The sequence below is a fragment of the Meriones unguiculatus genome, chromosome 14 (genome assembly GCF_030254825.1).
Source record: "Meriones unguiculatus strain TT.TT164.6M chromosome 14, Bangor_MerUng_6.1, whole genome shotgun sequence".
Lineage (NCBI taxonomy): Eukaryota > Metazoa > Chordata > Mammalia > Rodentia > Muridae > Meriones > Meriones unguiculatus.
The window spans coordinates 83478622-83617138 of record NC_083361.1 but is presented as its reverse complement, the minus strand read 5'-3'; the positions used below and the strand labels follow the sequence as shown (position 1 = coordinate 83617138).

The 138517-nt window shown below is 54.4% G+C and overlaps 4 protein-coding genes and 1 long non-coding RNA gene across 11 annotated transcripts in view; 4 read left to right on the top strand and 1 right to left on the bottom strand.

The window, feature by feature from the left end:
* The window catches only part of B3gnt6 (UDP-GlcNAc:betaGal beta-1,3-N-acetylglucosaminyltransferase 6), a 9776-nt gene extending 5141 nt beyond the window's left edge, over positions 1-4635 (top strand). The window contains exon 2 of the mRNA XM_060367611.1: positions 1930-4635. Within this exon, the coding sequence (XP_060223594.1) occupies positions 2146-3321 (1176 nt within the window). The 5' untranslated portion in view covers positions 1930-2145 and the 3' untranslated portion in view covers positions 3322-4635. The remainder of the gene's footprint in view (positions 1-1929) is intronic.
* A 12613-nt stretch (positions 4636-17248) lies between these two features.
* On the top strand, positions 17249-68925 carry Capn5 (calpain 5). 2 transcript variants are annotated; one of them, XM_021634783.2, is made up of 13 exons: positions 17249-17442; positions 31278-31472; positions 40565-40696; positions 55105-55313; positions 58137-58329; positions 58967-59160; positions 59635-59712; positions 61223-61418; positions 62100-62222; positions 63996-64192; positions 64836-64951; positions 65341-65477; positions 66427-68925. In XM_021634783.2, exons 2-13 carry the CDS (start codon positions 31308-31310, stop codon positions 66607-66609), a joined length of 1923 nt encoding a protein of 640 aa, XP_021490458.1. In that variant the 5' UTR covers positions 17249-17442; positions 31278-31307; the 3' UTR covers positions 66610-68925. The 2 variants fall into 2 exon arrangements, with proteins under 2 accessions (XP_021490458.1, XP_060223593.1); XM_060367610.1 differs by lacking the exon at positions 17249-17442 and adding an exon at positions 29739-29757.
* On the bottom strand, positions 32653-38600 carry LOC132647264 (uncharacterized). Its single transcript, XR_009585631.1, has 4 exons — positions 38473-38600; positions 37454-37625; positions 35739-37231; positions 32653-35230 (listed from the first exon to the last, which is right to left on the bottom strand). It is a non-coding gene; the product is annotated as an uncharacterized LOC132647264 (long non-coding RNA).
* Positions 41399-48694, top strand: Omp (olfactory marker protein). Its single transcript, XM_021634787.2, has one exon. It carries the CDS (start codon positions 46545-46547, stop codon positions 47034-47036), a length of 492 nt encoding a protein of 163 aa, XP_021490462.1. The 5' UTR covers positions 41399-46544; the 3' UTR covers positions 47037-48694.
* A 1934-nt stretch (positions 68926-70859) lies between the features above and the next one.
* Positions 70860-137906, top strand: Myo7a (myosin VIIA). Of its 6 annotated transcripts, none has more exons than XM_021634792.2 (51): positions 70860-71088; positions 72581-72644; positions 82941-83054; positions 87216-87368; positions 90458-90475; positions 91549-91733; positions 92136-92257; positions 92341-92483; positions 92668-92781; positions 93793-93946; positions 94666-94742; positions 95000-95119; positions 95682-95824; positions 96479-96689; positions 97234-97369; positions 98945-99051; positions 104456-104593; positions 106292-106450; positions 106748-106840; positions 108629-108723; positions 109799-109883; positions 110319-110537; positions 110765-110872; positions 111684-111893; positions 112264-112467; positions 112930-113106; positions 113563-113652; positions 114546-114673; positions 116023-116149; positions 116782-116901; positions 117272-117445; positions 118199-118426; positions 119620-119790; positions 120117-120234; positions 120887-121013; positions 121610-121779; positions 122500-122690; positions 123209-123333; positions 123706-123863; positions 124730-124883; positions 129801-129956; positions 130336-130441; positions 131109-131222; positions 132142-132229; positions 132403-132509; positions 134347-134532; positions 134853-134969; positions 135726-135809; positions 136648-136767; positions 137240-137325; positions 137580-137906. In XM_021634792.2, the coding sequence occupies exons 2-51, from the start codon at positions 72627-72629 to the stop codon at positions 137602-137604; spliced, it is 6573 nt and encodes a 2190-aa protein (XP_021490467.1). In that variant the 5' UTR covers positions 70860-71088; positions 72581-72626; the 3' UTR covers positions 137605-137906. The 6 variants fall into 6 exon arrangements, with proteins under 6 accessions (XP_021490467.1, XP_060223590.1, XP_021490468.1 ...); XM_060367607.1 differs by having other exon boundaries at positions 121496-121779; XM_021634793.2 differs by lacking the exon at positions 90458-90475.
* The last annotated feature ends 611 nt before the right edge of the window (positions 137907-138517 follow it).

Sequence of the window (138517 nt, the reverse complement as noted above, 5' to 3'; positions counted from 1 at the left end):
TCTCCTTTGATCTCCCCTGAGGCTTTCTCAATGTCTTACTTCTTCAAGTGTACCACAAGATGAGCAAGGTAGGAGTGCTCAGGTTGGTAAACAGCGCAGGATAGAATTCCAGGGCGAGAAGAGATGTGACAGACAGCTAGGTGAGAGAGGATGGTGTGTATGCCCTCAGTGTTCAAAGTTTACTCCCACTGTCTTACACAAGGAGTGGCAGCTGGCCATTCCAGTAATCCTAGAACTAAAAAGTGAAGGAAAACCAGATGGTGGTGGCCCAGCACGCTGGAAGGAAGATCTTACTTGAGTTCAAGGCCAGCCTGGTCTACCGAGCAACTTCCAGGATAGCCAAGGTCACACAGAGCAACCCTGTCTTGGAAAACCAAGAGAGAAAGGGAGGAAGGAAGGGAAGAAAGAGAAAAAGATGTCTTAATGTTATTATTGCTGTGATCAAATAGCTTGGGGAAGAAAGGATTTGTTTGGCTTACTTTTCATGAATAGTCCACTGAGAGAAGCCAAGGCCGGAACTCAAAGGGCAGGAACCTGGAGGCAGTAGCTGATGCAGAGGCCATGGAGGGGTGCTGCTTACTGGCTTGCTTCCTCTGGCCTGCCCAGCCTGCTCTCTTACAGAACTCAAGACCACCAGGTCAGGGATAGGACCACCCACAATGGACTGGTCCTCCTTCATCCATCACTGATTAGGAAATGTTCTACAGGCTGCCCCACAGCCTGATCTTACGGAGACATTTTCTCAACTGAGGTCCCCTCCTTTCAGATGACTTTCGTCAGGTTGACATAAAAACCAGCCAGCACAGAAGAGAACGGGAATTTAAAGCTCATCATCCTTGACTACAGCATGGGCTTTGTATGGTCCATGTATACAAAAGAAATATACACACGAAAAGAGTGACAGTGCTGTGTGACAGTGCCGACACGCACAATTAAGTAGTGAAATTTTTCTGGCAAGGCTTGAGCAGGCTACCTGCCAGAAAGGGTCTGACCTTGACAGACCTTGACAGCTTGGAAAATAACGAATACCAACAGGTAGACACAGGAGGATGGCAAAGAGTCATAATCTGATATCATTCGGTGGCCACAGACACTCAAGTCTCACCACACTTTCTGGAGCCCAGTAATGTAATCCTTCATTAGAGGTGAAAACAGTGGGGCCAGAGGTCTGACTGGCTTCATTGCGGTGCAGTTTTAAGCAGTGACCAAGAAATGTAGGTTAGTTCATGACCTGGCCCCATGCCTCCTTAATTGATCATCTGCATAGTGTTTATTGACCAGAAGCTGAATCTAAACCCAAGCAAGCAGTATTTGCTCCACTATATTGTCCTCCCAGACAGCACTGGATCCAGCTAGACAGAGATGGAGAGGAAGGGATAAACCTGAGAGAACTGTAGAGTCAGCAGAGTGTGGAGAGATACACCCAGAAGAGGACCCGAGAGAGGCATGGGGCTTCTGGTGGAGCAAATGGGTGAACCACTGACAGAGAAAGGGCTGGATGGAAAGAAGGTGGAGACTGACTTTGAGCATGTGTCGTCATGGGTAACATCAGGAGGGCATGCATCAGCCCTGATAAACACAGCTATGAGGGCGAGAGCACTCTCAACTGTGGGACACCTAAGAGGCTCACTATCCACAGGAATTTGGGCTCCACCCCAGTCCCCTTCCTTGTTCTGTTTTGGTTCACTGATTCTCCTGCCTCCGCCTCTGTGAATGTTGGGATTACAAGTTTGAGCCACCATACCCAGGTTATGTATTGCTGGGCACCCAAACCAAGACCGCCTTCATGCTAGACAGCATTGTGACAACTGAAGCAGGCCCTTTTGTTTTGTTGGTTTTCTTGGTTGGTCATTAGGTTGTTTTGTTGTTGTTTGCTTGCTTGCTTTTGAAACAAACATGTAACCAGTTTGGTCTCGACTCATTCCGTAGTGAAGGATGAGCACAGCTCTGGATTCTCCAGCCACTTTCATCTTGTGTTCTCAAAGACTACAGGCATGCACTGCAAGTCTCGGCTTCCTGTAACCCCTTAGCAGAGTTGAGAAGAGGCCGAACTGGATTCTGGGGGAGACCTGATGAGGAGAGAGGCATTCCACTAGTATCAAAGATTCCTGGCTCATCTTTGATTTGCTTCCCCAATCCCCCCCGATGGCTTTGCCCAGCCGCAGGTCCAAGAATCCCAACACACTGGCTTTTCTTCTGGCGGGGGTGACTTTCGTGGTGCTGCACCAGTGGCTCCTTCAGCAGCCCACGCAGGAACAACCCCAGGAATCCACGGCTGCTCCCCGGTCTTCTGCTGCTGCGGTGCAGCCTTCCCCGCTCCTCCCAGTGCCGGCGTGCGTGGCCAACGCCTCCGCGAACCTCACTGAGGGCTTCCAGCTGCTGCCGGCTCGGATCCAAGACTTCCTGCGCTACCGCCACTGCCGCCGCTTCCCGCAGCTGTGGGACGCGCCCCACAAGTGCGCGGGCCCCCGCGGCGTCTTCCTGCTGCTGGCCATCAAGTCGTCGCCCGCCAACTTCGAGCGGCGGGAGCTGATCCGGCGCACGTGGGGCCAGGAGCGCAGCTACGGCGGCCGGCAGGTTCGGCGGCTCTTCCTGCTGGGGACCTCCCCCCCGGAAGAGGCGGCGCGCGAGCCCCAGCTGGCGGACCTGCTGCGCCTGGAGGCTCGCGAGAGCGGCGACGTGCTGCAGTGGGGCTTCTGGGACACGTTCCTCAACCTCACGCTCAAGCATCTGCACCTGCTCGACTGGACGGCGGCGCGCTGCCCCGGCGCCAGTTTCCTGCTCAGCTGCGACGACGACGTCTTCGTGCACACCGCCAACGTGCTGCAGTTCCTGGAGGTGCAGCCGCCGGAGCGCCACCTCTTCGTCGGGCAGCTCATGGATGGCTCCGTGCCCATCCGCCACAGCGGGAGCAAGTACTTCGTGCCCCCGCAGCTCTTCCCGGGCGAGGCCTACCCTGTGTACTGCAGCGGCGGCGGCTTCCTTCTGTCCAGCCTCACGGCCCGCCACCTGCGCAGGGCGGCGCGCCGCGTGCCGCTCTTCCCCATCGACGACGCCTACATGGGCATGTGTCTGCAGCAGGCCGGCCTGGCGCCCAGCGGCCACGAAGGCATCCGGCCCTTCGGCGTGCAGCTGCCTGGCGTGAAACGCTCGTCCTTCGACCCCTGCGTGTACCGCGAGCTGCTGCTGGTGCATCGCTTCGCGCCTTATGAGATGCTGCTCATGTGGAAGGCGCTGCACAACCCGGAGCTGCATTGTAGCCACAGACGCGATGCGGGGTCTCCCGAGGGCAGAGGGGAGCCGAACCCTGATGCACACTGATATTACCTTGAGGACGGATCTGGAAAACACTATCCTAGTGCATGTTCCTGGCCTCACCTTCAGGGGTTCTGGCCCAATTTTGGTCAGGGGTGGCTTCAGACATATCTAGGTGGTGTTTTTCTTGTTTTAAGCCAACTCCTAAGACCTCTGGGCTGGGAATATTTATCTGTTCCTCCTCACCTAGCAGCCTTCCAGCTTTCCGTTCTCCATTCATTGTGGGCAGCCAGCGAGGTATGGCGGCCAAGTTCAGTGTCACCTGTCAAGCGCAGCGCAGTTCTGAATTGCCATTTCCACCGTTTCCTCCACCAAAGAGCAGAGCGCCAAGAAGCCAGTTTACACTGGGAACTAAGGGGTGCCTTGTGAGGGCGAAGTGAAAAGTGAAGATCCTCCAGGGCAGCAGGAGGAGGCGCCCTCGCAGCCACCGTTCTGGAGCCCTGACTGTACCCAGTAGCTTCAGCCTTGCTTCCCCAAACGCTTTAGAAAGGGCATGGCTGAATGGACAGTGGCAATCTGTCCCAGTGCTGTGGATTAGATCTGTGAGAACATTGTTATTAGCCTCCTGTTGCTGCTGTAACAAATTCCCTTTCCAGCTTTCCAAGCCTGGGACAAACCCACTTATCCTGCAGTTCTCTGACAACACAGGTCTCACTAGGCTAAAGTCAGTGTGTTGGTAAGACTGTTTACCTACCTAAGTATTCTAGGGGAGAGCCTAGATGGAGAACCATAAGATAGATTCTCCTTATTCCCTACCTTCTAGAGGGAGACCTCCTTCATCTCCAAAACCAGCAATGCTACACTGCTCTACAGCCAGATATCTCCCTGACTCTTATTTCTCCACTCACTGCTCCCCTTCCCTAGAGCTAAAATTGAGTCCACTTGGGTTATCCAGGCTTAGCTTCCCATCTTGTTTGTTAAGACAAGGTCTCATGTAGCCCAAGCTGCCCTGAAGCTTGCTATGTGATCAACCATGATCTTGAACTCCAGAGCCTCCTTCTTCACTTCCCAAAGTGTGCGTTACAGGTTTGTCTCCACACCCAGCTATTATCTTCGGGCTGTAAACCCGGCTCTCTAGCAATAGCATTGTTCATATTTTCGTTCACATGTCACCTAATTTAGTCACAGGTTCCAGAGATTAGGGTGTGGACATGCTTGGCGGACCATTGGTTCCGTCTACCAGGATGCCAATATACACTGTGGAATAAAAAATAAACGAAGGAAATGAATGAGTGACAGAGGCCTTTGCCCCTCAGCAAACAGTACTGATGCCAGCCCTTATTGAGGACAAGTGAGCATCATTAAATCTGAATTCCCTGCTTTGATGCCTTGTTTTCAGCCCCCTGACAAAAAGTTGTCTTCATTTGAGGGTAAAAATATTAAGATTCTGGCATTTCATAGGTGGGAAGGCAACAGATTTGAGTGTGTCATGTGACTCTGGGACCTGGCCACTCGTCTCTGAGGCTGGATTGCTCTGGTGTCCAAGAAAAGGAAAGATCCCTGGGTCCAGGGAGCCCCAAGCATGCCCATCGCCTCCTCCTGGCCCATGCGTCGCCAGGGAACGAGCCTGCCTCACTGGCCATCTCTCCTTGGTGGTGCTAGGCTGGTCAGCTGGGCTGAGATTTCCAAGAGGCCAGTTCCAACTGGGATCCAGAAAAGCATGGAGCTCTGGGCATCGTTAGATTAGCGGGTGGGGAACTGGATCATACCTCTATACCTCGTGTCATTCGCCCTCCTTCTGCACCCAGTCACCGCAGGGGGAGGCCACCCTCTGATGCTCCCGACTCCTTTGAAAAGCTCAACATACTCTGATATCTCAGCGACCCCAGGAGTTGGGAAAGGAGAGATGTTTCTGACTCAAGACAATAGATCCAAAAATCCTACTTAAATATGATAGCGACTAGAAGGGTGTGGTGATACTTGCCAAAACCCGCAGCATTCAGGGGGCTGAGGCACACAGGGTCCTGAGTTCTGAGCCTGGGCTAAACCTCCTATAGCAAGACCTTTTCTCAAAAAGAAAGGAAAAAGAAAAACCTAGGCTTGCCTGGAACTGGAGTTGAGTTGAGGATAGCCTTGAAATACTGGTTTTTCTGCCACCATCTCCCAATTCCTGGGATTATAAAATGGCTCCACCATAGCCAGCCCCCAAAATTATTTTTAAAGGCCCAGAAGTTGGGGCTGGAACCATGGCTCTGCAGGTAAAGACACTTGCTGCTAAGCACTTGCTCACTCATCCAGACAGCATATACACAAAAAAATCAAGGTATGAGGCGGGTTTGTTTGTTTTGTTTTTGTTTTTGTCTTAGAAGGGACAGCAGTGATGACTCTGTGCTTAAGAGGTCTTACTGCTCTTGCAGAGGTCTTACTGTTCTGTTCCCAGGCCACATAGTGGCTCAAACGGTCTAGAATTCCTGTTCCTGAGATTCAGTGCCCTATTCTGGTCTTTGGATCACGAGGCATCTATGTATGTGGTGCTCATGAACTCACCCAGGTACATATACTTTTTTTTTTAAAGCCTCGGAAGTTTACAGCTAAATCAAATTAACTTTCTCTTAAAGTATCTATTTATTTACTTATTTATTTATTCATGATATTATTATTGCCCACAATTGCCTGCATAGCTGAGGATGGTCCTGAATTTTTTATCTCCTGCCCCAGATTTCCAAGTGCTGCTTTTCTAGATTCTTCTGTAAGGCTCTCAGCTCCTCCCCACATTCTGAAATAAAAATCTTACATGATGTAATCACACAATTTTTTTAAACTTCAATATTTTGCTTAATTTCATATAAAATCTAAATAAAAGAAAAATGCATTAAAGTAAGTATAGCTTGGGCATATTAAAAATCTTCTCTATTCTCAAATATTCTTCTAGAGGACAGAATGCCCTCTCAAGAATGGTTAGGCCAAATATAGAAAACCCTCACAGATAATAACTGATTTAAATTAGTAAGAAAATATGTCTTTTTGCAAATGCAGAATCAATGTAGTTCCTCTGTCAAAAAGCCAAGAAGGAGAAGCTTGCTAGTACTTTGTTGGTGTTGTTTGGGTTTGGTTTCATTTGCTTATTTTGGTGTTTTGATGCAAGGTCTTGCCCTGTTGCCCAGGCTGGTCTCAAGCAGATTGCCGGAAGATTGCCAGGAACATTGCCTGAGTTCTAGGCCAGCCTAGGTTACAGAGCAAGTCTCCAAAAACAAAACAAAACCTTGTTAAACATCCGTATAAGAGAAACCAAAGGTACTTGGGTGGGGACTGACTATGGGAAGACTTGTACAAAGACCGTACAATGTCTTAAGATCGTTTTAAATATGTAAGTTAATGTCTAGAGACGGCATGTCATCAAGTTACAGCTAAATCTGATTCACTGGTTTCTCATCACCAGAAACAGGGACTGTTAGACTGTTACGGCCTCCATTTGGCTACGGTGAGGACTGACGCCAGGTAGGGAGGAGACTTCTTCAGGATCAGAGGGTATATAGCTCTTCAGGGACTAAGTACCCCACCTCCTGGCTGCCCCTGGGCTCTGACCAGTACCCCAGGCCCAACACCTGCTGGTCTCAGTCCCTGCGATGAGAGCTGCAGATCCCAGCCTGGAGCTTCAGAGAGGAAGCAGGCAGCAATCCAGTTGTTCATTATCTTTATACCCTCCCTTTGCCCCGTAGTGCTGGGAGAATTGCCAATCCTTCTGCCTTAAATCAATATGGGAGTGAAAGGTCTTCTCCGCCCTGTGACAGTCATTTCAGACTAACCCTGGCTGGTGCAGGCTGCCTGTCCCCCACCCACTGACAACAACTCCATTATCACAGCTTCCCTCAATACAAGAGCTATCTTCCCAGATTAACCCCGCGGCTCCCAAGAACTCGGATGGCATCAGTTTTTAAAATGCCATCCTTGCTTTTTATTCTCACCCTCAACAATTTTAAGCAGAGTGAAGACTGAGTGGAGATTTGTGGCCCCTGGCTGCTGGGGCAGAAGGAAGGACGGGAGAGAGTGGGGGAATGGTGACCTGAGGGAGGAAGAAGAGGAGGCCTCTAAGGATTAGAAGGAACTTGGGGCCTTGTCGGATGGATGGGAGGAAGTATCCTTGGGCTTCAAGTAAGGTGAGGTTGATTCCTAAATGGTGGTTATGCTGGGGGTTGGGGGGAGGGAGGCATGGTGGGGAGCAGGTGCTTGACAGGCCAGGGACACAGGCTGGCTGGGTTTGGCTTTGGCATTATGACTAAAGATGTGAGATCGAGAAGGCAGGCCCTATGAGCTAGAGCTCAGAGAACATCAGGCACCTGAGCTTGAAGGGTTCTGGAGACTCTGGAAGCTCCTAAGGGACGTGGAGTTCCCTGACACCCACACTCAGAGATGAGGACAGCTGCCTGGGTGCTGAGACTCCAGTGAGCAGCCCCCTAACCCCAGCTCACTTGTGTGTCTCAGGGGCCCAGTGTTGTGAACTAGCACTTTACCCCATGCCTTTGGCATAGAAACATCTGTGGGGTTCAAAGGCTTCCTCTTCGAGTGAACCTTACTATCCCCAAGCTTCAAGGGACACCAGATCCACTCCTGCCTGACAGCCCTTAAGAACCACTTGGACCCCCTCAGCACCCCATGAAACCACCTACCTCACAGTAATGAGGCACTCACACAGAGCAGAGTCCAGGCTAGAGAGAGACTGTTCTACCTGCCAGAGACAGGGGCATGGATGGGTGTCCCCACTCCAGGATGGGCTGTCTCGGTGCTCTGAAAAGCAGTGTGGCAGCTCTTCAACAGTTAAACATTGTTGCCAGAATGTAGTGGTAGCACCTGGTTCACTCCTGCCATGCTAGCCCTTGGGAGGCTGAGGCAAGAGATGGAGTTCAAGGTCAGACAGTGCTACAGCACAGTAAGACTCTTTTTAAAAAATAACAAATAAGGGGGCTGAGATGGCTCAGCACTTAAGAGTACTGTTCTTCCAGAGATCGTGGGTTCAATTCTCAGCAACCACATGGTTATAAAGGGTTCACAGCCCTCTATAAAGGGATCTGATGCCCTCTTCTGGCTTGCAGGTGTATATGCAGACAGAGCACTCGCATTAAAATAATAGATAGATAGATAGATACATAGATACATAGATAGATATATAGATGGATACATAGATACATAGATAGATACATAGATGGATACATAGATACATAGATAGATACATAGATGGATACATAGATACATAGATACATAGATATAGATAGATAAAATCCAAGTGGGTGTGGTAATCTCAAGTGTTTCGAAGTAGAAGCGGAAGCGGAAGCATCAGGAATTGAATGCCACCCTCAACTACATGGAAACTTTAAAGGTAGGCTGGATTACATACATGAGCCCTTGAGAAAGCATGCATAGGTTCTTACTACCAAACCTGAGGATATGAACTCAGTCCCTGAGTCCCACATGGAAGAAGGAGAAAACCAACTCCTGCAAGTTGCCCTTTGACCTCCACACTTGCCCCCCCACCATAAATGATTATTTAATTATTTATTTTTAAGTTTTACATGTATGAGTGTTATATCTGCATATAAGTTTGTATACTACATTCCTAAATAATTGTTTTTAAGTTAAATGTGTTGGTGGCTGGAGAGATGGCCCAGCAGGTAAGAGCACTGTCTGCTCTTCCAGAGAGCTGGGTTCCATTCCCAGCACCAGCTCAGAACCATCTGTAACTCTAGTTCCAGGGGATCCAACACTGTCTTCTGGCCTTCAAAGACAAAAGGCATGCATGCGTGTCACAGACATACATGTGGGAAAAACACCCAGACACATTAAACAATAATAAAAACAGATAAATAATTAAAATCAAACATGAGACACTGTGGTTGCGATCCATTGTCATGAGAGAGCACGTGCTTCCATACCTGAGACCCTGAGCCCCACTTTCATCACCAGATACAAACAGAACCACGTGGAATTACCCTGGAACCACAGTTCTGCCCCTGGACACCCCTGTGAGAGTTGGAAATGTGCACCCTCCCAAAAGCTCTTCCGCGAATGTGTGTGTAACAGGACCCAGACTTAGTAGGCCCTTGGCACAACTGACTCCATGGTGGAAGTGCCATTCAGACGGTAAAGCTCAGCTTGTACTGAGCACCACCTGCCACAACTGAATTCCTCAAATCCCGTAGTTGTGGGAACGTCTCTACATGCACTAACCTTTCTTTTGGCTTCTGCAGTTCCGCTTCTGGCTAACTGTTCTTGCTAAATGAAGTCTGTCAAGCCAGGGTATGTTGGCTTAAAAACTCCCCTTGAGAAAGGCTCGGTGCTATGCCGAGGTCCCAAACAATCACTATAGTTGCTGTCTGGCTCATAAAGACTTTCTGTTGGCCTAAACCCCTGTCCAAGCAGTCTTCGCTGGTGAATACCCCACCAGAGAAGTGTACAGCATTAGTATTCACAGTAGCCAAAAAGTAGCCGCCCACCAACACATGAACCGGTAAACACAATCTGCATATTTGCACAATGGGCTATTATCCAGCCATAAACAGGAATAAAGTCCTGATTCATGCCCCAACATGACAACACTATGCTAAGGGAAAGACTGCGGAAACAAAAGGCCACATGTATGATTCCATTATGTGAAACATTCCCAAGTCCAAAGAGCCAGAGAGTGGATTAGCTGCTGCCCAGGGCAACTCAGGAAGGGATGGGGCATGACTGCAGGTGAGCACTCAGGTTCTCTTGGGGCAAAGAACACGTTCTGTAGTTTACTTGCGGCGATGGCTGTGCAGTTTGAAATATTAAACCACTGAGTTTCATACTCTCAAGAATTATCATCCCGTGTTGGGCTTCCGTAGGCTAAGCTAATGTTCTGTAAGACTGATTCACACCCTGCCCCCAGCCCCTAAAGACCGAGTTTTATGATAAGTAAATTGTATCTCAATAATAATTCTTTTAAAGTTGGAACAGTGTCCCTCCCTCCTCTTCCCTGCTCTCCCACCCCGTTCACTTCCTCCCACACCTCTGCACCTGCCTGGTTGGAAACCAAGCCGCCTTTGTTCCTCAGCTATCTGTCCCAACCTCCTCCGCACAGGCGAGCCGTGTTGCGCTGAGGCTGCTTCCTGACATGGAGGGCACTGCTTTTTATTTTTATTTATTTGGTTGTCTTGAGCCAGAGTTTCACCGTATAGCTCAAGCTGGCCTTAAAGGTGAGGTGCTTCTCCTACCTCAGCTGGGGTGACAGGGAAGGCGCTGCCATGCTGTGATCGTTTGAATGAGAACAGACCTCATGGACTCACATGTTTGAAAGACGGGAGAGGGGGGGTGTTTGTTGCAGGAGGCCTCTCACCGGAGTGAGGTTTCAGAAGTCTATACCATTCTCAGCGCTCTCTCTCTCTCTCTCTCTCTCTCTCTCTCTCTCTCTCTCTCTCTCCTTCTACTTGTGGATATGTTACTGCTGCGGTACCATGCTACCCTCTGTGACGGTCACGGACTCTGATCCTCTGGGGCTGTAAGCTGCCTTGGTCACGGTGCCTCTTCACAGCAGTAGAAAAGTAACTAAGACACCATCTCAGACTTTTTTATTCTCAGCCTTTCCTTTTTCTAGGGCTAGAAGGCAAGGTTTGCGCCACATCTCCAGCCCCAGCTGGCTTCTAATATCCAGCAACAAAGTGTGAACAGCATTTCAGAAAAGGATAGAATGAACGTCAACTCGAGGCCATTTTGTCCCCAGCACTGGCTTTGCATGGCATCTGATTCTACAAAGCACAACCTGACGTTTTATTATCTGTGCAGTGCCACTTGCAACTACTCCAAAACAGAAGCTGACTGTTTATTTTTGAGACAGAATCTCAACTGTGTAATCCAGCGTGACTGACTGTGAACTGTGAACTGTGTGTGTGTCTGTGTTGTGTGTGGAGGATAGAGGTCAAGCTTGGTATAGTCAATTGTTCTCCACGTTATCTTCTGAGACGGGGTCTCTCGCTGAACGTGGAGCTCCCCTCTTCAGCTCTGCTGGCCAACGCACTCCGGGGATTTGCTCATCTCTGCCTCCCCAGTGGTGGGACTATGATCACATGGCATCACGCATGGCTTGCTGGTTTCTTGCTGGGAATCAGAACCGAGGTTCTCATTCTTGCACGGTAAATGCCTTGCTGACAGAACAACCAGGGTTGCTCCCCAACCCCTGACTGACCTTTGATCTTCCTGCCTCAGTCTCCTGAGTGCTGAAGCCACAAATAGGCACCATCTCACCCAGCCCAACTATGAGCTCTTTGTTTCTCCCTGGACTCCTCACCTTGCATTCTTGACCCCTGTCCTGAGATGGCTGTATGGGACTGGTTAGCATGGCTGTCATAATGTCCCACCTCAAGACATCAGGCACTAAGAGCCTCTATTTTGACATTCCACATGTTGGGGGGGGGCACTCTGCAGGTTATATTTTTTATTTCAGTATATGTAAATGTATGTTGTGTGATGGGGGCTGTGAACATGCTTGGGGCATGTGTGTAAAGATCACAGTAATACCCTGGATGTCATTCCTCATCTTCCACCTTGTTTGAGATCATTGTTTGTCACTGTATACAGCAGGCTGACGGACCTGCGATCTTCTGGGAATTCTGTCTTTGTTCCCCATCTCACTGTGAGAGCACTGGGCTACAGGTGCACAGTGCTGCATCCAGCCTCACATGGGTTCTGGGGATCCAACCGGAAGTCCCCATGCTTGCCTAGCAAGGGCCTCAGCCACCGAGCCATCCCACCAGCCCTCGTCAATAATAGCGTGGCGATTTGGTTGGTGGGATTCTTCTTGCTACCAGATACCTAATAAGAAGCAACCTCGGGGAGGAGGGCTTTCTGTTGGCTTATAGGTTAAGGAGAGATACAGTCCATTGTGGATGGAAGGGAAGATGGCAGGAGCATGAGGTGGCTCGTCATACTGTGTCCACAGCCAGGAAGCAGACTGGGCAGGAGACGAGGCCAGGCTATCAAACCTCAAGCCCACCTGTTGTCTTTAACAAAACCTCAAACATTTAGTTTTACCAATGAAGACTGGAGATCCAGATGCTGGGGTGAAAGCCTGCTGGCTCGTAGAGGCAGAGAAGGCTCCCAGCTGACCTTCCTCCTCAGCCAATGTCCCAGAAGGTATGCTCCTTCCCCACGTCATCTCAAAAAACCCTCAAAACTAAATGTTCCTCTCCTTACTTCCTGTGCATCTCTCCCTCCATCTTCCTGACTTCCTCTTATGGTTGTTTTTCTTATGTTCATTCCCTGTCAACTAGTTGCTTGTTCTGCCTCGTGACCCATGGTTGATTTTATTTCATTCAAGCAGCAAGCTTTTGGATGAAAAGTGTGTTCTAGGACTGAGCCACACCACAACTAGAAACAGGGATTTCCAGTAAACAACACAATCCCGGTGTTCATATACTCTGCACCACTCACCCTCAGTAACCCACTTCCTCTAGCGAGGCCTTGCCTCCCAAAGGTCCTACAACCTTCCAAAACAATGTCGTCAGCTGAGGATCAAACACATGCACCAATGAGGGACATTTCACATTGAAGCCGCAGCACTCCACTCCTGGTCCCTCAAAGTTCATGGCCATCTCGTGGTACAATTTCAAAAGTCTCCATGTTCTTTAACAGTCCCAACGGTGTTCAAAAATCCAGGATCTCTTCTGAGGCTTGAGGTTGTCTCTTAACTGTGAGCCTCTGCAGAATAATAATGTAACAACAACAATGATACAAGTCACGTATCTCCAACATACAATATCATAAGAGTAAAATTTCTATCCGTAAAGGGAGGAATGGAGGATAGCAAAGAAAAGATCAGATCAAAGCAAAACCAAAACCCAGCAGGACAAATATCAAAGCCTGCAGTTCCCTTTCTGGTGTCTGCGGCTTGTCATGGAGTCGTCTTGGCTACAAAGAACCCGAGCAGGCTGCCCCTCCAGTCGGCTACCTGGCACACACAGCACCTCTCTCTTAGGTTGGCTTCGTTCATCTCATGCCTGCAGCTTTCCTTGTTTGCCTGTTTTTAGCAGAGAGCCCTTTATGATGGCTAATCTTCATTGTCACCCTCACACACCCAGGAGGAGGTAACATCAATTAAAGAATTAATGTCATCAGATTTGCCATGGGTATCTCTGTGGAGCACTTTTTGATTGCTACATTGGAGAGCCTACCCTGTGGGTGGTACTATGCCTGGGCAGGTGGTCCTGTGTCATACAAGAAAGTCAGCTGAGCAGAAGCAGGAAACAAGCCAGTAAGCAATAGTCATCCCTGGTCTCTGCTTCAGTTCCTGCCTCTAGGTTCCTGCACTGACTGCCCACATTGATGATTTTTAGCCTAGAAGTGTATGATGAAATAAACCCTTTTTCACTTTAGACTGCCTTTGGTTGTGGTTTTTATCAGAGCAACGAGGAAGCAAACTAAAAAACTCTTCTTTAGCATTCTGAGTACCCAGGACACAGCACTAGTTTTTTGTTGTTGTTGTTTGTTTTTGTTTTTTTCTTTAATGAGGATAATCCCTTTAACAACAACTGCTCTTGCATCTGTCTCACCTACAACTTTAAGCTCCCTCATTCCCCCACCAAACTACACATTTTCCTATCTTTCTACTCCACTGTTCTTCCTCTCTCTGTACAGCTGGATAAGAGCAATAAGCAATTGTCACTACTGTGAAGTCTTAGAAGTTCTTCTACCAAACAAATCAGCTCACTGTTTTTATTTTATCTAGTTTGGTTTCACTTGATGTCCAGAACATCAGCAGAATGTACCCAGATTCTTAACTGGAATGTGATACGAATGACTTCTAACCCAATTCCTGATAAGAGTCTTAATTCCCCTTTGAAACCTCTTGAGCTGGGCCTCCATTGTACACATCTCCCTTGGCAAACGGAGACTTCAAACTCCCATCAGAATGTCCTTTTGAGCTTCCCTTAAAACTTTCTAGAGGATTCTCTAGTCCATAACCCCAAGTTCTTCTACATTTTTCCTACAAACCAATTCCAAATGACCTAAGAATCAGCTGGTCAGATTTATTATTAAAAAAAAAAACCCACTCATGATACCAATTTTCTGTATTATCAGTTTTTATCTTTGCTATGACAAGCTGCTATTTAGAAAAAGCTTATTTTGACTTACAGTTTGATAAAGGACACAGTCCATCTTGATGGGAAGACATGATGGCAGGATCATGAGGTGGTTAGTCATACTAAGTCAACAGTTAGGAAGCACAGAATGGACAAGAGGTGGGCTGGGTTATAACATCTCAAGGCCATCTCCAAGTGACATACTTCCTCCTATGAGGCTTCACCTCCTGAAAGTTCCACAGCCTTCCAAAACAGCACCAACAGCCGGAGACCAATACATGAATCCATGCAGGGACACTTCACATTCACACAACACCTGTAGTCCCAGCACTCAGTAGGCTGAGATGGGAGAATAATTTGACCTTGGGAGTTCAAGGCCAGCCAAAATGATGAAAGAAAGAAAGAAAGAAAGAAAGAAAGAAAGAAAGAAAGAAGAAGAAGAAGAAGAAGAAAGAAAGAAAGAAAGAAAGAAAGAAAGAAAGAAAGAAAGAAAGAAAGAAAGAAAGAAGATCATTGCAAGTTTCACCTGGGAAACAGTCTAGCACTATTACACACAGGAACACTAATGACGGGCTCTTGCCTGTGCAGAGACAATTCTGTTCCCAGACATTGGTGAGGGGTGTAGGGCTCTAAGGGCTAGGTAGAATGGGTTGCCATATAAAAGATTCTGAGGAGCAGAAGGAACGAGGCTAGCCCCGGGAGAAATGAGTTCCCAGTTACAGGAAGTAGAGGGCAGACAGGGGGTCAAGGGACCCAACAAGATGGTCTCTCCCTGGAGGCCAGGAGAAAAGGAGGAGGAGGAAGAGAGACCCAACTCAAGAATGGATGGAAGCAGCATGGTTCTGTAGGTCTGGATCCCAGTTCTGCTGTTTACTAATTTTGTGACCTGGGGCATCTCCCTGAGATTCAGGTCTGTCACTGGCTAAGTGGGGCTAATGCTTGTGAGAATTTAATGGGAAAACACCTACCCGTCAGGCTTTTTAATGGCACCATTAGATGACTAAGCTTATAACAACCATCTGGCAGGGTCCTGGGGCCAACACATTGGCAGAGATGTGTCCTCCACCCCTCAGAAAGCCTTGTTAGGCAGCTTGGCTCTTCCTGGCATGTTTTGATCTTCTGCTCCCCAGAGATCAGAGCCACTGCTCCCTCCATCAGGGTGCCCTCCACAGGCCAGTGTCTTGCTGGGTTTCTTGACTCATTCCTCAGGGAGGTGGAAGCTGCCAGAGATGGGCTCTGAGACAGGCCTCCTGGTCTAAGACTCGTTCTGAAGCATCTGGGACTAATCAGCCTGTTACAGAGTGTTGTCTCTGGTGCTGGAGACATTGCATCATTACAAATGATACAGTAGCAGCCAGAGGCCACCATCAGGACTCCCCATGAGTCAAGCCCGTCAACCCCCATAACTGCGGTGTGGGCGGGGCTACGCAGGTTGGGCAGTGCAGTTGGTCTCTTGCCCAAGGTCACGCAGCTAAGGAGTCAAGGCAGAGGCCATGGCTGCAACCAGCACATGACACCCCTCCTGGCTCCATACTCTGAATTACAGAAGGGTGCCAGAACTTTCTCTGGATACCATGGTTTTGCAGGCTGAAGACACTCTTTTCCAGACATGACCCCCTGTTCCATCTCAGAAGATATGAGCGTGACCTGCCAGAGGCAACGCTGCCTACTTCCCCGACTGAGGACCTTGACTGAGCCCTTTGACTTTTCTGTCCCCAGTCACCATGTGTTTCTCCTAGAAAGCCCATTTTACAGACAAGGACGCCGAGACCAGGAAAGGATAAAGAACTTGCCTTGTAACTGAGGCCTGGATCTAGGTCTGCTTTGTTGACCAAGGGCTTCTGTGCAGAGACAGCAATGCTGAGGCTGTGTGGGCTCGACCGGAAGAGCTTTTCTGTGAGGATAGAAAGATAAGCCTGACAGGCTTTCAGTCCAGTGTCAGCCGTAGACCAGGGCTAGGGTAAGAGGGAAAGTAAAACCTAGTCCAGTCTTGGAACATTGTGCTTGGGATGGTGGTGGACAGCAACTTGAAAACTCTATCCGCTCAGTCAGATAACCAGATGGAGCCACACTTAGGCCACTGGGCGGCGACTGACAGGTTGAGGTAAACATTAACAGAAACCAGGAGACTGGAGGGATGAGCGAGCCCTAGTTTCTCCCCCACAATGTGGGCCAGCCGCATCCAGGGTGACCAGGTCAGACAAGTGTCTCTGCGGCCTTAGAGTGCCACAGGTTGCCACGCCAAGCCTGTTAACCAGCCTTGGTCACCCATCACTTCCTATGGCATTGTCCAAACAGCCTGGCATGAGTGAAGATTACAGTTCCCAGTCTATCGAGTACAAAACTGAGGCTTGATGTGCTCCTGGCCATTCTGAAGGCCAGTCAGAGAAAGCCCCAATCTAGGCCCTGCTCTCAGTCTACATGCTGTGCAGATAGATGACCAGGACAGGGTCAGCTCTCCTTCACTGACTGGGTCCTCTGGACACCTCCCAGCGCCTGCACTCATCCTCCCCAGCCAAAATCTTGGGAGTGGGTGTGAAGAAACAGGTGGAAAGGGAGGGTTTCTAGTCTCACTGGTCCTCCCATTCGCAGGGGCCCTCCCTGCTTTGGCCCTGGCTGAGTCCCTGTACTCCAAGACAGCCAACAACCTCTGCCAGCACTTGGTTGGCCATCCAGGTCTGCCAGAGCCAAGGCAGAGCTGGGCAGCCAGTGCCCGGGGATGCTCTTCACCCCGACAGTACTGAGGTGGGAAGGAGGGAGCGCTGGGGCCAGGGCCACCCTCCCACTTCCTAGTCAGCACTACTGGGCGGCCTCTGGGAGACACGGCCTCTCCAGTTCGCATGCGCACTCAGCTGCCCCCGCCCCACCCCATCGAGACCACGCCTCTAGCCTCAAATGGGAGGAGGCTGCGGGGCGGGGCGGGGCAGACCGAAGTCCCGGGGACCAAGCTCCAACCCCAGCTCGTGGGCTGCCGGGGCAGCGTCTCCCGGCAGATTCCCAGGCTGTGGAGCGCGGGTTGGTCCAGCCCTCGCCCCCGTGACCGTACTGTGCCCTGCAACCCGGGAGTCCGGCTCCTGCTGCGGCGACGCGGCAGGTAGGAGGCGCTACGCTGAGGGAGGCGTGTGCGAGCGCGCGTTAGTGTGTGTTTGGGTGTGTGTGTGTGTGCAGGTGCAGCGCGGGCCAGTGCGTGCCTTCGGAGCATAAATCCGAGCAGGGGTTACACATCGCGTGGATTCAGGGCTGGGAGTTGAGCGCTGGCCTGCAGGCCTAGGAGGCGGAGCCCCCTCCCCCCCCGCCCCCGAAGATCCTCCAGGGCCGGTGGACTCATCCCCACCTCCACCCGCGGCTCTGGCCGAGGGGCCTCCCTCGCCTCCACCTGGGTGTTCTGAAGCCGTGTTGCCAGGGCGGATGCTCCGGGGTGTGCTTATCACCGGGGCTTGACTTTCTAATCTTCCCTACAAGTCCCCTTTCCTGTCCCCACCTCTGTGCCCCTCAACCCTTCAACCTCCTAACCTCTCTTGATGCCCCCATCGCATGGCTTGGAGAAGGCGTGAGGCCAAAGATCCCAGCTGTATGATCCTGAACCCCTTCTTGGCCGTAGTACCATGGTTGAAGGGGAGGGGGGCCTCTCTCCTTGCCTGCAAGGCTGGGTATGAGGTGCTGGGAGCTGGCGGGTCTGCTTTTTTCCCACCTCCAGCCCTCGGGTTTGGGGGTATAGGAAGGTCTTCGTAGGGGGTCCTCCCGGGGTTGAGTAGGACTGAAGATCATTAACAAGTGCTAAATTTCCCCCTGGCAGCCTTTCCTGTGGTGAGTCTGCCCCCCCCCCCGACTTCACACAGATGAGCCCCAGCTGCAGAAAGGAAGCCATCCTCCCTCTTAAGGTGACCCAGCCAGAATCGGCACCCAGATCCCCAAGGCACAGGCCATGATCTCCGCTGTGCCAGAGGGCGGAGTATTCCGCCAAGGGTTCAGGGAGCCAGGAAGACTTCCTGGGTGGCTCTGCCTTGCAAGGGAGGGTGGACACCTCCCAGGGATCCTTGCTGGGCCTCGCTGCAGAGTTAGTGTTCTGGGTGGAGGTGAAGAAGACTGGAGGGCTGGGGTATGGTGAGCTCCTGCCCCTGCCCCATACCGGGTCAGAGCTGAAGGCTGGGAGGAGTCTGCCCTGAGAGGCTTCTCTTCCCACGGAGAGGCCGGTGGGCCAAGAGATGAGCCCCCCTAAGTGCTGAGAATAAGGCAGGAGTCGGGCACCTGGCAGGGACCGTCCTTGCCTGGGAGCTGATAGTTCACCCAAACGTAGACTGGGGAAAGTTCAGCAAGGTAAGGAGAGGACCTTAGAGTTCAAACCATCAAACAGTCAGGTCAGGAACGAGCATGGACAAAGCACAGAGGTGCGAAGCTGAATGGCAGGTAATCTGGAAGGTGGGTGTGTCTGACAAGCCATCTTTGGCTACCCTGGGGGAGAGGCTGCTGTTGAGGTTACAGCAGGGAGAGCCCCCCATTTCCTCTCTGTTCTCCTCAGCATCAGTCTTGGCTAGGTGTGGCAAGAGAGGAGGGGGTCTGTTGGGGCTTCCAGGACAGGACTGGGAGCTCCAGGGTAAGCTTCACAGATCCCATCACCGGGTAAGAGCAGGTGGCTGCCTCTGAGACAGGACCCGATGAGATGGGGGTTGGCCACTGGTGGCAGGAATCCTGTGGCTTTTGGTGGGACAGCTGTGGGCTTCTCAGAAGCCTGTGCTGTCTCTGTCTTATCTACCCTGCTTCTCCTGAATGCTCTTGGGATGGCTCTGAGACCTAGTCCCCACCCCATCCCCCCCAAAAGGAAGCCTTTCTTGGCCCCTCAGAGGGCACAGGGAAGGCACTCTCCACCATCCTCCTGCCTGAGGGCCTATCTTCTTTCTCCTCAACAAGACTTTCTCTTCTCTCTTCCTGCTTGCCCATGCCCTTGAAGCAGAGAGCTTTGCCTGTGGCTCAGTTTCCCCAGGTGTGAAGTGGGGCTAACTGCTGCCTTCCCACAGAGACTTAGGGATGGTGATGGTGACATTAGATCTGGTCACTCAGCACTCGACTATGAGGCGTTTGCTAGGTAGTTGATGGCCATTGTCGCTGAGTCCCTTCACTGAGTAAAGAGAGGGTCATTTTGGGGCAAGATGACTGGACACTGGTGGCGGTGGTGAGGCCCCACTGAAGTGGGAGTCCCTCCTGGCCTTGACCTGCTGATCACCGTTTGTCCCGTGCTTACTGTTCTCTGTCGGAATGGCCAAGTCCTCTAGCCACCCCAAGCCCCCATTCTACCCTGGGGAGAGCAGGGGTAGGGCAGCTTAAGGGCACCTTACTTAGGTCTTGCAAAGGGCTCATAGGTGTGATCGCTGGCTGTACCCAGTTACAGACAGCAGGTCACACCTTCCCCAAGTGGCTCTGTAGGCTGGCCAGATAAGGCAGGGCTGTCTGTAGCTGGTCTTGCTCTCTGAGCCTCTTTTTCCCTATCTCTCAGTGCCTGTGGGGCCACTCCCAACCACCCAAGTCCTCCAGACATATCTTTTGCCCTTTCAATCCTTGTTTTCCTGAGGTCCTGAGGCTTGGCCTTCAAGGCCCCACCTCAGTAGCCTCTTTTCTGGGTAGTGGTTCCTCCCTGGGATTGCCTCAGATCAGGTGGACCTACCCACTCCCTGCAGGCCTCAGGCCCCATCTTTCTTTGTTCAAAGTCGCTTGCCTTTGGGGTACCCACCTGGGCCTTGTGAAGCCCATTCCCGAGCTTGGATATAAGGCTGTAGAATGTCCTTTTGCTGCCCAGTGGGGCTGAGTTACCATGCTCTGATGTCATTATTGGGACCATTGTCCTTGGGACCCCAGGTTTCCCAGCACTGGCTGTGAGAGTAGGGTGGCCCCTGGATGTATCCTGTGATCCTATGTGTCAGTGCAGCACGTGGTCAGGCGTAGAAGGCTCCAGTGGCCAGAACAGACCAGGGCCTGTTCCTGGGCACCACACTGTCCATCACTCTGAGGTGTGCACAGGAGTGAGAGTCCGCTCATATGTCTACTCCTGCCGGCCAGTCCCTGCCCAGTACCCTCTTGCCCCCGCTGGGTGACATGGTAGGAGTCATCACTAGTAACCGTTAATGGGGACTTCCTGTTACACTGGGGCAGTCAAAGCTGTAATGTCATCCTTCTCCAAGCAGGAGGGAGCCGCCGGGCTCCATCATTCACCCTGTCCCCTGTTCAGGCATGTCTTTCCTCATCAGGACTGAACCCAAAAAGCCAGAAAGTCAGAGGCATAAAGCAACGTGGATTCATTCTCCTCTGGTCCGGGATGTCTGAGATGAGCCTTGTGGGGCTAAAATGCCGGCCAGCTCCATCTCCCCCAGCTCTCCCAGCTGCTGACATTCCTTGTGACTGAGTCACCACCGCAGTCTCCACTCCATTGTCTCGCTCCATCTTCTCCTCTGCACTCAAGCCTCTCTGCGACTCCCCATCTTTCTGGTTTTTATTTATTTTAAGTTTTACTTGTTGCTCTGCGTGCATGAGGTTTGGGTCTGACTGTGCACGTGTCGTGGCTGGTGAGTGGAGGCCAGAGGACAGTTTTCTGCCATTGTTTTACGCCTTCTACCTCTCCATGGGTGGTGGGGGTGGAACTCGCAGCCAGCGCCTTTATCCTATGAACTGCCTTGTTGGCTTCTCCCCTGCCCCTTTCCAGTCAAGGTCTTTTGTAGCTCAGGATAACCTCAGACCTTGACCTCCTCATCTTCATACCTCTGCCTCCAAAGTGTTAGGGGCACCAGCACACATGGCTTCATTCATTCACTCACTCATTCATTCATTCACTCATTCACTCATTCAGGGCAGTGGTAAGGAAAGATTCCAGACCCTTGTCCATGCTACACAGGCACTCTGCCATGGAGCCATGTGTCCAGCCCTGCTTCTCTCTTATAAGGACATTTGCAGTTACTATGAGGACCCATCCAGGATCCTCCCCCTAGCCATCTTCAAGCCTTTAGTGTATGAGGCCGACAGGGGCTAAGGATTCTGGAATGGATGTTTTGGGAAGCTATTAACAGCCCGAAGGGGGGGGGCACTGATTATAGTGTTTTTGCAGAACTCCACAGACACACACACACACACACACACACACACACACACACGCCCCTCCCTGGTGCCTACAATGGCTGGTTTCCCTAGTCAAGGTCCTGGATATCTCAGGAGGTCGGTCGCTCTCAGCAACTGAGTGTGGCCTCTACCTGCTTTGGGACAGGCCTGGGCTGCTGTGTCTCTGGCCCTGGTGCTCAGGTTAAGTCCGTGGGAGCCAGGACACGGTGATGTTAGGAGAGGGGACTGTCTCACCATGGCCCTGCAGTCACCCCAGTGACTGGATCCCATCCTGCTAGGACTGTGCTAGGGTTTCAGGGTGGAGTGTAACTCGTCCTAGATGTGTGTTCAGCAAAGCTAGCGCGTGGCTGCTTGCTGGACCCTCGCCAGCACCTCTTAAGAGGCAGGCGTGAGGGTGAAGGGGACAGGTTGAGCCTGGATTTGTAGAGGTGAACTGCTTGGCCCTTCCTGGCCTTGTCTTAGGAGTGGGGCATTTCCGGCCGGGTTTGGTACCCTGAGTTCATCTCTACCTGGGCATGGGACGGGGACACTGGCACCCGAGGTCACTATGGGCAAGAACGGCACTCAGCTCAGAGCAGTGCACAGGGCCTGGAAGTGTCTCCCACATGCCGCTCACCTTGATACCTGTTCTGTCATCCTAGGAGGCCACGAGTCTCCGAGGAAGGAGCCCGCTGACCCCAGAGCACCCTGGCCTGAAGGCCATAGCCTGCTTTATACTCCCATAGCCAACGCCATGTCAGGTCAAGGGCAAGCCAGGTTTCCTGGTCCGAGTCTTGCCTGAGGCCTGGGCCTCCTTCTCCCGTCAGCTTCCTTGTCAGTTAGCCTCTAAGCCCTGAGCCAGGCTTGCTCACTCAATCCTGCTTTTCTTCCCTTTCCCCTCACCCTGTCCCCCAGCCTGGCCTCGCTGGTTTCTTCGGCTCGGTATGCCCTTTCCCCCCTCCTGCCCTCCCGCCTTTCTGAATTCCTTGTTCACACAATGTACCCCACCGCCTCCCAGCGCAGACTCCGTGGCCCTCCTGGGGTCTCTGTCTGTCTCCACCAGCTGGCCTCTGGGGCATAGCTTTGTTTGACTCCTGCTTCTGCCTCGGCCAGGCACAGAGCAGGGGCAGGGGCAGGACCCTGGGAATGAGGTGGGGGCCAGGCAGAACTGGGCTCTGGCGTAGGACAGGCTCCTGGCTCTGCCGTGAATGTTCACTCCTCTTCCCTCTGCACAGTGGAAACAGCCCAGTCCGTTTCTAAAGCTGTACAGGAACTTGAGTTGAGAAGAGGCACCTCAGTTTCTCCATCTGAGAATTGGGTACCATTTCTCATTGGGTTTCAAACCCTCCATTTTAGAAGGAGGTGGAATTAGGGTCACAGCCTGTGCATGCAAAAGCAGGGAGTGGGGAGGGAGGGTGGCTGTCCTGCTGACAGACCTACCAGATTGGAAACCAAGTACCAAAGTGTTCTCTGCCCTATGGTCCACGGTGAGGAGAACCATCAAGTCAGAGAGAGCGGGAGCACCTGGAGTCACATGATGGATGAGATCAAGCCTCTTTTCACCAGATTGTCTGCCCTGTCGGGGGAGTGGCTCCTGTATCCTGGGCTCCGAGCACCCTGTCCCCACCCACCCTGGTAGGACGAGCTCCTTTGCTGGGAATACACAATCCATCTGCCCCGCCCATGCCCCACTCCCAATTCAATGTCTTCTCCACAGCATGTGGTGCTGGGCTGTGAGGTGTAGAAGGGTGGCCCCCTGCCCCCATCCTGTGTTGCCCGCCTAAGGGCTTTTCTGCAGAGTGAGTCTTTGAGAGCTCAAGTGGTGGCAAGTTGACGGTGAAGGCAGAGCCTGTGCAGGAAGCCAGCCTGTCCTCAGGCTTCTGGCCACATTTTCAGCTTCTTCCTGTCACTGCCCACGGGAGCCCAGGGGCTGAAGTACCCTTTCCCCCACCCCACCCCAGTATCCTTCTGCTCACAGAGGCCTCCCAGCTCTTGCCTCCTATGACACCTTCAGCAGGAGGTCCCAAATGAGGAACAGCTGTGGGGTCAGGCCTATGACTCAGGGCCACACAGGGCCAAGGAAGGACTTTTTTCTCGCTGTGTATAAGTGGAGGCATCCAAGCTTCCCGGACCTCCATCCCTTAGGGCTAGCTCAGACTTGGGGGGCGCACAGGGGCACCACCTGCCTGGTAGTGTATCAGGAGCTCCCTGTCGCTGGGTGGAGAGGGGATTGGACACGGACAGAAACGATAAGGGGAAGAGGAGGAGGACAGGATTTCCCAGTGTGGGTGCCAGCCTGCCTGGCGTTGGTTGGGTGACTCATTAGGGCCTGGCTGCCTCAGCTCTGAAACCAGAAGTCTCTCCAGCCAGGAGCCTGGAAGCCTGGATGGCCAGCTTTCCTTTCACGCCTGCTCCATCCCCCTCCATCCATTGTCCCTTCCTCAGTATAGAGAGAGCTGGAGGGCTGGGGCTTGCAGGAGGAGGCAGGCTACAGCTTTGGCAGGACAAAGAGCTAATGTACTAAGAATATAATTGAAGTGGTGCCTGCCCCACCTCTGCTCACAGTGCTAGGACTAGAACCCAGGACCCTGTCCAAGCCAGCCGCACACTCTAGCATGGAGGCATATCCCATACCCTCGAGCATCGTCTCTAAGAGTAACTAGCATTCTCTCTGCTCTGCAACCTGCCCCGCCCCTCTGGAAGCACCGACCCCAGGGCACACGTCCTCCAGCACTGATACAGGGTATCTGCTACCCCGGGCCCCCCTTTACTTGGAGTACCTTGGGGGTTAGCAGTTCTGAGTATACCTGACTGTTTCTGCTTTCTAGCAGAAACAGTGCCGCAGTTAGGATGTAGAGTGTTCTCCCAAGGCCCATGCTTAGGTGGCAGGGCTCTCTGGAGGTAGGGGTGTCCTCAGGTCACCCAGGGTGTGCCCTGAAGAGGAATCCCAGTTTTTCCTCCTGCTTTCACTTCACAATCATTATGGGTTTGGAGGTTCTGCCTTACTTCGGGGTCGCCAGCAACACTTTTCAGCCCCACACCAAAGTCCTGAATGTAATGGGTTCCCCATCATGGGTTGGGGCCGCTCAAGCTCTGAGTCGCATTGACCTTCCTGACTAGAAGCTGGGTATCTCAGGTGTTTACCACAGAAACAGAAAACTGGCTGGCACAGTGGTCACAGAGGTGAGTTACACCTGCTTTTCAAAAATTTATTAATATTTGTTTTATTAGCAGTAGTGTGTGGGAGTGAGGGCATGGCACGGCGGGTGTGTGGGGGCCAGAGGGTAACTCTGTGAAGTCAGTTCTCTCTGTCTCTCTCCCTCCGTCCTTCCCTCCCTCCTTTTCTGTGGGTTCTGGGAGTTGAACTCAGGCTTCAGCTTTAGGTAGCAAGTTGCTTTACACTGGCCCTTGTTGTGGCTTTTTCAGGCAAGGCCTCATGTACCCCAGACCAGTCTTGAATTTTCTGTGTAGCAGAGTCTGGCCTCGAACTCTGGACCCTCCTGCCTCTAGTTCTATAGTGTTGGGAGGTCAGGCATACACACCACCACGCCCACTTTACATACCTCTGGAAGTGACACTGATCCAGGTGCCACCACCTGAGCCAACCCCAGCTGCTCGCCCACCACCCCTTAACCATTCCTCTGCTGAGGGACACCAAGGTTGTCCCCATCTCTGGGTGAATTCTGCTGTAATGAGCATGGTACACAGATGTCTCTTCACCATGCTGACTTTATTTCCTCAGAATATAGACCCGGGAGTGGGATTGCTGGCCCAGGCTAGTCCTGCATGAGTGTGACAGGGTTTTAGTATATAGCGGAGGCTGGCCTGGAACTCGTGGTCCTGCTGCTTGACCTCCCTAAAGCTAGGATTAGAGGAGCATGGACACTTGCTGCTGTCCATGGTGGCTGCACAGTTCCCTTTCCCCACATCCTCACCCAAGCTCCTCTGATCTTTTGAGGACAATACCAGGTGTGAGAGGCCATGTCTTTTGGGATTTCCCCACCACCGATGGCTACTGATGTTGAACTGTTGTTCATATACCTGATGGCCATTCATATTTCTTTTCTGAGAAATGTCCGTTTAGGTCTTTTGACTGTTTTCCAGCTGGGTGTCTGCTGTGTGGCTATTGAGTTCCTTATTATGCCAGAAATCAGTCTCTTATCAGAAGTAGGCTTTACTCCCGTGGGCTATCTTCACTCCATGGATCGATGTTTTGTAGAAGCTTTTTAGTTTGGCATCAGCCTGTTTGTCTACTCTTGCCTTTGTTTCCTGTGCTTTTGGGGGTCATATAAAAAAATAAATAACTGCCCAGACTAGTGTCTTGGAGTTTCCCCATCTTCCTCTGGTAGTTTCTGGTCTTTACTACATTTGAACTGAATTTTGCATATGTGAAATTAGGGTGTAATTATATTCTTTCAGGTGTGAGGTTCCCCTGTTCCCACCCCCTTGACTGCCTTCTAGTCTCTTTTCCTAATGGGTGATGTTGAGACCTTTGCTGAAAATTAATGAACTTTGAACATGTACCAAATCTTCTGAACTCCTCTTTGTTCCTAATCTCATGCCCAGTGCCATGCTGTTTTGATGATCACAGTTCTGCTCCGTGTGTGTGTATGTGTGCTGGCTAGTTCTATGTCAACCTGACACAAGCTATAGTCATCTGAAAGGAGGAAGCGTTAATTAAGAAAAATGCCTCCATAAAATCAGACTGTAGGCAAACCTGTAGGACATTTTCTAACTGGTGATTGATGTTGAGAGCCCAGACCATTGTGGGCAGTGCCATCCCTGGGCTGGTGGTTCTGGGTGCCACAGCATCTCCAGGGCTAGGATCACAAGTGGGAGCTGCCACCCAGCTCACTGTTACTACTGAGCCAATCTTTCCCCAGTCACTGGATCAGAGAGCATCCTCTTCAGGTGCTGTGCAGTGCAGTTTCTGGCCCTGCTGAGGACACAGTACCTGACTGTGCTGCTGGAGTCCGGATTCTCTGTGTCTATGCTCCTCAGGAACCTCTGACCTGTAACTTTCTTTCTTTCTTTTTATGATGTGTATGTGTGTGTATGTACACTTGAGTGCAATGCCTGAAGAGGACAGAAGAGGGCATTAGATTCCTTAGAGCTGAAGTTGTAGGCCATTGGGGATAGAACTCAAGGCCCCTGAGAGAGCAGAAGGTGCCATTGACCTCTGAGCCTCCTCTCCAGCTTGCCTGTAACTTTCCTTCTAGCTTTGGTATCAGGGCAAGCTGGCCCTGCATTTCGATTTGATCTAATGAAATCATGTCGTGATGCCACTGTTGTTTAATGCCATGCCTGTGAGCCCCATCCGTGGGCTCTGTCATCCAGGGCCCCGTACAACTGTGGGTTTGTTTTCTATTATTTAAACAGATAGCAACAACAAAACCTCTCTCCCAGTCCTTTATTGATGGTCTTTGAATAGTTTCTGATTTTTAACAGGCCAGATTCTACTGAGCTGGCTCAATGGGGTTGACATGTCTGGGACGCTTGCACGTGGGCAGTTGAAGGGGGAGGATCAGGAGTTCACAGCTTTATTAAAAAATCTTTATGAAGAAATCTGTGCTAAACAGTCTTGTGACTCTGCAGGATATAGTCAGTATAGTCTCAGGCTGAACTAACTAGGCGGCGGAACACGTGTTGGCCCTTCCCAGCAGGGGCCCGAGCGGCCTTGCAGAGTCACTTAGCAGATGTCCACCCCTCCAGCCACCAGAGCGCCGCTTGGAGGGTCACTGGTTGGTTTCTGAGGGTGGAACCCGGGCTTCTCACATGCTAGCCCACCCTGTGCTGCCAAGCCTAGAACCCAGCCTGCGCTTGGGCTTGGGACAAGCGTGAGGTAGCGCGTCCTGGTGCTTCTTACTCTGCCTCTCTAGCGGGACGCACTGTTCTCTTGCCTTGGTTTTAACTTGCACTTTCTTGCCGATTGGTTGGGGAAGTCCAGCACTTTCCCTTCTAGTTGCCGGGTGTTAGGAGTCGTCCTTTCTTTCACCTTGTGCTGTTTATGTTTCTTTTAGTTTTATTTTATTTTAGGTGTATGCGTGTTTCCTCTGCGTGTATGTCTGTACACCATGAATGTGCTTAGTGCCCGTGGAGGCTGCAGGAAGGAAACTGGATCGCCTGAAACTGAGTTACAGGTGATCGTGAGCCAAACCTGGGTCCTCTGAGAGCATCGGGGGCTCCTAACTGCTGAGTCAGTTCTCCAGCAACGTTCTGCTGGTGGCTGGAGGTCCACTGCCGTCTTCTCGGGGTTAGCTCTGTGTAGTTCGAGGTGGGGTGGCTGGAGGTCCACTGCCGTCTTCTCGGGGTTAGCTCTGTGTAGTTCGAGGTGGGGTCGTGTGGAGAGCAAGTGACTCACCGTTCATTGAAACAATGTGCTTTCCTCAGTGCACCAAGCCATGAATCAGGTGTCTTTACACCTGCCGGCCGTGAAGCCTGTGCTGTTCTAGTCCAGTCCACGACTGTTTGTCTACCCTGGCGGTGCCTCAGTGACCAGAACTTTAGGACAGGGCTGCATGACCTGGGTGCGGCTCCTCTAGCTTGGCCTCTGTTGACGACCTCGGCTCTTCTTGGCCCTTTGAATGTTCTTGCTACAGGGCTTCGGCTCAGCCTGTCCTCTGGCTCTTTGATTGTCCTGGCTCCACTCTTTCTTCTTCCAGAGGCTCTTATTTCTGACAAAGACCCTGTAGGCTACGTGACCTGGGTAGGCCTCCAGTGAGTCCAGCCCTGGGGCCCCGTAACCGAGGCTCAGTCACAGCAGCTGAAGGGCAGGGCTGTGGCCAGCTCAGCCTGGGCAGTGGGGTGTGGGCCCCAGCTGGCATGCAGCCATCAGGAAGGTCAGGAGGCAAACGGATGCCTGGCCCAGTGGGCAGCGGTGGGTGGCTCCAGATGGCCTGAATGCTGACGGAGAGCAGCTTCCCTTAGAGCCCCACCCCTCCTCTATCTTACTTTATTTTTATGTGTCTAACTGTTTTTTTTTTTTTTTCCTGCGTCTTTGGGTGCTGTGTGCATGCCTGGTGCCGGTGGAGGCCAGAAGAGAGGGCTTTGAATCTCCTGTTACAATTGTGAGCTGCCACAGGGGTGCTGGGAACCGAACCTCTATTCTCTGCAAGGGCAACCAGTGCTCCTAACCACTGGGCCACCTCCCCAGCGCCGGCCCCGCCTCTCTTGAGCTTGTTCTTTGCACCCGGGATGGCGTTCCTGCCACACTCAACTCTGTCGCGATGGTTCTGTGGTTACCGAGTCCCAGCGCCTCACTGTTGGTAGTGGGCATGCAGAGGCCCTTGATGTAGGCCCTGTCCTCAGTGGGTGGGCTAGGAAAATGGGCCGCTGGGGGCTCCAGGTGGCCAAGGCAAGGGCAGGATTGTGAAGGAGAGGCACATGGAAATACCCTGAGCTCACTGCTGGCGGGACCTGCAAGGGATGCCTGGCACTGGATAAAGGACAGAAGGGGTGAGATTGGCAGGGAAAGGGAAGCAAGTGGACATCAGACAGCTGAGGGCCCAGCCTGTCCTTTATGTTACACGGGGACTTGTCAGCTCAAGCACAGGCTAAGGACACTGATGGCCAGAGGTGATCACGCCTGGAGCACAGGCCTGAGGAGAGAGGCTGGCGTGTGGATCTGGGTTTCCTGCCTTCTAGTTTGTACAGTGCTTTCTGAGACAGGGCCTGGAGTTACAGGGAGAGGCTGCAGTCTGCGATCCCTCGAGCCTCTGGACCCCATGTTGAACTATGTGGTGCAATCTCTTGGAGGGTACATGGGGGCTGAGTACATAAAGGCTAGGTCCCGGAAGAACCCCGCAAGTGGCCAGGGTCAGCCTGCCTGGCAGGGATGAGGGCGGATGACAGAGATGCGGCCCTCTGTCATCCTGTTTACCCGAGAACCCTTCTCCCTTGCCCACTTCGACCCCTCCCCACCCAGTATCTTCTGCTTGCACCATCTCTTCTTCCTGGGAGGGCAGATCCTGTCTGTGACCTGGAGAGCAGCCAGAAGCCCCGTTTGTCATCTTGGCTGTGTGATCTCAGCCAGCTTGCTCCCCCTCTCTGGGCTCTCTGGGATCTGAAATACTGGAATCACAATAGCTGATTTCTCGGCTCCCTGATCTAATTTTTGAGGCTTAAATTGCTTCCTGAGCCAGGCTGCAAGAGTCTGCAGGTTAATGAGCCTGCTTGGTGCCTAAGGCCCTGTGGCTTTTCAGCCTCCACTTTCTCTTTTCCTAGGGTTCCAAGGCTGTGGGAGGCCTAAGGCCAGAGGAGACTGAGATCTCTGGGCAGAGCCAGACCCAGGAAGTTAAATGTTTTGGCCTGAGTCACACAGCAACCCCAAGTGAGTGCACTGGCCGTAGATACAGTACAAGGCACTGTCCACCCTCAGCCTGTGGGACAGTGGCCCTCCTCGCTGTTCTTCTGGGTCCTCATGAGCTTAAGTCACCTTTTCATTCCCGTCTCTACCCTTCCCTGGAGAATCCTACGTCTTCCTTTTCCTTAAGCCACGGCTCAGTTGAGGGTTGTGTGGGGAACTTGCCTGCCATTGCCTAGCTCCTGAGGCCAAGGTGGGCCACCTCAACCCGAGGACCTGGGTTCCAGTTCACTGCCCCCATGGGAACATGGGTAAAGTGCCTCACCCCGCAGAGCCTCGGCCCACGTTGTGAAAATGGCCACAGTGTGCCCCCCCCCCCCGCCCCATTGCTCTCAACAGTGGACACAAACCTCTTACTCAGGGGCTTGCGCATGGTGGGTGCCAGAGAACTGGAGTCTCTTTGGGATGAGAGGAGACTTGACCCCTTTGCTCTCTTTCCTCAACCCTCTGCCTCTGGCTGATTGTAATGACGTCATTCTCTCACTGAAGCAACCTTGTTCCCATCTTGGAGATGAATGAAAGGGGCTCAAAGGGGCTGAGAGACTTCTCCACAGTCACTCAGCAGATGACTACTTCAGTCAGCATCCGTGTCTGCATAAGTCCTGCTATCAGACTTTGCTGGAAAACCCCACTAAGAATTCTGCCTCAGGTTCCCTTGTGGCCAGCCTGAACCTCAGTAAGGCAACAAGTGTTGTCTCTGGTGAGCCCAGGAGGAGTAGATTTGGAGAGGCTGAAGATGGATGAGAGACCAGACCCCTGCCAACACTCCTGATGGGTCACACCTCACTGAGTGTGGCCCCACCCCAACCCCTGCCTCCTGGGGCCTCCCCTGACCACATTGGTGCCGTGTGCGTCCCTTGAACTTGGTCGGTGTGTAAAGCAGTGTGTAGGGCGATCTCCTGAGCCCCTGATGAGTGAAGAGAGCCCCCGGTGCCTGGAGCCTGCTCCCTCCCTAGGTGTAAGGACACAGAGTGCTGAGGTGGGGACAGAGTGACGGCTGGGAGCAACCTGTGACCCGGTTCTCCTCAACTGGGCAGGAATGAGTCAGGAAGAGAGCTCTGAGATACCCATGGCTAACTCCTGTGGGTGTGACACTGGCCACAAACTCATGGGGGTGGCCACTTGTGTGATTCAGCCCCAGAGAGGTAGGGAGGACTGGCTAAACAAGACAGGGAGAGTGAGGTGGGTGTGGCCTGAGCCAGCCCTGGACACTGGGCACTGGTGGCTTGAGGGCCTGACTTGCCTCTCAGACACTAGAAAGGAGAGACTCTTAATTGCCGAGGCAGGCGGTACACTCCCATCGTCTCTTGGCGCTCTAGCAGGTACTAGCTGTATGACCCTGGGCAGACCTCTGCCTGTCTCTGTACTAGCTTTCCCTTCCTGTAGGATTGGAATGTCGCTGGGAGAGCAGTACATCTGGGGGTCAGAGCGCAGCAGGGACCTATGGTGCCCATTACTGATGGTCTTCTCGTCCTCCTCTCTTCTAGGTGCCACCCCTTCTGGGGGACGTGGTCGCCATGTTCTCCTGTGTGAAGGCCTATGAGGACCAGAACTACTCGGCGCTGAAGCGGGCCTGTCTGCGCAGGAAGGTGCTCTTTGAGGACCCCCACTTCCCGGCCACCGATGACTCACTCTATTATAAGGGCACCCCAGGCCCCACAGTCCGGTGGAAGCGGCCTAAGGTTAGTGTCTGGCCCTCCTGCCCAGGGAGAATGGGCCCGATCCTACGGGCAGCCACCTCTAAGGCGTGGAGTACTCTCGGACCAAGGGTATCAGGCCTTTGCTCCCTGCCGTGGTCATCTGGGGGAGGGGGAGAAATATTGTGAATGGGCGCTGTGTGCATATGTAGAGTCGTGTGTGAGGGCAAGTTTACTTTGCTGATATAAAAAGTTGCTTCCTGTGGACTTGTACTGTCCAGAGTGGACGCATGTACTGTCATCGAGGTACACGGATGGAACGGCAGAGGGCCGGTGTACAGCCTGCGCTCTGAGTGTTGGAGGCCTTCCCAACTCCCAGCCTGGTCTAGAGCCCAAGAGCTGCATGCCAAGCAGAAGTAGCTGGTCCCGTGGCATGACTTGGTTCTGAGTCCTGTGTGTGTGGTAGGCAGAGGAGTGGGGTTCCGGGGGCGCAGGTGGAGGCGGGTGCTTCAGGACACTGGCCCAGACCCATTCCAGGCTCCACCACTATGCAGGTGACAGGGGACTTGTATGGAAACCAGGAGGGTCATTTGGGCAGATGGTCACAGCCTCCTGCCTGCCCAGCCTCCTCCCTGCCCTGTTCAGAGAGGGCACCTCTGGCGTCAGGGTGAGGCCAGTGGGGAAGGTGTCATCACACAAAGCCTATCAGGCTTGGGTCTCGGGCTCCCTCTGGCAGTGACAGGGCAGCTGGGACGTGGGGCACACGATGGAGCACCCCCTCCCCCACTCCTGTACCTGGCGTGTCAGTTCTGAGGGCCTGTGGGGCCGTGTAAACCTCTGCCTCCAGCAGCATGTGGCCGTCAGATTTGTACTGTCCAGTCTCTCTGGCCCTTAGACATTTGGAGAAAATGAAATCCCACCTTCAGGCTTCTTCCCAACAGCCAACCTCTGGCATTGCTATGAACTAGAGCTCTTGTCAGGGAAGGCCAAGAGGAGAAGGGACCACCCATCCAGGATTCCTGCCCCTGGCCCCTCCCTGACACCGGGTAGAGGGCCCTGGGTTCTTTGGCCTCAGTTTTTGGGGCTCTGGGGAGCTTCTAACCCTGACTTCCTTCTCTGACCCAGCAATGGGACTTTGGCTCTATTCTCCCATGCCTACTGCCATTTGCTTTGATTGGAAACGGTGGAATGAGCTAATGGCAAGTTATAATATATAAATGCAGGTTTATTGGAAGCAGCTCTCAGCCGCTGAGAGGGGGAGGGTCATGCGCAGAGAGAGGAGAGAGAGGAGGAGAAGGAGAAAAGGAGGAGAGATACAGAGAGAGGAATAGCAGAGAGATAGAGAGCAAAAGAGAAGGGCACCAAAATGTTCGGATCATATAGTGCAGAGCCTCTGGGAGAGGGGAAGCCCCGCCCCTGGGCTAGGGAATTCAGGGTAGAGGGCAGGGAATGCCAGCCATGCCCTGCAGCAGGTAGGGACAGAGGGATGGCTGACACCAAACATGCTTCATCAAGGAGTGGGGAACAAAGCAGCTCTGATGGGCCTTGGTGAGATCCTAGTTCCCAGGGGGAAGGGTGGATAACTGGTCTCCTCCTGCTGCTTCACCCAGCACACACTGTCCTTGCTCTGACCTCTTCCTAAGACCGTGGGCCACAGTGTGGAATGGGCTTCATGAGGTCCCGGACTTTGTAGCACAGGCTGTGTGGAATGATGTCTGAGTGTGCCAGGGTGGTGTGACCCAACGGAGTCACTGCCCTCGAGGAGCCCTTTTCCCCGGGTTCAGGAGTCTTAGCTCCTTCATCCTCCCTCCTTGGCACCCGTCCAGCTGCCTTTCTAGCTGTGGCTGAAGAGGAAGGGTGAACTGCCAGCCTTGGCTTGGGTCACATCCCGCGAGGTTGGCACGGATGGGGATATCAGAGCGGGGCCCGCAGGACAGTAGTCGGCTTCAGTCTTGGTCAGGAGGCAGGTCAGGCCCGAGTCCACTGGGCAGTGTGTTGGGCAGAGGAGATCCCATGGGATTCTCCTTAGACAGCCTCCAAGTCCCCAAGCTGTTCAGTGTCCCTGTCTCTTACCCTCCCAGCCTGCGGCTTCCCAGTCTCTCAGTCCCTCCACCCTTCCTGCCTCCCAGCCTCCTCTCCCCAGCTCCCTAGCCCCTTAGTAGCCTCCTAGGTCCCAGGCTTCCTACCCTCTGAGAGCCAGCCTTCCTGTCTCTCTGCCTCCCAGCTTCGTCAGCTGGATTCCTTTCCTCTTGTCTTCTCTTCTCCCCAAATATCAGGAAGAGCCGGCCGGGCCTGGTTCCAGCCTGAGGCGCCTTCTTGAGGTCAGGTGTCACCTTGAGCAGAGCACCCCCTTCCCTAGGCCACAGCTGCCTATCTTTACGTGGGGAGAATAACTCCTGCAGAGCGCGCTCTGGAAGATGGGTGCTGGACGTGTCCCTCTCACAAGGCAGCACCGAGCCGCCCTCTTCCGGCTTGCCAGCCCCACGGTGGGAGCCAGAGCTGGCCTGGTATCCTGCCATTCACCCGCCCGTGGTACCAGGCCTCACCCCCTTTGGCACCCGTCTCACTGCTCCCTCTAGGCCCCTGTTGTGTTCTTTTCTGTACAGGGACATCTGGTGCCTTCCTCACTGGCTAGAGGATGGGGAGGTAATGGCGGGGGCCTCTAGGAGCCAGGGATGTGGGCAGAAGCCACTTTTGTTTCTCAGACTGGGGACTACAGCTATTTATCCCCTCCCCTCGAGCTGTCTGCCTTCCCTCTGTCTGGGCATCAGCTTGGGGCTTCTGGATAGAAGGCATGGGAGCAGGTAGGAGCCCTGTGAACATTTGTCAGTTTGGGAACCCCCAGCATTCCCTGAAGCAGCCTGATGTCCCCACCTGCCCGGGCAGTCATGCTCGTTTTGGGAAAGGTGCTGCTCTCGGAGTGCTGACCACTTGGCCTGTAATAGGAAGGCCTCTGCTCTGCGTAGAGCCGGCCCTCTTGGGAACCTGCCCCTGTTCTGCTAAGGCCCTGGCATTAGAGGAGGCAGAGGGACATTAGAGGAAACAGGGCCGGACTGCAGGTGAAAGATGGGGAAGGCAGAGGATGCGCCATGCTCTCTGACTTTTCTGTTATGTCCCAGGGAAAGGGCCTGCAGTGGCCATTCCTTCCATGCTCTTAGGTTCAGGAGGGGGCTGGGGGCGGGGGAAAGAACAGGCAGTGTACCCCCACAGGTGTGCATAGCTACACAGCTCTTATGCCCATCACCTTCCTGGTTGTGTTCCCGGCTTTGCACCAGCTGAAAACCTGAATTTCCTGCTGAGCCAGAAGGTGGTGGCTCAGGCCTGGTCAGATCTGGGCCAGCAGGTCTAACTGGCTGAGGTGACTACAGGTTCAGAAGCCTCTGCCCTGGAGGCATGCTGGTCAGAGAAGCGGAACCCCAGCCTGGGGGGTGGTTCAATCCAGGGCTCACAGCAGGCCCTGTGCGGTCTAGGGCACTTTGTCATCCCTTCATGCCCTATCGATAGTCTCCAGCTTGCTTCCCCGTAGCAAACTCCTCCTTTGTCAGGGTAGAGGCACCTACAGGCAAAGTGGTGCCCAGTGTCTCAGCCTGTCTCAGGGTTAGTACACAATCTGATCCAGGAGGCAGGAACTGACCAAAGGTTATACACTCATTTGCAGATTTGGCCTTGCCTGCTGAGGCATTACAGCACGAGCAAGACGGGAAATATGCATATGCAGATGAGTTGTCTGATTGGTGAGATGTGTCTTTCCGAGGAGCTAGCTGATCTCTAGGGACTTTCTCTTCAGCAGCCAGAGGGATTTCCTGGAATAATTAAACAGTTTTTTAGAGCCGCCGCCATTAGAAAGCTGAAATGGACAGGGCTGGAAGGTGCATGGGTGGCTTGGCAGTAAGGTAGGTTGTGTGTGTGTGTGTGTGTGTGTGTGTGTGTGTGTGTGTGCATGTGCTTGTAGGGTATGTGGGTGTGTGTGGGTAGGGTGTGTGTATGTGTATGTAGGGTATGTCTTATAGGGTATGTGGATGTGGATAGGGTGTGTGTGTATATGGTGTGTGTGTAGGATCTGTGTAGGGTGTATGTGTAGGGTCTGTGTGTATGTGTTTGTAGGGGGTATATGTTGAGTGTATTTGTGTAGGGTGTGTGTGTATGTATGTATGTGTAGGGGGTATATGTTTGAGTGTATGTGTGTGTGTGAGAGAGAGAGAGAGAGCATGTGGCTGTAGCTAGACCTGATTTCAGGGCATCTGGGAGTCCTTGTCCTCCCAAGCTCCCGCCCACCAGTCCTCCCCACACCTGCTCTGAAGCCTCTCTCACCTCGCTGGTCTCATGCTGTCACTGCTCTGTTCTCCTGCAGGTGCAGACCTGGCCTGCCTTTCCAGCAGCCTGCCGTAGAGGGGCCCGGCCCTAGCTCACTGTGCTCAGTGTCAGGACAGGCAAACACTGGCCGACAGCGGTGGGCAGGGCTTAGTCATCTCTTCCTCCCTAGTGTTGTTGACACACAAGGAAGGGTAATTTCGTCATTTATAGGACCCAGCACACCCAGAGAGAGGCTGCAGAGCACACTGCTGAGTCTGAATCTGAGTTCCTCCTGCTGTGTGGTCCCGGAGAAGTGGCCTTGCTTCTCTGTGCCTTGATGTCCTTGTCTGTGAAGGAGCTGTCAGGAGTACCCTGCTCTCAGGGCTCTGCTCCTGCCCCAGCAGGGATTCAGCTGCTTCTGTGATGTTTTCTCAGAGATGACTCAAGGCAGTGTCTAGCTCCCAGATGCCAGCAACCTCAGCGCTATCCTCAGTCAGCGCTGACGATGTCAAGGCTTCAGGTGCAGGTGGGATGCTCAGGGATGGGATGGAAGCTGAACTCTGGACTCCATGTCTCCCAGTCTTCTTCCCAAGGCTGAGGGGCCATGGTGGGAGAGTGTCCTGGGTCCAGAGCCAGGCTGGTACAGCTGTGTAGTGGCAGGGAGAGCCCAGGCTGGGAGCTCGGCCAACCTGCTCTGCCCTGTGTGTTCAGCTTGACTTTGGACATCTCTGCCTTATCTGGAGTGGGTGTCCTGTCTGTCACAGGGTGCTGATCGGGAGGACCTTGAGGTAGCCGAGCACACTGATGTCCTGTCCGCTCCCCCTGCAGCCTTAGTGACAGCAGGTGCTCTAGATGTGAAGCCCCACCCCCAACCTTCCCTCTTAATAGGGGGAGGGGCTCCACTGCAGGCTGGGCGGGTGCAGTTGGCTGGAAGATAAGGTTAGGAGGAAGCAGGGCTGGCAGAGCTTCCGCCTGAGCTTCCTGAGAGTGGCCTTGGGGACAAGAAGCAGGTCCCCTGACTGGGTTTCCTCTGATCAGAGATTGCAGGGCACAGACAGTGCCTTGGAGAAGCTACCTTGCGGTTCGCTCCCCCACAGCCCCAGCTGGAAGCTCTCTCAGCTAGTGCCTCAGGGGAATTACTCTTCATGGCCCTGTAATTCGGTTTTGTTTTCCTTGAGTCCCAAACACCTTACCAAGATCCCGTTATGCCATTGTCCCCTGAAGAATGCTTCACTACCACCATCACCTCCATCTGTGGAAGCCACACAGAGCGCTGTATAGGAAGTGAAGGTATTGAGAGGAGGGGCGTTGGCCGGAGTTTGCATCTCCAGCACGTGGCGGGCAGGAATTGGGTGCTGCCTTCCAGGCTCTCCTGCCCTCTGCTGGCTGCCCGTGAAAGCGCCTCAGCAGCTGTGCGGCCGCGTGAGCTGGAAAACAAACCTAGAGACTCCAAAACAGGCTGAGGCTTCTAGCGCCCTTTGTGTGCCTGGGGCATTGCGGTGTGACTTTTCCTGGGGGGATAGAGAGGGCACTCATAAACCAAAGGAAGGGCTCTGCCTAGGCACCCCCCCCCGGGGGAACCAGCGAGTTGATGAGGCTACAGGACCATGTGTGGCTGTGCCTCTAAGAAGTCTCAACGCAGGAGATGGTTCTGTAGTAGTGGTGAGGATCTCAGGGTGGGAGGTGGGAGCGGCTCTCAGTGCTTCCCAGCTGGACCTGGTCCTTGCACTTACCATCCTCCGAGCTGCAGATGCGCTTGCCCAGCTTTCAGAGGTGTTTCTAAATCCGAGCGACGCTTAGAGGCAAGTGTAACATAATGAAATCTTTTCACAGAGGTTGGCAGGTTCTCCGTAGGCCTGCTGCATCCATTTCAAGTAAGTGCAAATTTTATCTGGGGCTCATCAGCTAAGGGATCAAAGCAAAACAAATAATATCAAATAATGATATGAAGGCAGAGCAAACAAAAACCTCCTGGACCATACAATGTGAAGAGGTTCCACCATATGCGATGACGGCTCCTTTAAAAGAGCAAGGGTGGGGCCAGCAAGCCAGCTTAGCCAATGAAGCCATTGTTAGTCGTGGCTGGGCCTGAGTTTGATCCCTGGGACTCATGTGAAGATGGGAGGAGAGAACTGAGTACATGAAAGTCGTCCTCTGGCCTCCAAACAAGTGACAGTGCACACATGCGCTCCATCACGCATGGGCATGCACACAAGGAATGACACTAAGTTCATTAATTAATAATTAATTATTTTAAGGAACAATGTTGTGATGAGGACTCTCGCTCATTTGGCTCTCTGCACCCCATACTCATTTTCCATGAGCCTCTTTTTTTTTTTTTTTTTTTTTGCATACTGTACCTGGCTACTGAATCGGCTTTAGACTAAGTGAATAATCTCTCTGCTCTGTAGCCTCACACACCCCCAGCAGCACACCCGCCCTTACCTCCTGACAGGGGAGAAATGTGAAAGTCAAATCTGGAGCGGGTGTTAATTACAGCCCGCTCAGAACGAGTTTGCTCTCAATGTTTTTTCAGCTTCACGGTTCTACTTCCCGATTACTCCCACCCTCACCCCTGTATTTTCAGAGTGTGTGCCACCATCCGCCAAAGCTCAAATCTTCTGTGAGTCAGGGAGAAAAGCCCCACGGCTCATTGTGGGGCCTCTGGTCGCTCTGCTGGCCTTTGCCTGCAGGGGATCCCGGGCCATGCAACCCCTTCCCCTAGGCCGCGCTGCGCCTGCCTGTCACTCACCCCTTTGCTGAATAATCGTTCCGGCTTGAAGCCGTCCAGGAACTCCCTAACAGATTTGACTTTGCCTCTTCCTCTTCCTTTCAACGGGCCAGTTTCCTCTGGGCAGACTGCTTAGCCTCGGTCGCCTGTCTTGTCCCTCTTAGCCAGGGCAGCTGCCACCACAGCTTCCTCACAATCCCGTCCCACATGTGCACTTTCAGAGATTTCAGTGTAGCCTCTAACCAGCCCCTCTGCTGCTTTGGGGGCATCCAGGTACCCATGTGTGGGTCCCATGCAACACGGATACCATGCAAGGGAATGGTACTAAGTTAATTAATTTAACATAGTGTTTAAGTGAATATCTCAATGCTTATTTAAAAATACATTTTCAAATAAAATTAAGAATTAAAAATAATTTAATTAATTTAAAAGTTAAATTATTATTATTTTTTCACACAGAGACCTATTACCCAGGGTTTCCCCTGGTGGGGCTACCTCAGCCCGATTTTCCCATGCAGCTGTCACCTCCACTAGGGAGGCATGTCACTCCCAGATTTCTTCCCACAGATACTCCACCCCAGTTTGTCTTTGGTTCTGTCTGCTCTCTATCTTGGGGGCCACTGAGTGTATGACAGATGTGAAGAAGCTTCCATTCACCCCCTATTGAGGGCATGGGGCAGATCAAAGAAAGGAATTTGTCCAAGCCGAACCGATGAGTTTAATGGAGTTATAGGGGCAGGGACACTCCAGGCAGCTTCATCATCTGGGAATCCCATCCCAGCCAACTGTTACCTTAGGGAGTAGCAATTACAGTCAGGACTGGGGGTGGGGAGCCCCGGGAGGATGCTGTGCTGACTTCTCAGGGCCTCTGAGCTTCATGAGGCAAGTGAGCCTCTCTCCGAGGCCCTGCCCAAGGGAATGTGAATGGGCCTGAGGTCATGGGTCATCACAGCTGCTTGGCTTCAAGTTGGAGATGATCTTGTCAAGCCCAGAGGAAACGACTATTATCACAGACATCACACTCCACCTCCCGTCTGTGAAATGGGTGCGGTGCTCGGTACCTGGGGCCAGCGGGGTCAGGTCATGGTGTCAGCATTATGTCTGGGCTATAAGGCTGTGTCTTGGTGATTTCCCCTCCCGGAATTCTTACCAATTCTCACCTCCTCAGCTCAGATCCTCTCAGCTCTGCGGAGATAGACACTGGTTGCAGAGGAGGCCTGGTGGGCCTGCTGGAAGGAGACACACCCTGAGGAGACTTAATCTGGGCGGGGAGGGGACCCCTCAGCCCTGCTGCAGCCTGTCCTGCATGAGAGTAGTAGGCTCTGAGGGGGCTGTGACTGTGCGCCTGGCTGCTCTCTGCTGAGCTATGCTGCTCTCTGCTCCCTCAGCCAGCATCCAGCTCCAGCCTGGGCAGCGTCAGACCTTGTGGGAGGCAGGGAGCCGTGCTTTCAGATGGTGTCTCTCGGTGCAGAAGCCGAAGCTTCTCTTCCCACTCCACATTTCTGCCCTGGGGGCCTTCGAGGCCAAGCCTGAAGAGTGGAGAGGTGGGAAAACCGGAGCAATCTGCCAGGAACTAGGGCGGGGGCGGGGCCTGAGTACTGCAGGCCGTGACTCTGCCCAGCAGTTGCCCAGCCTGCTTCCTAGCATGCCCTGTGCCCCTACAGCCATACCCGCCAGTCTCCATGGAAAATCAAAAGAATTTCTGCCCCACTTGGGTGTTCATGGGTCCTGTGCTCTCACAAGTCCATGTTCTTCTCTGAGCTTCCAGACCTCAACCCCGTCACTCTGAGAAGTTCCTCTTTGTGCTCATCATGAATCCCCTTGGGGGTCGTCGCTTGACTGCACCGTGGCTGGTCTCAGGGGCTGGCTGGACAGGGGGCTCCGCTCAAGGCAAGAAGATGGTGGCCAGGGCCCAGCTCCTTAGCCACCATTCAGCAGCACGCCTTAGTGGAAAGGGGTTGGGGAGGCTGGGGTTGGGGTTTGGTTGGCTCTATGTCTCCCATTCTGTGGGAGCCGGGGCCGGTGGAGCTCCACAAAGCGGAGAATCTCCTTCCTGCCTTGGAGGAGCACCTGTTCCCACAGGCCCTCATGCTGTTCCCCTCCCTCTCCACAGGACATCTGCGACGACCCCCGGCTCTTTGTGGACGGCATCAGCTCCCACGACCTGCACCAGGGCCAGGTGGGGAACTGCTGGTTTGTGGCAGCCTGCTCGTCACTCGCCTCCCGCGAGTCACTCTGGCAAAAGGTGAGCCTGGGGACGGAGGGTGGGTGCAGGGGCTATCCAAATAGCCCATGGTTCTTGCTGCCTGACAGGTGTGGCATCAGTGAGGCACTTCCTAAAGCCTGGTGCTGGGACGGGCTGAGCATCAGAGTTGGCAGACTGGCTTTTCCTCGCCTGTTTAGCCTGGGATCATCAGAGTAATTCCCGAAATGATTCTGATGTGTCCCCTCCGCTCTGAGGGACAAGGGTCCGTGGAGCAGAGAATCCCCCTGTGAAATGTGCACACTGCCCTGTGGTATGCTCAGTGTGGGGACCCCACTCAGCACTCAGGAACTGCGCTGTGCCACGGACAAGTCGCTGTCTTTTTCTGGGCCGATGTTTCTTGATTCCTGGGTTCGCGCTGTTGATGTTCTGGGCCAGGGACAAAGGTTTGGGGCTTGACGGAAGGGGTCCTGGACCTGCCGCTTGGACCTTTGTGGCAGCACTTGGCAGGAGGCCTTAAATACAGTACTTAAATACAGCACTTAATATAAATACCTTCCTGGGAGGAGAGGCCATCTTCAGTTACATGGTGAGTTCAAGACTAGTCGGGGTGTATGAAGTCCAGTCTGAAAGCCATGATGAAGAGGAGGAGGAGGAGGAAGAAGAGGGGGAGGGGAAGGAGAAGGGGGAGGAGAGGAGGGAGGAGGGGAAGGAGGGGAGGGAGGAGGGGGGAGGAGGAGGAGATGATATTGTTCTTATGGGACCCCTGGCAGTGTATGGGTAGCATAGATGGCTCTCAGTCAAGGATGCCCACACTGACCTGTATTCGAATAATTATTACATGTACAACATAAGAATGTTTCAGGCAGGGGAGATGGCTCAGCAGGTAAAGGTCCTTGATATCAAGCCCGTTTGTTCCGTAGGACCCACATGTCAGAAGGAGAGCACACACTCCCACAAGCTGTCCTCTGACCTCCATATGTGCCGCCTGATACACAAGTAAATAAGTTTAAGAATTTTAAAAAAGAAGGGTTTTCATGAAACAGGACACAAGGAATGGGCTTGTCCTTGGCATCTATCCGCCACCAGAGGGAGCTGTGTCCTTAGCCAAAGCTGAGACCATGCCAGGTACTCTATTATCCTCCCCTGGTCCTGCACACGGTGTGGGCCCTAGCCACCCAGGAGGTGTCTCTGTCAGGGTCACAGCAACTGCAGTTGTGGGCCCTTGGTGCTCAGATAGAGTCCACTGCCATGGCTTCTAGGGCGGAAAGTCCATGCTAGACAGCCTCACAGACTGGAGGACAAGAGAAGCTGTGTCCGCTGGGGGCATCGAGGGCCGGAGAACATTCAGACTGGAGCCATTCTCTGGGTGGAGGATGGTCCTCAGCCCTGCAGCCACCAGCCCCGACTCTGAACAGGGTCCCAGGGACTTGGCCTGGGGCTGGAGGGGCATGTGCTGCTCCGCCCTGCCCCGTAATTGCCTGTTTATCTGAGCCTGCCCTCTAGAGGTGAGCTCCCCAGGGGCAGAGCTGGCCCACGCCACCCCTCCCTGCTGAGCCTGGTGTGGTGAGGACCCAGAGAGCTTGGGCGACAGAGGGCTCCCTTTGAACGCAGGTCAGCGCTGTGGCTCCAACGCTGACCTTGCTGCCCATTTCCCCTGGGTGTCTGACAGCCTGGAGTTTAACCAGGACTAGCATTGACAGGGAAGACACTCATTTTGCTGCCTCGCCGTCTTGGCCTCCCGGGCCCTGCTCCCTGTCTAGCTGGCCCGAAAGGCTGAAGCTCCAACCACAGTGGTCTCGCCAGGAGTTCGACCCCATTGGGAAGTCTGGGCAAGGCTGGGTGCTCTAGGCTAATTGCATTCCACCTCCGGGTGCTGCCGTGGTGACAGTCCCCGGCTCGTGCAAGGAGGCCCTGGGGAGCTCATTACTGTGCCTGACATCCCCTGCTGTCCCCGCTGAGTGGGCCCTGTTTGTTGTCACCCTCTTGTTCCATCCTGTTGCCCGGCAGGGCCTCCCTCGCCCTACTCTGGTTTTTTTCCCCCTGGAAGGGCAGTAGGGGAGTGGCACCCTGAGTCCCCACCCAGCTGTACATCCCGGTGCCGAGCCTCAGGTGCAGCTGTGTCAGGTCTGGGACACTCTTGCCCCCTTCTCCAGGAAGCTGCTCCTTTATTTCTAGACCTCAAAGCGGCCTGGGGCTGGTGGGCACAGGCTTCAAAGCCAGCCAGGTCGAGTTTTCTGGTTGCTAGTCACAGACCTTGGGCCTCAGTGTGAACCTGCCTTTCCAGCCCCAGGGACAAATCGTGGGTGTTTAGAAGTTCCTTCCTCGCACACTTTGATTCTCTCCAACTCTACCCTTGTGTGTCCCACCTCATCATATATTCTGCAGGGCCCCCTCTCTTAGGGGTTCGATACGGCCTTCCCCAAGTCAGTAGTTTGTTCCCTCAGGCAGACAGTGCATTTGAGGTGATCAGGCTGTGTGAACCCACAATTAGAATGTGATTAAGCTAAATACTTGTCACCAGGTTCAGCTTAGGCCAGATCTTGGACTCGATGGGAGGTGCTCCCTCCAGTGCCTGGTGCAGCCCCAAACATGGGATGGGCCTGCTGCCTGCTGCCTGCGCCCAGCTGTCCAGGAGGAGGGTCAGGGAGTGAGGCATGGGACAGGCAATCCTGGCCAGCCTGGGGAGAGCCAGGGAGTGTTGAGAACAGACAACAGTCTTGGTTTCCAGTTCAAATACTTCCCAGCTTCAGGAATAGGAAGATCTGGAGTTCAAGGGCTGCTTGGCCTACTCATTAAACCCTTTCTCTATAACAACAGAAACAACAGTAAAGCGAGTGTTTCCCGCTCTGTCCCAGTGCACGCCTCAGTTATGAACGGGCTCACTGAGAAATGACGAGTGTAAGACTTAACCGTCTCCTCTGTGTGCAGTATGTTGTGGAGACGGGAGGCTGTGGAATACAGACCCGTGACGTTTGCCACCCAGAGGCAGCAGGGTTCGGGGTTTCCTTATTTCCTTCTAGTCCTTTCCCTTCCGGGGCTGAGCAGTTTCAATACACGCTCCTGCAGCCACAGATGCCACTTGAGAAGTGGCCTTTCCCTCCCGAGTTCCTGCTCCCTCCAGCGTTGGGTCGCTCCTCACGGGGTCAGTTGAGTGCCTGGCTGAGCTGCGTCCATTCTTTCCTCAGTGGCCACAACACTCCCCCTCCCCCAACCCCTTGCTGCCACCCGTGCTGTCTGTGAGACCCCTTCACAGCTGTCATAACTCCTTCACCCTAACTTCCTGCAAAGTGTACCCCTCTGCCTGGGAGTGGACCAGGCCTCCCCAGAGGTTCTGCAGCCCTGGATCCCCATCAGGAGAGGCTGCCCCCTTCCCCTTCCCTTGTGCTGCAGAAATCCGACTTCTTCCCCCTGCCTGGGTCTGTAGGTGCCAGCTTCCGTGGCCTCAGCCTCTGCCATTGCTGTCCTTGCCAGCTCGTTGTGCTGGCTTGCTGCCTGGCACAAAGTGCTTGCCACCTCTAACTTCTCAGCCTTCCTGGAGATCGTTGTGTCTGTGAGGTTAATACCTGTCCTCTGCCCTTTACCCCCATAACTCTGGCGTCAGCTCCATCCCATCTTCACCCACAGCTTGTCTAGACCCCTTTCCCTGAAGTGCTTCACACCCATCTCTACCTCACCTTCTAGGCCTCTGAGAACCTTAATCACCTTTTGTCCCGATCATTCATTCATTCATTCATTCCACATTCAGCATCTCTGCCATTCGCTCAACTTTCTGAGCATCCCCTGAGCATGGCAAGCCCTGTTCTCACTTACAAGTGCTGAGCACGACGGACACAACACTGCCCTGTCAGGAAGTCAGGAACCGTGGGAATGTCCTGGACACCAGACAAGGGCTGGCGCAGTTCGGTGGAAAGCACCTGCCTGCCGTGATGCGTGGCCCGCGCCTCCAGCCCCAGCCCCCTACTCACACTCACACCGCTGTCACACCGCACACTCTCACCTGCGCTCACTCACGCTCGTGCACACCCCTCTCTCAAACGCTTAAAGCAGACATGCAAATACAATCTGGGCTCACCACGTGGCGAGGCGGCAAAAGGAGCGTGCTGCCTGACAACCCAAGTTCAATCCCGGAGCCCGTATGGTGCGTGGAGAGAACCGACTCCCTCAGATTGCCCCCTGACCTCCACACGCCACACACACGCACACTGCACATGCGTGTACACAAACACAATGAGTAAATGCAATGGGAAAGCTCTTTAAAAAATCGGAACGTAGTGCTGGAAGCCCAGAGCTGTTTCTCGTCAGAGAGTTAGTGGATGTTCCTCAGTAACAGCTCTCGGCCTCACTGTCCGGAAGGTGGCGGGCGGGTGAGCAGGCTTCGTCTCCTCCACACTGTTCTCTGGAATTGCTGCCACGACCCGTCCCAGGGGTTGAGGTTCATCTGTTCTCCTCACACTGGGAGCTGGACCCAGGATCTTGTTCTTGTGAGGTGAGGGCTCTAGGCTGATGCCATTGAAGCTTCTCTTTCATCCTAAAACCCCTACTAGGGAGGCGGAGGCAGGAGGACTGTGAGATTGAAACCCGGCTATGTAACTTACCAAGATCCTGACTTAAAAGGAGCAGATCGAGGGGGTGCGGTTCCATTCTAGAGGCCTCGAGTTCAGTTCCCAGTACTGCAAAGACAAACAACCCCAAAATAAAAAGTCTGCCTCGATGACTCAGCACTTGGGAGGCTCAAGCAGGTGGACTGCTGGGACTTTCAGGCCAGCCTGGATGGCTACATGGTGAGACCTTGTCTCAAACAGAACAAAACCAGCAAGCTTTCCATCATGGTACCCTCTACTGTTCGGAATCCCACAATCCCACCGATGGACCTGGCTTCCATCTAGCAATGGCATGTGCTCTGGTCCCCTAGGCCCTGCCGGTTGTTTTCCGTTGCTGCGCCTCACCCCATGCCTCTTTCCTGTGGGCGACACCCTGACACAGCAGCATCTGTCTCTGCCCAGATGCGCGCATACACCCCGGCTCTGCCATCTGCCCCCACACACCACACCGCCTGAGTTCTGCCTCCCGCCGACACTCGCCGGTGTGCAGGTCTCCAGGTTCTTCCCTGGCCTCCTGTCTCCTTGGGGAGGTGGAGGGCCCGTGCAGGCAAAATGACTGGAAGGATTCTGGTGGGAGTGAGAGCCGGGCCTCTGGCTCTGTGATGCAGTGCGTGGTAGGATCAATCAAACCACAGCCTCCGGGAGCAGAGCCAGCCACCTGTCCAGCAGACGATTTGGGGTTTGAGAGCCTCGGGTTCAGAGGGGAGGTGACAGCTCAGTCCTAGTGTTGAAGAAGAGGGAGACGCTCAGGGCGTCTGGAAAGCAGGATTGACAGGACTTGGTGGGTGCTTGTGAGGGAATGGCAGGGGGGCGGGTAGGACAGGCACCAAGTAGGCACCAAGAAGGCTGTGTGCCGCTGGTGCTGCCCGTCCCCTCTTCCCGGGTGGTCTTCAGCTACCTCCACGTGTCTGTCTAAACCCCCGAGTATCTCCCGGCAGGGTATTCCATTCTTCACAAACAAGCGAGCCTCCAGCCTGCCACCACCACCGTAGTCAAGGTGGTTGCCACAGCAGTTGCCACCAGTGCTCCGGTCCCCCAGGAGCCAGTCACCCTCTAGCCTGCCTACACAGCCCGACATTACCTCTGAGGAGGCTGTTGGGCACACACTCATGTACGCCTTGCTCTGAGAGCTGGGTGGGGCTGGAAAGGGTCAGTGTCAAGGAGAGGCTGGAAGGGGAGGCGGAGCCTTCGGGTGCCTCTTCTCTTGGCACCCGAGGCTCCAGCCCACTTGATTCCTTGACGTTGGCGGGAGTGGTGGCAGCGGCGACAGCTGTAGCACTTGGGCCATGGCGGAAGACGGGCCGCAGAAGCAGCAGCTGGAAATGCCGCTGGTCCTAGACCAGGACCTGACCAAGCAGATGCGGCTCCGGGTGGAGAGCCTGAAGCAGCGTGGGGAGAAGAGACAGGACGGCGAGAAGCTGCTCCGGCCGGCTGAGTCCGTCTACCGCCTTGACTTCACCCAGCAGCAGAAGCTGCAGTTCCACCGCTGGGACGTGGTCCTGGACAAGCCGGGCAAGGTCACCATCACGGGCACCTCGCAGAACTGGACGCCCGACCTCACCAACCTCATGATGCGCCAGCTGCTGGACCCCGCTGCCATCTTCTGGCGCAAGGAAGACTCCGATGCCATGGATTGGAATGAAGCAGACGCCCTGGAGTTTGGGGAGCGTCTATCTGACCTGGCCAAGGTCCGCAGGGTCATGTATTTCCTTATCACCTTTGGCGAGGGCTTGGAGCCTGCCAACCTGAAGGCCTCTGTGGTGTTTAACCAGCTCTGAGGACAGCGCTGGCTGCCCTGCCTCTGGCCCGCACCTCTCCCCTGCCTGGACCTTCTTCCTCTTGTGTATTCCGGGGACATTCTTGTAGCCGCTCCTTCTGCGTTCATCTTGGCCAGAGGTCCCCTGAGTGCTGCATCCCCTGTTTCCCTGGAGCCAGTGCTGCGGCTCACAGGGGTGTCCCATGGCTCCGTAGTCTAGAAGCTGGACGCTGCTACAATAGACGGTAGAGGTCTTTTCAGTTCCGCGTGGGCAGACGAATGGGCCTCTCAGACACCTGCCATCTCTGCGTTATTGTGGTGGAGAGAGAGGAACTGAGAGATCGAGAGACTGACTGAGAGATCCAACCAGCCACTAGTCTCCTTCAGGGATGAGACACTGAGACATGGCAGGAAATGCCTCCTGGGGAACCTGGCAGGAAGGCATTTGCCCCTGTGGGCCAAAGCCGGAGTCAGGAGGTGAATGCCCAGTGGCACTCTGGCCGCCGGAAGGTCCTTCTCTCAGTGTTGGCATCAGCCCGCTGTGACCTTAGGGCCTTCAGGACACTGGGCAGGATGACAGGGCTTGATCTGATGGGCAGAGGGTGGCTGGCTTCACAGGTCTGGCCTAGGTTTCTATGGAAAAGTGAAAAACACACGTAGAAACTGACATGGCTCTGGCTACCCACAGGCAAACGTATATTGAGAGCCAGTAGCTATATTTGTATGGATGTGTGCCCGAGGCTGTTCCTGGTGAGAGATAAGGCTAACTTTAATTCGGTTGTTGGTCTGGTTCAGGGGCTTGGTTGAGGTGATCCTGGATGAGCCCTACTTGGTCAGGAGCTTTCCACACTGGGAAACTGAGGCTCCAGTGGTGAGGCAGAGGACTGAGTTAGAGGGATCCATGGCTTTGAAGCTAGAAACACTGATGTCCCTGTTAGGAAGGCTGGTCCTCGCTGCTCTCTGGTCAGGGACACGGTGTTGTGTCCTGCTGTCACCTCTCTGGGCATTTCCTGGCTGTTTTACTGGAGTGGACATGGGTGAGGCTTGGGGGCAGTTATGATGTCTAATGTCTGGCTCGATGCCTAGTGCTGTCCCTGGAGACTCTCCAGGGTAACCCACTCACCCACCTGGCAGGAAAACCGGCAATTATTGGCAGATTCAGTCCTACCCCAAGCTGCATTCTCCTTCACCCTGTACATGCTGAGAGCCTCCCTTTGTGGGGAATCCTGCCACCTAGCATCAGCCAGGGGACCCTCAGCAGTGCCCCGAGTTCTGTCTCGAGGCTGCCTCCACCCGGGATACCGATGCAGCAAGATCTGAAGGTGAAGGTAGGAGCTGTCCCAGTGCATAGGCTGTCAGGAGGGCAGGCCCCAGCTCAGAGCCAGGATCCTGGAGGCGGGAGATGGGCGGTGGCACTGGCCATTTGTACCGGTGGCTTTGCTCGGCGACATGCTTGCCGAAGCACTGGCTGCCTCTCATGGATTCTGCTGACTCTAGGGAGCCATACCTAGACCGTGCCTCGACCTTTTCGCCTCCCTTTCTGACCTCTCCCTAGAGCTCTATAGACCTCTTCGGTCCACACTGCCTGTCCCCGAACTCTGCCTCACTCCGTCTGCCCCGTGGGGACCTGAGTATCTGCTGTGCCTGTCACATGTCCCCAATAAAGACTGTGTGCCCTCACCTCTGTGGTGTGGTTTGTGTCTCTCACTGCGAGCTCATCTCACCAGATGCCTTCCCTCGTGGGTCCCTGCAGTTCTGAGGAGCTCCACCCTGCCAACCTTCAGGGTGAGGCTGAGGACTGCTCTCAGTGCTCATCAGGACTGGCTTTTACCTATCTTAGGTCTCCTGGATATCCTGCAGGTACCAACCCAGCCTCTTGAGGTATAGCAGCAAGCTGAGACCATGCTTGGGGCTGGGAGCATAGGAGTGACTGAGGACTAAGTCTAGAGGGCAGGTCTGATAGCAGGTCTTGGTCACTGCTGGGCTCTGTGTGCTCTAGGAGCCCCTGAGCTTCTCCGGGGCTTGACCTTCCAAGTAGAGTCCCTGGTTCTGTGCGGCATCTTTGAGACTTTCTCCTCTGACCCGGCACTGGGATAGCTGCAGATGGTGTCACCTTAGAGCCCCCTTGATCTTTGACAATTCAGCCCTCATTATCTCCAATATCACCCATTTTTGAGTAGGGACAAACTGAGGCCCTGTGGAGGAGGCCTCCATCCTGGGACATGGAGGGGTGGGCTGGAAATCAGGCTCTGAGCCCTTGGACCTTTGATCCCACAACCGTGACCTCCTGCGATGGGCTTCCATCTCTTCTGAGGACCCAGGCATTTTAGGAAAGCTCCCCACAGAGAAAGATGTCACAGTGAGGTCACTCATCAGGACAGGTTTCCAGAGGGCTCCACGGGTTGGCTGGCAAATGCCCCTAGCTTCAGAACAGTCTGGCATGGGTTCCCCTCAGCTTTTGTCACCTTGGCCCACTCTTAGCATCCAGAGGCACTTCCCTATGCTGGCTCCCCACTGGCTCGGGAGCCTCCGTGTTCCCCTCTGCCCCCATTTTTATCCAGCCAGCCCTGAAGCTGGCTTCTGAAAGGGGCAGAGTCCAGCTTCCAGTTCTTTGTGAAGTGCAGCGGCCCGGCCCCATCCCCAGAGTGTGTACAGCACACAGGACCCATTTGCCATGGAAACCACTGAGAATCATGGAGCAAAGGGTCCTGCTGCCCTGGAGCCTCTGCCTGCCAGAGAGCCGCTGTCTGTAGCTGTTCTGCCAGCCACTGACCTGCCCTGTGGCCCCGGACAACCTCTCTAGGCCTGTTTCCTATCCGGCAACCAGTGGTGCCTTCCAGCAGTGCTGGGAAGGTCAAATGAAGTCACCATTCACTTGATACTATCCCAGGGACTCCTGCGAACTCTGTACCACCTTGAGAAGGGTTGGAAGGTCTATTCACTGAACAGAAACTTGAGGTTCAGAGATGTGAAGGGCATTGCCTGAGCCTGCACAGCAGGCCAATGCTGATGGTGGCGGGCGTTAGGAAGGGACAGGCAGGTGCCAGGACAGGCCTTGTGATCCATCATGCTGTGCCTAGAGAGTGGAAGGCCAGAGTTCTCCTGCGCCATGAGCAGGTGTCACTGTGGCCCCAGCAATGTCGGCCACCTGAGCTCTGGCCTCACTGTTCTGGGGACACAGGGATGGTACGTGACTTCCTGACCTCTCCATTCACTGCATGTGAAATCTGGAGAATTCGAAGCCTATGAAATCAGAAGCCAAGACTTGAGGAATACCACAGCAGGGAGCTGCTAGATTCTAGGTGTGACACCTCACCCGGCTCAGGTGACACAGAATCCTTCTTGCCACCCCACCCTGCCATTTCATCAGGGTTGCTCAGGAATGCCCAAGGCTAACCTTTGGGATCTAAGGCGGGATCTGGAAAACTCCTGCCTGTCCCCCATTCTTCACACTCACTTTCACACTTGCTCACACTACACACAGGTCCTGGCCAACTGCTACCCTTCCTGGGCTCTTGACCCCCAAGCCTAGTGTAGACAGGGTCAGCTGCTGAGCAAGGGGATTCCAGCCAGATGCCTGATGTCAGAAAAGTTCCCAGGAAACTCAACACCAGATGGTGCTATGGGTAACCCTTTCTGCACTGTGTGGATCCCATCTGGAGCCTGCGAGGGGCTCTACATCCCATAGCCCCTCTGCTGGAGCCCCTGAACATCACACATACAGGTGAGGGCGGAGGGGAGAGGAGAGGGAGAGAGGGGGCAGGAAGAGGAGAGAGTGGTAGTGGTGGAGGTTCTTGGTGACTGGGGAAGTTGTCTCCCTGCCCCTAGGTTCTCAGACTGACAGCCCTCTAGAGTGTAAGATTCCCCAGGGCCATCTGTCAGCCTTGTAACCGCCCTGGAGGTGGGGGCAGGAGACTTAGGAGCCTCACACTGACCAGCATTAACGTTTCCCAGCCAGCTTTGGTGCTGGCTGTGCTGGGTGCTAGGGATCTGAGGAGGAGCCACATTTGCCCCCTCAAGGAGATGCCTCCAACTGGGTGGGTCAAGAGACTAGTGCTGGCCAGCCAAGAGGGGCTGCCCAGCTGCCTGGGGTTAGCCTCTTGGGGATAAGGGAAGGGCCAGTGCAAGCAGGGCCAGGCGCCTGAGACATGTGTGAGGCCTCGAGGGGTGTTTGCAGTCAGAGTAGATCCCTGTGGGGCCTAAAAGGAGGAAATGTTGGGGGATGAGGTGAGAAGCAGAGTGGCCCCCCTTCCCTCCTGAGGGTTCCCACCGCCAGGTCAGGCTCTGGTGTCCCCGGTGACATGTAGGGGCCACAGAGCATCCCTTCACAACAGCCTCTCTCAGCCCTACCGCGTCTGTACTCCTCTCCCTTCCTCCGTGAATGTTGATAGTTCTGAAAGAGAAGGACTCACTAGAGAGATGATTCAGCAGTCAAGAGTGCTTGTTGCTCTTCCAAGGGACCGGAGTTCGACTCCCAGCACCCACATTGTGGCTCACAGCCATCTGTGCCTCCTGGCCTCTGCAGGCACCAGGCATGCAAGTAATATACAGGCAACATACCTATACACATTAACTTCTAAAATGTATGTGTATGTATGCATACATACACACATACATATATATATTTACTATAATGCTAATATGCAACCAGAATATTTTAAAGGAATCCAAAATGTTCAGAACCCAATATGCCAACTTCAGGTCTTTTTGGTATTTACATATACTTTACTCATTTAGTATCCTGATCTGAAACTGCTAAATCCATGGCTGCAAGGTCATAAATCTTCTGAACATCATGTCAGTGCTGAGAAACCTTCAGGCTTGGGAGTTCAGGTTTCCGGTTAGGGGAAGGCTTCCTTGAGTCGTTAAGTACACAGTAAACACTCTAGTTTCAAAGGTGCACAGGGCCTTTGGGATCCCAACAACCCCTAATGGCCGTGGCCCAGACGCCCTCTCTTCTTTTCATTTCCCCTGCAACTTATTAATCAAAGAAACTGGGTCATTTGTTGTGTGGTTTTCTCACTGGGTGGATTGTGTTGGCTACATCCTCACAGGGGATGCTTGACACCATCTCTGGCCCCTGCACTTTTGTAACCCTGCATCTGACCCAGGGGTTTGACAAGATTCAGAATTTAGGGGTATTTTTTTTTACATTCAGAAGTTATATCTTGTCTTCTTGAACCCTTTCTCTCTCTCTCTTTCTTTCTTTCTTTCTTTCTTTCTTTCTTTCTTTCTTTCTTTCTTTCTTTCTTTCTTTCTTATGGTGTGACATGAACAATGAATCAACCTTTATTAGGTTTTGTTTTTGTCTTTCAGACAGGGTCTCGTTTCCGAGGCCGGCTAGAAGCCGGTATGCAGTCGTGTGGGAATTTCTGGCCTCCCTTCTTCTGCCTTCTAAGTGCCGGGACTGCAGGCATGAGATGCCGCACCGGGTTCATTTGGGGCTGGGGAGCCAGCCCAGGCTTCAGTTAGTTCAGCCCTCCCCCACTAGTGCGCGATATTCCTAGTCCTTATTAATTCTTTGAAACAGGGTCTATCTCAGGCAGCCCTGGAATTCAGTCTTCCTGCCTCCAGCTCCCCAACCTCTACCGCACAACCCAGCGTTAGGATTTTATACCGACAGCCATTAACGCGTCAATGGTTTCAAAATAAAGCTGACTTGATAGCGTCCTTTCTCCCTCGGTTATTACCTGGGTTTTCTTTCCTTCAGACAGAGACACCCCACCCCTCCTTTCCTTGCTCTTTGGTTGCCCTCCGGTGTGCTGTGCAGAACAGGGCAGTGTCTGTGTTTCACCCTTTAAATTTCTCATCTCAAGAAGTAAATCGATTCCTCTGGCCGTGACTGTTCCGGGTCACTATGACCTCGTGAACTTTAATGCACTCACACCATGTTCCATGCCGCTCCCTTCCTAAAGCTCAGGCGGGTCTGGTTGCGGGGCAGCTCCCCGAATCTCTTGGCTTTAGCCACCGAGGCTGGGGGCCTCCTTGACTTGTGACATAGCCAGATGTGACGTGGCTGGATGTGTCTGGACTGCCTCCTCCCACCCTGTTGCCCAGCAGGCTGCAGGGGGCTGAGGGTGAAAAGCTGCCATTTCTAATGGCTGTGATGCAGGAGGGGATATGGGGTCCCCAGAGATCCCGATGCCAGATCTCCAGCCCTGGAGCCTCATTAGTGGCTTCTTGGGCCACAGCAGGCTCGGGGCCAAAGCCTGAGTTTGACTAATGACCCTCCCAGGTCCCAGCATACCTCCCCACGCCCTTTGAGGGCTCCTCCTCCCTTCCCTTGCAGTCCAGAGCACCCAGTGCAGAGTGTCTGGGGAGGAGGCAGTGAGGCAGTGGGCCAGGCTCTCTGCTGTTGGGTATGGTTCTGTGTCCTCGGACAGCTTCTCTGGACCTCAGTTTTCCCATCTGTGCAGTGGGATGGCACCTTCTGTGGGCCCCCTTTTTTTGCCCAGTGTTCTGCCTTCAAAGCAAGCCAGGGAGGCAGTGTAAGGGGTCAGAACGGAGTCTAACCTGGGAGCTGTTGTCTCAGAAGGTCACAGAGTTGGCTGAAGACAGAGGTAAGGAGAGAAAAGGAGGCAGCCGGCAGCACTGGACCGTGCCTGCTCACGGACCTGGGCCCAGGTTGCTAAGCCCATATTGGAACCCTGCTGTGGCAGCCTCTGCCAGTGACTTCCCTGCATACCTGTGGGGCAGGGACACCATAGGAGACAGCTGGCCTGTGCCCAGCACCTCACAAGGCTCCTTACAGAGGAGCGGTGGCAGCACCTCTCCCCAGAGCTGGCATCATCATTTTTTAACCTCCAGCATCTCACTAGAGACTGCTCTCCTTTGCTTGCATCCCTGTCGATGGTAAAAGGCGTGTGTGCAAACAACACAACCCCAAGAGTCCGAGGGTGGAGGCTCCGGCCAGCACAGCCTCTCAGGTAAGGCTGCAGCCGTGTGCCAGCCCCACCAGCCTGCCTGTGCACCCCTCTCTGAACTAAGGTGACTTTCTTCCAGAAGGAACTGCCTGTTTTCCAGGTGGGGCAGAGCTGGCCGCTCACCCTGATATGGAGAGCTCTGGTGTTCCCCCTTCCCAGCCTGCCTCCTGTGGTTCAGGTGACCTCTGTTTGTCCTTGTGTCCTCAGGAGACACCTAGGACATGTACTCAGAGCTGTGGCCAGTTTCAGTGCTGTTCTGTCCCCCCACACCGTGTGTATGCCCTGTGCTTCCCTCTCCCATTAGACTCAAGGCTGTGCCTGGGTCCTCTGGATCCTCAATGTCTAGCACAGCCCTGGGCCCACACAGTAGTTCATACTGCAAAATATAACTCATCTGTAAACACTCAGACCTGGGTTTGAATCCCAACCTCAAACCCAGATCTACCTGCCTCCAAAGTACATGTTTTTATTGTTGTTGTTGTTTTCCTAACTCTGTGGCTCTGAATGAATGATTTGTCCTCTTGAGAGCCTTAATTTCCTCACCTGTCCAGCGGAGGCGGGTAATAGCCATCTCTTTGCGGAGCTACTGTAAAAATTACGTGGAGCTAATTTGTGTCAGGCCCAAGCTCTGGCATTTGCAAGGTGCTTCAAAAGATACGAGTCACTGGAGTCCTACTGCATGTCTGTGAACTTACTCATTCAGTCAACAAATGTGTACCACACATGCGCCTGTGCCAGGTGTCTGTAAAGCAAGTAAACAGCCTTGCCCACAGACAGCGGACCCTTCTGAGGTAGTGTCAGACCTTGAGTGACGCGCCACAGGGGCACTTAATAGATTTTCCCAGTGAAAGCACAGATTTTAGAGAAGTGCTTGGCCCAGAGGCTGAGCGGTAGGGGTCCTTGTCTGGTCTAGAGTTAGGGAGGGCTTCCTGGACAACAAGGTGGCCACTGAAGGAGGAATGAGAGCTGGACTGGGGCCCAAGTCTCTGGCTCTGACAGTCATGGAACCCAAGTGCCAAGACCAGAGCATTCCCCAAGTCCCACAGCACTCATGCCGTGATGGGTGAAATCCAGTACTCCAGTTCTGTTTCTTTGGGGACATGTACTCTCTTCTCAGGAGCCAGCTGCCCCTCGGTGCCCTCATTTTGTCTCCATTCTTCCACCTAGGTCATCCCAGACTGGAAGGAACAGGAATGGGACCCCGAGAAGCCTGATGCCTATGCTGGCATCTTCCACTTCCACTTCTGGCGCTTCGGGGAGTGGCTGGACGTGGTCATCGATGACCGGCTGCCCACAGTCAACAACCAGCTTATTTACTGCCACTCCAACTCCCGAAACGAGTTCTGGTGCGCCCTGGTGGAGAAGGCCTACGCCAAGTAGGTGTGGCTGGGTGGGGTGGCCAGGCGGGGTGGATCTATCTGGGTGGAATGACTGCACTGAATTGCCAGGCCAGAATGGGCTGCTGATGAGCTCCATGGGCCTCTAGGAAAGGCTCCTGTGAGGGGCTGGAGCCTAGTACACAGCACAGTCAGAGCCTAGGCAACCAGGTCTGTTCTGGGTGAGGATGAGGGGAAGAACTGGGAGAAGGCAGGCTTCCTGCTGTGGTTGGGGCAGGGCTGACATGTTGACGGCGGTGGGTCCTTTGGAGGATGTTTGTGGAGGGGTCAGGGGTGACAGAGAGTGTGAGAGGAATCACAAGAGTTTGAGTTCGAGAGCCTGCGTGGAAGAGAGGAAAAAAAAAAGGGAAAACTAACCCAGGAGAAGACACCTGTGAATTTAACCCTAAGACGGCAGAGCTGGTTCCTTGGTGGACAGTGTGTTTCCGTTATCACAGGGGGGACTGCAGTGTAGCCTTCTGCCGGCTAGACAAGTGCTCCACCACCGGACACATTTCCAGCTCTTGATTTAGCTTTTAGATAAAGTTTGGTTGGTTCTATGTATTCGCACACATATACACACATAAGTACACAGTACTTCTCACTAAGCCACCAATTCATTGTCCAGTAGCTATACTGCCCACAATGCTGCCAACCATTGCCTACATCCAAAATCTTTACACAGCCCACTCCAGCAGAAATCCTTCCCCACTAAGCAGTGACTCCCTTTTCCCTTTCTGTAGCCTGGAGAACTCCTGTTCTTGCCATGAATCTATCTATTGGCAGCTCATATGCTGAGACTCCTATCCTGTTCTTGCCATGAATCTATCTCTGCAGCTCCTATGCAGAGAATCCTGTTTGTTCCTCTCGGCCTGGCTTCTTTTCAGCATGCTATTCTCAAGGTCTGGTCACAAGTGCTCATTCCTGCACTTCTGTTCGTTGGTGAATGATATTCCACTGCAGCTCCAAGTCCAGCTTGATCTGTTTGCAGATGGACAGTGCTGTGACTAGTGCTGCCATGATCATGGGTGTGCAGGTGTCCTCCAAGTCTCTGTTTCCAAACTATCCTAGGCAGCGGAACTGCTGGGTCATGTGACAGCTCAATCTGTGACTTTTTAAAGGAAGCCTCCATAGTGGCTGCACCGTTTTATGCTTGCCTTTTTATTTTTTGCTTGTTTACTTTTGAGTTTTTAATTTCCTTTTTTTCCACTTGTGTGTGTGTGTGTGTGTGCAGTGTGCCTTCTATCCGTTTTCTCTGTTGGGTGGACAAGCTTGTATACGTGTGCGTGTGGTGTGTGTGTGTGTGTGTGTGTGTGTGTGTGTGTAGTCCTAAGGTTGATATTGGGCCATCCTGGCTTGCTTTCACTTTACTCGCCAAAGCAGGGGCTCTCAGTCGAATGCAGATCTCACTGACGTGGCCAGTCTTGCTAGCCAGCTTGCTCTCGGGATCCTGCTCCGCCTGCCAAGGCTGGAATTGCAGGTGGTCCCACATCGACTTGCATTTACTAGGGTTCTGGGATTTGAACTCGAGCCCTCAGGCTTTCCTGGCAGTTGCTTTAACCACCCACTGAACTGCCTCTCCAGTTCTTATTTACTTTTTAAGTTACAAAACAAGCATGTGCCTTCTAGAGCAAATCCAGAAAGCACAGGAAACAGTGAAGGGCTCTCCCTTCCTGCCTTAGGCATCACCGTGATTAGCATCTGTGCCTTCACTTACCTCTTTTATTCTCTGCACTCCCTTTCCCCCAACAAATCATCTTTCAGTATCATTTTTGATGTTGTGAGACAGGGTCTCGTGTAGGCTTTCCACAAACTCACTGTGTGGCAGAAGCTGGCCTTGAACTCCCAGTCCCAAGTGCTGAGGTTGCAGGCCTGTGCTGCCATGCCGGCTTCCTTTAAGAGCTTTGACGCATCGTTGGTCGTAGGCATCCTTACAGAGCATGGCTCTGCTGTGTGTGTGCTCTGATGGTACTGTGTGTCTCTGCTACTGTCATTCACAGTCGCTGTGTTACAGTAGATGACTGATCTATTTTTGAAGTTCCCTCAGGGAAACTGAAGCTCTCCCAGTCCCACACACACTTCATCTCTTTGGCCAGAAGCCGCTTTAAGGAATCATTGTTTACCGCTCGGAACATAAATGGGACCCAGCTGTACTGCTGTTGCAAGCATAGCAAACAAGCACTTCCCGTCATAGACATTTGTCTAGTGCTTTTTAGAATGACCCAGAGCATCGATACAGCGTTTATTTTTAAAGCCAATTCCTTAGAGTTGTGCATTTTATCATTATGAACTACATTACTTATCCAGAATTGCTATGCCAAAAGATGAATGAACTTTTAATGCTTTCAAGGAGAATTGATAGATATTTGAACAATTAATTTGTGAAGATAGGGCTCTTAAAGCCTAGGGAATTTGAGTCCTTCAGTGGTGATGTTCAGTGGGACAGAGTGGGCCTGAGAGGTTTTTTTGGTTTGGTTTTGTTTTGGTTGTTGTTGGTGGTTTGGTTTGGGTTTCAAGACAAGGTTTCTCTGTGTAACCCTGGCTGTCCTAGCACTCACTCTGTAGCCCAGGCTGTCCTCGAACTCACATCTGCCTGCCTCTGCCTCCTGAGTGCTGGGATTAAAGGCGTATGCTTCAGCCACTACCCCCCAGCTGAGGGCCTGGGAGGTAAGACTTGGGCTCTGTCATTGGCTGTGCTGTGGCTTGCTATCGGACTGTAGCGGTTTGCTTGAATTCTGAGCTTCAGACAGGTCTTGCATGAGGTGAAAGGTTTGGAGCTGGCTGGGAGCCTGAGCTGGGCATTCCCTGCCCGTTGTCCCCCAGGCTGGCAGGCTGTTACCAGGCCCTGGATGGAGGCAACACTGCGGACGCACTAGTGGATTTCACAGGTGGCGTCTCCGAGCCCATTGACCTGACCGAGGGGGACTTTGCCAGCGATGAGGCCAAGAGGAATCAGCTCTTTGAACGCGTGCTGAAGGTGCACAGCAGAGGTGGCCTGATCAGTGCATCCATCAAGGTAGACCCCAGGCCCCAGATGGGAGGGAGTGGGGCTGAGCCTGGGCCCAGCCCGCTCATCACACTGACTCTCGGATTCCTGGGGGGATGGAGCAGCTGGAGAGCACACTTTCCCTTTCCCAGGATAAGCTAGCTGACTGTGGTGTCTGGCCAGCTGACACGGAGCCCCGATTTGTGGCATTGGCTGAGTTCCATGGTGTAAATGCTCCCACAGGGCCAATTTCCTATTGCTCATGTTTTCTCAAACAGCTCTTAAAATTTCTGAGTGTCGCCTCCAGGCATGGCGCTGCACATCTGTAATCTCAGTACTTGAGACTGGGGAGGCAGAGGTAGAAGGATTGCCCCAAGCTCAGAGCCAGCCTAGTCTACATAGAGAATTCTAGGCCGTGCAGCTCTATGTATTGAGACTTGAACATTTCTAATTATATAGCAGTCAGCTGCCCTGGGGCAAGTTGGCACCAATATGCCCTGGGTTGGTGGCTGTGGGCTTCTGACCTATTAGCAAAGCAAGATCTTTCCGTGAGGCTGCAGTTTCTAACTCTACCCGAAGGGGGCGATGTGGCTTCTTAGCCTCGCTCCAGTGCCTTGGTTTGGATTCCAGCACGACCCTCCTGTCTAGGCCGTTTGTCCTTCTGCAGGCTGTGACAGCAGCTGACATGGAGGCCCGCCTGGCATGTGGCCTGGTGAAGGGCCATGCGTATGCTGTCACTGATGTGCGCAAGGTGCGTCTTGGCCACGGACTGCTGGCCTTTTTCAAGTCAGAGAAGCTGGACATGATCCGCCTGCGGAACCCGTGGGGCGAGCGGGAGTGGACTGGGCCGTGGAGCGACACGTAAGGCCCCGGGGTTGAGGGTGGGTGCAGGTACAGATACAAGGACAAGAGGTGACCCTGGACTGGGCCTTGTGGGGTCTGGGAGAGATGGCCTGAGGAAGAGACAGGACGCTTGCTTCCCAGTGTGTGCCGGCTTTCTGGGGGTGGGTTCGTCAAGCACAACGGCCTGGAGAAGGGTGAGCTGCCCTTGCCCTGTGAGGACACAGAGGCCAGTGTGGTAGTGGGTAAAACAGGAGAGCGGGGAGGTATGCCGGCAGCAATCTGAATACTCGGACGCTCTGTACTTGGCCAGTGGCCCTGAGGGGTCACAGCCCCTCATCCCTGCTTTACACCCCAACTTCGCAGCCCTGGCATGAAGAAAGAGCACAGTCTCTGGTGGGGGTGGCTTGGCCCAGAGCTGTCCCTTGGGGAGGTGGTCCTGGCAGGCTGCTCCTCTTGCACTCACATCCCCCTTTTCTGATACTCACATCCCAGCTCAGAAGAGTGGCAGAAAGTGAGCAAGAGTGAGAGGGAGAAGATGGGCGTGACCGTACAGGATGACGGCGAGTTCTGGTGAGCGTCCTCTTGTCCTTAGTCTGGGCTGGGGGGGTCTTCCTGGGGCCTGGCAGGGAGCATGGCATCGGTTTGCTATGGAGTCATGGCATTGTCTCCCTTATCCAACCTCAGCATCTATTCCCTGAATCTGTCTCCATGTGTCCACCCTGCATCCATCCCCATTGTTCACTGCTGCATCCATCCTTCTTCATCTTTTCCCTACATCCCTTCCTCCATATCCACCCAGTGGTCCATCATTCCCTGTATCTGTCTCCCAACTCCATCCCTTGTGTCCATTTCTGAAGCCATTCCCTAAATCTGTCCTTCTGACTCCGTTACCCTGTGCCCATTCTTCACATCCACTTTCTCCTTCTATCCTGCACCCCTGCACCTACTCGTCATCCTCCTGCAGCCACTCGTTCTTCTGTGTACATCCCCTCATCTGTCTCTGTACCGCTTCATTCTAGAAATCCAGCCATTTCCTGTGTCCATGCCCTCACCAGCCCCATACCTAGTCATTCTGAAGCCATTCTTTCCTTGGCACGTCCCCCACCTGCATCCCTTGAATCTATTCCTTCCCTTACATTCCTCCCCTCTAATCTACCAGCATTCTGTCCGGACTCTGTCCTGGTGCAGTGCATTCTTGATAGGAAAGCCACTTGCAGGAGAGGAAGGTACAAGGTACCTGATGTGAGTATATGCCATGCAGACCCCCAGGCCAACCAGTAGCTGATAATAGTGATACCAGTACCCTAATAAAGCCCCTTCTGCTGCTGGGGGGGTGCTCTCCCTTTAGTATGCACTGCTGTGGACACAGCCTACTTTGTGCGGTCTGGTTTAGGAGTCAGTGAGTTCAAACAGCGACGTCACTCCTCCATGGAAAAGGCTGCATTTTACAGCTCTCCTCATGCATATTCATTCATACCATGTGCCCCCCGCCTGCCCATGCTCCTGGAGGTGTGCCTAGCAAGAGCCTGGTCACCGCCTCATGCTTACCGCGGAGGAGGTGCGGGTTGTCTGCCGCCAGTTGGTTCAGGCCTCACAGCAGCCATGGAAGGCAAAGAGTATTCATGACGCCCACCGCAGGGATGAGAAGTCACTTTCCGTCAGTCCTGACAACCTCAGTTCCTGGGACCCACATGGTGGAAGGGGAGAACCAGCTCCCATAGGCTGACCTCTGACCTCCATGCGAATGCCCTGTGCTCCTGCACCCTCCCCCCAACAGTAAATGTTTAAAGCTGCAATGAGGCGTTAAGAGGTGCCCCCTGGCTGTGAGCGGCTGTGAGCGGCTGTGAGCGGCTGTGACAGCCAACGCCCCCGCTGCTCTGTGTTGGGAACAGTGCGGCGCGCTCTCATTTCACCCGGTGCCCTGCCAGCCCCGTGAGACAGGCAGCGTTGGTAGGTTCATCCCATCTTCCAAAGGAAGAGATTGAGGCGCAAGAGAGGCTTTGGGTCTTGGCGGTATTGTGTGGCACTGTGGTTCAGGACACAGCGGGGTACACCCAGCTCATTCCCTTCCTGTATGCAGGATGACCTTCGAGGATATGTGCCAGTACTTCACCGACATCATCAAGTGCCGCCTGATTAATACGTCCTACCTGAGCATCCACAAGACGTGGGAGGAGGCCCGGCTCCGCGGCGCCTGGACGAGGCATGAGGACCCACAGCAGAACCGCAGCGGAGGCTGCATCAACCACAAGGACACTTTCTTCCAGAACCCACAGGTGGGCATTCGCAAGGACCCCAGCCTGTCCCACCCTGCATCAGCCGTGGCACCTCGCCACTGCCCTGCCAGGAGCTCCTGAGTGACTCGGGTATGTCCCTGGCTGTCTTTGAGCCTCATTATGACTGTCTCCGCAGTGAGGACCTGGTGGACACTGTCGGGGGTCATGAAGTCCCTGTCTTACCATCCGTACTGCATGTGGTCACAGTGAGGAAGTTGGCTGGAAGGGATTTAGAGCTGTCTTGTCCGGAGTCCCAGGCATAATGAGAGATCAAGTAGTGTTCAGACCTCTTGTTTTCACGTAGTACAGTTCGGCTATTCCCAGGAAATGTGGCAGGCTGTGGCTCCCATGGGCAACTCCACCCAGCAGCTTCCTCAGCTGTGGCCCATTTGCCTAGTCCTTACCCTAGATGCAATGTGTCCTTATTGAACGCCAGGTGTATGCTAGGCTCTGATGTGAGCATGTATCATCTTGTTGAGCTCTCCCAGTCTTCGGGCATGGTGGTCACTGTAAGAGTTAATGGGCTAATCTCCCAGAGGAGGGAGCGACTCGGAGAGCAGATGGGATGGCCCAAGCTTGTGCCAGCAACATGGCTGGGGCTTCGCTTTGGAGTCTAGGCTCCCCAGAGCTGAAGCTGACCTGGGTCTCACTGTGGCTCTCTTCTCACGGCCATACCCGCAGTACATCTTTGAAGTCAAGAAGCCAGAAGATGAAGTATTGATCAGCATCCAGCAGCGGCCAAAGCGCTCAACTCGCAGAGAGGGCAAAGGCGAGAATCTGGCTATCGGCTTTGACATCTACAAGGTGAGACCTGCCGGTCTGTGCTGCTTGTGTTAACAGGTGTTGACTGTTGGCAGAGGCTGTGGGAGGCCCCGTGTCCCCGACAGTCTCACTGCTCCTCCCTCAGCTCGGCCTCTCATCTCCTGTAGCCTCTTGTGTCAGAGGCTTTTCCATGCACAGAAGTAGCTAACCTTGTGCAGAGACAGGCAGATTCAGCTCTGGTCACTCCCCTTGGCTTGGTGTTGATGTCCTCCACACATGATGCTCACTGTGGGGAGAGAGTTGGCATGGCATGCTGCGACGCTTTGTGCCCTGGCATGCCATGCTTTTTCAGGAATTGTCTAAGTTGTCCTGGCAGCTGGTGGGGGAGTTAGGCACGTCATAATAATTAGGCTCCCAAACTATGAAATTAGTTCTGGGACTCCCAAACTACAGGTGTGGCCACAAGGAAGACAGCTACCACGCAGGTAGTGGGTGGGCACATGCGTGGTACAGATTCACTGGCCAAACAGGACTCGTGTCCTGTTGAGGAGGAGAGATGGTGCAGGATTTCAACACATCTGAAACTGAAAATGCATAAACTACTTCTGGAATTTTCCTTTGCTATTTCCCAAGCATGGTTGACTGGAAGCAACTGAAATCATGGGAACTGGAACTGTGGATAAGCAGGGTGGGCATGGGGGTGGGGGACTACCTCATTTGATGCCTTTGTGACGAAGCTCCAGGGTCAGGCTGGGTGTGGTAGCACATGCCTGTAATCCCAGCACTCTGAGACAAGGCAACCAGGAGCCCAGGACATTCTCGATTACAAAGTGGGTTCAAGCCTGGACTGTAAGAGACCTTGTCTCAAAAACAAAACAAGACAAGAGAGGGGCCAGCAAGATGGCTCATCGGGTAAAGGCACTTGCAATTGAGGCCTAATGATATGAGTTCGATCCCTGGAACACAAGGGAAGGTGGAAGGAGGGAATTAACTTCACAGCGTTGTCCTCTAGCCAATACGTGTGTGCCGTGGTGTGGGCGCCACCCATCATATACACACATACACATAATAAATAAACTTTAAAAGAAAGACTTTGTAGAGTCATTGGGGATTTCTCACCCACCCCTCACTTTTAAACTATTTTCCTTGAGGTGAAAGCCATAGACCACCAAACTGAGCAGTCTGAAGTATAACCTGGTGGCATCGCTAGGTTACGGTCTCGGCGAGGGGAAGGTCCACTCCAGGAGGTCATTGCCACCCAATACAATAGACCCTTACGTGGGGGTCTCTGCGGACACCACAGCCAGCACAGTGGCTGTTGATCCATGTCAGGCAAGAAGGAACCCCACCTCAGTATGACTCAGTAGCTGGTGCTGGTCCAAACTTCGAGAGTCTGACGCTGGGTGGGATATTTTAGGCATATTTAAGCACAATTTGGAAAAAAAGTTTCCTGGTGCGAGTTAACTCAATCCTGTGTGCACAATAGAACTTAAGACCGATGACGCGTGACATCTTAAGGGCCTGGGGAGGATCTGTTGAGTTCAAACAGCTAAGCCGCTCCTCCATGGAAAAGGCCATCCCTGCTTGTTTAACATTCCTAGTTTACCTAGTGCTTATCTGTGAGCACAAGAACCTGTTCTTTCTGAGCCCTTCTCCTCAGGCCTAGCCAAACGCCAGCCTAATTTTGTCCTTACAGATTTGCTAGTTCTGGATATTTCCTGCCCTTGTATCCTGTTCCTTTCATGGGGGCCAGCAGGAGATGGGCCAGACTCTGGCGCAGGGCTGAGTGGCCCATCTCCTCCTGTCTCCACACAGGTGGAAGAGAACCGCCAGTACCGCATGCACAGCCTACAGCAGAAGGCCGCCAGCTCCATCTACATCAACTCGCGCAGCGTCTTCCTGAGGACGGAGCAGCCTGAGGGCCGCTACGTCATCATCCCCACCACCTTCGAGCCAGGCCACACTGGCGAGTTCCTGCTCCGAGTCTTCACAGACGTACCCTCCAACTGCCGGTGTGTGGGGGCTGGAGCTGGTGACAGTATAGTCCACGTGGGCCTGGTGGGATGTGCAGCCCTCGCCTGCCTGCATCTGCTCAAAGCATGGCGCCCGGGCACCGGCATCCTCAGGGATGGCATCCATTGCCTCTCCCCTCCCCTGCTTGCCTGGACAGCTTCTGTTGGCCCTGACTAAGAGCAGCGACTCATATGTGCATTTAACAGTTTACAAAGAGGCTTCCACTTATTTTATTTATCTTCTCATACCCCAAATGGGAAGCCCAACCACTCCATTTTATAGATAAAAATCGGGATCAACTCTAGAAAGAGGGTCAGACACCTGTCGTATGGACTGAGCCTCCCATCCAACTGGATTATTAACGTGGGTCTTGCCACCAGTATCACTGACCCACGGGAACTGGCTTTGGGGGCCAGTGGGCTGCTAGAGCCATTTTGAGGGTTAGGGAGAATATCGGTAATGCCCAACAAGGGATGTGCTGTGCAGGGAGAGTTAAGTTCACTATGGTCCCTCGAGGAGGATGAGACCCTGGGGTAGGGACAGAGAGGCCGAAAGCCTGTGGCAGGGGGTGGTTGGGTCTGAAGTTTGGCTTGCTCCTTATTTCGAACCCTGTCTTCCTGCCACCCTTCTGCCCTGTGCCAGGGAGCTGCGTCTGGATGAGCCCCCTCGGACCTGCTGGAGCTCCTTGTGTGGCTACCCCCAGCAGGTGACCCAGGTCCATGTCTTGGGGGCCGCTGGCCTCAAGGACTCCCCAACAGGTGAGCTCACTTGGAGATTACCTCAGGCCCTGTCTCCTTCAGCACAGACCCCAGCACCTACAGAATTCACTCTGCAGACCCAGGCATCCAGGGGGTGGTGGGAACTTCTAGAGAGCCTTACCTCCTGCTTCTGCAGGGCAAGGAGATGTTGAGGTGAGAAACCTGTATACTGGGAACAATGGGCCAAGACCGAAGGCCAAAAGCCATTCTGTACTCTTTCCTTGGCCTGGTCTTAGAAGGCGGGGGACTCCTGTCTGGAAGGTAGAGCAGACTCCTGTCTCCCCTTCCCCTTTGGACAAAGATCAGGTTGGCATGGCATGTCCCAGACACCTGTCCCACTTGGCCCTACAGCAGCCCATCCTCATCCCAGGTCCCCATCCTCTCTCTAGGGGCAAACTCATATGTGATCATCAAGTGTGAGGGCGAAAAAGTCCGCTCAGTTGTGCAGAAAGGGACTTCGACACCAGAGTACAATGTGAAAGGCATCTTCTATCGAAAGAAGCTGGCCCAGCCCATCACCGTGCAGGTGAGACCCACTCACAGAAATATACGCCCCCCTCCCATGTTCTCCCACCTTGAGGGCTGGGGCCCAGGGCAGAAGAGCCTCCCACAGGACGCGGTGCTAGCTTCAGTTGCCTTGCCCCACCTCTTGTAGGTGGTTGATGATGAGTCAGTCTGGGTCTGAGATTTAGCAAGGGTCAGTGGTCCTCCTTGCTGACCTGGCCCAAAGCCTTGCTCACCATTCCTCAGAGCTCCCACCATAGGTCCGTTTCGGAAAGTGCCACTGAGATCATGAATGGCATGTGGCTGTTTCCTAAGACCCCGAGGAGCCAATCTGAATGCCAGTGTCCTTGGGCACAGCTCCTGTCTCTCAGGCCAACATGGAGCAGGGTGACTGAGCTCATTATCAGGAAACCCTCAGTCCCCCAGGCCCAGAGCAGCCGCTCTCTGGGCGAGAAACCATCTGTAAACAAATGCATGGTACCCCAGGGGAGCTACTAGATTTTCCAAGGTTTCTTAACACTGGGTCCCGCTGGGTCAAATCACAGACTTGTAGGTATTGAGGCTGGAAGGACCATTAGGGGCAGGTGGTTCCAGCCAAATATTAAAAACGAGGAGCTGAGTGTGGTGGCACATGCCTTTAACCTCAGCACTCGGGAGACTGAGGCAGGCAGAACTAGGAATTCAAGGCTAGCCTGATCTGCATAGCGAGTTCTAAGCCAGCAAGAGCTAAGTCCAAGGTTAACCCCTCATCCCCAAGTTCGAGTTTACAAGAGCTAGGAGCGACAGATTGAGCTTTCCAAGTGGTGGTGTGCTTTGATGGCGATCCCGAGGCTCTGGAAGAAGGAACCGGTCAGTCCAGGACGTGGGCTTTTCCCTGGCTGAGCTTGCACTGAGCGAAGAGGCTTCTGGGTACTGCCGCCCTGACTCCCATCTTGGATGTGCTCCTCCGCCACCCTCTTGTCTCCGCTCAGATTTGGAACCACCGAGTCCTGAAGGATGAATTCCTGGGCCAGGTGCACCTGAAGACGGACCCGGACGACCTGCAGGCCCTCCACACCCTCCACCTTCGGGACCGCAGTAGCCGGCAGCCCAGTGACTTGCCGGGCACCGTGGCCGTGCGTGTCCTGAGCAGTGCCTCTCTCACAGCTGTCTGACACCCACCTGGCCCCAGCTACTCTCACCACCACTTGCATGTCCCCACCTGGCCAGGGACCAGCCTGGGAAGCAGACACTGGGGCCCTTTCCCCACTCTTCCACTGACCCACGGTGTGACCTGACGAGAGCCCTGCCCCTCTCTGAGGCTCAGTGTTCTGGAGGGCCCCAAAGCATTCCCTTCTTGGGGAGTTTTCTTGCCTAAGATTTAAAGTAGCTCTGTCTGCCCGGTGGGCACTGCTGCTAAGGGACTATGTGTCGAAAACATTTCCCCGGGTCCCACTGTCTGCCGAGGAGTGCCAAGAAGATGTCACTTGTTTACACACAAACTGCCATGTCCCAAGCCCCCTTCCCTGCCTTGTCTTCGAGCTCCCATCCCCAGGTCTTTGCTATGTAGCTTACAGTGACCTTAAACTTCTGATCTCCCCGCCTCCCCCTCCCCAGCGTTGAGATTATAGGCATGGACCACCACACCAGTTTATGTGGCGCTGGGTGATGACTCCCAGGGCTTGCGTATGCTAGACAAGCACTGGACCACCTAAGCTACACCCCAGTCCTACTCCACCCTGTGATAGAGCCATCCTGAAAGAACCCTTAGTGGGCATGGGCAGGAGACAGTTGCTCCTTGTGTAATGCCTGACACCCATCCACATGGTTATTCAGTATAGATTTGCTCAATTAGCTCAAAGAGCTGTCCCAGGCTTCCTCAGCCTCAGGGCTTCTCAGAGGCAGGCACCTTCCGGAGGAGCAGGCCCTGATTTCACTCACACCCCCCGAGGAGCTGTGCCCATGCTGGTGAGAAAGTATCGTTTCCCACCCTCCATGTGAGGTTGGAAGGAGTGCCCCGGGCCAGGGAGGTCGGTCGATGGAGTGCGGTGAGACACCCGAGGGGGACACGCTCTGCTCGTGCGGAAAGACCCTGGGTTCTCTCGGAAGAAAGGACTCTGAGGTGCGTGGTGCTGGGCCTTCCGGGTTAGATCATCTGCTGGGTGTCACAGGGAGGGATTTCCCTCCCCTTCACAGAGGCCTCTCCACCAGCACCCTCCAGACAGCCAATGAGGGCACTTGTGCTACAGACCGAAATGCTGGCCTCAACGTTTGCTAGTCTTACTTAGCCTTTGAAAAACCTCCCGTGTAGAGGGAGGCCAGCCCCCACCTTTGCTCTTTTTAACCTCATTTTGTCGGTCCTCTGCTTTTTGTTGACACTGAGCGTTGAAAGGACATGGGCGAAGTGGGTCCTTCTCAGAGGAGGCTCGGAGGAGGATGGAGATGAGCATGTTCACTCCTGAGCATCCTCAGGCTGGCTGCAGACTGCATTCCTGAGGAACTCTTGTTTGTACTGGTGCTGTGGCTCACAGGGTCCCCCCTGTCCCTTCTTCAGCTCCAAAACCAATCTCAGTAGATTAAAAAAAAAAAAAAATGTACAGTTGGGTCAACAGTTCCCTTTAGGAATGTTACTCTGTTTCCGGTCCCTACTGTGTGGGCCTCTTCATGGCTGGAGGTGCTGGATTCTGACTGCCATCTTGCTCCATGGTGCCTCTGCTCCTAGCCTGGGACCTGAGCCATGGGAAGGGCTAGGCACTGAAATAAAGATAAGAGGATTCCTCCTGCACAGTTGGGGCTTCCCTTCAAGGACCTGGGCCTGGGATTGTGCATGCCACCAGGAGCAAGTCACTTACACCTCCCGTGCCTCAGTTCCTCCCTCTGAAGCGTGGGGCTGGTGACTCCGATACGTGAGGACTCTTGCAAGAAGTAAGAGCACAGCCACACCACTTCCTGTGTGTCTCTGTAGTGTCTCTGTATTGTCTACACTGCGTGTTCACAGAATCACTTCTCAGTGGCTATTGCAAACAAAGACTGCAGTCAGGAATGGAGGAGCAAGCGCCTGCTACCCCATCTTGGGTCTCAGGGCCTGACATGCGGGTCTTAGCTCAGCCATATCCCTCTGAGGCTCAGGCAAACCAGGACCAAGTAGCGAATGTGTATAAACTGGTGACTGCCTCCCACCTACAGCAAAACTAGGCCAGCAGCCCCGTTCTTGCTTCCTCCCTCTCAAGCTAGGCCAGGCTGGCTCCTGGCTGCGCAGAGACCTCTGGTCCCCAGGAAGCCTTGAGGACTGGATGAGTGAGGACAGGATGGAGCAGGGAGAGCAGTGCTTGCTCCCCCTTGTACCCAGGAAGCCTTGCGGGTGATCAGCCCTGCAGCCCACACTACATGGACCACCAGGACCTGGCCTTCATTCTTCCAGGCCACCATGCTCTGCAGTCAAGAGGGAGGAGCCCTGTTATCTTCTCAGAATAAATATTACTGCCACTCTAGAGAGACCTTCCGGTGTCTGACTATTTTATCTGTCCCCTGCCCCCTGGGAGGTTAAGGAGGGAAGGGAGAATGAGTAGCTGACCCCTGGTCAGAGGGAGGAGCGAGGAAGGACCTGCTGGTTGCTGGCGAGTCAGAGCCGGGCTCTGGAATCCTTCGGGTTCTCCCTGCAGATCGGTGTAGGGCTGCCTTCGCTGAGCCCTGGCCATCCTAGGCCCTGAGGATGTGGAAACTCAGGGCCATCCTAGGCCCTGAGTTCCTGTCCTGGAGCAGCCTTCCAGCAACTGGAGAAGATGTACGAGCCAAGCCCTCTGATCATGTTGCTACAGGGTTCTTGATAGGGAGTTTCCGGGGGCTAATTCTCAGTCTGTCGGTTCAAGGCCTGTGTCCTGTTCCAGTGGAGACAGTAGCATGCACAGACACAGGTGGGCAGAGGAGAGAGGCTGTGTGAGTAGCTAGAGCTTGGAACTCATGGGCGGGGCAGTGGCAGAAGCTGGGCTGGGACTGGTGAACTCGAAATGGATGGACCACGATGATAGGTTGGATTTGAAGGGGTGAGAGGTGGGTGAGGACAGTATGAACCAGTGCTGCAATGGTTCTGATGTGGTGCCCCGAAAAGGCTGAGGTGCTGGAAATCGGTGCCCCTTACACATGGATCAGAAAGCAGGCAGAACCTGGAGGGGTGGGGCGGAGCGTGAGGTGGGGAAGAGCCCAGGTTGCTGTGACACTGACCACTATGTGGGGACTTGGTTCTCTGCCTCCAAGACAACTGAGCATCTCTGACAGCCTGCTTGCTCTCAGACGCTCTGTTTTCGGGAAACAAAACTGAAAAGGATTTCTAGATTTCTTGGGTTGGGTGACCCGCTTGGCCAAGTTTGGACGTTGAGAAGTGTTTCAGTTATGGGTCCGAGCCACTTTCTCACCCACTGTCTTCCCACCGTGCACCTCTGCCCTGACAAAGCACGCCTGCCCCATTGCCACCTTGCCAGCCGGGCTCTGGTGCTCCAACCTGTGTCTCCCCCACTTTGTGTCGGTCCGTAAGTAGCAGCCCCACGGGGGAGGGCTGCATTGGGTGCAATTTGTCCTTGGTCTCTGGGCTCCCTTGCACTGTGGCACCCTGGTCTAAGGAAGCGGACCGGCAGAGGCTTCTTTCCCTCTCTTGTAGCCTTAGGCTCCTAGCCGTTGACGGTGCCCAGCAGGTGGCGCTGTTGGGCCGTTAGCATCCTCACCCCCAGTGGGAAGGAGAAAGGGTCAGGTCTCAGGGGGGAAAGTCCTCCAGCCCACTTTCCTCACCTATTATGAGTATTTTGTGTCAAATCCACTCCCCGCCCCCACCCCCTTTTAAAATCACACATTTTGTTTCACATGGGACGAGTCTCTGTGAGGTTGCTCCTGGTCAGGTGGCTTGGCAAAATGTCTGGAAATCAGCCCAGACAAGACTCCGGAAACAAGCTGTGGGGGCAGGTTTAGAGCCACATGGGAACACGTCTTGCGGAGTCCTGCCTTGTACGTTCTACCCCACAAGGGCCCAGGTGTTGCCAAGCCTGCCTGTCTATAGGGGCTCTAGTCCTGTCACGGAGGAGAGGAGCCGCATGGGGGGCGGGGGAGGCCCCCGAGAGCTGAGACCCAGCAAAGTCATGACCAAGGTGGGACAGGAGCCCAACCACGCAGAGATGGCAGGCGGTGATACATACAACCAGAGGCCCAGACGGTGACCCCAGACCCAAGTTCCACACTGGCCCCCACTGCCTCCTGGGGCCTCGGTGCCTTGCATTCCTGCTGGTTAGCCAGTGCTTCACACACCCTTGAGAAGCCTCTGGACATTAGTCCCAGCCCCAGCACAGCCCGCCCCTCATGCTGATGTCACCACTTCCAGACCTTGGAGGCCCTCTAGGGCTCCGCCTCCTGGGAGAAGGCTTTGGAGAGAGAGGGGAGGGTGGCATTGCAGGCTGGACAGCTGCCCCGAGCAGAAAGAAAGAGAGTGACCCAGAGAGACAACAGGAAACAGAAAAGCCCAGGGGGACCCCAGAAGCAACATCAGAGCAAGGCTCAGGCTGGGGCAGAGTGTTTGCAGGCTCCAGCCTCAGCTTCCAGAGTCCTCCTGGCCTGTGGCCCCTGACCCCAAGCTGGGAGGTTGCTGCTCAGAGGGTGCAGATAAGACCCAGGTAAGGATGGGCTGCCCTGGCTGGGACTTTCGGACAGGGGAGGAGTCACAGGCTGGGGCCTCCTTTGGAGCTCATGCCCCACAGCCTGTTGCTTAGCCAGGGCTTCACACAGCACCACAGTTCCAGGGACTTGGCTCCCTGAACCTATAATGGTCTTGCCACCGTAGCTATGAAAGGAAAATGTCCTGAGCCAGGCACATAGAGGCTTGTGCCCTGCATGAGAGAACAGCTGGAGATCACAGGGCCTGGGTCAGGGGCATCCAGAGCCAGGGAAGAAGATGGGGGTGGGGCTGAGGGGAACAAAGTGCTTCTCTCTCTCTCTCTCTCTCTCTCTCTCTCTCTCTCTCTCTCTCTCTCCTTTTGGTTGTCTCTCTGGCAATCTTTCTCTCCTTGCACAAGTTGTTTCCTCTCTGTGTGCCTTACATTTCCTATCTGTGACTTGGGAATATGAAGGCCACCAGCCAGGGTTGCTGAGGGGACAAGGCGAAACCAGACACAGGCCTAGAAGAAAAGATGGTTCTGTGTTCTCAATCTGAAAAGCAACAATCTTACACACAGTCTCACTCTTAGTTTAGAAATAGGATGTCCTGAGGCTGGAGAGGTAGAGCCTTGTGCTGGATAGAAGAGCCCCGAGGTCTTCCATGCATCTCAGCTCTGCCCTGCATCACCCTCCAAGGTCCGGGTCTGTCCTGGCACGTGCATGAATGAGGCAGGGGCCAGGCAGCCTCTTCAGATGCCAGCCCTCCTGACCACAGCCTGCTGCTCTTGCAGTTATTCCCCTGCCAAGTCCCTGGGCTGGTCCAGGTCTCTGGAAGGACCATGTACCTATGGAGACCCAGGGCCTGGGGGTCAGGGCTCAGATGTCAGCTATGTTGTGGGCAGAGGATCAAATGTCCCAGTCCTCTGAATGGGCCCTTGTGAAAACTTAATGCTCGCACTGGGGGGCCAGGCCAGGCAGGGACAGAGGGCCCTCACCCCCGGGCCTATGGACTGGGGCTGCTTCTGGTACCCACACTCAGTGGAGCACTCTCTCTGGAGCCTATTTCTGGGCCTACGCTGTGCTGGATGAGGTAGGAGAGGAGGGCCACGAACACGCAGGTGTTAGACCGATCTGCCATGTGACCTATTGCTCCTAGAACAGTCCTGAACTGGGACCAGAGCCCAAGTCTTAACCCTAATTCTTCCCTGCCCTGCTGTGTGAGCTTGGGCAAGTGACAGTCCTTTTCCCAGCTTTGCCCTCGTGTCTGGTGTGGGGCTAAATATGCTACTTTCTAGGGGCCCTTTGGGAGTCTGGATGAGGAAGGCTTAGCAGCTCTGGGCAGCGGAGGCGGTGACAGTAACGGAGGCTTTGTCACCAGTCACATAGGTTGAGCTGTGATCAGAGGGACGGACATCAGGGCGGAGGGTGAGGAGTCGGGGAGGGGAAAGCCTAGGTGGCCTTGCAGATGCAGATCTGCCTGGGCTCAGGGCTTGGTGTGGTCTCCTCCCACAGAACGGTGTCTGGTGGCTCCCTCGGGCAGGAGTTCTGAGGTAGGACCATGGTCATTCTACAGCAGGTAAGTGAGCCTCGTCCTTTCTTTCTCAGAGCCACCCTCCATGCTTGCTTCTCTACGTGCTTGGCCATGGAAACTGATTCCACCTCTCCCTCTTAGAAAACTGCTATTTAGTCTTCAGAGCCCAGATGTGAAGGCTTCCCTGCCTCTCACGGCAGCTTTCTTTTCTCACTGACCTGTGTCTCTGGGCATCGTCCACTTCTCTGAGTCCCAGGCATACCAGGCAGAGGAACAGCATATGCTAAGGTCCCGGTGAGGAAGGTCTTTGGGGAAGCAGTTAGCAAGTTTACTTAAGGGAAGACCTTGGGCAAAAGTGAGTTGGGGTGACGGGCCCTAAGCTGGAGCTCCCCAGGAAGCTGAAAAGGTGCTGCCCATCAGCTGGGTTTTCCAGTCCTCCTACGCCTCCCCAGGGCCACTCTGGTCTCTTATCCTCAGCCCTTCCCCGTGACCAGCCTGAGACTCTAATGAGCTTCTTGGTCTCCAAAGTGGGAGCCCGGAATGTAGGCAGTGGGCCAGGTGGGCCTGGCAAGAGCCCTAGGACTGTGAAGCTCAGTGCTGCGGGACCTCAGCCACCGGTTTCCTGTTGTCCCAGGCTATGAAAGTCCAATGGAGCAGCTTGGCTAGAAGCCCCAAGGCTACATGGGGCTGGTGTGTTAAAGGCTGGCTACTGATCTTGATCAGGAAAATCTCTAGGGGCTGAGAGCTTGTTCAGTGGTCCATGAGAAAAAGCCAAAGCCTAGCTAAAGGGGCTAATGGATGGGGATGCACATGGACCCACCAGAAGGAGGATCTGGGGTTCTCATAGCTTTCAGGGGTGTTCCCCCAGGGCCTCTGGTCAGGCTTCTACCTGACCCTACCCCACTCCCACTGGGCTGTTTGCCTCATCCTGCAGGGACCTGATGGGAGAGATCTATGAGTGAATGACAGCACTATCCGCTTTCAAACGGGACATACCTGTCTATTACGTCTTTCCTTCCTCAGGTGGGGGTGCCAACCCACTCTGCAGGATCCATCTCAGACTCTGATGATGCTAGGGGGAACCTTGAGCTGAACTTGCAGGCCAATTTGTCCCAGGCTGTAAGCCCTGTACTGCCGATTCTGTTCCTCACCTGCCCACTCCTGCCTGTGTCACTCTCTACTCACTCCCCTGACCCTGGCTTCTCCCTCCTGCCTGGCTACATCCTCTCAGGCCTCAGGGCAGCCTCTTAGCTCCTGTCATCCTGGACTCTGTGTCACTCCTGACTGCCTCGGCCTCCACAGAGTCCTAGAAACAAGGGCAGCCCCCTCCTACTCCTCAGCTTCCCAGCTGGATAGCAAAGCCCTCTCACTGCGAGGAGTGTTTGGTGCTGAGTTTGGATGCAAAAGTTGAGCTGGACTCCTGACTCCTTGGCTCGCCAGCTGTGAGGCTGTAGGCTAATTGCTACCACCACTTTGCAAGGGGCTGATGGTAGGTAGCTCCTGCCTGTTGGAGGTTCGAGAGTAAACTGTCATGCTAATAAATTGTCCAGCCAGGGCTTGACATAGACCTCCACGGAGGTCAGCTGTCGCGCACCTGCTGATAATGGCCTTGTGATGTGTCCTCGTGCTGTGTTCTCTTACTTTGTTTGGGATGGGAAACTCTCAGGAGACCTCAGAGGATCCAGTGTTTCTTTTTCCATGTGAGGGTTGCCCTGCTACATCAATGAAGGATCATTCATCCATCCTCTCTCCTTCGCTTTCTACCTCAGCCTTCCTGAGCCACACACTCAACTCGTGCATCCTTCATTCATTCCTCCCTTCACACCTAGCCACGTCCTAAGCCGTGACAGGGCTCCAGGCACAAAGGACACTCACAGGACAGTGAGGAGTGGTATCTATGGCCATCATCCTAAGTGACTCAGCAAAGCTGAGGTGGGGAACCCAACTTACTTCATGTGAGAAGAAACTGAGGCTCAAGCAGTCATTGAAACATAAGCAGGGCAGGCCTGGACCTAATAGGGAACAAGGACGCTGATGGAGAGACAGTTGTCAGGAAGAGGAGGCCTGAGGAGGGGCACGGGCTAAAACAAAGAACAGGCAAAGGGCCTGGGGGAGGAGAGGTGTACTTGGGTGGCATTTGCGGGATAGAAGCTTTTTTTTCTGGGCAGCCTGCTGCCAGTCTGGGCACTCCCCTTGTCTTTATGGCCTTATGAGTTAGACAGGGTCCCTAAGGAGTCCTAGGGTGTCTGAGGCTACCTCCCCCAGCCCCACAGAGCTCCACTGAGGCCTGGTTCCGTGCCACCCAGAGCATCAAGGATGCAGACTATTCCCTGTGTCCTTGGAGCAGTTTTCAGCCCCATTGAGTGTGAACCGGAAGTGTGACAGCCAGATCCCAGGGGGGACAGGAGGAAGCCTGGGAGTCAGTATCAGGAAAGCTGTGGAACTGTAGCAAGAGTCCCTTCTAGCCAAGATCTCTAGGAAGACACCCCAGAGGGGTCGGGCCTCCGTGTGCACACGCTGCTGCTTTGAGGATCTTCAGGAGGCTTTTTTGTTTCATTCTGACATGACTTTCCTGTCTGTGGTAGGCAAGGGTGGGAGTCATGTGAACTTGATCCAGATTTGCAGGCAGAGGGAGGTTTGGAGATAGCTCTGGCCCGTTTGCTGATGGCTGTATTGCGACTTCATGTACTATAATGCCTTCTTTGTGCCTTGTTGCAAATCACGTTCGAATCTGTTGGGCCTGATACTGACATGAACACCCTGCTCCCTCTTGGTTACTGTTTGCCTGGAACGCTATCTGCGTGGAGACCTTGGATCTAAACTGAGTCTCGTGCAGGCAGCTCTTGGTAGAATCCTGTGTTCCTAGCCATTCTGTCATGCACTTCATTTCCGTTGCTGCATTTAATCCACTTACGTTTAAAGTAATTACTGCTAATGGCTTCCTTGGCTGAGACCAGTCTATTTACCCCAGACTGGCCTCCAGCTTGCCATGTAGGCAAGAGTGACTTCGAACGTCTGATCCTACTGTCCCCACCTCCCCAGCGCTGTGGTTACAGGCATGCGCCAGGACTGGTTTTGTGGTGCTGGGGCTTCATGCACGCAAGGCAAGCACTCAGCCAATGAGTTACATTCCCCGGGTCCCTGCTAAGGCCTTTTGCTGTTCAGCTACTTTTTTTCTGTATGTCTTGTAACGTCTTCCTCAAGTTCCTTCATTGATGCCATTTTTTTTTTTTTTTGGTGTTTAATTGACTTTTCCTCCAAATTTATTATTTTGAGTCCTTTCTTGATTCCCCCTCTTTAAATTTTTTTTTCCTTTTGTGTGTGTTAAAAAGAAAAAAGTTAAGGGCTGGAGAGATGGCTCAGCAGTTAAGAGTGCTTGCTGCTTTCACAGAGGACTGGAATTTAGGTCCTAGCATGTTGTGAGCCAGCTCACAACAGCTCATAGCAAACTCCAGAAATCCCACCTGGGCACTCATCATAGACACACACGCACACAAGTAAAAATAAATTCTTAAAAATAAAAGAATTTGTTTAAAAAGAACTTACAAAGATTTTTTTTCTTTATGGTTTCCCTTGGGCTTACAACTAGTGTCTTAAATACGTAACAACATAAAGACCAAAGTGACGTCAGTGATATATAGGAGCTATACCTCTGAGGCTCCACCCCGTTTTCTGTTTTCACAGCTTAGATCTTCACATACTATGTGTCCAACATTTTGACGTAAATTTTTCACTACTTTATGCCTTTCCAGTCCCAGGGGAATAGGGAGAATTGCATGCCAAAATACAGTACTGGTTATTCTCATCACCCATGCAGTGACGGTTCCTAATTTTCAGATTTATTTACAGTCTTTTATGTTTGTGCGTTTTCCCAGCATGTATGTGTCTGTGGTACATGAATGCATGGTGCCTAACCCCCGGAGCTGTAGTTATGGGTGGTTGTGAACCTCTGAGTGGGCGCTGGGAATTGAACTCAGGACCTCTGGAGGAGCAATACACTCTCGTAACCTCTGAGCTACCTCCCCAGCCCCCAGTGACATCAGGCACAGGGTTCTTGTTTGATAACTTCTTTCCTTTATCATTATATCTTTAGGCACTGAGTCTTGCTGTGTTGCTCAAGCTGTCTTTGAACCACTCTGCATCGTAGGATGCCCTCGGCCTCCTACTCCTCTTACCTCTGCCTCTGTACACTTACAGGCCTGAGCCGCCATACCCACACCTAGATTTTTGTTTGTTTGTTTACATTTGTAGACTACCTTCCTTCTCCCTTCCGCCCTTCGTGGTGGTTTCTTTTCTTTCTTTTTCTTTTCTTTCCTTCTTTCTGTCTTTCTTCTTTTCTTTTCTTTTTTGTTTTGTTTTGTTTTTTAAAAAAAGTGTTTCTCTCTATTCCTGGCTGTCTTGGATTATTCAGCCTGGACCAAGCTATCTTGTAACTCAGAGATTCACCTGCCTCTGCCTCGCCGCTTGGCTCCTCCAAAGTTTCTGAAGAGAAATCAGCTGTAGTTAAGATTCTTAGCCTACAAGGAGTCATCCCCTCCCTCTCCCTCTCCTTTCCACCCTCTCTTCTCTCTCAGCTTCTGACCCTCTCTGTCTCTGCCACTCTGGAGCAGACCTATTTTTCCTGTGCCACCTGCAGAGCCAACTCCCCAGCACCCTGCTAGGCCTCCCCAGGGGCCTCTCTCCAGGGACTAGACCCATTGTCTGCCCTCTCCCTGTCGGTTGCAGCTCGTTGTGCCATTCTCTCTGTCTGGAACACCTTTTGCCTCACGGAGGCCTAGGAGATGATGTCACTAGCAGTCTCCCCTCCCACGATGCCCTCACTCAATGGCAGCCACCAAGCACACAGTGTTCCCATCACCGGTCATCGCGGGGACCTCAGCTTAACCCATGAATCCGTAAGCTCTTTTATGGTGCCCCCATCCTGCAGCAGGCAGATGAGGAAACGTGGGTACCCCAGCTAAAGGAGCTTGCCCAAGAACACAGCTTGTGGCCAGGTGGGGTTGAACCTAAGCTGTCTGGCTCCGGGATCCACAGCGCTGATGCGGGCGCAGCGCCGACCCTTATCTGGTGGTCCGCCTTTATCTGTGTCTAGAACCGTACATGCCACCAGGACGGGCACTCAAGGACATGCTGTGTTATCAGGGCTCTGTGTGCCCTGCTCCGCGTGTGTTCTCGGCAAAGGCTTCTGTATGGACAGCGCTGTATGCCAAAGTCCCGGCAGCTCCTCCCTGCGCTCTGTAGACCTCATGAGCAGGCAGGCAGGGAGAGGTACCCTGGCTCCCGTCCTCCCTGCTCTCCCCGCTGGGGTCTGCTAAGGGAACAGTGGCTTTTGGAAGTTCCAGACCATGAAGTCGTCTGAAGGGGAAACAGGTGGATTTGAAAGGAGGGAAGAGAAGGGCAGAACGTTGAGCAGAGAAGCAGACAAGCTGGCCAGATGGGGCAAGAGGTTGGAGAGCGTCAGGGACTGGCAGTGGCCTCTGGTCCCCGGCTCAGCAAGGACTGGAACCTGGTGTCACATGTTGCTCGGATGCCGGGACTCAGGGGTGATGCCCAGCCTCTGTAAGGTGAGCCGAAGCCATCAGAGTGGCCTGTGGTCCTGGGGAGTCCAGGGTACCTCTGAGATCCGAGGTCACCCCTAGTTGGACCCAGGGTCCTGGGGAAGAGGATTGGACAAGCTCTTGGGGGTTCGAGTCCCCTGAAGATGTCTTTCTGGGAGATTTTTGCCAGCCTTCTCTCCCCAGCAGTGGCCATGGGAGCAGAGACGCACTTCCCTGTAGTCCTAAAACCTTTCCAAGTTTGCTTGTGCTCCCCTGTAGCTGTCCTGCTTTTCCTTCTGTAGAAAACAGACCGAATTTCTCCAACACCGCAGCCAGATGAGGTTCCTGAAGCCACTTTTCCTGGCTGCGGTCCCAGAAAAACACCCCGGGAATCTGGGGATGTCAAGGTTCTTCATGGGAGGGGTCGCGGCAGCGCAGTGCCCCCTCCCCGCCAGGCCCACGGGCGTCACCTAAGCCGCCGTTGCCATGGGCCCGTGGCAGATGGCCGGGTTTAGGGTTCCCGAGCGGGTGGCGCGCGGGATTAGGTGAATTGGGAGCCCGCGTCGCGTCGTGCAGCCACCAGACCCTGCTCACCATGGAGTCCCCGGGCAGCCCTGCCGACCCGGGCGAGGCGAGCGCCCCGCCGCCTGGCAAGTGGGCTCTGGTGCGAAGCTTGAACCAAGCACTCAAGACCTTCGCAGTCATGCCGGTGAGCCCCGGGCCGGGAGGGAAAGGCTTTGCCTCCTGGACCTCGGTTCCCCAGCCGATCAGACTCCAAGTGGGGTACAGGGGCTAGAGGTGCACGGGAGACTGCGGCCTTAGGATGCTGCATGGGACTGGGGACTCTGGAATGAACTTGGCCGAAGAAGCCACACCTCCCCGGGAGGCCTTTGCTGCCTGGAGAATCAGGGATGCTATGGGGGAGGGGCAGGCTAGCTGGACCAAGTTAAGAATCCCGGCTTTTTGCTGGTGTCCAGCTCAGGAAGCGCTGTGAAGCACACAGAGGAGCAGCCTAGGGTCCCCTCTCTCACCAAAGGCTAGTATCTTGTCACTGCTTCTAGATGCCTGTGGCAATTCATTGGTCACCTCCCTGCCTGTAAAATGGCTCAGGGTGGTTAGAAAAATGAGTGAGGGACTGAGTTCTAATTCAGGCTCCTGTCAGTCCACAGAGACCAAAGAGGGGAGAGGCAGGAGGTGGCTGAGGACTTGTGAACTGGTACTGATGTGATGCTGACCCCAAGCCTAGAAGAAGTAAGGCAGGCAGCAGGCACAGATGGCTTTTTTTGTGTGTGTGGGCTTCTGCTCTTCAGATGCACTGAATCTTTCTCTTCCAAGACTGGTGAAGAGCAGGGCCTGGAAAGATTGTACTCCCCAGTCCCGCTGGGCCGGTGACACAGCTGAAACCGGAACCCACATCTCTTGACTACTTGTTCACTGTGGCTCGATGCTAGCTTCCTGAAAGCAATTGGGATTGGGAGAATGCCTGAGGGAGTCCCTGCAGCTGGGTCTGCGTGGCAGGTGGGGGGCTTGGGCCTGGAAGATGCTGATCCAGAGAATCACTTGACAGTGGAAAAGCCTGGACTTGGCCTGAGTTACACAGCCCCCACTAAAGCATTTGCCATGTCACAGATGGGATCTTCACTGCAAGGTGAGGTCCTCTAGACTTTCACAGCATGTCTTTGGGCAATGTGGTGGCAGTGAAGTGGGGCTAGTGGGTTGGGACTTGGAAGCAGGTCTCATTCATGGCTTCCTGGTGAGCAATCTCATGAGAGAATGCACCAAGTTCCCTTTTCTTCTCGGGCCTTAGTTTCTTTGCCCATGAAATAGGTGCCCTTATGTCTGGGCTGCCTTAGGATACGAGGGCTCTTTCTGCCCAGTCATCGTCGACCCTCTGGGAACAGCCTAAAGTTAGAAGTCTAGTCATTTCTGTTTGCTATGTGTTCTGAGCACCTTAGTTTCCCTCTTGACCTTTATTTCTGGCTCACTCAAGGTGTCTTGATTTGATTATTCTATGTTCTTTCAGTGGAAAAAATATTTTGTGTGCCAGGCCCTGTGAGTCGGAGGCCTGGCTCTCAGCTGTCCTCTGCCTAGGTTTTCAGCTTGTCTTTAGGACTGGGAGTCACTCAGCCAGGAGCCCCAGCCTGTCCTGCTCAGGGATGACCCTCAGGGTTCAGAGAGAGCCCTGAGCTTGGGGCTTCTTGGCTTCTGGCTGAGGGGCAGCAGGGATGTTTTAACCTCTGAGGAAACAGGGGGCTCTCCACATGAGGGTATTATGGAGGCTGGTGAAACAGTTAATTTCAGAGGAACATCTAACTTTTTGGAAGGTCTTGGGATTTCCATAGAGCAGTCATCTGACACCTGGGCCAGCAGGCAGAAATCATCTCTATATCCTCCCTCCCTCCCTCTCTTCCTCCCTTTCTTCCTGCCTGTCTTTTTCCTTTGTGGTATTGGGGATAGAGCCTATCTGAGCCACACCGCTAGTTGAAGATCCTGTTCTGTGCTTACTCTCTTTATCCACACACTCTCACTCTGCCACTCCCTCACACCCAGTCCCGTGTCCTCGCTTACACTCCCGCCATGCACATGCTTACATCCACTCACGCTCCCTTGGTTCCCCTCTCACTGAAGCTCTGGGGAGCCAGGCTCTGAGGAGCCATGGGAGAGAGGCTGGGCCTATCCCCGCCTAAGAGAGTGTGCTGCTAGGCTATGAGATCAGCAGATGGCTCCGTTATCCACACGGCTGGAGGGGAGTTGTCAGATGAAAACCCAGGGGCTGGGGCGTACAGCTCAGGGTGTCAGGGCTAGTCTAGAATGCGCAAAGCCCTGGGTTTGATCCCAGCTGCATAAACTAGGCGTTGCATGGCATGCCCACAATCTCAGCACTCTAAGGTACAGAGGTCATCCTTGGCCATGTATCAAATTTGCTGCCAGCCTGGGCTACATGAGACATTGACTCGAGAAAGAAAATGGTAATTGTGCCATTTTCTGGATGGAGGGGGCTCCATGTCACACTAAGGAGAAAACCCAACCCCTATGTGTGGCTCGCAGGGCCCTGTTCCTGTCATGACTCATCTCGGGGCAGCCTGGCTTGCCCCTCCTTGGACAGCACCTTCCATCTGCTCCTGCTCTGTTCCCAGAGGATGGGCGCCCCCCCCCCCACAGCCCTCACCGAGTGCAGAATCAATGCACCCTAGCAGGGCTGAGGAAGCCAAGGGTGGGGAAGAGCAGCTGCTTTGCGGCAGTGTGGACAGGCCCAGGCGGCTCAGGGACAGCTGTGAGGGGTAGAAGGGCAGGTAAAGGGAAGCAGAGGGGTGTCCCAGGCCCCCAGTGTGTGCTCGGTGAATGTGGGCACTCCTGTCCACTGGGCCTGGCCATCTGGGGATCAAGCAGGGCTGGGAACTGACTGGCTTGTCTCTGGAATGCACTAACTCCCATTCACTCCCTGAGCAAGCCAGGGCCCACTGTAGTTCTTATGGGAGAGGGAAGCTGAAAGAGCTGTATATCCGAGCTCTCCGCCTTACAGAGGGGCAAGGAAACTGAAGTTCAGGGTCAGCAAGCAGGACCTAGAACTCTGGCTTCCGACTCCAGGCCCTGAGCTGTTCCCACTACGCCACGCCCACAGGTCTGTGCTGAGCCAGTTTACCAGGCTATTATATTTTCAATCTTACGTGATGGGAAATTATATGCTTGTTAAGATGCTAAGTTCTCCCATATTCCAGGAGAGCTTGGGAACCCCTTCTCCAAAAGAACGCTTTTTTTTAGTACGATTAGAGTACAAGCAGATATTTTACTTCAAGGCCACCAAGGACCTTTGTATCCTGGCCTGGGCCCCAGCCACCTCTCTCTTCCCTATAACTGCCTCCTTAATGTCCCCTCCTGCCTCAGGGCCTTTGCACATGCTGTTCCCAGTTCTCCCTCCCTGCCTGGATGCTCTTTACCCCTCAGATCTCAGCACGGAGGTTTCCTCCACTACGTGGTACATTGGCTTGGGGCTGTCATTCTCCTGTCATTTTTCTCCATCACTTCAGGTTTCTTCCTTCTACCCAGGGTCCACAGGGATCCTGGGAAGAGCTTTGCTCAACTGTTACCATTCAAAAGTCTTCAACTAGGATGAAAATTCTATAATGGTCCCTGCTCCTTCTAAATCAGCCAGGACTTTGTACTCAGTACATGCCCAATACATGTTTGTTGAATGCATCAGGCTGGAATATAGCTGTTCTCAGTCCAGTTCTCTGAATCTGGGGTTTAATTCAGCTACCTGAGTAAAGAGCCAGGCTTTAGACAGGATACTGCAGGGAACATGGAAATGTCCTTCCCATCCCCTCACCTTCAGGTCTGGGCTCTCCCCACAAGCAGGGATGTGAGGATGTGGCCTCTCACCCCAGCCTCAACAGAGAGCGGTGGACCCACAAAAACCCGCTGCTAGAACGATTTGATGGAGCCTGCAATGTTCACCTCAGCCTGGTGGTCCCTGTGTCCGCTTTTAGGGCTGAAAGGAAGTGATTCAGTGTGCTGCCATGGCCCCTAGTCTGTGGCGTGCCTGTAGGTCCAGAAGCCATGGGCTGCACAGCCTTAGACAGGCCTGGGCTGAGGTTCCCCTCCTGTGCTGTCAGTTCCTTCTCTTCTGGAGCCTGGGTTCCCTCCCCTGAAGGCACGGGGGACCCAGCTTACAGAAGATGCTGTGTGAGCCCTAACCCGAGGATCCCAGAAAGCAAGGGTCCCCCTCCTCTTCTGGCTTAGATCCCAAGCCTCAGTGGTAGTGGGAGAGAGGGCCGCTGACTGGGCTGGGATCTCCTGCCTACAGGGGGACTATGTGTGGATGGACCTGAGGTCGGGCCAGGAGTTCGACGTGCCCATCGGGGCCGTGGTGAAGCTCTGTGACTCCGGGCAGATCCAGGTGGTGGATGACGAAGGCAACGTGAGTAACCCTCTTTCCCCCATCCCTGCCTGGGAAGGCTACAGTGACAGATGCCTGGAAGAGGAAGTGACCAGGAAGTGTTCAACCATCCCCCCACCACACCCCATCCCTGCCACACACACTCCAGCCAGAGAGACTCCCTTTGCTTCCTGTTTGCACATTTCCAAAGTCTCTAGACCTTTCAGAGACATAAGGGTGAGGTTGTGTGTGCTGTGTTGGGGGGCTCCTCAGCATGTCTCAGCGGTGCTTTGGAGTCAGGCTCCTTCTTTTCCAGCCTCAGTTTCCTCTTTAATACACTGAGACCCACACATGAGCCCATGTGCTGAGCAGCTCAGTATAGTTGGCCTCCAGCTAGGAACACCGGGCTTTGCTCTATTGTCTTGTGGAAGTCATGGTTCACATTGCCCTCCGGCGATCAACCTAACCCTCACGTGTCTCGTGGAAAGGTGGAAAGGGCCCCAGATGTGCAAGTGTGGGAGAAGCAAGGATGCGGCTTTGAGGAAGGAGGCAGAGATCAAAGGAAAGAAAGGGGTGCGCCACCAGGAAGGCAGGTGGTCTGTGTGAGGGCCGGCAGGCGAGCCATGGGGCCTCAGGGATTAAGTTCACACCGTGTGAATATGCCTTTGCGTGTGGGTGTATGTGCCTGTGTGCGCACGTGTGTCTCTGTCCCGGCTCACGTGTGTGTGCCCTGGGAACATGTAGATGCAGTGCAGAGTGCAGCAATGCCATGTAGTGCAGACTTGAAAGATCCGGGAGCTTCTACTTGCCGGAACCAGGATTGTATGCTGGGCTCTCGGGACGCCCTCGCCTGCATTCCTGTCTTAGCCTCTTGGTCTGGAGAGAGCCAAGAGGGAATAGAGTGCGGTGACTTGGAGAAGGTCCTGTTGGGACAAGGGGAGGTGGGCACAGGAGCTGTGAGCCCGGGGCAGGGAAGCACTGATATCCCTAGGGCCCTGAAGGAACTCTGTCCTTGGACTCTCATGGCCTATGTGAAAGGCAGGGCAGGCAATAACTGGGACCCCATCAGGTGACCACGAGTCACAAAGGTCACCATCAGAGGTGCTGGGATTAGAATTTACGGCCTCTACTTCCGAGTGTGTTCCTGTCTCGGGCATCTCAGCAGCAGCTATAGGACTCGGGTTGTGGGAGAGAGGCTTGTGCCCTGGGCGTGAGGCCAGACTGCCCTTCCCTCCCTTCGGAGGCTCTAGCTCTCCGTGCCCTAGGGAGCCTCTAAGAGGCTGAGTCGTGAGGAGGTTAGCGCAGGGTGGGCTGGCAGCAGACAGGCGGGTGAGGCACCCCCCCCCCGCCCTGAGGATGGCCACCAGGGACGCTACCTGAGGGTAGAGTTTCACCTGGGTCAGGTTGCATGTCAGATGGTATCCCATAACTCTGTGTCACTGGATCCTGAAGGTCCCCCGCATCCTGCGCACACCTCTGCCAAAGCCCTAAGTAAGGGTGGGGACTGCTGCAGGGGGAGGGGTGTGAAGTTAGGGAAGTTGAGGCCTTGGGATCCACTTTCCTATTTCCTTCCTGGACACTCCAGGCCATCGTCCTCCACCTCTGTCCTCCCACAGACCCAGTGGCCTGAGAGTAGGGACCAGGCCAGTCACATCTGCTTCTGCAGAGCTCAACAGAGCGTGCGGAAAAGGGGAGAACACTGCAGGACGGTGGACACTCTGGCCTCCCTGCCTCTGTGAGCCTCAGACCTGTGCCTGTCAGGGAGCCCTACCTCCCTCTGCAGAACCTGTCCTCTTAGCTTAGTCCCAGCCAGCTCCTTCTCAGATGTGTCCCCAATCGTCAGAATTGTCTGTGGTATTCCTTTGTGTGGCTCTGTCTCCCCCTCCCTTTCTCTGTCTTTTTTCTGTGTCTGTGCCTGTGTCTCTTTTTCTGTCCCTGTCAGTCTTCAGAAACTTTCTGTCTTTCTCCGTCTCTGTCACTCCCTCCTGCAGAACCAGGTCTCTGCTCCTAGCCTTGTTACACTTTGGCCCCTGCTGTGGGCTGTGGACCTTGACCAGAAAGCGGCTGCTCTCAGGACAGCAGCCTCCCACAAAGGAGGCAGAGATGTTCGGCTGTGCCTGGCCAGTCATTTTACGTTGAGTCTCACTGTCACTGTGAACCCAGGTCCAGCTTCTGTGTTGTGGGTTGTGACAAGAATGCCCATGCTTTCCTTAACCTGGCGGCTCAGGGTGTCCCACCCACCTGAAGGTGTCCCAGGCCCCGTGACCTGCACACCTGACAGGACTCTCCAGAGGAGAACACTTCCCCTCCCCCCTCCAGGGGCGCCATTGTCTTTGCTTTCTGTTTGTGGAGCAGGGCCTGGAGGCCTAGGAAGGTGATGGGAGGCTATCAAGGCTGCCTGGCCTCTGTCCTGTCTCCCCCAGCTCCAGCCAGTTCACCAGCAAGGCCTGTGAAAGACCTGCTGGGGCCGGATTCCCCTGCCAACCTTTTACATGCCAGCCCACCGGGTTTCGCTGGTCCCTGAGCCTGGCCTTCTCTCTTCCCTTCTTACAGAAACTCTTTCTTCCATTCAGGGCTCAGCTTGAGTGCTGCCTCCTTGGAGAGACAGTCCCGGGGTTCCTGCCCACAGTAGCTCTGTTGAACTCTCTAACTGACCTATTTTGTAAGGAGCTATGGACCAGAGGGTGGGGCAAAGGGCAGGTAGAAAGCTGCCCGGAGGCCCCCATCCTCTCTGGTCCCATGCCTGGGCCAGGGACAGGCAAAGGGAATTTTCCAAATGGATCAGCTTTTCTTGGAGTGTTTGGGAGAGAGGAATGTTCCACGCGGTGATGAAAGTGTAGACAGATCGTTGACGTCACTGCTGGGTCCCTTGTGCGTTAGGAACGGCAGTGCGAGGGCCTGGATTGGGTTAAGTTTTCCTGCCGTGAAAGGTAGGGAAGCTGCGGCAGGGCTCTGGCTGGCCCTGCCCTGACCCCTCTGAGCAGGTGAGTGAGCTACCGCCTCACTCGCAGAAGCAGGGGCTGAGCTAAGGCTAGAGGAGAGGAAAGGTGTGGGCTGCGCCTGTGGCTGCTACCATGGCGGCCATGGGAGGTCACATGGGCAAGATCACGTGACCAGCTCTGTCAAGGGCAGCCTGGGACTGAAGTTCGATTTCCGATAGGGACCCCTGTTGGGGCTGGCTGGAGGAGGTGCGCATGTGTAGGTTCCTGACACACGGGTAATAGGTGTGTTACACCTATAAACAAACCTATGGGCTTTGGAGGCTGGTATCACAGAGGTTCCTTCTACCCTCGGAAACCATATTTCTTCCTGGCTCAAGGTGATGGGAAGTGAGTGCGGGTGGGCCGTACAGGGAGCACAGGTCAGAGTCTGGGGATGAGAGAAGCTTGTTGACCCCAGCAATCCGCTCTATTTTTCCAGAGGAAAAGAATCCAAGCGCCTCCTAGGTGCCCTCTTTTGCCATCTGGTGGCTTCAGGGAATATTGCATGAAAGAGGAGAGAGAGAGAGAGAGAGAGAGAGAGAGAGAGAGAGAGAGAGAGGGAGGGAGGGAGGGAGGGAGGGAGGGAGGGAGGGAGAGAGAGAGAGAGAGAGAGAGAGAGAGAGAGAGAGAGAGAGAGAGAGATGCAACTCCCTCCTCAGCTCACCGGTCCAGAAAGTCTCCCCTCCCCAAGCTCCACATAGTTCACCAGCCTTGGCCCTGGGGCCTGATTCCCATTGCTACTGCCCCGTCCACTCCCCCATGCCACGCCCACACAGCCTGGGAAGGGCTTTTTCCTTTTCTCCTCACTCCTTACAGACACTTTCTCTTAGTTCAGGTCTCAGCTGGAAAGATGCCTGCCAGGAAAGGCGGTTTTCAGCACCTGACTGTGGTACCCCTGGTGAACTCTCTGAACCTTTAGACATTTGTTCACTGGAGCCTGGATTTGAGGCCAAGTCCTTTATATTCCAGTTGCTATGCTTCCACTCTGTCCTCCAAAGGGCCTGGGGGACCTGGTCTCTGAAAGATGACCATTGGTAGGGGCAGTCTTTGCCTTGCCCTCCTCTGTTGTCTATGGAGGAGAGCTGCTTGACGGGTAAAATCTCCAGGCTCAGGCCAGTTAGAGTTGATCAGGACCCTATCTCAGACCCAGGGCTCCCCTCATCCCTCTGCACAGCCTGGGCCCGTAAGCAGCAGCTGACAGGAAGGGCTGTGTTGCCTGCAGGAACACTGGATTTCCCCTCAAAATGCCACCCACATCAAGCCGATGCACCCCACCTCGGTCCACGGTGTGGAGGACATGATCCGCCTAGGAGATCTCAACGAGGCAGGCATTCTGCGCAACCTGCTCATTCGCTACCGGGACCACCTTATCTACGTGAGTACCACCCACGGCTGCCCCGTGCTACATCCAGAGGCCCGGGTTCCTGGGCCTCCCTTAGCTCTGCAGCCAGGTCCTCCAGCTGAGCCCCGCCCCTGTCCCTGCCACCGGGCCCAGGCCCTGGGCTCTTTCTTTAGAACTGAGGTTGGGGCAGGAGCTGATGTACTGCAGGTTTGTGGGTCTCATATGCTTGGAAACTAAAGGCCAGGGCTGCTCAGGGACAGAATTAGTATTTTGCCAGTTAGGGAGCCAGGGGCTGCTATTGCTCTGTTTTGGGCTTGGTCCTGAAGCCTTAAGATCAGGAAGGAAGGAAAAAGAGGGACCACAGACCTTCATTAGAACCAGCCAGCTCATGTCTCCCTGTGGAGAGTCATGTTCCCTGCTGAAGAAAAAGGCCTTATTTTGACTTTTTCTTCTTCTCCTCCTCCTCCTGTTCTTCCTCTGACTCCTTCTCTTTCTCTCCTCCTCCTCCTCTGCATATGGACCTTATTTATTTATAGTAAACTACATACAATGAGAACAGTTAGCCGGGTATGGTGGCACACGCCTGTAATCCCAGCACTTGGGGAGGAAGGCAGATCTCTGTGAGTTTGAGGCCAGCCTGGTCTACAAGTGAGTCTATGACAGCCAAGGCTAAACAGAGAAACCCTGTCTTGAAAAACGAGAGAGAGAGAGAGAGAGAGAGAGAGAGAGAGAGAGAGAGAGAACAGTTATGTAACAATCAGGACAGCCATATGTTTAGTTTATTTGTATTTAGCAACCATGAAGAAAATACTACCTACCCTATCTAGGTGAGTCTAAAATTTTGTTAAATCATTCTAAGTCACATCTTGTATTTATCAACTTATAAAACAACTTTCCAGACCTCAAAACATTTTCTTAAGTCCTAAACAACGTAGGCCTAACTGAAACTGTAAGTATCTAGGCAAACGTTACAGAGAGAGGAAGGGTGACCGACCAGGCAGTGAACTGTCCCTGTCATCTCATAGTTTTTGAGGCTGCTTGCCTGCACTTCCTACTGAAGTACTAATTTTATTCCTTCGTCAAGTCGAAGGGGTTTTGACTTTTTAAAATGGACTATGTATCGGTTGTGTGTAGGTGCATTGTGCCACAGCTAGCACCTACGGAAGTCTGAGAACAACTTTTGGGGCTGGTTCTCTCCTCCACTTCGTTTTGAGGCAGAGTTTCTCTTGCGTGTGTCACATACTCTAGGCTAGCTGGCCTGGGAGCTTCCAGCCAACTCTCCTGTAGTAGGACCAGGGTTACAGATATTTGTCGCTGCATCTGAGATCTTACACAGGGCTCAAACTCAGGCCAGTGGGCCCGCACAGTAAGAGGCTTCAAACAGACGTGTGTACTGTGAGTTGTGGTTGTCCTTCTGACTGATTCGATCGGACCTATGTCATCACCCCTGCAAGGGAAAGATCGTGTTCACCTATGTGTGCTTAGATGGTATGCATGTGTGGACATGTATTTGTGTGCACACATGTACAATGTATACACTCAAGTGTGGGACACGCACACATATATATAACCTTCACAGATGTGCACCCCTATGTGTGAACTTTGACCCTCTTCTCCACACACAGTAGTATATCTATTCACAGTGTTCTGTCTGTCCCGCCTGTCTCTTCCTAGGCCTCATTTTTGGTAATGTGTCTACGTGGTCCTGAGTGCTGGCAGGGTGTTCCTTAGCTCCCTTCCCTGCTAGACCCTGGAGGTGATCACTGATGCTGCCCGCTCAGCTCATTAATGCTGATCACTCAGTCACTTAACTAACAGTGTTGAGCGTGTCCTGTATTCCATGTCAAGCACCAAGGAGACAAAGTCCTCAAACCAGAGCCACCAAGCAAGCAAATGTACAGCAGGGAGCACACAGGCTGCGAGGGGCCACACATAACAGTCTTCGTTCTGCAGGAGGTGGCTCTGTATGGCAAAGGGACACCAGCTAGGTGAAGGGCATGGTCAGTGTGTTCCAGCCTGGTGCAGCAGGACAGTGAGGGGATTCGGGACACAGGCTCAGTAGAAGGCCATCTTGTCTGCAAGATGAAGAGCAGCAGGGCTCTTTTAGAGACATGTAGGCCATGCTCTGAGAATGTAGGGAGCAAGGATGGGTCCCAGCAGAGGACAGTGTAGTGAAGCCCACCAAAGCTGCAAGTGGAGGAGAGATGGAGCAACCACAGGGACAGGAGCCAGGTGGGGAAGCAGCACAAAGGACTGCCCAGACCAGGGAGGGCAGTCAGGATGCCAGTGACAGGGAGGAAGAAGTGGAGGGTTCACCTGGGTGAAGGGCATGATGGTACTGGAGGTCCAGTTGGGCAGGCTGAGAGCAGGGCTGGAGCAGGGCTGGTTTGGGAGTCCTCGTGTCCAGTATGTGGTGGCCTCCAGGAGGCGGGACACTGAAGAATCCTGAGCCCATGAAGGCCTTGGGTTGCAGGCAGAAAGAAAAGAGCCCTGGAGCTGTAGTAGACTAGTAGGGCTCCGTCCACACCAGCAGGAAGTCTTGGAATGTTGCAGCATCTGTGACACTGTAGGCTGGGTCATTAGGCCTGAAGTGATAAATGATATCAGTCTCCTACAGCTGCTAGAATGACCTTTCTCCAGCTGATCCCCCCAAATGCCATGGCCTTTCACACCCCTATCCTCTGCTGTTGGCCAGCCCCTGCCTCTCACTGGAGGATGCAGGTTTCCTCTGAGCCCTGATGGTGAAGGCTTGTGTGGCCAGCCTCCTGCCGTATGCTGGTGACAGGTGTCATGTTCTTGAGAAAGTATTAAGGAGTTAAGGAACTTGTGCTCCTGGTGCTCAGCAAGGGTGGTGCCTCTGTCCTTTAGGCTCTACAGCAGCCCCTTTCACAAATGACCAGACTGAGGCTGGCCTAAGCAATGCCCCTTGAGGCTGACTCTCGGGTGGGGTTGGGCTCCCCATCTGGAGACAAGAGGCAGCTATATTCCACAGCTGTGGAATGATGGCGCCCACAGGCTCCTCTCCCAATTGTTTAGCGTAGACCTGGGTTCATGGAGATGCCTTTGCGGTGTCTTTTCCATTGACTGGTTGTCTCTCTACCTGTTCCCTTACTTTGTGACAGACCAACTGTGGAGGGCGGGTGAGTGGCACAGTAGCAGCCCCTGGAAGACTGTGAGGCTTCTCGGCCTGGCTGGGCTGCTCCCCTTGGCCTCCTTGCTTCACTTACTTTCCTGCTTGGGCTGCTGGCACTGAGCTGAGCTGTGAAAGCGAGTCTTGGGTGCTCCTGGGTGCCGTGCTTGGAGGAGGTGGCTTAAGGGGAAAGGGCCTTCTGGGCTCTGCAGCTGGCATCTCTTGGCTTGATCACTGCTTCTCTGCACAGCTCCCCTGGCCTGCGCTGGGCACGCAGCTGCTTTCCCTGCATGCCACACTGCTGAGCTGCTGTGAATGGTGGCCGCTCTGCTGTCGTGCACTGAGTCCTGGGGAGACAGACACATCTGTCTTCAGCCACTCTAGGCCCCAGACACCAAAACATCTCTCACCAATAGCGACAGGGGGGCCTGACCTTTTCCAGCTCGGGATGAGGCAGGGCCTGACCTTTTCCGGCCAGCACAGGGAGGAGTAAAAGCATCTTGCCCGGGTGCTTCTCCAGGGCACAGCAGGAAGCCTTGTCCATGTCCTCTTACAGGAACCGAATGTAGACAGCCTCAGGCCCCCAAGCTCCATCCATGGACACAGCAGCCACCTCTCCCTTGGGGGACGCTAAGGGCAAGTCCCCACCCAAGCCCCAAATCCCAGCTCCTTCTCTACCACATCCCAGCCCCAGCCCTCCTGCTCTCTATGACCTGTCCCCACTCGTGGTACCCCTGTCTCTCCTCCGGACACAGTCCAGTCTTTGAATTTTACTCTAAAAATCTTAGGTGCAGAGATTGGGGCCAAAGGAGGGAGCCAGCATTTGAGCGGTCCCTGCTTTTGTGCTTTGAATCTGAAAACACACACCTCTTTCATCTTCCCCGTCCAGATAAGACAGTACAGTCCGGGCTTAGGGACCTCCTGCTGTCTTTCCCCCTTTCACCAAATGTCTCTGAGCCAGACCCAAAGCCAGTCTGAGGCCACCTTGGCTCCTGCCATGTCTGCGGACTCCAGAGCTGCGCAGGGCAGAGACCTTTCCACCCTCACCAGACAGTGCAAGCTCGTGTCCCTTGATGCTTGCAGACATACACGGGTTCCATCTTGGTAGCCGTGAACCCCTACCAGCTGCTCTCCATCTACTCGCCCCAGCACATCCGCCAGTATACCAACAAGAAGATAGGGGAGATGCCGCCCCACATCTTTGCCATTGCTGACAATTGCTACTTCAATATGAAGCGCAACAGCCGGGACCAGTGCTGTATCATCAGGTGGGTGGCACCGCTGCCCTCCCCCCCGTATGAGCCCAGCTCCGCTCTCCCGCTAACACACAGCTGGCTGTGCCCTCTGCGCTGTGTCATGGTGGGTAGAGTCCCCCCGCACTCCCGGGCCTTCCATTTCTCTTCTAAAGGGCTCATGTTGGCTTTTGAGGCCAACATTGTTTCCTAAAGGCTCCTGTTACGCGACGGTCAGTTGAAATCTGCCTTGTTTTCTCTTGGGCAAGGCAAGAGGCCAAAGCTTCGGTTGGGCAGTTCACATGGTTCATACTCTTGACCAGTAGGGATGGGGGCTTGGCAGAGCCCTGTGTCCATGAGGGCCAGACCTGTAAGCACTGACTGGGGCTAGTGGGACAGTCAAGGCTGAGGCCTCTCCTGCCGTGCCCCCCTCTGCAGTGGGGAGTCCGGAGCTGGCAAGACAGAGAGTACAAAGCTGATCCTGCAGTTCCTCGCGGCCATCAGCGGACAGCACTCCTGGATAGAGCAGCAGGTGCTGGAGGCTACCCCCATCCTGGAAGGTAGGCCAGGTTCTGAGGGTGACCCTGGCTGGTGCTGGCATGGGGTCCACCCAGCCTCACCTGTGATCCCCACCGCCCTGCAGCCTTTGGCAACGCCAAGACCATCCGCAATGACAACTCCAGCCGCTTCGGCAAGTACATCGACATCCACTTCAACAGGCGCGGAGCCATCGAGGGCGCCAAGATAGAGCAGTACCTGCTGGAGAAGTCTCGGGTCTGCCGCCAGGTGAGCCCCGGCCCTGCTGGGAGCCAGCCCCTGTGCTGGGGGGGGGGGGGGCGCCACTGTCAGCACAGTCCGGCCACCCTTCACCACACTGCGCTGCCATCTGCCCCTCCAAGTGTCCAAGGTCCCCCTGTGAGACTCCAGCCCACGTGTGCTCTCTGGTCCCAATACCGGTGCCCACTTCCAGGCCCCCGACGAGAGGAACTACCACGTGTTCTACTGCATGCTGGAGGGCATGAATGAGGAGCAGAAGAGGAAGCTGGGCCTCGGCCAGGCGGCCGACTACAACTACTTGGCCATGGTGAGGCCCAGTGACACACTGGGGTAAACACCTGTCTCAGGGACACGGGGCAGGACCAGACTCTGTGTCAGCCCACCCCGGCTTGTCTGTGCCTTACGGCCTCTCTAGTGAGCACATGTCCTTAGTGAATTCTTACCACAGGAGCATTTCTCGAGGTCAACATGGCGCATGGGAACACAGCGCACAGGAGCCACAGGACCAAGCGCACAGGCCTGCTCATCCTCCTAAGCTAGACACTGAAGGCCTCTCCTGAGCCTCCCAGGATTGAGGGAGCTGGTTGCTGAGGCCCGGCTCTCCAGGCTTTGTTGATGGCAGGCTCTGGTGCTGGGTTCTCCTGCTCCGTGGCTCTAGGGCAGTGGGTCCCGACACCTTTGGGGCTGAGCGACTTTCGCAAGACTCACCTATGACCATTTGAAAACATAGATACTTACGTGACGATTCATAACAGTAGCAGAACACAGCTACGCGGTAACAATGAGATAATTTTATGGTCGGGGGTCACCACAACACCAGGAACTGTGTTAAAGGCTCGCAGCTTAGGGAGGTTGAGAACCGCTGAGCTGGGGGCTGGGCACATAGCAGGCTAGGTTGAGAGCTCCCCTCCCCCTCCCTGGAGAGAACCTGCCGTGGGCTTAGGGGTGTTGTGGGTGTGAGGAACTTTCTCTTCTGTAACTAGCCGACTGGCACACACGCACGCACGCACGCACGCACGCACGCACGCACGCACACAGCGCTGAGCAGGCTGCGTCTGTGGATCCCCTCTGTGGTTCCCACGTGGTTACCGTCGACAGGTGCTCCCCGGAGAGTGGGCTCCCTGGAGCCATATGGCACATAGTGGGATGCTGCTGCTGTGAGCTGTGATGAAGTGAAGACGAGCGAGCCTTGTGTAGCGCCTCGCTCTTTCTCATGTCAGGGTGCCCTGGAGAAGCGACACAGTAACCTTCTAGCTATCCTTGCAGGCGCTGCCTCCCCGACATAGCCCCTCCTCCTCTTTTATGCCCCACCCCCCAGGGTAACTGCATCACCTGTGAGGGCCGGGTGGACAGTCAGGAGTATGCCAACTTCCGCTCAGCCATGAAGGTGCTCATGTTCACCGACACGGAGAACTGGGAGATCTCAAAGCTCCTGGCCGCCATCCTGCACATGGGCAACCTGCAGTATGAGGGTGAGGCCCCACGGTACCTGCCCCATAGCGCTCTACTCCACCCAGAGCAGGGGTTGGCTGTGCCGCCTGCCGCGGCGGGTATCACATGGGATGTGGGCTGGGAGGCCGTGACCCTGAAGTGAGCCTGGAGGGCGGTACGCTATGTACGCTGGCAGGGGAGCCGTTCCAAGAAGAATGCAGCCCTTTGAGACCTCTTCCGCATTTGGTTTCTTCTCTAAGGCTAAGCATCTTCAAGACGCTTTGAGTTCACGCTGCATGCACACTTACTGACCGCCATGAACAAGTGTCCCCAGAGCTAATGCAATTCGGGCTACTGAGTCTGGAAAGAGAAGGGAAATCGGTGCTTTGAGTAGAGGGATAAGCACCTGCAAAACCCCTGAGGCCCAACAGAACAGAGTGGGGGGAAAGGAAAAGTTCACAGAGCTTGTCCCAAAGGTGTCATGGTTGCCACTGTGGACTACAGGGGAGAGGCCGAAGGGGAGCCAACAGAGGGTCCAGATAGGTGCCAGACTCAGCCCTAGGTGCTGGTGTTTGGGGTCCCTCCTCTCATGGTGCCCACCGGCTGTCGTGAACGTTCATCAGATGTGTTTTGACCATTGCTGATGATGTCCTCTGTGGACAGGGCAGGCCCCTGAGAATAGGCACGGCAGCCTGCACCCCCTTAGGGGTGCCCTGCCCCTCTAGTCCCTGGGTGACACTGTGCCCCTTGCCGCTGGCAGCCCGTACATTTGAGAACCTGGATGCCTGTGAAGTCCTATTCTCCCCATCGCTGGCCACGGCGGCTTCCCTGCTCAAGGTCGGTGCTAACCTCTCCCACTTCCACTGACCCTCTGAGGCCAACTGTCCCACTCAGTCGGGCTGAGGTGGAGCCCTTGGAGGGTTTCTGTCCAGTTAGGGAGCAGTATATGGTCCTGGCCCCTGGTCCTACAGTGGGTGGTGGTGTGAGGTCTGGGATGAGGCCCTGGGATGTCTGGGAAGAGCTGGGAAAGGGAGCTGGCAGGGAGGAAGGGGCCTGTCAGGGTGGGACTGGACCAACACCTGGTGTTTGCCTAGGTGAACCCCCCCGACCTGATGAGCTGCCTCACAAGCCGCACCCTCATCACCCGCGGGGAGACGGTGTCCACCCCTCTCAGCAGGGAGCAGGCGCTGGATGTGCGAGACGCCTTTGTCAAGGTGGGTGAGCGGAGCCGTTGACCGTGTGCAAGGCGTTTCCAACGCTGGGCCTTGCTCGGCAGCCCCTGGGCCAGCACGCTGTAGCCTCAGGCTCTCTGATGCCCGATGTCCCTCTGTCATCTTCTGAGGCCAAAGACCAGGCGTGCCAAAGGCGCGGACTCTGTGCTCCCCTCCTTTGTCCCCTGGGGCTCGCTTTGCACAGCTGTTCTCAGCCAGGGGCCTCTCCTTCGGTCTCATGGGGTCTGGCTGGTGGAAGACTCCCAGTCCTCAGGCTGCTGTACCCATACACTTGCCAATCAGAAAGTCCCTAATCTGTACCACCTTGTGCCAGACTGTGAACCTTCAAGGTGCTCAGAGGATGGGGAGACATACAAGTGAGGTGGCTGAACCCCAGGGTGACTCCCTGCCAGGCCTCGACATCAGGGGAAGTTTAAGGGAGCAAACAGTGGCTGCTGAGTCCCAAGCGCACGTAGGCTCGGGGGTGTCTGCATGGATATGGCTGGAGCGGGGCTGCCACCCGGGGAGGGCCTGGCTTGCAGCATGGCTAATGGGTGCCTTTCAGGGCATCTACGGGCGGCTCTTCGTGTGGATTGTGGACAAGATCAACGCCGCAATCTACAAGCCACCCTCCCAGGACCTGCAGAACTGGCGCCGGTCCATCGGCCTCCTGGACATCTTTGGGTTTGAGAACTTCACTGTGAACAGGTAGCGTGGGGGACCCCATGCCTGGGAAATGCCATGTCTCCCCCTTTAGGCTGCACTCGCCTGCCTCCAGGAACACCCCCAAGCTTGGGAAACGTGACCCCAGGAGAGCCTTTTCATACCCAGCCCCAGGTCAGCTGAGGCCAGCCCGGTTGGACACTGGGGAAGGCTTCTACTGTCCTGGGTACTTGGGAGGTGGTCTGTGGTCTCTGAGCTCAGGAGCAGAGTCACTTCAGCTTGTAATGCTGGATGTCACAGAGTCGCCCAGCCCACCATACTGAATATGAGTCGGGGCTGCTGCTCAGCTGGGCTGACAGCAGGGCTCCCTCTGCTTGCTGGATACTGTCACTCCCTGACACTCTGCTATCTCTCCACGGCCCACCTTCCCAGTGTCATGACACTTTACCCTTATTGGTGGGCCCTACATGGAGCATGGTCACTCAAGGAAGGAACCCTGAGCCTGGCCTCTCCTCTGACCCTCGGTGACCTTGGGCATGTCCTTGAAAGTCCCCAGAATCTTCTTCTGCATAGGAGTTGGACTTGACAATTCCTACCCTAGCCCACCTGTTGGGAATCTTGTGTCAGAGGTCACGTTGTGGGTGGAGACAGGGCTGGATCTGGGCGACAGGGATGTCCATGGTCCTCTGCGCTCTGCAGCTTCGAGCAGCTCTGCATTAACTTTGCCAACGAGCACCTGCAGCAATTCTTCGTGCGGCACGTGTTCAAGCTGGAGCAGGAGGAGTATGACCTGGAGAGCATCAACTGGCTGCACATTGAGTTCACTGACAACCAGGAAGCCCTGGACATGATTGCCAACCGGCCTATGAATGTCATCTCCCTCATCGACGAGGAGAGCAAGTTCCCCAAGGTGGGCATCCTGAGCCTGGGCTCTCCTATCTGCAGCCTGAGCCAAGCAGCTTGAGTCTGCCTTGGTGCTCTGGGCTGATTCCAGGGTGTTCAGGCCATGAGCAGGGATTGCGTACCTGTGGTCCACCAAGCCCCGGGCCAAACCATCAAGATCTACATATACAGCTGGTTCCAGAGAGATGCTCATAATGGAATATGGCTTGGCCTGGGGAAGGAAACATCAGACTGCCCTCAGGAGAAAAAACACAAATGAGATTAGAATCTTGCTCTTTCGATCAAGCTGGCCTCGAACTCCTGGGCTCTAGACAGCCTCCGACCTTAGCCTTCCCAATATTTCAGTCATGAGAAATAGATGCCCTGGCCTGGAATGTGCATTCAAGGTTGTGTGGTTCCAGTTCACTTGCTTCACAGATGGGCAGTGGGGCTAAGACAACCTGTGTGGGGGTGTGATGAGGGCAGCTACTGAGAAAGACAGGAACTGGGAAGACAGGTATAGGGAGCCCTTGGAAGGCAGCGCCTTGGCAGTGGCCATTTTGTTCCCTCAGGGCACGGATGCCACCATGCTGCATAAGCTGAACTCACAACACAAGCTCAATGCCAACTACGTGCCACCCAAGAACAGCCACGACACCCAGTTTGGAATCAACCACTTTGCAGGCGTTGTCTATTATGAGACTCAAGGTACAGGCCATGCTGCCTCTGTCTCTCTGCCTGTGTCCCAACCTTCTCTGTCTCCAGGTTAGGGGTGAGGCCACCCGGTGCAGAGCTCAGAGGGATGTCGGGGACCACAGGAAACATGGCACCCAGTGCTTTGCTTTTTTCTTTTCTGCTCACCAGGCCTCACCAGCTCTCCTGGCTGGGCAGGAAATCACTCTCTAGACTGGAATGACCTGGAAATCACAGAGATCACCTGCCTCTTCCTCCCTAATTCTGGGCTTATTTTGCTTATTTATGATACTGAGGGTCAAAGCTATCTATGCCACACACGAGCTCCACCCATGGGCTACCTGCCAAGAGCTTCAAAAGTTGATTTTTTTTTTTTTTAACACAGTCAACTGTGGCAAAACACACTCAGTACAAGGCTTGCAGTTCAGTGGCAGGACACACATTTACGATGCTCCACCCTTTCCGGGGCTTTCTGTGACCCTTCCCAGAAGTCAGTCCACGAATAGTAACTCCTACCCTTCACCTCGCCCAGCGCCCTCCCCCGCTCTACCTTCTGTTCCTATGATCACCTAGGTACCCCGTGTAAGTAGGGTCACCGCATTCGTCTCCTAGAGTCTGTCTTATATCTCTGACCACCGTCCCGTCTGGCTCCGCCCATGTTGTGGCGTGGTTCAGTTTCCATCGTTTTCTCGGCTGACTAACATTCCGCCACATGGAGACACCACTGTTCATTTGTTCATGTGCTAATGGGAACGTGGGCTGTTTACCCTTCAGCTAGTGCCAATGGTGGGGCTGTGAGCGTTGGGTCTGTGTGAGTTCCTGCTTTGAGTTCTTATGGAAGGGCTCAGCCATTGTAACTCACTCTTCCATCACCATGACACCAGGCCCAGGGTATGCCCTCTGGAGTAGCCTGTTTAGCTGTTTAGTCCTGTTTAGCTGTGTTCTCACCCCTCAGGCATCTCTAGCCTGCAGATCTCATGCACCACCCTAGTTCCTCTGTCCCTGAGAATGACAGGCCCCTCTAAGTGTCGGAAGCTTCCCTGGGTTGACACCGGGGTCCTGGGTTCAAGTGTTAACTCTGCCATACCTTGCTGTTCTGGCTTCACTGAAATCAGTTTTCTCCCTTGTCAGATGGAGGAGATAGTGCCAGCCCCAGAACACAGGGAGGACACTGTAACATACACTGTCCTGCCTAGGCCCAGGGTAACTAGTTGCACTACTGGTGTTTTGTAGCCTCACGTGGTCTCTTTCAGGGGATGGATCCCTTCACAAGGACTCTGGCATCTTAGCTCGAGAGGCTCATAGTGGCTTAGGGATGACGGAGTTGAGAAGGTCGCCTCACTCTCTTTGTGAGACAGAGTACTCCTGTACTTCTTACATAGGCTGTGTGATTGAAGGGTGTGTGCTTGGGGATTGCTCCCCATCTTCTCTGTGTTCTTGGGTAAGCCAACGTCCTCTCTGGGCCCGGTGCCCCACACTTTGGAATGGATGTGAGTAAGCTAGGTGAATTCCAAAGGTCTTTCTGGCTCAGACGTTGCAGGCTGGGGAGGCCTTGGTGGGGGAGCTCCAACCGTGCTTTGCTGCTGCCAGGCTTCTTGGAGAAGAACCGCGACACCCTGCACGGGGACATCATCCAGCTGGTCCACTCTTCCCGGAACAAGTTCATAAAGCAGATTTTCCAGGCCGACGTTGCTATGGTAAGGCTATCGGACATTTCTTTGGGCAAGAGGGGTCCTGGAAGCTAGGCCTGAATCTTTTCCATCTATGGAGCCCCTTGAACCCCAGGGTAGGGACAGGGGACAGTGCTGAGCTGGGCTCCAGAAGGCAATGCCTGCAGATGCTTCTGTCTGGTTCTCCTTCACCGGCCCAGGATAAGACTGGGGTGTGAGGCTCAGAGACGGGCTATGTGGGAGGTCTCTCGGGACTGGAGGCCCACCTGCCAGCCAAATACAAGGGGAGACACAGGATGTGTGTGGCGTGTGGCCCACCCTGGACCCGATGCCGAGGATTGCCTATCTGCCCCTTGGGAAGTGCAGGCAGGCATCAGCTGGAGTGTCCTGCCGGGCTGTTGGCCTTTTATTTCATTCCTTTTTGCACCCCTGTTTCCCAGGGCACAGGGGAGGGGAGCAGGGAGGACAGGGCCACCACGCTAGGCAGGTTCTGAGCTGCTTGGGATGGTGGCCTGCCTTGACCTCTGCCCGAGGCCCGCCCTCCCTGGCTCAGTGGCTGTTTAGCTTTCTTACCCACTCCGCTCCACCTCACCTGCCTGTGGTTCCCCTTATAGTTTCTCTGTGGTTATTCATCCGGCACTGTCGGCCAGGCAGCGTCCTCGGTGAAGGTAAAAGCCCCAGCCTGGGGCCAAGATGACCGTGGTGGAAGAGCTCAGCATTGTGGGCTGACACCAAGAAAGAGAGGGCTGGACTTTTTTTTCTTTTTTTTTTTTTTTTTGTCTTTTGTGGAGTGTGGTTTCTTTTTTTTTTTTTTTTTTTTTTTTTTTGTGGAGTGGTTATTATTATTATTATTTTTTTTTGAGTGGTTTTGGTTTTTGAGTTGTGTGTGTTGCAGTAATCTCGGTTTCTTAAAGGGGAAACTGAGGCCTACAAGAAGAAAATTAGAGATGGTTCCTAGGCCCTTTCTGCCCCACCCTGTTATTGTACCTACTTCTGTGCCCACGGGCCCTAAGGACTCAGCAAGACGCTGATGACTCTTAATTGCAGGTCCAGGTGGTCCTGTTTTGTGGGAGGAACTGAGGTCAAGGAGAGGCTTCACTTCCCTATGGACACATCCTGGGGGAGGTCCACTAGAACAGCAGCTCTGACCCCACCTTCAGGCCTTGACTGCCGTGGTGCTTCCCATTCCAAAGGCCTTCCACTGTCCCACCTCCTCTTTGCTTCCCTTCTCCCAGTTCCTCTCTCCTCTCTGCCCAATATGGCAGCCCTCCCTCATATTTGCCTGCGCCCAGACCCTCCCAGAGCCCTAGGGTAGGCCCAACCCCCTGGGGGTTAAGGGGAGGAGAATATTACAAACCTGTCAAGATAGGGACAGCCCTCCTGTGAATGACTCTGATCCCTCCATCATACGCAAACACACACACACACACACACACACACACACACACACACACACACTCAGCACATTTCTCCTGGCTGCTATGAATATAGACACCATAGCAGTGACTGACTGAGGCCTTGGGCAAGTCCCTTCGCTGTGCTGAGACAGTTCCAATGCTGATGGACACAACATGTCATCTTGAATAGGTCATGTGGCCCTGGGCTGCCCTGGGGCAAGAGACAAGTGTGTGTGTGTGTGTGTGTGTGTGTGTGTGTATGTGTGTGTGTGTGGTGTGTGTGTTCATGTTTGTGCATATGTGTATGGAGGCCAGGGGGCCACTCCGGATATTGTTCCTCAGGAGCTGAGGAAAATATGGTTTTTTGAGACAAGGCTTCTCTCTGGAACTCCCCACATAGGTTAGGCTGGCTGGCCAATGAGTCCAGTTCTGTTCTGCCTGTTCTGTACCCCCAGCACTGGGATTACGAGTGTGTACCACCAAACTTTTCTTTCTGTATGTGGGTTTGGAGATTGGACTCAGGTCTCCATGCCTGCAAGGCAAACACTCTACCACCTGAGCTGCATCTCAGCCCAAGAGAGATCCTCAGGTGCTGGAAACTTGGCTGTTCTTCTCCGGGGATTCCCCAAAGCAGTGTCTTAGCTACAGCTCCGCTGTTAGGGTGGAAACCCACAGGTCACACTTAATAGGAACCCTCTGCTTGGGGGAGTCCCCCTCCTGAGTTCTCAGCCTTTGACTCTTGCGTCTGCTGCCCCAGGGCAGTTTAGGGCATCATGACCTGTCCTGACCTACTGACGTAGGGACCAATGACGTGGAGGAAGGCCATTTTCAGGCATGGGGTGTACCCGGATGAATGTCTCACCCCAGGCATGTCCACAGGACAGCTGCTCAGTTCTGTCTGCTCATTGGCAGACACCTGACACCATGGTGATATCTGCCTTCCTTCCCTCAGACCCCTTTTGTGCCCATTCCACATTGACCTTTGGACCTCTTCTGGCTTCAGTCTTTTCCTCATCCCCAAATATCCACAGATGACTCAGCAATGAACACTCGGGAGGCTTTCCCTGAACAAAACAGAACCAGAGGAGAACCAAAATGGCTGAGGCTGGGAGAGCAAACCCCACACACTCCTTCACCCATCCCCCCCACACACACCCACTTGCTCAGCCACTCACCCACTCACCTAAGCAGGCATTCACTCATTCAGTCTACATGACTTATTGAGTGCTCTCCATACACCACAGGTGGCTCTAGGTCCCAGGACACAGCAGTGAACAACAGCAACAAAGCCAAGCCAAACCCGGTTCTTTGTCTTGTGTTCCGGCAGAGGGGGGACAGTGAGAGCCAGTAAATACGTAAGGCATGCTGTGTTTCTCGGGAGGGGGCCACGAGGAAGGACAGAGTGTGAGGTGGTGGTGGCCCTGTCATTGTGTAAGGCTCAGGACAGGCCTTACTGAAAATCTGTTAGGAAGGTGAAAGCACTACCCCTCCCCAGGTGGGAAGCTTTGTGGGGGAAGAGGGAGGGGCATGTGCAAAAGTTCTGAGTGCAGGCCAGGCAAAGCCAGGAGGCTGGAGTCCAGGAAGGGTCAAACAGGTGGGGGCGGGGGACCAGTCCCTACTGCAGGAGGTCCTGGGGCTATCACGGATCCTCATAGGGACCTTGGCTTTCCTTGGCGTGAACTGATGTCACGGGAAGATTTTGAGCAGGAAGGAATGCCCAGGCGCCAGCCGCTCTGTCAATGCAGCTGCAGAGTGCCTGGTGGTGACAGGGCAGGAGGCAGTGCGAAGGCTGAGGTGGGGAAATGAGGGAGCCGGGGTGAGGCTGGGCCCGGCTAATGGGAAGTGCGAGGGGCATCAGAAAGGACCTGTTTGTCTCATATATGAGAAGGGCCATGATGGCGGTTCCTGAGGAACTGGCTTGCACGGCTGGAAGGGAGACACTGTGCACCACGGAGGGCACCAGGAAGCAGTGACCCGGGTGTTGACGTGTGTCCTGATGGACACAGAGCTGTGGGTGTACCCAGGCCCTGGTGACACAGCAGTGAGCAAGGCAGACCCGACCTGTCCTCGTGAGGCCCCGACGGGGAGGACAGACACAGGGAACAGCTTCAAGATGGCCGGATCTTGAAGGGTGTGATCCCGTCCAGGGCGTGTTCTCTCCGTTTATGCCCCGTGTGCATGTGCCACCCAGCGAGCATGCCATGTGCATGCTATGCATGTGCAATGTGCATGCAGGGGTGCGTGCTGTGAGGGCGCTGCGTGCTCTTAGGGTACGCGCGTCATGTGTATTCAGGGGCGCTGCGCAGTGTGCCTGCTGTGTGTGGGTGCCGTGGGGGCGCGTACGATGCATCTATGTTCAGAGGATGCATGCCACGTGTGCTTTGTAGCGCATGTTCAGCACATGTGCTGAACGCTGTGTTCTTACCGTGTTTGTGTCATACGTACGCACTCCCGGATGGTGTGCACGCTGTGCGTGAATTTGTACTCACTGTCACGTGGGGTACGCATTTTGTGAGTGATGCCTAGTGTGGGCAAGTCACGCTTGCTATCTGGTGTGCATGCTGGAAGCGTGTTACACGCGTGCACGTGGGCGTTTGCGTTATGTACATTGCGCGCGGCGTCTGCATGCTCAGATACCCCTCTTGTGGATAGCGCTGTGTGAGGTGCGAGTGTGCGCGTGGTATGGGTGCAGGATCTGCATGGCTGCGTGTACACCGTGGGCTGTGTGCCCTGGGGCATGTTACTACATGCATATGGTGCGCACTGTGTATGTTCTGTGTCGTGAACCACACGCTCTGCATGTGTGTGCTGTTGCTGAATCAAGAATTCCGCTGGGCCAGAACGAACATCACCCAGGTCCCTGAAAAAAATTTTGGATGTTCTTCAATGGAACTTCAGATGAAAACACTCTGCGTTTCAGAACCAAAGACATCTGCTTTCCTGCAGAGTTTATTAGGCACTATGGCTTACCACCTGGATTTAGTGTGGGTTAAGCACCTTCACCCCAAAGTGCCATAGGTGTGCTTCTGCACCCCAGATTTTAAAGTATTTTTTTTTATTTTATATGCATATGTGTGCCCCCACGTGTATGTAATTCACCACCTGAATGCAGGACTCCTCAGAGGTCACAATCCTCAGAGGGTGTCAGGTCCCTGGGAGCTGGAGTTCCAGGTTGGAATGAGCTGCTGTGGGTCCTGGGATCCTGGGGACCTAGGGACCTGGGTCCTCTGTTAGAGCAGTCAGCGCTCTGCTCTGTTGAGCCGCCTCTCCAGGCCCCTGCATGCCAGAGTGACTGAATTATACCTTAAAAAATATAAAGTCTTTCAGCAAAATCGTTTACTCATGAGTTCCTACACAAAAACGGCCAGGAAAACAATACGCGGCGGTTCTGTGTTCTCTCTAATCTGAGTCCTGCAAATGTCCCGGCAGGTCTTCCGGTCTTCCCCAGTCCCCCTTCTCCCTGTTCTGTCAAAAGGCTCTGAGAGGACAGCCTATGGGCAGGGGGTGCAGAGGGCCTGGGGGGCTCCTGAGCAGCTGGGCACAGCCACCTGTCTTTGCAGGAAGATTATCCAGGTCACCCACACTGCCCTGTCTGACCAGGAGAGGGCACTGCCCAAGGCGCCCTCAGGTGTAGTGATCACCCCGGGCGCCTGCTGGTTGCTGTTGGACTCTACTCCCTGACCTTGTCAGGCTCAGGCGGGTAGATGGCAGTATTTTCACTTCAGAAACTTAGCGGTCAGCCTAAGCCCCATGAGGACACGAAGTCTGAGGGCGTAGGACTCAGAGAGGCTGCTCCTGGCAGCCTCTGGATCCCCTGGAGGGACACCGTTGAGGGTTCTAGAGAGTGGGTGTCTGAGATCCAAGCTCCAGCCCAGACCAGGGGTGTTACAGGAAATCCCAACCGCCCTAATACTCTGGCTCCGGCTGACCTTGGTGACCTTCCCTGGTGCTTTCCTCTCCCCTGGATAGCTGCTGGAGGGTGGGAGGGGAAAGGCGCAGCCCCTCCCCTCACTGTCTGTCTGTCCCTGCTCCAGGGTGCTGAGACCAGGAAACGCTCGCCTACGCTCAGCAGCCAGTTCAAGCGGTCGCTGGAGCTGCTGATGCGAACCCTCGGCTCCTGCCAGCCTTTCTTCGTGCGCTGCATCAAACCCAATGAGTTCAAGAAGCCCATGGTGAGCCTCAGAAGGGAAGTGGCGGGGGGAATGGAGGCGAGATGGTTGGGATAGGTGGCCAATGCAAGGTCTTGTCCTCTGTGGGACCAGAGGGTTTGCCAAGTCGCTGGAGGCACAGGGGCTCCAGAGTCACGTTTTCCCTGGCTTTGCTGACTCCCAGCTGAGCGGTTGTACATCAGTGAGAATGAAAACCGGAGCCATCACAGCCAGCTCTTCCCCAGAGGCCATGCCTGAAGATTCTGGGGTGCCTATTACATGCTTAGTAAAGAGCAGTGTGGCTCATGCTGAAGCCCCTCCTTGAAAGCCCCCGCCCCCGAGTTCAATGCCCACCTCCTTCAGGAAGCACTTCTGGACTCCCTTGCCTGGAGGTCCCTCTTTTTGACGCTTAGTGACGGCATCTGTTAGCCTGTCTATAGGCCGGGTATAGCCCCTTTAGCAAGATGCCTATGAGGAAGTGACAGTTGTTCAAGAATTAGAGTTGTCACATGGGGGCTCAGGGATATTGACCGCTCCGGTCCCACAGGCTGCCTAGCTGCTAGCTCTCTGCTTCAGTGCAGGCCCTGAGAGGTGTTGTTTATCCAGAGGAGGGGAGAGGTCCAGGGGAAGCTGGGTGTGGGGCTTAGGGAGGGAGGGAAGGCTGGGGAAAGTAGCCCAGAGGGAGAGGAAATGGGCTGCGGAAGCCGACCTTCCGCACATGCTGTCCCCGCCAGGAAATCATTTCCCAGAGCGGGTGAGTCCTGGCCTCTTCAGAGGTCCTCCTCGGGAGCAGGGTGCGCAGGAGGACAGAGCTGGGACCCAAGACCTTCTCCCACCCCAGGCCTTTCAGTGTCTGTGGCCATCACCTTTGCAGTAGCCTCCTTACCTGCCTCTCTGCCTCCTGCCCCCCCCCCCAACTTTCACTACACTGATAATGACGTCATTCATGCTCTTCTTTTGAGATAAGGTCTTGTTGGGTAGCCCTACCTGGCCTAGACCACGCTATACAGAGGAGCTCACAGAGAACCACCTGCCTCTGCCTCCTGATTGCTGGGATTAAAGGTGTGGCTCCACATCTCAGGGCTGCAGACCTTCCCTGGTTCCTGCCACTCATGGGGCAAGGCCCAGACTCCTGGCCTGGCCTCAGAAGCCCCCTCTCCCCCAGCGTTTTCTTTCCATCTGAACTGAGAGTGTAGTCCTGCTCTGGAGCCGTCACATTGCCTACTGTGTGCTGAAGAGAAGAGTGCGCCTCTTCCTTAGGGCACTGCAGCCAGCTGTAGTCGTTTAAATAACCGTGGATCTGGGATGGAGGCCACGTGAAGGACAGCCCGGGGCTGTGTGGAGTGCCCACCTCCGGCAGCCTTCACTGCACCCCGCCCTAGGCTCTACAGCCTGCTCCATGTTTAAGCCTTGCCCTCCCCACATGCTCACTCGCCAGCCTTGGAAGACCCTTCCCTCAGTTTCCACGAAGCTTCCTTTGTCTCCCAAGGAGCACAGACCTGTGTATTCTCTGTGATCTGATCCTAGAGCACATGGCTGTCCCACCTGCAGGCCCTCACTTCATGCTGCCGTGGGGGTCTGACCAACAGACCTGGGCTCCTGCCTGGCTTTGCTCCACATGAGCCCAGAGGTCTCGACCTCTGTGTTTCTGTCTGTGCTGGTCAAACACAGCCCGAGTCCTGGTAGCAGCCTTGCCCTGATGCCTTTGGTCCTGGCCCGCAGCTCTTTGACCGGCATCTGTGTGTACGCCAGCTGCGATATTCGGGCATGATGGAGACGATCCGCATCCGCCGTGCGGGCTACCCCATTCGCTACAGCTTTGTGGAGTTTGTGGAGCGCTACCGCGTGCTGCTCCCTGGAGTAAAGCCAGCATACAAGCAGGTACAAGGCTGGGTACCCCAACAGGGGAGAGGCCCCAGTTTTACATGTGGCAATGACGGGAGCTTGACATCTACTTGGTCACCTCGGGTACTGCTGTGATAATAGGGCAGGATAGAAGGAAACATTGGAAGGCCTTAGCAACCACAGTGGCTGCCATCTAGTTGGCTTGAGGAGAAGACGGGGCCAGGCTGGGTCAGTCACACAGCCAGACAGGGACAGACCTGCTTCCCAATCTTGAGAAGGGCACTGGGAGCTTTTCTGTTGGTTACACCGTCAGTACCCCTGTCTTCCGCCCAGGGTGACCTCCGAGGGACATGCCAGCGTATAGCTGAGGCCGTGCTAGGCACACACGATGACTGGCAGATCGGGAAAACCAAGATCTTTTTGAAGGTGAGTGCAGCCTGTCCTGGCCGCCATGGCCCTGCCAAATCCAGAGGCCTCCAGGCTTGGGATGTTCCCGAGGCGCTGCAGGGTGTCTTGATGTGTGTGTGTGTGGTGGGGAGTGTTAGAGATAACTAGTGCGGCCAGGCACTGACCCCAGGTTAGAGCTGGGGACCAGAACCCATACCAGGGACTCAAACCCTGCATGCGGAGCCTGTGGTTCTCAACCTGGGGGTGAAGGGCAAGTGGCCGAGTATTTCTGCCTTCTCTTCTATCTGCGACAGGCTGGGCCTGAGATGGTCTAGAGTGGACTTCAGGTCCCTTCTTGTGCTTTCTGCAGGCAGGGTCATGAGGGTCAGCTGTGTACTGGTGTCTGTGGTTCTGTCTCAGCATCCAGGTACAGCATGGGGAGTTCCTGCCACCCACAGCCTCCTAAGAAATCGCAGACAAGAAGCTGGGCCCTGAGCAGTCAGGCCTTGGAGAGTAGCCACACAGGGACTGTGAGGGCTTCCCCATTTCCATTTCCGCTGTTCTGTGACAGAGCAGGGCCCCTCCTCTGTGGGGGCAGGGCAGAACACAGGACAGCTGGGAGGAGAAAGGGGAGGAAGCAGCCTTGAGTGGGGCCTGGTTGGGGGTCTGTCTAACTCTTCTTGGTGTGGGCTTTGAATTAGCCCCTGCCCCTCCTACAACCTTGTTTCTGCACGGGGAAGTATCTTTCATTCCCTCTGTGTGCTCCCTGACTGTTGGCCGGACAGTGAATTCTATGTGCTGGGTCTCCCAATGTCTTCCTGCTAGGGGTGTCGGATAGAAATAAGGGACTAAAGTCAGGCTGAAGGACGCAGGAAACAAGCTACTGGCCTGGGATGGTCGAGTGCCGAGTATGCAGAGAGAACAGACAGAATTGTGATGGCCTCTAACCAGAAGATCCACAGGGCCCCACTGTCCCCATGCCCCATCTGCACTCTTTAGGAATACTCCTAAGGTCCCACATGTCCCAGCCCCATTCATCCGTTCACCCATCCATCCACCCCTCCATTCGCCCATCCACCCATCAGCTCTCTCATCTGCTCACTGAGATACCACGCCTGAGCTTCACGAGTGTCAGCAGGTGTCTGTGATAATCGGATGGCTTTTTACCGTCTCCTCCTGAGGCTCAAAGGCCAGGCTTCCACTCAAGGATGCCCCTGCCGTGTCTTCCGTGGCTCTACCACACTACCTAGCACTCTGCCTACCCACGGAACATTCCATCTATATATGTACTGAATGAACCAGTAAAGTTTCAGGTTTCATCTACCTGGCGGGGCTTGGGAATGGGGAGGAGAAGGGCTGCAGATGTTGGTGGGACCTGGAGTGGTCTTGAGTGTCATGGTGGCACATATGCTGTGGGGTACCTGTGGAAGGTCACAGAAAGGTTATCCAACTGCATGGGAAGGAGAGGGCTAGAAGGGGACCGACAGGCACCAGGAGACTCCTGGTAAGAGTCTGCTACCAAGATTGTGGAGAGAAAAATAACAGGGCTCAGGGCTAAAATGATGGTGGGGGAAGCCGGGATGTGATGTTATTGAATCTGTTTCCTTGTCTAGTGAAATGAGGCGCCTCTGGTTCCTTCCCCAACTCCCAGACCTCTGGGGACTAGCCACGGTTTCTGATGGCTGTAGGAAGTCACTGCACAGGCCCCAGCAGGGTTGAACGCCTGAGGTGCACATAGAGCCCAGGCCTGAGTTTCGAAGGGAGACAGGCTCTACCTGGCCTGAGCGGGTGGCCTGGGGGACACTGCTCAGGAGCTCTGCCTTTCAGGACCACCATGACATGTTGCTGGAGGTGGAGCGGGACAAGGCCATCACAGACAGAGTCATCCTCCTCCAGAAGGTCATACGGGGCTTCAAAGACAGGTCTGTGTCACGGCTTCTGCTCCCTCAGCACCCACATTGGGAACATGCTTGGCTCACCTTTGGTCTCCCGCACAAACACCAGGAACAGACATGCGTAGCCATGGTGCACACACAGAAACCGTCATACACATGCATGGCATTCACATGGCCACAAAAATCCTCGAGGAACGAGGAACGTGGGTACAAGGTTTCCGCAGCTCACCATGTCACAGAACAGATCACGTGGCAGCCACACACACACACACACACAGACAAGGGGTATGGTCACTGGCATCCTGCTCATGTAGGCCAGACTGGAGATTTTATAAGGTACAAGGAGTAGCTCGTATTGTACACTGGGGACATGAGTACACCGTGGTGGTCCAAGGCCAACTCTAGATTCAGGTACCACAGAAACCCACAATCTGCCTTGTTTGTAGTTCATCTGGTCCCTCCTTCCTTTCTCCCCTTTGTCTCCCCATCACCTGTGAGGCTGCTAGCCTCTTCCTCCTGACCTCCTTTTCCTCCAGTTCACTCCACCATCTGTCCTCTGCTTGGCCTTCAGCCCCGTTTCTCACGAACATGACATGCAGGCCCTGGAGTGCTGGCTCGTGCCGTGCCTTGTCCACCCTCCCCTCCTGCGTTTTCCTATTCTCAGCAGACCCTCGTTATTGCTGAGTGGTCTCTGTCCCCATCCAGCCAATGGTGATTGTGGGATCTGAGAAACAGCCTACTGTGTGCAGGAGAACAGCCCCGGGCACTTCCGAGGCAGGCAGTGACAGGGGTTCCAGCCTCCCAGGTCTCAAATGAGGGAGTTTAAAGTCCTGCTTCTTTCACATTCTTTCATTGCCAGTTTTGCCATGCCTACACTTGCTCAGCAAGCATGTTTCCAGTTTCTGCCTTAAAGGTCTCATGTGATGAGCCAGGCAGGAAGGACAGCCCCAGACATTACTCCTCATTCCTTCCGGTGGTAGCACTGTGTGTGGTACAGAAAGGTCTATGCCCTGTCCAAGATCACGGATAGGGAGGGGCCCAGGGTGCTGTCCAGGCCACCAGCTGTCTGCCCTGGAGTCACCCAGCTCTGTCTGCCTTTCAGGTCCAACTTCCTGAAACTGAAGAGTGCCGCCACACTGATCCAGAGGTACTGGCGGGGCCACTACTGTAGAAAGAACTATGAGATGGTGAGCCTCCCTCCCACCTCACCCTGACCCTGCTAGACAGGCCACAGAAGCAGGGAGTTACCTTGGCAACAGGACTTAATCTGCATCTGAGGGGGCCCTAGCCAGGCCCCCCTTACCTCAGTCAAAGCCCTCCTGGCTCTCCCCGTGTTTCGTGAGCCTTTCCCTTGGAATATTTTGCTGAGCTAAAGCATAATGAGACAGACCTTGGCAGGAGCCAGGAGAGGCCTGGTCACACGCAGCTCTGGAAACCTGGCTGCAGCCTGAACTTAGATTAGGGAGGTGGGCAAAAGGACACTGGTTGAGGTGGGAGTTCCCGGAAGGAGCTTTGGGGCCCGCTTGAGTGACATAAACAGTGGGTCCAGTCTGATGGAGGCCGTGCTGGGTGTTCTGCTGGCCTCGTCCCTCAGGTGTGAGTGTGGCTTGCTGTCTTTACAGATGCGCCTTGGCTTCCTGCGGCTGCAGGCCCTGCAGTACTCCCGGAAGCTGCACCAGCAGTACCGCCTGGCCAGGAAGCAGATAATCAAGTTCCAGGCCCGCTGCCGTGCCTACCTGGTGCGCAAGGCCTTCCGCCACCGCCTCTGGGCCGTGCTCACTGTGCAGGCATATGCCAGAGGCATGATTGCCCGCAGGCTGCACCGGCGCCTCCGGGACGAGGTGAGGGGGTTTCTGAGCCCCAAGATTTTGTCTTCAGAATCCAATGAGCCCCCATCCATTGTGACCCAGGAAGCAACTCAACTGCCTTTTAATTTTTTTTTTTTTTTTTTTTTTTTTTGGAAAACTCACCCTCCATTTCAGGGGGTGGGTGATGGTGGTGGGGTAAGGCAGAGGTGTGACAATGGCTACCCATGTTACTATGGTCATGTGGCTGTCCCTTTCCTCAGTACCGGCGTCGCCTCGAGGCGGAGAAGATGCGGCTGGCAGAGGAAGAGAAGCTCCGAAAGGAGATGAGTGCCAAGAAAGCCAAGGAGGAGGCGGAGCGTAAGCATCAGGTCAGCCAGGACCTCCAGGCTCCCCTGGGTAGCTGCTCTGCAGTCTGGCTCTATGACTTTTCTTCATCTCTGGCTGCCCGTCACCTGTCCCTGCCATCTTCCTCCACCTCCTAGAAGATGTGTCTTCCTAGTTCCCTCAGCACACGGCAGCTGAACTCTAACGTTGGGTTTGGGCTGTGGCTGGAGCCAGAGGGCTGTATCCACAGCCCTTCCGGTTAGGGGTGACACCCAGAGCAAAGGCCTGACAGGGGAGTCATTCAGCCTCTCGTGCCAGCCAACACTGAAGCGTGGCTTATCTAAAAGCTATGGATAAATTGTGAGGCACACATGGTGTTATGAAGAGTTAGCTGCAGAGGAAAGTATGTAAGGTGCTTAGGTGTTATTTTTATATTGATTACAGGCAAAGATATTTGCAACTATGACTGCAATCATTAAAACATTATTAGTGTTAGTTTTGTTTGTAGTTATTATTTTACCTTTTAAACATGGTACTAATCTTTTGGTCAGCTCTAGTACAGTTCCGCATCCCAGGACTTCATGGTTTCTGTGGCCTAAAAACAGGGGAGGGCATGGAAAGGGGAGGACATGGAGGCAGGGGTACTCATGCAAAGGGGGGTGCTAAGGAGGTGTCTGCCTGTGGGTGTCCGCCTGTGGTCCGGGAGTGCTGTTGGTCTGTCTGGCCCACTTGCCCTCCCCTGTGTCAGTTCCCTAGTGGAGTTGGGTACCCTGAGGATAGCTGTTCCCTGAGGCTATGTTTCTGGGTGCTGGCTTACTTTCCCTGCACCCCTTCCCCCCCGCCCCCCGACTTCAGGAGCGCCTGGCCCAGCTAGCCCGCGAGGATGCAGAGCGGGAGCTGAAGGAGAAGGAGGAGGCTCGGCGGAAGAAGGAGCTGCTGGAGCAGATGGAGAAGGCCCGCCATGAGCCCATCAACCACTCAGATATGGTGGACAAGATGTTTGGCTTCCTGGGGACTTCGGGCGGCCTGCCAGGCCAGGAGGGCCAGGCACCTAGTGGCTTTGAGGTAACAGGACTTCAGGGCAGGACTTCCTGAGGCACCCCAGAGCCTTCCCTCTCGCATCCTTTGCCCTCTAATAGAGGGAGGTGGTGACTAACTGGGTGAAGAATTATGGGTTTCAGGTCTCATCCAGTCTCTACCTGCCACAGGACCTGCTGAGCCGCTCCCAAACTTTTACCCATTGTCCTTGAGGTTCCCCTGTGAGCTGGGCTCTGTTTGCACAGTGGAGAGAAGCAGCAGAGGCCTTGCCCCTGGGAGGAGGAGCTGGCTCTGCAGAGACAGAGTGGGGACAGCAGCCAGTGCTGCCTCTATTCTAGCCCTGCAGGCCACAGGGCCCAGTCTGACAGCTGGGACACAACCCCTCTGTGTCCCTCAGGACCTGGAGCGAGGGCGGAGGGAGATGGTGGAGGAGGACGTGGATGCAGCCCTGCCCCTGCCCGACGAGGACGAGGAGGACCTTTCTGAGTACAAATTCGCCAAATTTGCTGCCACCTACTTCCAGGGCACGACCACGCACTCCTACACTCGGAGGCCCCTCAAGCAGCCGCTACTCTTCCATGAAGATGAGGGTGACCAGCTGGTGAGGCTGCCTGCGGCTGGGGCATGGCTCACGGAGCCGGACGGGGGTGATGAATGCTGTGGTGGTGACTAAGGTCTGACCTTTGGCCCAGCTCCCAGCCTAGGGTCAGGCCACACCGCAGGTGGCTGTCTATCTCTCCAGCATCCACTCCAAGCCCAGGCCCTTGCTATGGCTTAGACTAGGTCCTCTGTTCTTCATATATATGTATATATACATATATATGTGTATATATACATATATGTATATATAACTTATTATATATAAATATTATATATAATTTATTTATGTGCATTAGTGGTTTTCCTGCATATATGTCTGTGTGAGGGTGTCAGATCCTGGAGTTTCAGACAGTTGTAAGATGCCATATGGTGCTGGGATTTGAACCCGTGTCCTCTGGAAGAGCAGTCAGAGCCTTCTCTCCAGTCCCCCTCTGGCTTTCTTACGTGTGTGCTCTATCCTCAGGCGGCACTGGCTGTCTGGATCACCATCCTCCGGTTCATGGGGGACCTCCCTGAGCCCAAGTACCACACAGCCATGAGTGACGGCAGTGAGAAGATCCCTGTGATGACAAAGATCTATGAGACCCTAGGCAAGAAGACATACAAGAGGGAGCTGCAGGCCCTGCAGGGGGAGGGTGAGGTAAGGCCAAGGAGTCCCAGCCTGCAACTGCCTTGGGCTAGCGGGGTTGATGTCAGCATGCCAGCCTCGGGTAACCAGCAGAAAGTATCTTACGACCTAACTGTCTGTGCCTCATTCCTGCCCGGTCCCCCGCCTCATCTTTCTCCTCGTGGGGATAGTGTGTGAGCATTTGCCAACTGTCAAGTGCTCATCGTAACTGAGGGGCCGGCCACAGTGTAAAGCAGACAGACTTTGCCGTGGGAGCCACCTCTAGTGACAACTCAGTGGGAGGCTTCAGACAGTGACTGTGATTTTCTGAGTCTCAGTGAGGGTGAGGGGAGAGTGGCCTCGTGGCCTGCACCTTGTGAGCATCTGTGTGGAAATCACACACACATACACACACACACACACTCACACGCACACACACACACCATAGCCTCACTGCCCAGAGGTCTCACCCTTGCTTCTGTTACACAGGCCCAGCTCCCCGAGGGGCAGAAGAAGACCAGTGTCAGACACAAGTTGGTGCACTTGACCCTGAAGAAGAAGTCCAAACTCACAGAGGAGGTAAGAACAGACCTCAGGGCCTAGCGGCACTTTGGGGTTCCTTAGGCAGCCAGGCTGCAGCTGAGCGGGTGGGGGCGCTGGGAGAGGGAACAGGAGTAGGAGTGGATGATGCTTTTTTCTCTGAAGCACAGCATCGCAGCACCCGTCAGACAGGGGTGCATGGAAATGCTTGGGGGTGGGGGCTTCACGGGGCGGGAGAAAGAATGGGGGGGGGCGAGCACACACGGGAAAAGGAGGGCGCTCCTTGCTGAGGCGTGTACCATACATTTTGTCCCACTCAGCCCGGGTACCACTTCTGTGGGAGTCTTCCTGAGTACTGGCACCGCCATCCAACAGCCCATCCCCCACCTTCTGGGACGACCAAGGCCTGGTCCCCCAGGGCTGTCTAGGCTGGCGGGGGCTGGGACAGCCAGCCATGGGTTCAGTTGATATGGCCCTCGCTGTCTGTGATGGAGGTTCTCCTGCTGCCTCTTATTGCATGTGCAGTGCGGGGCTGCCTCTGTGGCTGTGTGACACCACAGCAGAGAGACACGCATCTACTGAGAACTATGTCTGAAGGTGACCGTGTCACCTTGGTAACGAACCAGAGCTCGCTGTGGTGCTGTGGATGCGAAATGGCGATCTCGCTCAGAGTCAGGGATGGGCCATATTCTAGCTGAAAGGGTTTCCCCGGGGTGGAACTGAGGTGCAGCGGGCCAAGGGGGCCACAGAGGAGAACTTGAGGTGGGTGGCATCAGGCTGGTGCTCCAGACCAGATGGTCTGGGATGTTTGTCTTCGGGGATGGAGTAATGACGAGCTCAGGCCCATCAGGCCATCCACCTGCTCCCTGTGGGTGCCTGGGGCCAGCACCCCAGCCTCACCCACTCGCCTCAAACCTCTCTCATCGGCCTAGGTGACCAAGAGGCTGCACGACGGGGAATCCACGGTGCAGGGCAACAGCATGCTGGAGGACCGGCCCACCTCCAACCTGGAGAAGCTCCACTTCATCATCGGCAATGGCATCCTTCGACCTACACTGCGGTCAGTGCCTGGGGGCGATGGGGTGCTGGGGGGCGGGGCCGCGGGGCTCTCAAGCCAGCTGGCAGTGCCACAGGCAGATCTATGAGTCCGAGGCCAGTCCTGTCTGCAAAGCAAGTCCAGGACAGCCAGGGCTACACAGAGAAACCCTGCCTCAAAAAAGGAACAGCTCCCACATCTGCGGCTTGAGGGAAGACGGAACCGCAAGACGGTGAACAGAGGGTGCAGTCCATACCTAGTAGCTATGTCGTCGTGAACCCACCTGAGCTGTCTGCTTTAACCCTGTTGCTGCTGGCTCACCTTCAGTGTAGCTGACCCAGGCCAAGGTCAAGGTTACTGTGGGTAATATGCCAGGAGACCCAGCTAGTGTTTCCATCCGTGGGTCAGGAGAGATCTCTACCGATGGCCTGGGTGTTGGCGAGTTGGTGGAAAGACTCTGGAGTCACCAGTTAACAGTTAACCCAGCCAGATGTAGGGACCTGGGCTTCTTGAAAAACTGGCTTATCGTATGACCATTGGTGAGGTCGGGGGATCCCGAGAACTTGTGTTTCTATTGGAAGTATGTCATGAGTCCTAGGCCGAAGAAGGCTAGGGAGTCGGCTCCTGTGGAGACCACAGCTAACCTTACTTCTCTTGCTTAGCTTCCTGCCTCTCGGCTGATTGGGGCCAGGCCAGGGACTCCAGCACAAGGTTCCTGCTGGTCTGTGGCACCATAGGATCTCGATGAGCCACGGCAGCTTCACCTACAGGCCCGACTGCTGGTCTGAGGGCTCCCTGTCTGCTTTGGATATTTAAAATGGCCCTTGTTTTATGAAAGGATTCGGGTCATGGGCAGGATGTGTGTATGTGATGTGTTATCTTGTCCTGAGAAAAAGATGGCACCTTGAAATTTTGTTTGTTCATGATGATCCTGCCTCCTGCTTGGCACTGCCCTCAGAGAGATGTGTCCGGGGACTCAGAGTCTCTGCTCAGTGGCCCTGAGACATTTCCCAGGTGCCTGGCTTATTTCTGTTGTGTCAGTCACTATTACAAAAACTGTCCCTGACTGTGGGATCCCCCGCTCAGGCTACATCACTGGCCAGGGGCTAGGCAGAACCAGGCTTGTAGCCTTGAACTTGTATTAGAATGTCCACTTTGTGGATGTCCACTTTGTTGATGGTGGACCCCATCAGGGGCTTTTCCCTTACTCCTGGGCCATGCCTTATTCCTGATGACCCCCAAATCTAAAGCAAGAACCCTATGCTCAGCCTCTTCTCCCGGGCCATCTCTGTCTCCTGGCAAACTCTGGCAGGCTGAAGCGCTGCGGTGTGGGGGAGTGATGGGTATCACTCTGAGGTCTTGTTTCCATGCAGGGACGAGATTTACTGCCAGATCAGCAAGCAGCTCACGCACAATCCCTCCAAGAGCAGCTACGCCAGAGGCTGGATCCTCGTGTCTCTCTGTGTCGGCTGCTTCGCTCCCTCTGAGAAGTTCGTTAAGGTAGTCGGGTGGTCTGGGGTGGGAAGGGTGCAGGGACCCTGCGTGCTGGGACTCAGCATGTGTGTGTTCCTCACGTGGGCTCCTAGGACTTCTCGGCTTCTGCAATCCCATGTCCCATGTGGGGACAGATCCCCTTCCGGGTCCTTGAAGGTCTCGTACCCACCGGCCCCTTCCTCCCGGGTGCCCTTTGCCCAGGGTCAGGGCTTGCTCTGTCAGTCCCATTCTGCAGAGCTCAAGTGTGACCAGAATGTGTCCTGAGCCACCTGAACACTTGTCTTGGGACAGGCACTTTGATATCACTCTGTGCCAGGCTCCGGGTACTACCTGGGTGCCATGATGGTGGTGGGTAGAGGAGGAAGGGAAGGTGAGGGGGGACAGATGGAGCTCTGAAAAAAGGCCAGCAGCTGCAAGAGAGAGTACAGGCAGAGTGTGGGGTGAGGCAGGAGGTGACGCTGGGAAGGCTGACTGTATGGCCTGGCCGCCAAGCTATGGGGCATGCGCTTGCTTCCAGGGATGGCAGGAGCAGGCCTAGAAAAGAGGGGTCTAGGAGGCCCTGCTGGAGCAGCAGGTGTGCCCGAAGGCTGCTGCAGCGGCCGGGGTGGGGCCCGCCTCACTTAGTCCCCCACCCGCAGTACCTTCGGAACTTCATCCACGGAGGCCCGCCGGGCTACGCCCCATACTGCGAGGAGCGCCTGAGGAGGACCTTTGTCAACGGAACTCGCACACAGCCACCCAGCTGGCTGGAGCTGCAGGTTGGCCGGGCTCACGCGGCAGGCGTGTGGGCATGCTCTCTCTAGTGGCCCCAGAAGCATGCCTTTGTGTGGGATTGCAGGGTGCCTGGAGTTCTGGAGTCCCAGCCCCCCCAGAAAGTGCCGTTGACTTTCTGCCTGTCTTATGCCCATGGGACGGAGTCAAGGCCCATGCTCCTGAAGCGCTCTCCTTCTAGCCTTGGGTGTCTGCCACAAGACATCTAAATGTGCCCTGGGGCGGATACCTGTGACAGATCCAGGTGGTGTCCCAGTGGGATGCTGGTGGTATGAGGGCTCACTCAGCTCCAGCCCAATAGGGCAGTCGGAGCATAGAGAGAGCGAAGAGACCACAGATCCTTTTGGTCACTCTCAGGCCACCAAGTCCAAGAAGCCCATCATGTTGCCTGTGACCTTCATGGACGGGACCACTAAGACCCTGCTAACGGATTCAGCAACCACGGCCAAGGAGCTGTGCAATGCTCTGGCTGACAAGATCTCGCTCAAGGACCGCTTCGGGTTCTCCCTCTACATCGCCCTGTTTGATAAGGTATGGTGGCCCAAGCCCAGCCCAGCGCAGGGCTGCCACCTGCTGGCCTGGGTGTTCTCGCGCCAGTCACTTAAGCCGCCGGGAACCCGAGCTGCCAGATTTCTGGGAATGGTGTCAGGCTCTTGGGCACCTGGGCGCCCCACAGTCAGAGGTCCAGAGCTTGCTGCAACTACGGGTGCCCAAGGGGAGGCCCTTCTCTTGCTGCTGGAAAAGGAGAGAGAAAGGCTTCGGCGGGTTGGCAGGCAGACAACTGTGCTTCCCAGGGTCACATACTGCTGTGCAGGGGGTCTGGCCTTTTCCACATCTTCTCCGGCCGTGTGAGCCCCTAGCTTAGGCTCACAGTCTTCTCTGCTGAGCTAGGCCTGGAACTTTGGAGTTTCTTTTGCCACGGGGCAGACCAAGGGACAGGACCTTGCGCTTCGGCACGGTTTGCTAGCATTTTCCCCTCGCCATCTGGCTCTTCCGGTAATGGCTTGCTTGACAGCACCCCTTGCTCTGAGGAAAAAGTCTCCCACATATGCATGCCCACTGCTGAGCCTTGAAAGGCGGTCACTGTGCATGCCTGCATGCCTCGAGCCAGCTCAGAGACTGCGTAAGGGGTCATCCTCCCGAGGGACCCGGGCTACCGTCCTGCCTCCTCTGGGCCTCGGGCCTCTATACTCACGCATTCGACACAGCGGACGGTCCTTTGGAGCCCTTCCCTGACCCCGTGCCTGATAGCCTCGCACTGTGGCGTCTCTCCTCTGCTCACAGGTGTCCTCTCTGGGCAGCGGCAGTGACCACGTCATGGACGCGATCTCCCAGTGTGAGCAGTATGCCAAGGAGCAGGGCGCGCAGGAACGCAATGCGCCGTGGAGGCTCTTCTTTAGAAAAGAGGTCTTCACCCCCTGGCACAACCCCTCCGAGGACAACGTGGCCACGAACCTCATCTACCAGCAGGTGGTGCGAGGGGTCAAGTTTGGAGAGTACAGGTGTGAGAAGGTAAGTGAGGCGAAAGGGCCACGAGACACCGTGGCTGCCTGAACTGCTTGGAGCAGGTGCTTTAGGAAGCTTTCCTGATTCCCCATTGGAGGGGGTCCGTGAAGTCTGCAGTGCGCGTGCCTGATGTGTGTGTTCAAAGATGGGAGTATCTGTGGCATGGTTCTTAGTCTAGGAGCTGCTCTGAAAGGGAAGAACCGACCATTTAGAGCAGGGTTTGCAGGTGTGCCTCAGTTTATCTCCTCCTTGGAACAGAACTGGGAGTCTTGTATTTTAAGATAATGAGGGTGCTGCCAGTACCTGTGACGACAAGGTGAAGATGGCCATAGTGGTGATGATGCAGAGAGCGGCTGGCGTCGGTGACGACAGCAATGCTGATGCTGATGGTGGTGTTTATTGGTGTTGGTGGCAAAGGCGACTGGTGATGATGGTAGTGGTGGCAGAGATTGCTGTATATGCTGATAAGCTAATATTCAGAGTGTACCAGAGTCATCATACTGGCTACTAAAACTTGGAAATGTTTCCCACCCACTGGAAAATAGCAGTTGCCTACAAGGTCCCTGAGAGCCTCCTCTATCATCCTGCCACTCTCTAGAAACCCCAGGAGCCCCAGGGGAGTCCTGCCCTGGATGCTGGGCACCAGTCTAGACAGAGAACCTCACCTGGCTCTCTGAAGTAGAGCCATGTTGTGGCCTCATTGATTCTTCCTGGGTAGATGGTGACAGTGATGGAGATGGTGACAGCCATGTGCTGTCATGCTGTCACCATCCCAATCAGACCATCCAGAGTCCTACTCTCTAAGACGGACTCCTCCTCCTCCTCTTCCTCCTCCTCCTTTTCCTCCTCCTCCTCCTCCTCTTCTTCTCCTCGACTGCCAGCCCAGATGGCTTTCATGCAACACTGAGCTGTAGCTGTCTGACCACCATCAAATAGCTGGCTGCTCTCAGTTTATGTGCCCCTGACAGAGGTCAGCTTTGTACTGATGCCAAGGAGACCGGGACAGGGCAAGAGTTTGACTGTGGGCTTAGGGACTTCATACTTGCCCTCTGCAGAAAAGAGTGTGACAGTGAGGCAGAGAGAACACAGGGTTCTGAGGGTCGGGGTCTCCAGGCGACAGGAGGCACAGCCTGGAGGGGTGCTGGGGCTAGAAGGACACCCCCAGGGGCGGTGGTGGTGATGGTCTGTGTCATCCCTAGGAGGATGACCTGGCTGAGCTGGCCTCCCAGCAGTACTTTGTGGACTATGGTTCTGAGATGATTCTGGAGCGTCTGCTGAGCCTTGTGCCCACTTACATTCCTGACCGAGAGATCACTCCCCTGAAGACCCTTGAGAAGTGGGCGCAGCTGGCCATTGCCGCCCACAAGAAGGTAGGAAGAAGAAGGAGCTCAGAGGAGGGGCAGCACTAAGCCCCGGAGGAATCACAGCTGGCATCTGACATTGTCAACCTTGAGCTGCTGTGGACTAGGGCCTCCCGCCCCCAACTCCACCCTCCACTGTGGGCGTCATTCGTATGTGTCTTTTGTCAGAAAGAGACTTGCAAGAGGTCCAGTGCAGACTAGAGAAGAGAATGCGGTGCTGCGGGGTGCCTGTAGGCTGATGGGAGCAGAAGCCCACAATCCCTCACCTGGCAGCAGGGATTGTTTCTAGAGTCTTCCCTTGCCCTTCGATATTTATCCCACTCTGTCCTCTGCAGGGAATTTATGCTCAGAGGAGAACTGATTCCCAGAAGGTCAAAGAGGATGTGGTCAATTATGCCCGCTTCAAGTGGCCCCTGCTCTTCTCCAGGTTTTACGAAGCCTTCAAATTTTCAGGTATCCACCCAGCTCTCAGCAGGGTGGCTATCTTCCTGCAGGTGCCTGGTCTTCTCGGGTCTTACTGCTGAGGGGCTGGGAGGGTGGGCCCCCAGTCTGACCAGTAGGTGCCCACGATCCACTGTTCCAGCAGCTGATCTTTAAAGACTTCCCTTCTGCCTGCACTATGGACAGAAAAGGGTAGCCAGGTCTTAGATGCGCTGTTCTGTTGAGCTATTCCTACGAAGCTGAGGGTGGGTGGTATCAGCTGAGGAGAAGCGATGGGGCAAGCTCGGCTTGCCTCTGTGGTCATTGCTGAGTATCTGCTCTGTGTCAGCTCTGAGCTCATTCTGGGCTTCATAGAATTGCCAGATCTCAGAGCCACAGACAATTCTGGGGTTCAGTGACCTCTCCCCACATCTCACCTTGGTGCAGGGCAGGGACCAGAGGGAGGAAGGGGACTGAGGCTGTTTCTCCAGCCAGCTGTCTCTTCCCGCCACTTTTTGGCTTTCGCTTTGTAAGGTAGCCATGCTGGGCCTCGATCTCTCCATCTATGGACCAAGAGTCAGTACCCTCTGTGGAAGCCTCTTCCTTGTACTTACGGGGATTAGGGAGGAGCTAGGCCCAAGATCAGATAGGCCCCCACTTCTCAGGGCCTCTGTCACTGTCCCAGGCCCTCCCCTCCCCAAGAGTGACGTCATCGTGGCTGTCAACTGGACGGGCGTCTACTTTGTGGACGAGCAGGAGCAGGTGCTTCTGGAGCTGTCCTTCCCAGAGATCATGGCTGTGTCCAGCAGTAGGTGGGGATGGCCGCCAGGGCACAGACAGAGTGATGGGAGGAGAGGGCACAGCACCCGGGGCCGGGGACACAGTCCATGTTACTGACGGGGAGCTCCTCGTCATCTAAGAAACTCCTGGAGGGTGGCGTGGCCCTGGAGGAGCCACTTTCCCTAGAGCAGTGCAGCCCAGAGCATCTGCCTGGGGCTCATGAGAGCGTGCCCCAGAGATAACGAGGGTGGGAAGGACTTCCTGGTGGAAAGGCATCTAGGTTGGCCTTGAAGGGTGAGTAGGGACATAGGTGGACAATAGGGAAATAGGTGGACAATGAGCAGTGCACTGGGCCAGAGTGGGTGACTTCTGGACCAGACCTGGCTGTAGCCATGACTACGCCTGCCTAAGAGGGTGACATCTGAGCTTACCGCCCCGGTGGGCCAGACCTTGCCCTGGCAGAGCCCTGCCCGGGTGTCTGAGACTCTGACGGATTGGCCTTGGTCCCCTTCAGGGAGTGCCGCATCTCGCTCTCACTGGGATGCTCTGACCTGGGCTGTGCTACTTGTCACTCGGGCTGGGCAGGGCTGACCCCGGCTGGACCCTGTTCTTCGTGTTGGTCCTGTAGGGGAGCGAAACTGATGGCCCCCAGCTTTACCCTGGCCACCATCAAAGGGGACGAGTACACCTTCACATCCAACAATGCCGAGGACATCCGTGACCTGGTGGTCACCTTCCTGGAGGGGCTGAGGAAGAGGTCCAAGTATGTGGTGGCACTGCAGGACAACCCCAACCCTGGTGAGTGACGACATGGGAGCTTAGGGGCCGTAGGCAGACTGTACAACCGCCCTGGCCCTCCTCTACAGCAGAGGGCTGCTGCCTTGTTATTAGCTTTTCTAGACACTAAGCTGAGGGCGGAACCATCTTTACCTGTAGTCCATGGAGCATGCCTACCCTACTCCCTCCTTCTAGGACTGTAAACTAACTCCTGTCACCAGCTCCAAGTTATATGGGGTCCTCCCTGCCTGATAACACAATGCCCCCCCCCCATCAACATGGAGCCCAGACTCAGTGGGGAGGGAAGGGAGAAATGGTGGTAGCCTTGTGCTAGCACAGTGACAATGGAAATCCAGAGGCTGTGGGGGCCTGGAGGTCGGACTCTCCACGCAGCTTGGTCCGAGCAGGAAGCATAAGTGAGCAGGGTCCTGAGGCAGAGAGCATAGGAGAGCCAAGCACAGAGGCAGGAGAAAGCCGGTGTGTCCAAAACTGCAACTGTACTGGTTTGATTAAAAAATGGCCAGGGAAGGGAGGGAGGCCAGGAGCGAGGAGGAAAGAGATGGGCTTTGAGAAGGAAGGTCACCCTCGCTGGAGCTAAATCTGGGTGTGGGGACTGCATAGGATGGCATAGAGCCTCAGTGAGGAGGTGTGGCTTATAGAGGTCATGAGCACAAATGAAGATGTTCCAACCCGGCCCTGTTTTCTGCCCCCCATGTGCATCCTCTCGCCCCTGCTTCAAAGCTGGTGAGGAGTCAGGTTTCCTCAGCTTTGCCAAGGGAGACCTCATCATTCTCGACCATGACACTGGCGAGCAGGTCATGAACTCAGGCTGGGCCAATGGCATCAACGAGAGGACCAAGCAGCGAGGGGACTTCCCCACGGACTGTGTATACGTCATGCCCACTGTCACTCTGCCACCACGGGAGATTGTGGTATGTGACCGGCACTGGAGGTCTCTCCTGGACCCTCCCTTACTCTTCTTCTCACATCTGGTGATTCGAATGAGGGATTGCACTGTACTAAGATGCTTTGCATCTTCTGTGTAGACGGCCCTGGGGTCTTAGGGGACCACAGACTTAATGCATGGGTATCCACCTAACTCACATCAGTCGATGAGGGGCCTAGGGGTAGGAATGGGGGATCATTGTCATAATGTCTGAAGGGAAACAGGGCCACAGCGGGGCGAGGATCTGTTTTTTTGTTTTGTTTTGTTTTGTTTTTTTCTGGACCACAGCTCAAGGATCAGCACAGCTCTCCAGGCAGTTCCTGGGCAAGGCTGTTCTAGGCACAGCACACCTGAGGCATAGAAACTACAGGCATGGGAAGGAAAGGCTTTATTCCACCCCATACAGACCAAGTCTCCCCACCCCATTCTGGAAGGCTCCAGCTTTACGAGATCCCAATGCCCCCAACTAAACAGCTGTCACACACTGTGTCTCTTGCCTCCCAGGCTCTGGTCACCATGACCCCAGACCAGAGGCAGGATGTTGTCCGGCTCTTGCAGCTGCGCACAGCAGAGCCAGAGGTGCGCTCCAAACCCTACACGCTGGAGGAGTTCTCCTACGATTATTTCAGGTGATGCCGGATGGCAGGTCTGGAAAGGGATGGTCCACTTTGAGGAGTCCCCCACCATGGACCAGGCCGTGGTGGCATACACATTCTCTGTTGTCCAGGATGAGCCTCCTGTATGGTCTCATCTCATCCTTCCTTCCTCTGAGTGGTACCTGTGCCACCCAAGCAGGTCCTGTGTCCTGCGGAGGAGGGGGCTGGGCAGGAAGATGCATGCTGTGTTCTGGGGTGCTCAGCTCCGGCTCAGGGTACCCGAGTAGAGGCTCCTGGAGAAGGTGGCATGTGTGCCCTGCAAAGTACAGAAGAGCAAGGGAGGGAGCGGTTCTCCACCCAGCTCCCTGAGGCAGGGCAGGTACTGACCATCTCCATGCTCCACAGACCCCCGCCCAAGCACACGCTGAGCCGTGTCATGGTGTCCAAAGCCCGCGGTAAGGATCGGCTGTGGAGCCACACACGAGAGCCACTCAAACAGGCCCTGCTCAAGAAGATCCTGGGCAGTGAAGAACTCTCCCAGGAAGCCTGCATGGCTTTCATAGATATCCACTGCCACGGGGATGAGGGGGGCAGCAAGGGAGGGCACTCCGGCCAGAACATGGCACAGATGGAAGACCCTGACTGGGTACATAGCACCTCACAGTATGCAAGGGACAGACTCAGCCATCACCTCCTCTGCTCTTATCATTCTGTTGAAATATAAGCAGTTTGCCCTGTGCTGAGCCAAGCAGAGACACAAAGCTGTGACGAGAGGCAGTCCCCGGCCTCATAAGGATGCCATGCTGGCCAGAGTCAGTGGTGATGGTGCCAGCCCATGAAGTGGTCTGACTCAACCTTCAGGAAAGGCTTTCCTGGGGCGTGTGGCATGCACAAAGGCCCTGAGGCAAATCAGCTGGGCTATTGCAAGACACAAAATAATTCAGCATATCTGGAGGGCAGATGTGTGCCAAAGAAAGTTTCCCAGGGTCTGTTAAAAAACTATGGTTGCTGGAGCTATAACTGGGTGGTACAGTGCTTGCCTAGCAGGCCAAGGCTCCTGCGTCAGTCCCAGCAACACACACACACACACACACACACACACACACACACACACCCATGCATACATGCACACACATAGCCTTAGATTAGTCTGTGTCCCATGAACAGGGGGAGCTGCTGGACAGGGGGAGGAGGGGGAGGCACAGTCAAGACTGGTGGTTGGACAATGTTTTCTGCCTGCTTTGGGCACTTGGGATGTAGGGTCAGAGCTTGAGGAAAGGTGGCCATAATAGGAAAGGGACGAGAAATGCTGATCAGGCCATATCTACCATGTAGCTCAGAGTTCCAGGGTAGGGAGAGTCTGGCCCCTACTTCCTAGGCCAGTGTATCTATCCCCTTCAGCCGCAGCCTTTCCTTGACAGCCTCCCACCTGTGCTCAAGTACATGGGTGACTACCCATCCAAGAGGACACGATCTGTCAATGAGCTCACTGACCAGATCTTTGAGGGGGCACTGAAGGCTGAGCCCCTCAAAGATGAGGCCTATGTGCAGATCCTGAAGCAGCTGACTGATAATCACATCAGGTGAGCAGACATGGGCTTGGGACCTCTTGAGGCAGTTGAGGCCTCATCTGCAGTAGGCTGTCCTCATCAGCCTGGCCTAGGACCCAAGGTCAATCTGTGAAGAGCCAAGAAGGGGCATCCTTTAGAGCAGTCCTCTAAGCCCGCAGCCCAGCCTGCGCAGTGGCCATGCCTAACACCTGTACTGACTCAGGCTGACGTGGCTGTCAGCCCAATGGGCTCTCTGGAAAGGCTCCTGCCTGGCAGAATTGAGCCTCCAGGAGATCCCTCCTTTGCTTTCTTACTGGGCCAGCCTGAGGCAGAAGTGAAAAGTAAACCCAAGCCCACCTTAGAGGCCAGGGAGAGCTCTACCTGGCTCCTCTGCCCAGCTTCACCGTCCACCCTGAGTGAGCTGCCTTTCAGGTTAACTTACTAAACTGTGAGCTACAGTGTAAGGGATGGCAGATCTTGTGGCTCAAGCTTGTGGTCCAACAAGGTTGGGAACATCCCAGAGCCTCTGAGGTGAGGCAGTCCAGATAAGCTATCAAATAACCTGTGGAAAGCAAATTCGAACGGAGGGTCAAACACTGTTCCCCAGGAAGGGCTCTAGGTTACCTGTCCCGAGAGGGTGTAAGGACTGGGAGCTATGGAGGGGATTAGGACCACAGCCTCACTTATGGCCCCATTCCTAGGTAAGACTGGGGACCATTCTGTAAGAGCCTCCTGACTTTTTCAATGCCAAGCTAGGAGCATTACATAGTGAGAGACAAGAACTTATCATTGAGAATCGATAAGCCCTTTTTGCACATTAGGCTTTTAAGGATATTGGGAAAGAGTCCTTAAGGGCCATTGAAACTGGAGTGTGTTCAAGTTATTTTTATATAAATCTGTTTGTTTCTCAGTTTCTCTCTTAACATGGCTATCACACTTGAGACTCTTTTATAATTGTTTAATAACAAGCTTTACAGTGCAAGAACTGAGCAGTTGTTACTCTGTTCTTAACCCTCTAAAACTAATCTGGTTTCCTCCCAGCATACAACCCAGAGATACTTGCACTTTGTAGCCTTCTCTGCTCCAGCTCCTCTCCTGATGTCACCTGGACTTCTGCCATGACTCCATCCTACTTCCTCCTCTAATTCCTCCTCTCCTGCCTGGCAGGAAGTACAGACCTGCTTATAGATTGTCTGTAAGCTGCTTTATTGCCATATCAGGGGACAATTGGGGAGCAGTGTTTACACAACATTGAGACAGAACAAGATTCTCAGAACAAGGATTACAACCAGATTGGGGGGGGGTACAAAAATCAGCATTTGAATTACACAATAACCTTAAGCCTACAGGAGTGGTTGTTAATGGATGCCCAGGAGTGGAGACATCCAAGACTATGTGGGGAGCTTACTGGGTTATGTGGCTAAAGCAAAGATTATAGGGAGGGTCTTTAGGGACATTACAGGATAAAAGACTGTTAGGATAAGGGTCTGTGGTATCTCAAAATGTCTTAAATGATTCTAGAGTTTAAACATGAAATTCCTAACTAGGAAGGAAACAGGACAGCTAGGAAGGACCAGGAAGAAATGGATGAAAATGTGTTTATGTGTAATACCTGTTAAGAAGGGCATAAAGTGGGTTGTTGGGACTTGCCATTAAAACCAGTGAGGCAGCCTGGCACAGCGACACACATCTGTAATCCCAGCACTCAGGGAGGCAGAGGCAGGCGGCCCTCTATGAGTTGGAAGCCAGCCTGGTCTACAAAGTGAGTTTAGGACAGCCAAGGCTACACAGAGAAACCCTGTCTCAAAAAACAAACAAACAAACAAACAAAAAAACAACCAACCACACAAACAAACAAAACAACAGTGAGAATTTGACTCTGGAGGGCCAGAAAAGGTATTCAGAGCAGAAGAAGCTGCCCCATACTTACAAGGAATGTCATTTAGGTCCCTGACTCATTAAGGGTTAACTGAAGTTGATTCATAGAGGTGGAAAGTATGGGAGTCCATGTAGCCTCAGCAGCCATTGGTCCTCTGAGGGAGAGGCTCTCCTGTTTCCCTGAGTATCTCCAGTCTGGGAACAAAGCCAAGGCCATTTGTTCTTTTTCAGGTTTGTCTGAGTGTGAGATCCTTAGGTGAAGAATGGGTTGTCCCTTTTCTCAAGAAATAGAAGGATATTCTACTGGGCCCCCGATCTGCAGTCTGGACATGGCCCTAGGGAAGATTTATAGCCTGGTGGCTTCGGGCATGCTGGCAGAAATGTCCAGGTTGGCCACAGTGGTAGCAGGACAGGTTCCTTCATTCTGAGTTTCCACAGAGTGAAGGCGGGAAGGGGGCGGCTCTGGATGGAGCCCCCAGTTTCTCGTGGGATGGGCAAGGGATAAGCAGCTGCTGCAGCTGTGCACTGAGCTTGTCCTTTGCACCTTTCACCTCCCTCTTTGGCCTTTCTGGATCTTGAGGTCCCTTTTTGGTTATTAAATGCTTAGGAGGGTGTATCTGGTAAAGTAGGTGAAAAGGAGTCTTGAGTCCCTGGTCTAGTTTTTGTAAGCCTGGCTTGTAAAATTCACAGCCAAGATGGTGTGGCCCTTGGGGTCTAGACTGGAATACTTGCACGTGGCTTCTGCTAGCCTAGGTGGAAAGATGGCATGGTTCCAGAACAACCCCTGTGTTACTTCCGGCCTCGTGTCATGGTTAAGATATTTGAAAACAGCCTTTGTCTTCCTTCTAACAGACAGGTGAATACATAACCCCAGCAGGTTCTTCCCCCACTGTCCTGTACAGTGGTGGCCTGACTTGACCACTTTAATTCTGTATCAGGTGGCACAGTGGAAGCTGGCCTGGCTGAGACAGGTAAGAGCCTGGACCCCATCAGCCCAGGCAGATGCTAAGGCCAGATAGCTCTCCTCATACACAAAGCAAGCGGTTAGGAGGTTAGGTCAAATGTTTTGCCAGGTTAGGTCAAAGCCATAATGAACCCTTTAATTTCATTAACTTGAAGGTAAAAGGATTTTGAGTAAATGGCCCCGGTTTAGATGGCATTTGGGCCAGAGCTGATGCGGGGAAATGACAGTTACCAAGGTGATGCAGAGGTCCTTGTTAGTCCCCTGGTGAAGGAAAAGGATGTTTTTAGGGGAGAGGGTGGGAGTCCCTTATATGCAGTTCCCAAGTGACCAAGTGTCCATGTGGGAGAAAGGGTATCGGGTGGCATCCTTCGGACTCCAGGAAGTACAACTCAGTCTCACTCCAAAACCAAACCCGTAGGCTGGAGCAGCCCTCAAAACAACCCACAAGCTGATGCTGGCCATGAACCAGTTCTGAGAGAGAGGCGATCTTGTTGTTCAATAGTGAAACCTGGGTATCTGTGAGCTCCCCAAAGATCAGGAAGACTGGATGGGAGGGGAACCCGCAAATGGGAACACAATCAGCCACACACTCTGTTCCTTCCCCGCTCTGGAGGGCAGCGGATGGTGCAGTGCAGGGAGGAGAAGGAAGTAGAAGAAGACAGGATCCTCACAGTGTGTGTGAAGTTTTTCTTGGCCGAGCTGCAGCTGCCGTCTGTGCAGCACAGAGGGGGAGAGGCGGTCCCCAGAGGCAAGCAAAAGCAGCTCTCCTGTTTCTGTTACCCTCATGTTCTACGGACAAATAGTCTGAGCCAGTTCCCATCACCCACAGGTGGGAGGTAAGGCTTTCCTCCAAGGGGGAGGGGGAAAAGCCTCCTTAGTCTGTGCCCCACAGTCCAGCCAGCGGCCATCAGCTGCCTCTGGCCCACCCGGAGGCAGGCACCAGGTTAAGTAGCTAAGAGAGGTCAGGCAAAACTCCCCCTCTACCCACCCCTGCACTGGCCACCAAAACGCTGTGTAGGGCAGAATCTGACGAGGTCAGTGACAGAGGTGGGTAAAAGAATTTACTAAGACAAAATAAGCAAAGGGAAGACTTACAGATGCAAACTGCAAGGAGACGGTGGCTGAGCTCCCAAAGAACTCACACTTAGGAGGGGGGAATGCTCTTTTAGGGTAGTTAAAAGGGAAGCCACGGCCTCACCGTATGAGACTCCTGTGTCTGGCTCACATTGGCATGGCTACCTGCTGTCTCACCATTTGTGAAAGGCAAGTGTTTAAGTGTTCGCTGTTTCTCTTTGAGACTGTCTGCTTCAGTAGGGTTGGCCTCTGGCCTTCGTATTAAAGTGTAGAATCCTCAGGCTGGGAGTGCTGTTGCATGCTTTTAATCCCAGCAGTCGCCAGGCAGAGGCAGGAGGATCTCTGTGAGTTTGAGGCCAGCCTGGTCTACAGAGTGAGTTCCAGGACAGCCAGGCCCCAGAGAAGCTTTGTCTCAACAAACAAACAAACAAACAAACAAACAAACAAACAAACAAACAGAGTAGACCCCTCTGCGGCAGTGACAGGATTCATGACGACAGACTGCGGCTGGGGCTTGGTGTGGTCTTTTTCCTTCTGCTGCCTCCAAGGAAGGCAGCAGAGACCTTGGTCTAAATCTAGCTTGTCCCAAGATAGTGACAGCCTCGTTCTGGGGCTAGCAGAGCCCGACCTGTCCATCTGCATCAGAATGGCGGACACAGCCTCCCATCTTTGCACTCCACGTTATTGTTATTGTTATTGAGGTCCTCCCTGGAAGCAAACACATCAGAAGTCCTCACAGGCCAGGCCTTCCCCTGGGCAGGATCACATCTGACCTCTGCGTGTCAGAATTTGTATGCTCTTAAAAGCCTGTGTCAACACTGCCTTGTACAGAGCCGAGTAGCGGCGGGCTTTCATTCTGGCACAGGAACCTTGCGTCCCCGTGGACTGGCAACTGGCCGAGCTGGCATGGGTGCATGGCCACACTGAGTAGCACCGTTTGGCTCTGGTTGCCATGGCTGGGTGTCTGTGCTTGTCCTTGGACAGAAGGTGTAGCTCCAGGATGCACAGGACTCCCTCTGGTCCTCCTCCTACAGGTACAGCGAAGAGCGGGGCTGGGAACTGCTGTGGCTGTGCACAGGCCTCTTCCCGCCCAGCAACATCCTCCTGCCCCACGTGCAGCGTTTCCTGCAGTCCCGCAAGCACTGTCCTCTGGCCATCGACTGCCTGCAGCGGCTTCAGAAAGCCCTGAGGTACAGGGGCTATGGAGGTGGGGGTGGGGTGCAGGGGCAAGCGCTGGGGAGGATGGGCGCATCTGGCCACACCCAGCTGTAGGACAAACCTTTGCTTCCCCAGCTTCGTGTGGCAGGAGCTGCAGCCCATGCTGCGGCCTAGCTGCTCCTGAGAGGCTTAAGCCTTCTGGAGGACTGGGAAGGTGGCTCCGGGACGCACTGACACACCCTTCGCTCTCCCTTTTATCCTCCCTCCAGTCCCCATCCCACTTACTGGCTCAGAACTCAGGGCTCTGAGAGGCCACATAGCTGAGCCCTCGGTTGGACACACTGGGCCTCCTGTTTCCTCTGGTCCCAGCCTGGTGGACCCAGGGACATGCCCCCCCCCTCTGTATTTCAGAAATGGGTCCCGGAAGTACCCTCCGCACCTGGTGGAGGTGGAGGCCATCCAGCACAAAACCACCCAGATTTTCCACAAGGTCTACTTCCCTGATGACACTGATGAGGCGAGTCTCCACCCCCAGCCCTGCCCCCGCCCCACTCATGGGTCACGCTCCCTCAGCCTGCAGGCTGCCTCTGACAACACCCAGCACCCCCACGGCTCATTCCCTTGCCGTTGGGTAGAGCCAGGATGTGATTAAAAGACGACACACACCCCTGGGATTAGGTTCCCTCCACCTTGGTCCTCCCGCAACCCCCACCTCAGTCAGGCATGAATACAGCATCTTAACTTGTAGCACGAAGAGTAGTTTTAACACCCGCCTGATCCTGGAGGCTCAGAGAAGCCACACCAGGATTCTGTGGCAAATGCAAAAAAGGTCCCAGAATCCTCCCCACCTACATCCATCCCGTCTCTCCTTCCTTCTCACAATCTGGGCTGCTTCTTCCAGGTCCACACTCTTGGGTGCTTTTTTTTTTCCATTCCCTCCCCCCCCCCACACACACACCCCAGCACACACATACTTCCTGTGAGTCCCCGCCTCTGCCTGGTCCAGGGAAAGTGAGATCTGTGAAGAGCCCGGTAGGAGCTGCTTTCTTCAAATGCTACATGCAGATCTGGCTCCATCAGGGTGACCCAATAGCTCAGGGGTCTTGAAAGGGAGGAAGTCAGGTGGGAGGGACACCAGAGGGGGTGGGGGGGGCCTGCAGATGCTGAGTGAGTGCTTCCCCTAGGCTTTTGAGGTGGAGTCCAGCACCAAGGCCAAGGACTTCTGTCAGAACATCGCCAGCCGGCTGCTCCTCAAGTCTTCCGAGGGATTCAGCCTTTTTGTCAAAATCGCAGACAAGGTGGGTCTGCCCACCTTTTTGAGACTTGCTTGGGTTCCAGGAGCCTGTAGGGGGTGAAGAAGAGAGAGGCACCTGCTTGGAGCATCTGTCTGCTCACCTCCTTCTTGCATGGCCAGAAGGCTCCCCTCACATGGCACCGCTGCCCTCCCCTCCCTGTCCTCTGTCCTCTGAGGCACAGCATGTGGCAGCAAATCTCTTCTGAGAGTCACGTGCCCAAGTGCCCTGTGCTCTGAGAATCACGTGCCCGGGTGCCCTGTGCTCTGAGAATCACGTGCCCGGGTGCCCTGTGCTCTGGATTCACAAGGCCCATTTTCTTTGTCCCTCAGCAAATTCACCCTTGAAGTAACCTTCAGAGGGTAGAATGAATGCTTGTTGCTGCTTCATCAGAGAGGTTAGGTAACTTACCCACGGTCACACAGCAGGGTCCCAGATTCAGGCTTGCTATCCCTAAAGGTCTCACAAGTCAGCCCTAAATTCTCCTTAAAGGGGAGGCTTCCTAGAGCATCCTGAGGGGAGACCTGGGTTTTCCCTTCCACTGGTCACCGACATTCTGTCTCACTTCATGTCAAACATGGACACCAAAGACAATGTCTACAAGGTCCTGTGTGCAGAGGCTGTGTCAAAGCCTGTAGAAGGAGCTGGACACAGATGCCAGGAGCCAATTGAGGTGGAGCCTGGTCTTGGCTATGTTGCATTGGGCTTGTGCAGTTTTTGGTGTGCCAGGCCCTGGTAGGGATGAAGTCATTCCAGTCAGGAGGCTGGTGTTCCAGAGATGCTGAGTAGGCACAGATGGTACAGGCGGGCCTGACACACAGAACCCCTCTGGCTTGGGGTGGAATCTTCCTATAGAAGCAGCTGACAGGACTGTTGGTGGGAAAATCAGAACCAAAGCAAATGGGCTGTGATGGCTACACCCTAGGTCATCAGTGTCCCCGAGAACGACTTCTTCTTTGACTTTGTTCGACACCTGACAGACTGGATAAAGAAAGCACGGCCCATCAAGGATGGTAAGGGGCTGGGCTCTGGGATGCTTAGAGGCATGGGGACAGGGTCGTGCTGGCCTGGAGCCAGGCTGTAAAGCCCTGTGCTCAGCCAAATAAGGGGCACTCGGGGCTGGTGTCAGCCTGGCAGGGTCAGGGGACCTTCTCTTCTGAGTGTGACCAGCTGCCCTGTGCCACAGGAATTGTGCCCTCGCTCACCTACCAGGTGTTTTTCATGAAGAAGCTGTGGACCACCACGGTGCCGGGGAAGGACCCCATGGCCGACTCCATCTTCCACTATTACCAGGTGAGCTGCGCCGTGCCCTCTGCGCCTGTTTCAGCAGTCTTGTTGTCTTCAGTCCTGAAGGCTTGACAGATCACACTTCTTCTGAGGTCCTTGTTAGCTCAGACTGTTCCGTGCCCTGAGTCCTCTGGAGGCAGGGGTCTGCTGGTGTGGCTGAGCCTGTCCAAGCCCTCTTTGGAAACCCAGAGGGACTCTCACAGGCCAAGCTTGTCATGTCTACCTTTGAGTCCTTCCATTTAGGCCTCTGAAACCAGCATGTTCTTGTTTTGGAGGAACAAAAAGACAAAGAGTCCAAGCGGTACTGTTCAGGTCACACAGCTGCTGGAGCGGTGCTCCATCTTTGTGACTGACCTCAGTGTTCTGCGCTTGCCTGCAGCCTGCGCTGTGTGCTTAGCCTTGAGTGAGAAGCCGGGATGCCTGGAAGGTGGAGATGGGACAGTGACCCTGTGGTGCAGAGTATGAGGACCTGGGGGAAGAACCCTCCTCATTCAAGATTGTGATAGCTCCCACAATGTTCCTCCCCACCCCCCGCCAGGTCACCAAGCACACATTTGAGAGTCAGATTTTACTTCTCCCAAGGGCTGACTCGTTAGCCGCATGCTTTCACTAACTGAATATCTGAACTATGTCTCATCTCCCTGTCGCCCTCGGAGCCTGGACACTCTGCTACCTCTTCTCATGCAGATGTGACAGGTCTTCTTGTCTCCCTCGGCTTGACTTTCCTTCACTGCTCTGCATGGAGTAGCTAGCTACCCTGCCTCCTAGAGCCACTCTCTCGGGGGCTTCCTGTTCTTCTCAGGGTCTAATTCCAGATCCTGGTGCTGCTGCTCCTGCTGCTGCTGCAGTGTCAGCCCTGGCCCAGGCCACTCCAGCGACAGCTTTTCAGATTCTCAAGTGCTGCCCAGCTTTTGCAGTGTCGTCCTGCAGAGGGCCCCCATGTGCTTCTCCTCACCTGCTGAGCAATTCGAGGATGTCCTTCCTGTCCCCAAGTCTAGTCCTTCACAGTTGGTGTCGTTGCTGATGTCTGACTTTTCACTTGAGATTGTGGGTTCCACAAGAGTGTGTTGTGGCCTAGGGGTTGGGTCATAGTCAATGTTCAGTGACTATTGGCTGGACTGATGGACGGATGAATACATAAACTGGTGACGGTCTGAACGGATGTGTGGAAGGATGAACGTAAGGTGAATTCCAGGCAGATGGGTGGCTCGGTGTGGGTGGATGGATAGATAATGGGTAGAAAGGATGATCGTGGGTAGATAGACCCGTAAGTAATGAGGGATGGTGGGTAAGTGGAAGGAAGGGCGGGTGGACAGTGATGGATTCTGGCCTCTGATTAGCAGGCTGTCCTGGCCTGCCTCATTTTCTCTGCCCTTAGTGGTGGAGAAGATGGATAAGCCTAAGATTCCTAAGGCTCCAGGAGCCTGTGGAATGCTGCTGCCCAGAGGCCTCATGTCTGCTGTGGTCACCCTGCTCTACAGAGGCCCTGGCTCTGGGTCTGGAAGTTCAAGGGAGTGAGAGGACTGTGCTGCTACTGAAACCCTTAAGATGATAAACAGAAAGTTGCTAGGGAGGAGGAGCCCAGGAGAAGAGGGATGTGGAACTGTGTCCGGGTTTTTCCATCTTCGGAAAGAGTCAGCTCACCTCACTGGCCGTGGACAGTGCTCCGACCTGGCCTTCAAACTGCCAAATGCTGGGACCGTGCAGCACCTTTCCTGGCCTTTGCATCCTTTGAAGTTGCAGGGTCAGCTGAGGCAGGGGAATCGCTGGGCCCATACGTGGGGGGACGACAGGAGCCCCTGTCCTGGTTCAGCCATGCCTGCCACCGCTGTGTTTCTGACAGGAGTTGCCCAAGTATCTCCGAGGCTACCACAAGTGCACGCGGGAGGAGGTGCTGCAGCTGGGTGCGCTCATCTACAGGGTCAAGTTCGAGGAGGACAAGTCCTACTTCCCTAGCATCCCCAAGCTGCTAAGGGAGCTGGTACCCCAGGACCTCATCCGGCAGGTCTCACCTGATGACTGGAAGCGGGTAAACATGGAGGAGCAGTGGGAACAGGGTCTCCCACAACGATGGGACCTTGGGTACCCCAGGGGTTGAGGCAGCTAAGGGGAATGCCCCTCCTGGGTGGTGAGGGAACCCTCTGTTCCATCCTGTTTGCCAATGTGACCTGAACTTACTTGATACCATCTGGCTGGTCTGCTTGGTTTGGGTGAATCAGAAATCAGTTGGCTGGGGTAAGGGGGGACCGTGGTAGTTGGCAATGCTGTCTATGCCATGCCTGGCTCTGACAGTGTGCATGGGCAGAGGCAGAGCTGTGTAGAGCCCACCTTAATTCACTTCCCCCACAGTCCATCGTCGCCTACTTCAACAAGCATGCAGGGAAGTCCAAGGAGGAGGCCAAGCTGGCCTTCCTTAAGCTTATCTTCAAGTGGCCCACCTTTGGCTCGGCCTTCTTTGAGGTGAAGGTATGTCTCCGGGAGATCTTCAGGGGGTCGATAGGGGCAAAGGGTTCGGGGTGAGACAGCATAGAGACTGGAAGGAAGCTGGCAGCAATTGCTTTGAACGCCTGCTGGCACAGAAAGGAGGGAAGCATCCTTAACTTTACCCACCAAGGGAGGCAGTCACGTAAACAGGCCTGACTAATGGAGGGTGGCTTGGTAATAGTGGGCCCTCTTGAGGTAGCAGAGCCAGAAGACTGTCCCCTGGGTGAGGGGGTAATCTAGGGTGGCTTCCTGGAGCAGGTGATGAGGGGTTTTCAGGAAGTCCTCCGTCAAGGGTCTTTTGTAGACAAAGGGCCGCAGGCCTGAGCGCTCTGGTCTGGGCAGGAAATGAAAAAGGTTAAGTGTGGCTGAGTGTGGTGAGAGGCAGGGTGCCAAGCAGGTGAGGGGCAGGGGCTCCTCAAGGGACAGTGAGACCTGGAGGTTTGGGACCGGGACAAGAGTACCATGTGGCTGCTCTGGCTATTGGGAAACCTTCAGATTGAAAGAAAGGACAGAGTAAAAACTTCTGGGGAAGAAAGCGGGAAAGGGTGGAACCGCTACTGGGTGGGCAGAGGGAGAAGCCAGGAGGCCATGGCAGGCTGGGCTGGCTGGTACCTCTGGCTTCACATGGGTAGCAAGCCAGGTTGATTTTGTCCTGCCTAGGCTGGCTTCATGCCTGTCTCCAAAACTCCTGCCTCGTCCTGGACTGCCATCTGATGGTGCTTCTGTTTTCTTTGCTAGCAAACTACAGAACCAAACTTCCCTGAGATTCTCTTAATTGCCATCAACAAGTATGGGGTCAGCCTCATTGATCCCAGAACCAAGGTGAGCAGGGCAGGAGTGAGCAGGCTGGGGTTGGGACTAACGGAGCTCCCAGCCAGAAGCCCTTTCAACTGTGGCGCCACTCCCGAGCCCCTGGGTGCCCATCTTGGAAGGCTGCCTGTGCATGCTGCATTGGCTTACTCATCTGTCCCACCCACACTGCCGCCTTCAACCTGCTACCAAATTCTTGCTGCTAAGTTCCTCAGAGTCTTTTTAGGCTTCTGCTTTTCAAAGGCCCTAGAGGCCACAGACTGCCACCCTTTTCCAGAATGTTCTCTGCCTCTCTGGTCAGGATGGCATATGGTGGGAGCCTATGCAGGGGTAGCTACGCTCATGCACCAGAAAGGCCAGTCCCGCTACGTCCCCAGCTGTGCTCCTGAATGGTTGGTGAAGATCACTCATGGCTGTCCTCTTCCCCTTGCTGCACGGCAGCATGGCCACATGGGCTCTCTGTCTTTATCACTCTTTCTCAGCCATTTTTGGGCTTCTGCTCTACACAATCCAAGGATACTGTGTCCTTCCAAGGCTCTTCTCTGACCCACTTTTCTCTTTAAACTCACCCAGGCTATCTCACTGAGACTGACAGTTGACAGTGCTCTCGGGCACTTGAGTTTCTATCTTAGCCCCTAAGTCCCCAACAGCCTCCAGAGCTTCCTTGGGTGTCCACGCAAGGCGTGGAGAGGAAGCTCGCTGGCAGCTGCATACAGTGCTGCCTCGCCCTCATGTTCCTTTCCTCGTGTGAGGGCCCAGGCCCTCTTTGGGGGGAGTAGCTGCGGGCCGGAGTTGGGGTTACTGAAGCCGGAGGTCGCGCGAGCATGTGTGTGTCTACCTGCTCTCCCAGGACATCCTGACAACTCACCCCTTCACCAAGATCTCCAACTGGAGTAGCGGCAACACCTACTTCCACATCACCATCGGGAACCTGGTCCGTGGGAGCAAGCTGCTCTGTGAGACCTCACTGGTGAGAGCGCCCCCTAGTGCCCGGCATAGGTCTCTGCCTCTCCTGCTTGGGTCTGTTCGAAGCCTAGTTTAGGTCTGGGAAAAGTTGCTCAACTGGGGTATAGGAACAGATCCGTCGTTCAGCTGCTGTTTTAGTATCTGGTTACTGAGCCCGTGGATGTGGGCCTTCAGCCCAGCCTAACAAAAGAGCCGTTAGCAATGAGACCTCCTCCATGAGCCCAAGCTTCCACGGTGCTGTTTACCTGGTAGTGTTTGCAGTCACCCCTGAGGGAGGCATCCAGGATTACAGGGACCACAAGTCCAGGGCTCATGATGGCAAGATGAACCCAGCCCCCCAAGTGTGTAGGTGGGGACAGAACTTGCTTTGTTTCTGCACTGTGAGCCCTGCAGAGTGTTCTGGGAGCCATCTCTGTGTGTGAGGGGCTGGTGTGCTCCTCTATGAACCCAGCTTACTTTTTCACCCCTGGTTTCAGGGATACAAAATGGACGATCTTCTGACTTCCTACATCAGCCAGATGCTCACAGCCATGAGCAAACAGAGGAACTCCAGGAGTGGCAGGTGAACTGTAGAGGTGATGCTAGCTCAGGCCCTGGCCATCTAAGCAGGGAGGCTGGGCTGACCATCTCTGCTGGGGCTCCGACCTCTCTGCCACGAGGTCATGACTTTCCTGCACCCACCTACGGCATCTGGGTTAGCTGTCACCCTGCTTCGTTTTGGCCTTTCTGTTGTAAGAGCCTGTATTCCTTGGATACCTCTCCTGATTCAGACCAGCTCCATCAATCAACCTCTTTTGACTTTCTGTATACTGACAGGACAGAGGACTCAAAGACAACTTAGCTCTCTCAGTACTCGGAACAACCAAACCATATGTGCATTGAACTGGCGGAAGCCCATGGGACTGGACTCTGGGTCCTCAGCACTGGCTCCTGCCATAAGCACTACCGCTCTCTGGATCCTCTTCAGTATCTGATACCCTCTGATACTCTGTTTAGTATCATCTGCTTCAGGAAGGCCCCCTAGACAACCTCCTGAATCTAGACAAAGCCTCCTGATTCTCCCTGGGTCACTTCTGTATGTGACAGTTCTGGGTCCCTGCTGGTCTCCCTGACCACACGAGGGCATAAATCATGTGTCTCATCCTCTGGTCTCGTGGTGGTCTTTGCTGAAGGAGACAATGTGGAGTCAGGACTCAGACCTGTCAGGGAGCGGCCCTCAAGGCTTCTTCTTCTGCCTTCTGACCAAGCTGCTTTACATTTGGGGTTAGGTATGCTTAAGCTAAGTTGAGTCTTAAAAGACCACTTGAGACAGGATGATGTTGGGGGAAATTGGTCACTGGTCAGAGAGGGGAAGGCCCGTGTGTGTGTGTGTGTGTGTGTGTGTGTGTGTGTGTGTGTGTGTATGTGTGTAGGGGGTAGAGTCTAGGGGAGGGATCACTTCCTGGCTCTTAACTAGGGCCAGTGTGGGGACAGAATGGCCCTCACATCATGCCAGAAGCGTCTCCTTGGTTTATCAAGACATATTCAAGAATAATAGTACCTCCTCAGGTGAACTGCTCACAGCCAGTGGTGACTGGGTAGATCTGGGGCAGGGGCTTCAGATGGGACAGCGGCTGGAGCAGCCATAGATGTGATGGTGAGAATCCCGTTGATCTGGTAATGTTTGGGTCTCCATCAGGACTTCCCTGAGACTTCACATTAAGCACCTGGGCCCACCACATCTGTCTGCCTAACCACCCCAGGGGGCTCTGTCT

Coding starts and splice junctions, on each gene's coding strand:
- Capn5 (XM_021634783.2), top strand. CDS start 31,308: ATGTTCTCCTGTGTGAAGGCCTATGAGGACCAGAACTACTCGGCGCTG. Junction 59,713..61,222: donor CAGGATGACGGCGAGTTCTG/GTGAGCGTCCTC, acceptor TCCTGTATGCAG/GATGACCTTCGAGGATATGT. Junction 62,223..63,995: donor TCGGCTTTGACATCTACAAG/GTGAGACCTGCC, acceptor GTCTCCACACAG/GTGGAAGAGAACCGCCAGTA.
- Omp (XM_021634787.2), top strand. CDS start 46,545: ATGGCGGAAGACGGGCCGCAGAAGCAGCAGCTGGAAATGCCGCTGGTC.
- Myo7a (XM_060367607.1), top strand. Junction 97,370..98,944: donor TGTCTATTATGAGACTCAAG/GTACAGGCCATG, acceptor TGCTGCTGCCAG/GCTTCTTGGAGAAGAACCGC. Junction 108,724..109,798: donor ATACGGGGCTTCAAAGACAG/GTCTGTGTCACG, acceptor TCTGCCTTTCAG/GTCCAACTTCCTGAAACTGA.